The 124,715-nt window shown below is 35.4% G+C and overlaps 7 protein-coding genes across 10 annotated transcripts; 4 read left to right on the top strand and 3 right to left on the bottom strand.

The window, feature by feature from the left end:
* The first annotated feature begins 5,226 nt into the window (after positions 1-5,226).
* LOC121430138 (dnaJ homolog subfamily C member 3-like) lies at positions 5,227-20,975 on the top strand. The gene is made up of 11 exons (XM_041627417.1): positions 5,227-5,417; positions 8,342-8,452; positions 10,459-10,658; positions 12,416-12,559; positions 13,277-13,458; positions 15,988-16,107; positions 17,154-17,259; positions 17,830-17,950; positions 19,036-19,165; positions 19,822-19,970; positions 20,771-20,975. Exons 1-11 carry the CDS (start codon positions 5,327-5,329, stop codon positions 20,923-20,925), a joined length of 1,509 nt encoding a protein of 502 aa, XP_041483351.1. The 5' UTR covers positions 5,227-5,326; the 3' UTR covers positions 20,926-20,975.
* Positions 20,976-30,485: 9,510 nt separating this feature from the next.
* LOC121430008 (presenilins-associated rhomboid-like protein, mitochondrial) lies at positions 30,486-38,038 on the bottom strand. Its single transcript, XM_041627276.1, has 9 exons — positions 37,856-38,038; positions 36,733-36,952; positions 36,094-36,231; positions 34,892-35,036; positions 34,024-34,173; positions 33,143-33,213; positions 32,441-32,542; positions 31,747-31,844; positions 30,486-30,782 (listed from the first exon to the last, which is right to left on the bottom strand). The coding sequence occupies exons 1-9, from the start codon at positions 37,894-37,896 to the stop codon at positions 30,686-30,688; spliced, it is 1,062 nt and encodes a 353-aa protein (XP_041483210.1). The 5' UTR covers positions 37,897-38,038; the 3' UTR covers positions 30,486-30,685.
* Positions 38,039-38,265: 227 nt separating this feature from the next.
* LOC121429592 (glutamate-rich protein 6B-like) lies at positions 38,266-60,575 on the top strand. 4 transcript variants are annotated; one of them, XM_041626699.1, is made up of 16 exons: positions 38,266-38,525; positions 40,304-40,876; positions 41,406-41,523; positions 42,432-42,625; positions 43,036-43,229; positions 43,579-43,801; positions 44,620-44,828; positions 45,500-45,722; positions 47,196-47,201; positions 49,281-49,307; positions 53,894-54,057; positions 54,478-54,572; positions 54,957-55,115; positions 55,863-56,091; positions 56,859-56,938; positions 57,537-60,575. In XM_041626699.1, the coding sequence occupies exons 2-16, from the start codon at positions 40,387-40,389 to the stop codon at positions 57,712-57,714; spliced, it is 2,589 nt and encodes an 862-aa protein (XP_041482633.1). In that variant the 5' UTR covers positions 38,266-38,525; positions 40,304-40,386; the 3' UTR covers positions 57,715-60,575. The 4 variants fall into 4 exon arrangements, with proteins under 4 accessions (XP_041482633.1, XP_041482632.1, XP_041482634.1 ...); XM_041626698.1 differs by having other exon boundaries at positions 40,300-40,876; XM_041626700.1 differs by lacking the exon at positions 47,196-47,201 and having other exon boundaries at positions 40,300-40,876.
* Positions 60,576-65,891: 5,316 nt separating this feature from the next.
* LOC121430021 (conserved oligomeric Golgi complex subunit 3-like) lies at positions 65,892-91,846 on the bottom strand. Its single transcript, XM_041627293.1, has 22 exons — positions 91,666-91,846; positions 89,369-89,509; positions 88,081-88,142; positions 86,477-86,642; positions 85,909-85,983; positions 85,012-85,104; positions 84,258-84,383; positions 83,706-83,824; positions 82,600-82,726; positions 81,633-81,724; positions 80,860-80,999; positions 79,351-79,511; positions 78,232-78,409; positions 77,512-77,639; positions 76,363-76,452; positions 75,269-75,389; positions 74,141-74,223; positions 73,383-73,517; positions 72,780-72,858; positions 71,867-71,994; positions 71,172-71,270; positions 65,892-66,102 (listed from the first exon to the last, which is right to left on the bottom strand). Exons 1-22 carry the CDS (start codon positions 91,813-91,815, stop codon positions 66,073-66,075), a joined length of 2,523 nt encoding a protein of 840 aa, XP_041483227.1. The 5' UTR covers positions 91,816-91,846; the 3' UTR covers positions 65,892-66,072.
* Positions 67,657-68,738, bottom strand: LOC121430022 (alpha-2 adrenergic receptor-like). The gene has a single exon (XM_041627294.1). It carries the CDS (start codon positions 68,697-68,699, stop codon positions 67,674-67,676), a length of 1,026 nt encoding a protein of 341 aa, XP_041483228.1. The 5' UTR covers positions 68,700-68,738; the 3' UTR covers positions 67,657-67,673.
* Positions 91,847-93,535: 1,689 nt separating the features above from the next.
* Positions 93,536-110,513, top strand: LOC121429821. Its single transcript, XM_041627062.1, has 5 exons — positions 93,536-93,792; positions 104,977-105,125; positions 107,884-108,156; positions 108,638-108,928; positions 109,407-110,513. The coding sequence occupies exons 1-5, from the start codon at positions 93,726-93,728 to the stop codon at positions 109,617-109,619; spliced, it is 993 nt and encodes a 330-aa protein (XP_041482996.1). The 5' UTR covers positions 93,536-93,725; the 3' UTR covers positions 109,620-110,513.
* Positions 110,514-115,646: 5,133 nt separating this feature from the next.
* LOC121429822 (ras-related protein Rap-2c-like) lies at positions 115,647-116,835 on the top strand. Its single transcript, XM_041627063.1, has one exon. The coding sequence runs from the start codon at positions 116,078-116,080 to the stop codon at positions 116,633-116,635; it is 558 nt and encodes a 185-aa protein (XP_041482997.1). The 5' UTR covers positions 115,647-116,077; the 3' UTR covers positions 116,636-116,835.
* The last annotated feature ends 7,880 nt before the right edge of the window (positions 116,836-124,715 follow it).

The raw sequence follows: 124,715 nt of genomic DNA, 5'->3' as shown, positions 1-124,715 counted from the left end.
ATCAATGTAAAGCCATTTGAGAAAATGTTCTATGTAAATCATATTATATAGACTAACGAATCTAATTAATTTCAATACTGCCCTCCATGATGTAGCTTGTTAACTTTTGAATGAAAAATATATCCTGCACATTGTTGAAACATTGTAAAATCGCTGTTTATTTTTTACTCGTGCTGTCGTGCACGCGTGTTTGAACCCTATCTAGGTGGGGTATTTTGGGAGTTCATATGACCGGGGGAGGGGCCTCCGAGGCCCCCCCCCCCCGGCCTAGATAGGGTTAAGTCTGTATATATACACTCCAAGAAATTTCATTAAAAGTTTTAAACAAATTGTTTAAAAAGTTATTTTTTTTAAATGAAAGTTAAAACAATATATGTAAGCGTGCTTGAAATTTTGTGTCTGAAGAATGAGTTAGTGACTTTTTTTAAAATCTTTTTCCCATCTCTTTCAAATTACCATAATTCTTTTCCGTTTCTAGTTTTATCACTCCGCGCATACTTTTTTTATTCGTTTAATGGATTCCCCTTTAGAGAATCACACATGAACAACAAAAAGTATAGATTTGAATCAAAAGAGAAAACTAAACAAGCATAACGCTGAAAATTTCATCAAAAGTGGTGTTGGTCAAGAAAGTTAGGACATTTTACACTTTCGCGTAATTTTGCAAAACAATCAGTCACACATGGTTCGTATCATCTATATACAAACGAGGACATTTGTGATATCATCTCTTTTTATGTTAATACATGAAATATGAAACTTTTTTTTCTCCTCATGATAACATAAAGTTAAACAAAGTTTGATCCCCCCTGAACATACAGAACTATAATTATTGTAACATAATAGGCCTTTAAGTTCTGATTAAAAAAAGGATAGTTTCCTTGTTAAAAGGTCAAGTCCACCCTAGAAAAACTATGTTTTTAATCAATATAAAAAAAATCACACAAGCATAATGCTGAAATTTCATCAAAATCGGATAAAAAATAAGATAATTTAAACATTTTATACATTCGCTTATTTTTCACAAAACATGTTATATGCACTCAATATTTCTTTTGTTTTTAATTGTTTGAATTATACAATATTTCAAAAATTTTTACAGATTTGACAATAATGACAAACTTGACTGAACCAAAAATGTGAAAACAATGGTAATTCCACATGTTCGGGGAGGAATATAACTTTGTTTCATATGACAAAGAGGAGAAAATTGAAATAGTTCATATTCTACATTTATTTAATGACATACATAAGAAATTAGTGAGTGAGTGATGCCATCAGTCCGCTCATTTGCAGACCGACCCGGATGTGCATATAACTGTTTTGTGAAGGTGAATTTTTTAAATGTCATCCAGGGGCGGATCCAGCATTTTTTGAGGGGGCACATTTTCACGAGGAAAAATTTGACAAGCCAACCAAAAAGGGAGTAACCAAAATTAAGGGGATTTCGTATACGAAAACATTTGACAAGCAAAAAAAAGGTTTTATCCAAAAATTAAAGGGGTGGTCCTGGCTAAAAGTACAGCAAAATGCCGAAAATTTCATCAAAATCAGATAAAAGATAACAAAGTTATTGAACTTTAAAGTGGCACTTGGTATTATACTTGTTGGATTTTTCTCCTTTATTCAATTAAAAATGTTGTCCTTTATTGTCAATTCTGTATAACATTGACATTTTTTAGTCATAAAATGATGTGTTTAAAAATACATTAAAAAACATTGCTAGTAGATGATGTCATCGGTGACATCACTCAACTTTCCCCAAAAGTTTTACCATCTTGATAATCATATTATTCTCGATGTTATAAATTGCATAGGCTGATCCAGGGGGGGCCCGAGGGGCCCGCCCCCCCCCCCCCCTATTGGCGGAGCAAAAAAAGGAAAAAACAAGGAAAAGGAAAGGAAAAAGAAAAGGAACTAAACAAGGGAAAAGAGAGGAGAAAGGAAGAAAGGCAAACGTAAGAGGAGGAACATGATTGAATAAAAAACCATGAGGGGAAGACTTTGAAAATAATATTTTGAAAAATCTATTTGTTAGGATATAAAATTTTGAACTTTCATTATTTTGTTTGATTTACAAATTGATTTTAAAAAAGTGCTCCGTAAAAATGTCTGTGTTATGGTCTGAATATTATCATTTTCTGCTCGCGCTGCGTGCTCGCAAAATTTGATTTGTCAGGTACCTATTATTTTCCTGTATGGGTATTCCATAAAGTTCTCAAAAAGTTCCCTACACAGGTCAGATTGTCAAAACGTATCAGCTAGCGCTGCCTGACGCTAGCATTTTGATTAGTGAGTTATGTATATCCATTATTAATTCTAAATCAAACTACTTTGATGACAATTTATCAAAAATTTCGGCTCGTGATTTCTGCTCGAATTGATAGATATCATGCATCTTATTCATAATTACAAAAGTGCTTTAAATGACATTGTCCAGTTTTCAGGCCATAATATTAACAGATTTCGCGCTCTCATGCTTAGGAAGAGAAATAGGAAGATAGTCATCATTTTCATATGATGACATAATGCCCTTATAGAATGTCCCGGTCCTATGTAAAAACTCAAGGTAATAATAATAAAATACATCAGCTCTTTTTAACTGTGATCCATCACAATTCACAATTTTCCCACAAAGTGTTTGCAATACAGAGCTTAAATTGACCCTTTGTTAGATCGGAATATCATATATTTTTAGCTCGCGCTTTGCGCTCGCTTTATTGATTTTCATGATAAGAAAGGTACTTAGAATACCCAAATTCTAGGTCGAAATCTAAAACACACGTTAATTCAGATACGCAGATTGTTCTCTATTTAAATCATTATCCAGTTTCAGATCACAAAATCAAAAAGTGTCTGCTCGCGGATAAATAACTTATCCTTTTCATGATAAAACATGAATAGAGTGTCCAGAATTTTTCCGCTCGCGCTTCGCGCTCGCATCAATAAAGTTTAGTTTATATACTTAGAGTCCTTCCAAGATTACCAAAAGTGCTTAGCATTTCCATTATTCAGGTAAAAAAGGTCAACATTTTTCAGCTCGCGCTTCGCGCTCGCAATATTTGAATGTTGAAATATGTAACATCTTCATGGCTAAATGCAAGCAGAACAGGTACAATTTTGAGCAATTCAAAACGTATACAAATTTTTTCTGCTCGCGCTCTGCGCTCGCATTATTAATGGAAGATCCCCACTTATGATTTACAAAAACTAATTGAATAGAGTGTCTTGTTCAGTAGGTCTAAATCTGGAATTTTTTTGCTCACGCATCGTGCTCGCATGTTTAATTATATAACTATTCTGTTAAAGGAGACACTCGAAGAATCCAAAGTATTTTATAATGCCTTTTTGTGGTCATCATTGTAAAGGAGAAGTATTACTAATCAGATATATAACTTCACTTTTCAAAATAGTCATTAGAGTTTGCAGAAATCAGCTCTCAAAAATGATTTATTTTCATGCCATATTTCTGCCTTCCATCGGTCCTCTTGCGAGCTCCAGCTGAGTGACGTCACACAATGAGCGTGAGCAGCTGAGCTGACAGCAGCCCATTGAAGACGATCTTTCCAATCAGCGTTTTTTGCTCTTAGAATTGTTTATTCCTCACAAGATTGGTCTTGTTATATAGATAAAAGTTTGAATTTACTGAACAGTGAAATAAAGTGCACATTTAACGTATTTTGGTAACCGATATTTAGCTTAGAAAAAATGATTTTTTTTTCAAGAAATATATTTGAATAAACAAAGCATATTTTCACTTAGAAATCACACTTGCGACAAATTGATATTATAATCAATATAAAGCATAGACATTCTTCGTCACGACTGAAAAAAAATTATGAAATTTCATTACGTAACAAAGTCAGGAACCACAAAATAACATGGCAATATCCATCGCGAAATGATTGAAATTGCAGTTGAATTGCCGAAACATGATTAGCCCACAGCGACGAGCGGACTTTGTTTCATATATCTTAAAAGCCCGCCACAATGTAGGGAATGGTCTGTGGCCAAACGTGCTAAGAATGATTTCAATTCCTTATGTAAAATTGTCAAAAAATTTCGGCTCGCGCTTCGCGCGCTCATTATTTGATTTTTTAAAATGTGTAACGTCTTCATGACTAATTGCAAGCAAGTATTTAACAGTACCTTTTCCATCACTTCATTTCTGCTCACTCTTTACGTAATTATTAACTTGCATACACAGAATGTTCAAAATTTTAGGAAAAAATACATAAGATTTCCAAAAAATTTAGCTCGCGCTTCGCGCTCGCATTATATAAATAAAGGTTGTGGCATTATACATTTATGTGTCATAAGAATAAAGATAAAAAGTGACCATTAGGACTACCCCTTCAAAGAAACAAAAAATCCCGGCAAAAATCGTATTCGAGCGGCCGATCGGGGAAAATATGGCTGAAAAAATTCCGGGCCCCCCCCCCCCCCTATTGGCGAAGGCTGGATCCGCCCCTGAATTGTAAAGATATACCAGAAAAAACAAGAACATTTCGGGCAATGGACTCATTACCTTATGGCTTATTCCATTGATGGTGAGGTATTCCCAAAATTCACAGAACATTTAGATAGCCCAATACTCTTGCTGCAAATCAACCTTCTTGTCGGAAGCTTTTGAAAATTTTGTAGGCGCCGCCTTGTGCATGATATTTACCAATCTCTATAAAATCTCAATATGATCACGATGTATAGGCCTACCAGACCCCTCCCCTGTATTTCCACCGGCCCCCTCCCTCCCCCACCCCATTCAATTTTTGCCAGTGATGAATTAATCATTAGACTGTTTAGTATTTTTTCTAAATTGTTTTGTTTTGTGAACAGTTTTGAATTGAGGCGCCACTAGTAACACTAAAAAAAAAAAGACTCGGGCATGCGTCAAAATTCAACAACAATTCACAGAGAATCAACAGTGGTTTTGTTGATGGGTGGAGCCGAAAAGTCCATGTGTAAGTTCGACGTTTGAGAAGTCCTTATTTGACCAATCAAATCGCAACACATCTTTCTTGTGTAGTGCAATGTAATGATTCAATCCAAGTTTGAAGCTAGATATTGTATACTGACTAGTTTAATATAAAATAGTTAATTATAAAATATATCTAAGTATATTTTAGTTTCTACAAAATAAAAAATAGCATTGATATTATTTTTTAATGATACTTATATAATTATTTTGAGAGAAATTGGACCAACATCAAATTGACAAAAGTAAAACATACGTGTATTATTATATTGCGAGTCCGCTACTGGACCGATTTCGTCGCAGTGGTGGTAATTTCTTAACGTCAGATTGTTGTCAAGCATTAACTCATCAATGATGGCGAAACGAAGGGATATGTTCAATCTGCACAACTTTTTAAGCTCGATTCCAGTTCTCTTGGTGACTTTGTCTCTTCATTATGATGGTAAGATCTCAAAATTGCTGCTCACGCCTTTGCCGTAGTCCCATCCATTACAATTTTTGTCTTGTTTTTTGTTGTAGTCTCATGTACTATGGTAGTGGATCGTATTACCGAACACTTTTCATGAATTTGATCATATCCAGGGCGCGACAAACCCGCTTGCCCGCTTGCCCGGGGCAAGTGAAAATGACGTGCGGGCAAGCACTTCTCTAAGTCAATTGCCCGATCGGGCAAGTGGTTGTTGCGTCTTTTTTTCTGTACCGTACCTCGCTTTTCCATAAATCATCAAAAATCCACACTCAAAATCATGAATAAGCCTTAAAAAATAGCGAGTAGCGCAGTTTCAAATTCCGAAATTGCGTTATTTTTTCTGTACCACGTATTTCCATACATGGTACCAGGTATGAAAAAAATCAACGCAATGGCCGGGAAACAGTTGAATGTAGTATAGGGGTCCATTATGACTACCACCATGTGCAATTTCTAATGCACATTTTCCCCCTTCCGATATCACAATTCTGTGATAAAATAATTAGAATTACACAGGAAATAAATCACAGTCTAGTAACCGCGCATTGGTGAGTTGTCATTCGGCTTTGCTTTTCAAAACGGCCTATTAACATCCAAAATAACTTGCCGTATTTGTTATTTATAACTTAAAATTCATTTGTTTCCCTTTTTGAGGGGATGAGGTAAATATCAGACAATAAATCATCAAACAAAGCTCCATCTATTTTACAAGGCCGGCGGGAGGCTCACACACGTGCGCATACTATAGCTAGCCAGTCTGAGCTCTGTCTCTCTGCCAGAGCTCTGGGGGACAATTCGCTCAGTAAAGGCCTCAATGATGGTGATTTTCTGTTTCAGACAGAGTTTACATTTCGGGTATATTATTCAAAACTTCCAATAAAGTTTGATGATTTCTTCATTGTCATGTATATTTAAGTTATTAATGAATACATTCTCACCAAATTTAGACTTCCCAATAGAGAAATGCAATTTTCGTAGAAGTCTGCGTTTTCAAAGAACTTCAGGAAAAGTTAGGGTATGTGGGCCTTTATTACATGGCCGAGTACAGGTTATTGTACTGGAATAGGCGAAGTAGAAATTAGATATTGAATTCATTTATATCAAAGTTCAACTCACAGTCACACCCACACAAACACCCACACACACACACACACCCAAGATTCTAAGCATAGTGAAAAAAATTACTTAAAAATCATACAATATTAAACAATGTTAGTAATAATTCATTAATGAAAAAATTATTTAAAAAATTGGGCAAGCAGTTTTTTCTATCGGGCAAGCAAATTTTTTCATCACTTGCCCAACAGGGCAAGTGATGAAAAAAAAATTTGTAGAGGCCTGCATATCAAACACATTATTCCAATAAAATTCACCAAACTTTCACCATAAATACACAAACACCTACAAAATATAAACATGCAGAATTTTTGCCGAAATTGTTTTTCATTTTTACGACATCGGCTTCCAATCGGACCCCTCTCGCAAGTGAAATATTTTGGTCACTTGAAAAGGTATCGTATTACCGAACGTGTGTTTTCTATGGGAAAAGTTGGGAAAACAACAAAGTCACTGATAAGCTATTTTGACCATATTTTATTGTTTTGAGGATATAAAGACTTCGAAATTGTGTTTTTGATAATTTTTCATCATTTTTCTATTTAAGTTTCCTTTAGAAGGAAGTTGCAAATGTTTGAGCGTATTCGATTATTTTCTGACGCATATGATGCGCGCGTTCGGTAATACAAGGCCGGTCGGTAATACAATCACTCACTATACTACTAGGCCTAGTAATACTAATAGGCCAAGCAAGGCCCAATTCACTTGTCTAACGAAAGTAAAAGTAATACTTTGTTTATGAAATCACACTGTCTTTGCCGATTTTAAGGATCATAGTAAGGATCTACAAAAGATTACAAGTTGTTCATAGAGGCAGATGTACAGACATGACAGATTGCGATTGCTTGAAATTGAGTTCGAGTTATCTGGTTGTCGTGAGTCTAATCTGATCGAGATCATTCAATTTCCTGAATTTCATGTTAGGGATTTTTTGTTCCTAATTTTTACTTAATAATTCAAAATAAAAAGTCATTACTTTCTTTCATTGATTTTTTCTACTTCTATCTTACTTGCATCAACATTTTAAAACACTTACTGACCCATCAATTAACTCCAGCTCTGCCTCTGAGTATTTCCAATTTTCTTTTTAATTTGTATTTAGCTTTTTTCCCCTTTATTGATTGAATTTGAAGTTTGAATGAAAATATAGAAGAAAAATTGGCATATATTCTATTCTAGTCTTTCAAATGTTAGTTAAATCCACTCATTCAATGAACAAGGTTATGATATAACCTTGTTCTCAGTTATATCTCCATGTGTGGAAAAATAAGGGTGGTAATGTTCGGCTAATTTTCTCTTTTTCTTTGGGGAAATGCTTGATTTTTTTACACTGACAATTTCCATTACACCTATTATTCTTACAACTTAGCTCTTATTTAAATTTGATTCTTTAAATTATTTTTTTCTTAATTAAAAATAGAGATCAAAAAATGAAAATTTTCTTGCCATATTACTTTTCACCAGTAGAGGGCGTACACAAAAATATGCCCAAAATTCAAGTTTTTGAGCGCTCTGGTGAATACAAAAATTATTCCCAAGTTACTAATGAAAAATAAATTGCAACTGTATGGAAATTAGTAGTTTTGGTCACAAAAGTGATATTTAAATGATTTTTTAAAGTGTGTGCTCTGTACAACATTGGCATGCCATAGTCCTACCTGTAGATTCCCCACAGGCAGGGTGGTAGCAGTGAACAAGTGGTTAAATCTAGAGATGAGCTTGATGCCAATTTTTCATGTATTTCATGAAAAATTTATGGATGTTCTTTGTTTTCTGTGCAGATGGAGAAGCCAAATCAGAAGCAGAGGCCAAGAAATACATGGAGACCGGAAACACTTTGTTAGCAGCTGGTCAGCTTGCTGATGCACTGGCCCAATACAATTCTGCAATAGGTATAAACATTTACCAGTCTTATTCTACCAATTGTGCCAGTAATGAATTAACCATTAGACTGTTTAGTAAACACTTTCGATGTGATAGTGTAAAGTGTCTACTGTATTCTTTTTTATTTCATAGCAACCTAGTAAATTACTTTCTTTTCATTTCATTCTTTGAATTAAAAGAGAAAAATCAAACAAGCATGACACTGAAAATTTAATCGAAAATCGGATGTAAAATAATAAAGTTATGATCTTTTAAAGTTTCGTTTGATTTCATAAAATAGTTTTATTCACATCCTGTTCGGTATGCGAATGAGGAGACTGATGACATTATCAATTCACTATTTCTTTGGTATTTCATTACATGGAATATGAAATATTCTATTTTTCTAGTCATTGTCATATGAAACAAAGTTTTATTCCTCTGTGAACATGTGTAAATTATTATCATTTGAACATTTTGTGATTTAAACAAGAGTGTCCTTATTGTCAAATCTGTAAATATTGAAATATTGTATAATTCAAACAATAAAGAACGATAGAAATAGAGAGAAATTTTTGAAGAATAAGCAAATCTTCAAAATGCCTTAACTTTCTTATTATACACCTGATTTTGATGAAATTTTCAGTATTATGCTTGTTTGATTTTTCTTTTTTTATTCAAATCAACGTTTGTTAGGGTGGACTTGACCTTTAAAGAAAATTTATAATCATAATAAAGACAGTCTAACTTTGATCTGTTTGAAAAAAAAAATCATCATTTCTGGGGGCAGCTTCATAAAGCTGTAAGTTAAGAGTCTGAGTGACTTTAAGAATGACTTGTGATCCTTTCTTGTGGTAAATGATCTTCAACATTAAATGTTCATTTGTGATTATTTAGCCACCAGTCGTTCTTAAAGTCGCTCTTATTAACTTAGAAACAGCTTAATGAGACAGACTCCTGATTATGCAAGGTTACTACCAAACAATATGTATTATCCACTTGTACATTCTGAACCTCTAGAACAACATGATGTCAGGCCCAAATTCACAATATAGGTTAAAAAAATAGAAGGAATTTAAACCAATTAATTACCTTTCATAAACATAATTTCAAGCTCAAGGGTAATGAGCACTCGATTAGACATTCTCTATGTGCACCCCTAAAAGAAATATGCAAATGGGGCTAAAAAAAATTGGATGTCTGCAACCAATCCCTGAATAGCAATGAGTCATTAAATCAATTGTTCTGTGCCCTTAAAAAAATAATGTTCAGGAACCAATCAGAATGGCACTCTTATATTTGCAATCCATTGCCGACCTTTGTGGTACAACAAGGCTGAGATCAAATTCAGTCATTTGTACATTTAGAAATAACTTCAGGACAGCATGGAACAAGGAGAAAGTTTTTAAAATCTCCCTTGTGAATTATGCCTAATGAAAGAATGCAGAACATTATATCATTAATCACAGTATGGTATGAATTTTATGTGTGTGTGGGTCAGAATGTATTCAAATAATGCATCAACATTGGATATCATGAAGCTATACATTAGTGAAGGGATGCCTAAAAATAAATTGCAAGTTTTTTGTATGAAAATAAAATATCTGGTTAGAAAAATAGTATAAATTTTCATTTATTCATTTATTCATTTATTTATTGGTTTCTGCAACACTTTTTCATAAATACATTAACAAAGAAAATACAATAATAATATACGTATAACTGACAAGCAAAACATTGAACAAAATTGCATTTTCTATTAATACATATAGATTTTTAGAAGGATGCCGCTATAAGCTAAGCTTGACTGCATGGCAACCCCAGAAAACAATGATAATTATTATTCATCCTACATATTTTAACGTAAGGGTGCAGGTTTCTTTAACAGACATTGTGTATTATATTTTAATACAATCTTTGAAAATATGAAACCTTCAGTAGGCTATAATGAAAATCTCTTCAAAAAGAGAGCAGTTGAAATCTCTGTAAAGATATGCCTCTATTAATGGAAGGATTATTATTTGATTTTGTCAAGACAATGATCCTAAAAACTACATGGCATACTACAAGAGAGCTGCTGTTTACCTGGCCCAAGGAAGGTCCAAACTGGCTCTACCAGACTTGAAGAAGAGCATGACTCTCAAGCAGGACTTCACTCCCGCTCTCATCAACCATGGCAACGTACTATTTAAGCAGGGACATCTTGCTAAAGCTAGGGAAGATTATGCTGCCGTGGTGAGATATTGGATTCGTTTTCTCTGTCTGTTGTCCTTTTTTTCTACCACTTACCCCTTTCATCATCATCCTCCTTCTCTTTCCCCCCTCTTCTTCCTCTTCTTCCCCCTCCTCCTCCCCTCCTTTTCTTCCTTCATTCCTTCTTCTCTACATCTTTTGAGAGGACTTTCATTCCCTTTTTAATTAGTGCTGGTCGCATGTCATAAGGTGGTCCAATTTCGCGAACAGGGTAAAAATGGTCAAAAATTTTATTTTTTGATATGTTATAGCTATTACCATTCTCTAAATAATGAAAAAGTTTTAAGTCTCGATTACCTTTATTTTTCCTTAAAATAACTAATTAACAGCTAATTATTACATAGACGTCAATGTAAATGTGAATTTTGAAATGTGTTTTCCTCAAATTGGACCTGCTGCACATAAAATGGTGTCAAAAGTTAATGCAACATTGGATCACCCTAGTATTTTGCAGTTATAATCTTGAAACATCAATAATTAAATCTGTACCAAAAATCGAATAATTATCTATTATTGTATGCGTATTAATTATACTAATTAATTAACAGTATTTAATTTCACATTTTTGACCCCAAAATACCTGTTACTGTATTCATATACTTGGCAAAATGACAACATCATGGGTAGAAATGTTTGTTGCAATGATACACAACATTTGTACTAAAAATTAAGATTACAAATTAGATAATTAACCAAATCTCTCCGGTTTACTAATTGATTAGGTTGCAGATCAGAGCTGACATACACATGTATTCCATTGCTGCATATTTTCAAAATTGTCAAATTTTTATGACATTTAGTTGTTCCCTGCTTTAAAACACCCAGAAATATGAGGATAACAGTCATATTACATATTATAGTAAGTTGTTAATTAGGTTTAATTAATATTTTATCATTTACCACATCCACCGGCTCCGCCACCCCTGTTACTTCAAACTTAATGTGCTATAGTTTTTGTTCCTGATATTGTATTGATCTAATTCATAGTAATATATTTAGCCTATAGTTCTAGCTTCAAAATGAGATATTACTCAATAAATTTGGTCAAGATGCTGTGATGTAGCAACAATTTATCCATGGCACCGTGTGGAAAATTGTTCATACGCCACCCTTTTTGCATACCCAACTTATGAAATGCGACCTGCTTTAAATCTCCATTCTTTGCTACTTTATGTGATTCTTACTAGAGTTCCCATGTTAAACTGTTGATAACGTAGTACATTTTGAAATGTGTCCCTTTATCTGAATTCATATGACTAACCCAAGTGGTGCAATTGGCAAACTCGCCTATTCTTGCTGAACCTAACTGGCATGGAAAGGTGAATGAAATTCATCAGCTTGGGCCAGCAGATAGGATACGAACCGTGACTTATAATTCAGTTTACAATTGAATGGACACAAGATTTCAGGTTTGCTGAAAATATAGGTGTATTTATGATATTTGCTTATACGATTTTCTGTACGAATACAGTAAAAAAATCACAATGGTGGTTTAAATTTAATCCTTAGGTTGAAGTTTATCCATTTATGTTTAATTTTCTCCCATTGGTTCCACAGCCCATCCTTTGTGAAATGTTCAGTGGGTTTAATTAAGATACAGCAGTTAGTTAAGCCATGAATTAAGTTTACTCCAGGGAGATTGAACACAACTTCATGAATTCTAGCTTTAATGTATATTTGGAGTTCCAATAATATTTTTAAAAATTATTTTTCCCTGATTTTTTTCTTGCTGCTTGCAGTTGAAATTTGATCCATCTAATAAAGAGGCTGAGAAGCAGCTTGGAATGACCCGCACCGTTGAGGAGAGAATAGCAATAGGAGACAAACAATTCCAATCAAATCAACTAGAACAAGCATTAGATGCATACTCAAAGGTTCTTATGGTAAGCAGTTATTTACATTTGCTGAGATAATTGCAAGAAATGAGGATATTTTGAATAATTGTATTGATTACGCTTTATTGCATTTGAAAATGAAATACATAAATTTTCAACAAATATTCATAACAGTGCATCAAATGAAAACAGAATACTATACTTTTTCCCAGTCCACAACATTGGAACAAAAGCAATATATGAGTACTACATGTATTTCATTACTATTTTATAAACAATGTGCAGTCCTTCATAAGGTTATCTTTTGTTTTCAATTTATCCTGCTTCCCCCCAAAAAATGGAAAAAATTAACTATTAGTATGACCCACATCATTACTTTTTTCCAAACAAAACAATGTCAAAGCCATTTGAGGTCTTGCTAGATAAGATGGTTTAATGTTGTGCTATAAAACTAGCATTTTGATACGTTAGAACAATGTCTCTACAACCCGACGATAGTATTACCCCAGTCATCCGATTTTGGCTTGCAAGGTGTTTCAAGGTATTTCAAGGTGGTATTTCCCAGAGATTTAAACATGACTGAAACTTCACTTCACACGTTAAATATAATGTGTGCATTTGATTAGCACTTCTTCAGCATAGACTTAAGATGGACTCTAATCTCTGTGAAATTCCACTCAAAAGTCTCATCTTCATTATAAACTACCGGTACTAGATATTTAACATTGATGTCTTAAATTTTATCATTATTTCCTTTGCTCTCAGTATTTACCCTGGAATGCAGATATGCACAGGAAACGGGCAAAAGTCTATACAGGGTTAGGAGAGTTATACAAGGCCATTGATGATCTGAGATCTGTAACTAAACTGGTTCCAGACAGCACAGAAATCTATCTAGAAATGAGTAGAACGCATGACAGTATGGGAGATCTAGATATGGCCTTAGAGTAAGTTTGAATTTCTTTATTTTCTTGCCTTTTTTGGTGGGGGGTGGTGTTAGGTTTTCATTAGGGCTTCACAATTTATAGATATTAAATGAGATTTTTAAAGTTCCAAGTTTCATTGCTTTTGTCTTTGAATGTTTGGAGGTTGAAGTATTTGTTTTGTGGGGTTGGGGTGTCAATATTCGGTCGGGAGGGGAAGAGGTAGAGATTAGAGGACTGGGGAGGGTTCTCCAAGACTGAACACAGGTACTCGATGTATGTAGAAGATGTCAAACTTATGATATTTGAAAAAATAATGCCTAAACTATGAATTTCATCAAAAATGATTGATATGTTTCTCTTTTTTCTTTCTTTTTCATATTTTCCAAAGTGATTTGATCAACACTGGTGATTGTGATATTAAGAGATACAGTCAGCGTTCTCGCCAGTGTATAACACGCATGGTGCAAACACCATGCGTGCGGAAATGGAGACCAAGTGGAACCATGCGTAAAATTTCAGCGACATGCGTGGAAAAATTAAATGGAAATATTCAGAAAAAATAATACACTCCATGAACTCATCTTAGTGATATCAACTTCATTTATCGGGTTGCGCCGAAGTCGACCCCACCAACTTAAGACCACTTACAGGCCTACTACGGCTAGGAAAGTGGCAGGCGCCCAGCTAGCTCGCGGCTGCTATTGCGGGCATATGACGGCACGGTACGGTCGTTCCGTTGCCTATTCCCCCGTCTGCCCCGCACATCACACCGGCTATGCTCTATGACCTACCGGTAGCTGCGCTTACTGAACTTGGAATAAATGCATTGTATGTACATACAAGGAACATGTACTTGTACTGTGTTTGTCATTTATCCCGCCCTCTATACACACAATGAACGAATAGCAAAGGAGTTGTACTGTGTTTGTCATTTTATCCCGCCCTCTCTGCACACAATGAACGAATAGCAAAGGAGTTTGAGAACTGTGCGTGACCGCTATGGTGCATGGATGTTAGGCCTGGGACGATTGTCATTTTTACCATTCAATTATTTCCTGAAAAAATAATCGAATGATTCGATTGTTCGTCGGGAATCAGGTCTTTTAAGTCACAATAGTTGACCTACTTTATGGTGAAATCTCCATCAAAGTCACATGTTTAGAATAAATGAAAGTAGGTATTATACATGCATCCCTCCAAGTGCCACACCCCTGCATATGAATGAATCAGCCCAGATTGAACAGCCAGTGCAAAGTCCAACGATGTAAACAACTCATTCATGAACTATTCTTTGAGACTGACCCCAGGTGGAGCATTTCTTGAACAATTTCATCCCTTGCCCACACCATGTCCCCGCCCCCACTTGTGGCACTGTCCACGATTCTACACATGTATTTCAAAAAAATATTTTGAAAAATATTTAATTTGAAATACCTTATAAAATTATGATTTTTTATCATTTGAACCTACATGTATAACTGGGTCTATTTTTGAAGACTAGTCGAGAAAGTACCGGTGAAGACGGGCGCATGTTGGAATGTAGTTTTCATTGTGTGAGGGGGATAGAAAAAAGGTTGCATTATTGTTTTGAAACAAAGGAATTCTACGGCTCCCACCCTTATCTTTCTCTCTCTCCCTCACACACACACACAGATGGGGGAGGGGTCAATTTATTTCTGAAGTCATGACCTCTCCTGATAAGGGAACCACTGCCTTCTTTGTTTCCCCAAAAGTTTCATTGGCTATCCGAAGGTCCAATCAGCTCAAGTGAGCTTGGTTGTGTGTTTTCTTATTGTTTTGTGCACGCAGACAATGAACTCATTTTGTGTATCGAGGGCAAGGTTGGGTGGGATTAAAAAAAATTCGGAGCGCTTTCATGTTGGTGTGTAACTGTGAATGTAATACAATCATTGATTATTTTTGAAAAATTCTCTCGGTACCATAATTTTTAAACCTGTATGAAGTGCCATCATTGTTTTCTTGTCATTTTGTTATTATTACTTGGGTATTCGAGTTCTCCCAATGTCATAATCGGGATCTGCCGAACATTCGATTTGTGTAAATTTTGCTAATCGATTGGTGATTGGCGGCATGCCAATCGAATCATTTAATCAATCGATGATCAATCGATGTTTACTCCCAGGCCTAACATTTATGTGCATTTGTGTGGGCTTAAAAATACGCCACAATGGGGCTTCCTTGGCGTCTCTATTTCATGAAAAGGCCGTCGCTTCCGCGCTCCGCGAGGGAGGGGTGATCCCCCCCTCCCGCACCCACCCCCCGGAGTGGCAGCACAAGTCCCCGACATGGGTGAATTTTTTTCTGGCGAGAACGCTGGATACAGTAACAACATTTTTTATTGATTGCAATTTTTTGTACATGATTTGCTATTAACTGCAGTTAGAGTATCTGAACAATTTGTTATTCTTATCCTTGCCCTAACAATGTGTATTACATATTTGTATGATTATAAATGTAAAATGCTATTAAAGCAAATACATGTATTGACCATTTGACTGATTTTCGTCTGATTTTTGTTTGATCATGTAGAGATATACGAGAATGTTTGAAACTGGATCCCGATCACAAGGAATGCTTCCCTCTTTACAAGCTGCTCAAGAAAATCAGAAGATTTTTGGATGCTGCTGAAAATTATATCCGTGATGGAAGGTAAGTGTCAGTTGTGATTATCTGTGTCTGAAAGATAAAGTCATAAATCCCTCCCCCCCTAACTTCCCCTTTCCCCTTGTTAAATTTGTTTGATTCATCCATTTATTTCATAACTTCATTATCCATTTGCTTATTGTATAGCATTTTAAGGGGGCATAAAACTTCATTTCAATGAATTAAAATTATTGTATTGTGTTCAATGTTTATTTACTTTTTTATGTGTATGTAAAATGGTTAATTAAAAGAAAATCTAGATGTCTGCATATTATTATTGTTGCATTTTTGTTAAATGTATTTTAAGAGTTAAACAGTATGATGTTGCTTGTGGGTAAAGCTGACCATGGAGGGGGAATTTCATGATTACCTGGAAATTTGTACAGAGGGAATTCTATACATTTCTGTAAAGACCACTCAAAGGAGATAAGAAAAGTGGTCTCTATATTCAACAGGTGCTCTTTACACTGGTTCTTTTGATACATGTTTCAATGAGGGAAATACAATTCAAGAGAAACCAAAATTGTGGTCTTTGTAGACAGGTGTGACTGTAATAGTCAATAGTCTTTCAATATGGCTTCTTTACCTGAAACCCCCTTGTAACCACCCAATTGTTGAATTTGAAAGCACAGTAAAGAAAACCTTTACTCCGATCCTTACTCAACTATTGGATGAAAATATTTGAAATCAAGATTACTTTATTTGTCCATGATTGCAAGCATTCTTTCAAATAAGTCAGTTTCTAATGGCTTTTAATTACATACACAAAAGATGGAAATATAATATTGGAAAACTTCATAAACAGAATATGGTTACATGGAATCACTATTGATCTTATTTGAGCACAGCACATTGATCTACAATGTGCTGTGTTCATCCCAGGCGAGGTAAATGGGCACCGGCAGAAAGTAATTCCCCCAATCTGGAATTGATAGCCTAGCTTAGCCAGGGTAATATAGGAGCGCCTTGAGCACCTTCGCAGGTGGATATGTGAGCTATACAAATAACCTACTTGTATTATTATTCTTTTCTCTATGTATTTTTTATCTCAGATATGATGAGGCTATAGAAAAATTAAAAGCATCGATAGAGGCTGCTGGTAAAGGAGGTATTTATGAACTCAGGGCAAATGCAAGGATATGTCACGCATATAGAATGGTAAGGACAGTTGTTGATTACCACCCCTATATGTTTATGCAATACAAGTTTTGATTAGTATTAACTTTACTAGAAAACTATGAAGTTGTTATTATCAATTTTCTTTATTTCTTTGTCTTTTGTTTCAGCGTGTTTCTTTTTCTTGCTCATTTGTTTCTTTTCTTTAAATTATGGTAATAATGATAACAAATATTAATTTGTAGAAAGCAGCTTTTATGATAAATATATTCAGCTGTACTGGACAAGAGCTCATACCTTTTTTTGCAAAACAAAGATAATTCATTGAATGAACAGATTGGTGACATTTCTCTTATTTAATGTGTATTCACATATATTCAAGCATCATTCCTCTATCTATTGATCTCATTTTAAGGTCACTTGTGAGTTGAAAGTCCAATCAGCAGTCCTATGAGTCAGTTTGAAAAAAATGAATGTGTACTTAAATACATTTCTTATTGATTTTTCTTTGGTTCGTGAGAAATGTATATCTTCCTATCCCAGGGGAACTTTTTTTCTTGTAATGTCTTTGTAATATGGAGATTTTTATTTTCTTACACTATATCTCGACAGAGCCAAAATTTACCTGAAGCAAAAAAGATGTGTTCACTGGTTTTAAAAGACGATCCAGAAAATATAGATGTACTTATAGATAGAGCTGAAACTTATATCCAAGACGAAATGTATGAAGAAGGTGAGTCTCTCATTAGACCTTGGCCTGGTATCACAAGTTAATTGAAATTGATCCAATCAGTCTCAATTATAGCAAGCTATTTTTCATCTAGAAGCGCCGTGGTGTAGCGGTTCCGACTCTTGCCCTGTAATCAGAGGGTCGTGTGTTCGAATCCCACCATGGCCTAGTGCCCTTTGGCAAGGCGTCAATCCACACATTGCCACTCTCGCCCAGGTGCTAATTGGGTACCGGTAGGAAACAGCCGTCATTGTGGTTGGTTTAGCAAGTGTGCACCTAACAGGCTGCTTGAAATGCTATGAATCCAGTTACCGGGTAATAATAATTGTGTAGCGCTTTGAACAGTCGTAGATTGATAAAGCGCTATATAAATGCCAATTATTATTATTATTATCTAAAAGATGTATGATCCACTTTGTAAACAAAGAGGAGCACAGTGGTCGGTCAATGCCATTTATTTTATTTATTTATTCATTCATTCATTTCAAATATTTAAAAGTAGGGTAGCCCAATCAGCAACAAGCTGGTTTTGTTTGGGGCCCTTCGTAACAAACACAAACATCCATATGATGCATGCAGGAGTGTTGTAGTTAAAGAAAAAACTTGAAAACAGATTATGGCTTAAAAGGCTTTCCATCGTTGAGATTGATTGGATGAATTGATAGTACTCTTTGTACGATGGGAAGTTGAATTGTTCATATATTCAAGTTGAAAGGAAATTGACTGCATAAATGCTTACGTGTATAGCAATTCTAATCCGTATGTATTCCAAAGTTTTGAGTGATTGGATTTATCTTGAATGATTGAAATACATTTGTTCCTAATGTTTGTGAGTGTTTATCTGAAGAAGATGCTTTTTACAATTACAATAGGGTACATTTTAATTAACAAATAAAGTTCTTTGTGATGGATGATTAAAATTTCTATAGTGATAGCAGTTGTTAAAATCAAGGCTTGTAATGATTTTAAGTACAAATTGAGGTAAAGAAAAAAAAAAGGAGCAAATTAAGAAATATTGTTTGAGGGGAAACAATATGTATTGGGTATTTTTAAAACCATTTTCATTTGTTTATTGATCTCTGTTTCAGCTGTAAGTGATTACCAAAAAGCCAAAGAAATAGACGATGTCCAGAGAACACAAGAAGGATTAGATAGAGCGCAGAAACTTTTAAAACAATCCAAGAAAAGGGATTACTACAAAATTTTAGGTGTCAGAAGGTAAGATTTATTAAATCATTTTTTTGTTTCATGGTGCATGATTTTACAAGTGGTGACACATCATATGCTCTTGCAACATCTGCTCCAGTCTAAATATCTCAGAGGGCATAGGCTTAGAGTTAGGATTTTAGTAGTTTGTTTGGTTCAGAAAGATGAACAGATTAGGATTAGGGTTTATTTGTTTAGTTTTGGAGGTGAGGTGTTATGTTTGTCTTAACATGCAGATTTTCAGTCTAAGCATTTGTTCCCGGAGAAAATATCATGGATCCATTAATGACAATCAGCCTTTTAAACTTTGATATATTATTCCAGCTAGATGGAAAGAAGATGGATACTTGTTGGTAACTAGACAGTGCCTGACAACAGAAATCACTCTTATTGAACATGACCCAATGACATAACAGTTACTACTTTTGCCATCCAATGTTAGTTCCCATATGGCAATGCTCGGTTACCAATTAGAATCGAGGATTCCATTGAAGTTACCATCGCATGGAAAAGTTACTATGTAAATTTTTCTAAAGATGTGAGTGCTGTAGTGGGATTTGAACCCTGTATCTTTTGATTCAAGTCTGGAGAATTGACCACAATTACCACTGCAAAGTGTTGTGGATCTCCCGTGATACACGTCTGTATTTTTTTTTGTCTTCTTGCAGAAATGCTGTCAAAAAGGACATATTGAAAGCATATCGACAATTAGCTATGCAATGGCATCCAGACAAACACGAAGAAGGGGAACAAAAATCCAAAGCAGAGAAAATGTTCATGGACATCGCCGATGCCAAAGAAGTCCTTACAGACCCAGGTACGTATGGGACAACTTAAAGGGTATTCCGGCCTGAAAATGATCATATCTCAATAAATAGAGCAAAATTCAGCAAGCAACATGCTGAAAATTTCATCAAAATCTGATAACAAATAAGGAAGTTATTTGATATAATATTGAATTTTAAATTAAGTATTATTTTGTGAAAACAGTTTCGACATGATTTTTTTTAATGTATGATGATAATGGCTGTGAGGATGAAAATTTGTAGTTTTTATCCATGCAAATAATTTTGGATTATGCTTTATCATTACCCTTTTCATTATTATTATATTATTAGTCATCAGTCATTGTTATGCTTTAATCATAAGAGAATTACACTGGCTGAAAGTAAAAAATCGAATTGAGCATAAGTCTCTGACTATCACATTCAAATGTCTTAATGATCAAGCTCCATCATACCTGTCAAACCTCCTAACAGTTCGCCAATCAATGTACAACACTCGGTCATCATCACATATCCCTCTTCACATCCCCCGGACATTCAAATTAGTAGGCGATAGGTCATTTGCTGTGTATGCCCCCAAATATTGGAATAGATTGCCCCATAAACTTAGACAATGTTCTTCTACTGATGTGTTTAAGAAGATGCTTAAATCTCATTTGTTTTAACATGTTTAATATATTGCAATAGTGTTTCATTTTGTGTAGTTTTGTTTGAAGTTTTTACCAATTGTATTTGTTTTGTCATTTGTACAGCGCTTTGTAACTTTTGAAAAAGCGCTTAATAAGAAGGAATTATTATTATTATTTATAATTTTTTAAAATTATTTCTTCAGAAATGAGGGAAAAGTTTGATGCAGGTGAGGACCCTTTGGACCCCGAGCAACAGCAGCAGAGAAACCAAGGCTTTCATCACGGGCATCCATTCGGTTTCAATCCCTTTGGTAGCGGCGGCGGTGGCGGTTTCAACTTCAAGTTCAAGTTCAACTAGAATAAAACTTAACATTGACACAATCTGCAGGACTCTGTATCACTAACATCTGCGATTCATACATTCATTGCTTTCTTGAAAGGTGAGAGTGGTTCTCTTTTGTTTACAAAGGACATTGCGCAGATTTCCTGTAGAAAAAAATGACACTGATGGATTTCCATACATTTGGGGTTGATCCATCCATACATTTGGGGTTGAATGGATCAATCGTATGATGGGTGCCAGGGTCCCGTTTTACAAAGAGTTACAATTGATCCAATCAATCGTAACTCTGGAAATCCATCAGTGTCATAATTTTTTCAATAGAAAATTGGCACAATGTCCTTTGTAAACAAAGAGAAGCACAGTGAATTTTCAAGAAAACAATGAATGCATCGCTATACATCATTGTTAGAAAATATTTTGAACAAACATGCATAATACATGTTGACGTTGCCGGCCGTCCATTGTTGTAGTTGATCAAATCAATTGTAAGTGACGGGTCCTGGTCACTGTTCCATGCCAAGTGTGTTTAAAGTCCTTACCAGGAATCAATCAGGATCATTCTTTCATACTTGCAATCCATTAATAATCTTTGTGCTACGCTGCCCTGTACTGACCGCACAGAAACATTGTTATCACTAACAATTTGCTAACAGAGGTCCTGTTACAAACAGTAATGTGGCAGCGATGCCTAATTTTATACAACAATGCAACACCGTTCCAGTGTCGTCAGCACTAATCGATAAGGGTGTGATGCCCACGGCAGAACAGAACCTTCAAGTACCATCCAGTGCAACCTTAGAAAATGACAAAAAAAAATTGTAGCCTTGGAGCTATTTCATATACAGAGCTCATTGTAAAGTTGACTTTTCAAACAACTGGAAGATTATTTGTGATACTAGATCGGATTCTTTTTTTTACGTCCAGTTCCCATCAACTTAATTTACAATTCATTTGTTGAATAAATTCTTGCTGTTGATCAAGCTTGATTGCAAAAGCTGATTATTTGTCAAATTTTGGTGAGGATTATCGGAAATTCATTCCCAATTCATTAAAAAAAAACGCTAGAAAAAATATTTGGGTCTCAAATTTAGCAACAGAATACGTTCCAGTTGTTAAGTCACTGCTGACTTCACAGAGAGCCATATAGAACAGCCATTTGGTTTTATTTCTGAAATCCTTTTAATACATATATTTCTACATGAAAACTCTTCCTTCTGATATGGTCTGTATTTTGCACCAGCCATAATGGTTTCTACGAGACTCATGCCACTTTTATTAGCAAGCCAGTAAGTGTCTAAGAACTTCCTATTTTATAGTTGTGGTATTCTCAGTACTACTTTGAAAAAAAATTGCACTACTTGAGTAAAAACCATGTACCATCTGACCCCCCCCCCCTCACCCTAAAAAAAGTTCCCTTATTCCCTCCAACTGGGTCCATTTACATAAACCTTTATGACTGATCATAACGCCTTTCCAGGATTGATCACAGTTGGTATTATGTGTGATCAATCTACAGATTATCTGTATGATCACTCCCTTACCTTTGTGTAACTGGCCCGGAAGAAGTTAATAATAGTCTTACTAAATGTAGATCAATAGAACCTTTAGCGTTCAGGGAAGGATTTCATGAAATATTCATAATATACAGATGTATTAAAAACAAATCTCACTAATCAAAATAAGCTGGTTTGACTATACATGTATCTGAGATGCTCTTTCTTTGTGCACTTTATTCAAAAATTAACTTCACTTTGTTCTTCTATATTGGAATTTACCAGGGTCACTCTTTCTTGTTAAAGTTGTGTCATGAAAATATACACCTCTGGGATTTACTATTGACAATTTTTACCATTTGACTCATTGATTGAGCAAGTCTTGTCCTTTTCACAAAAAGTCAACTTCCCTCTCTTAAATGTGGTGACCTCATTTTTTTTTAGATTTGTGAAATCTTTCTTTGTGAGTTAATGTAAAATGCACAAAAGCTGAAATGATTTCATTTTTTCTTAACATTGCCTGTAGTGCCTTGGAGTCTGTTTAGTGCTGTATCAATAGTTTTGAAGAAAAATTTTAAAAATATCAAATGAAATATCTGAGAGATTGTACTCATGGTAACATGTATGTATATTGGCAGTATTGTCATTGTCTTGAATAATTTTATTTGAAAGGGTAATTTCTCAATTATTGGTGTTTTTACGTGATCTGCAATGAATAAAGCTAAATTCAACATCAGAATAGTTAGCTGAAAGTGTCCATTAGATGCTCACTTTCATTCGTTTAGTTTATATTCAAAGTTATGTTTTAACCAAAGTATTATAGATGTTCAGATTCATTGTCCTCAAGTTTATCTTTTTTTGTATTCTATTTGATGGAAGAGAGTTGTTATTTTTGTACATTTCCTCCTTTCTAAATTATTTTGTCATGGTGTATTTCGGGAGAAAAAAAATAATTGGATTGGTTAAATATTTTGTATTTAATTTGTTTATGTAGGTCAAACGCCCTGTGAATGGACACAAAAAATAATTAGAAAATGCATGCAAGATCAATCACTATTCACCAAACCCTCTACCACACGCACCAATTCCTTGGAAAACATTACTTATATTTTTTTCATATCAAGTTTAATGATGCCCACAGCTGTTTGTCATCATTTTATCAATGTGCTTTTTTTCTAGTTCGTATATATATTAGTTGCCCCCTCTTGATCGCAACTTTGAAAGGGAATAACTCGAATGTATTTTTCTATTTTTGTGTTTCTAAATGAATCGGCATATCTTGTGTTTAATAACTTCTACCTATGTGATGCCTTACAGTAGAGTTGTATATTTCTATTAGAAATAGAAGCAGTCAAGTAAATTCAACTTTTAAAGTGACATTGCACTGGCACCTTCAATAATGCCATCTTATAGGTTGGGAAAGATGGCACAAAATGAGGACCCATGATGCATCATTTCAATTTTAAATGCAGTTTGGTTAATTTTAATATTTTACAGCCATTCCAATGTTTAGTAATGATATATTTTTAACCATTTGTTTAAACATTATCAGTTCTACCAAATAACTAATACACACAAAATTAAACGAAAGGAAAGAGGCAAAAAAGCTTAGATGTTCAAGGAAGCTTATTTTGGGAGGGGTGGGGGGTAATGGTGCGTTGTGGGTCGCACATTGGACATTCCCTACAGCACCATATGATGGCAGTATTCGCTGTCTGTGTCCATGCAATGTCACTTTAGGTCAACTTCATGAGTAAAACAATTTTTATGTCAAAAGACGACTTAAAAGGTCCTATATTCTTCATTGTACACATACATGTATGTCAATATTTCTTTTAATGTGAAAGCCTTCTTAAAGTCAATATCGCCTCAAATGCATTGAAGCTAATTTGACTGTAATTTTGAAAGTGTCGTAAGATTCTCACACTTTAGGTATAGTCAAATATATTTATTTTTTTTTAGTTCTGGTACATTGAATTCTGTGAGGATGACTGTTTTTGACTTGGTGAGTCATGTAGTAGATTTGATTGTTCGTCATTGTTATTTTTTCTCCAAATTACTTATACATTTGTGAACTATTTCATGATAAATGTACGTTTTGATATTTGGGGATATTCAGAGGAAACGTCTGTATTTGTAAATATAAAGATTTCTTTATGAAAGAAACAATGTTGGAATAATTTGATTTTGTTGTCTCACAATTGTATTGAAACTTGTTAGGCAGTTACCATAGGTCAGAGCTACTTCTTCCATGCAAGAATCTTTTTATCATAAATATTCACATTCATAATAACTGAGACAATGGGGAATGTGGAAGTTTTAAAAGATGATTTCATGACTCATTCAAGTTATCTTTCTCTGTGGCTTATCCCCCTCTCCCATTATTTTGTCCATTATTACTGTGAGGTTTAGTGATGAATACTAATTAGTTGATGACTTTGAATTCCAGCATGAAAGATGTAGCTCTAACTTTTGGTAAATTAGGAGTCTACTCCTTTTCCGGGGGATGCACTGCTATGAAATGGTGGACACTATCTTCATCTCCATATAAATTTTAAAAAGGTTTGTTTTCATAGGGTGATGTACAGTGAAAAGATATTTTTAAAAATACAAAAATCTGGAAAAAGGGTGTAATGTTGAATCCAGGTTACGTGTTAAGACTATACATCTTATTTTAATGAAAATAGAATACCGGTATTCAAGGCATTGTTTAGAATGGGGATGACGAAATCCTCCTTTTATCTACTCTCCTAATCTAATCTGCTCTTGTAAGAAGATTACTTATTTAGGCACGTTGCCCCCCCCCCCATCATTTCATCTTTACTTATTCCTTCCTTTCACATCTATCTCGCTTACATGGACCATTCACTCCTCAATCTTGCACTGTTTTATTAGTTTACATTCACTCTTGTTCTTGCACTCTTTCATTATATCGTCGCAAGCACCGCGAACCGTCCTCTCGATGCCCACTGCGGCATAAATAATTCACTTCAAGAAAATGTAAAGATACGGGATGAAACTTTGGAACCTGAACTTTTTAACAAAGACACTGGTAAATAATTTGCTCTACTTGTAGGTGCACTTATTGCTGGTTTTAAAAAACCTTTTTTTTAAATGCGTTCTCTGCAAAACTTAACTTTCGCATCGAAGTGCGCAGAGAGGACGGTTCGTGGTGCGTGCGACAATATTATATTCACTTGGTCTACACATACATGTAAGCCCGTATTTTGAAGTCGGGTTTAAATTAGACCACGGTCTAACTCTGCTAAAATTATGGGGAGCCAAAAATTCAAAATTTCTATCTATATTATATATAATGTTTACTATTGTTTCCTTTTGCTTTCATGCAGACAATTATGAACAACTCGAGTGTTATAACATTTGATAAATTGAATGTGTATTTTTTATAGTGATTTGTGCCCCAATTGGCTATCCATAGTTAAACCATAACTTCAAACCAGGGTTTAATTTAAACTTGAGTTCAGAATACGGGCCTAATCGACTCGTACCACACGGTTTCATAAACCCATTCAGGCTACTATCAATTTGGTCTACACTACACTTATTCCGATAAACATCAAGTAAAATTCTCATTTAGTACATTGCCCAGTTGATCCAGATTCCACTTCTGCTTTTTCTTTACTTTGTCAAATGAAAATTTGATTCATAAAAAATTGATCTAACCATGGGTGTTAAAACAAATGGATATTAGACGAAATGGGTGTAGCCCAACTGGAAATTTGACGGAAAATGGACTAACTGGCAATTCGGCAAAATGGAAAGTAGAAAAATGGGTTGTAGATAAACTAGGATAAGACCATATGGGAAGAGACCAAACAGAAAATATACAAAATTGGTGTAGACCAAATGGTAGACAAACTGTTAGCAGACGAACTAGGATTTGACCATGTAGGATGAGATCCCTCTTGAGCAGGGATGTAATCAAGGCCGGTATTTCCTAGTCGCAAGGCCTCTGGAGAGAACCTTCTACCATAGACTGTACACGCGACTCAGGTCGAGGCCAAGGCCGGCAAATCTAGCCTCAAGGCCGGCCTCGACTGCATCTCTGCTCTTGAGACACCTCTTGACCAACTCCACCACTTAACTCCATTTTCTTTCAACTCCCCAAGTCTTCTAAATGTCTTACAAATGTGACCTCCGCTCAGGGGCAGATAAAGGACTTTCCAGAAAGGGGGCATTTTTGTTCATAAAAAAAAAAAAATGCCAGGAAAAATCACAAGCAAAATAAAAGTCCTCACTTGTGTATCCACAACACTTTCCACTAATAAATAGTTTTATGGCTCTCAAGGGGTGGGGAGGCCAAATGTGGCCATACCTAGATTCACCTCTGCCTCCACTTGACAGTTTTGACATCAAACATTTAAAGTTAAACGATAGTAGTTGCAGTAAAACACTAATTTGTTGAGAAAGTCTGTAAAACCAAGTTTGAATATCATGACTATATCATCATGGATCTAGATTTGGTAGTTACATAAACTGAACTTTGTGAAATCATATAATCTAAGCTGAAATACGATCCCACTGAAGATCGCCAACACAGAAAGGCACACGTGGGACAGTGTATTATTATTGCTGGAATAAAGTCCCAAGAAAGTGACCGAATCCTCGCTTATTTTGCTTATTTCTCAGCAATTAAACGATTTCTTCCAGAATCCTTTGGCACATATTTTTTATTCATACAAACAGACACATAGGTGGTCATTATTTTAGATTCTGTAAAAAGTCATTTTGAGATCGTTACCAGAATTGGAATTTATCTTTAATACAAAATGACTATCCCCCCCAAACAAAAAAAAAATTCATTATGGATTAGCCCTCTGTTTCACACTGTACAGCTTTCTTATGAGGACATCCTTATGATTGGTAATATAAGTTTGTAATGGAGTACATTCTATTGTGCAGCGAGGTCAGGTAAAAAAAAGGAAAATGAGAGAGAGAATACAAAAACCTATTTTTATACACTATTAAAGCATTAATTTATTATTCTATATTTTGTTCATAAATTGGAATAATCTTGTTTACTGCTTTCATATTGATAGCATAACAGTCAATGTAAAGATATAATGTAGATCTGATGAACAATAACTAGACTTTGTTGGGTAAAAATCGAGTTTTTTCAATAAGAAAAAAAAATTGAATTTGGGATGTTTTAAAGCCTGTGTCCCACCCCCCCCCCCCCTCCTGCTTATATACACTTATATGAAATGCAACTATGTTAGCAGCAAGAGATGGCAGGACAATAATAAAAACACGAAAAATCTTCTTGAGAGACAAAGTAAAACAAAACTCGATGTCAAATGTGTTAATACATGTATAAACAACTTACAAAGTGTATACATATAGCAATAAGCAATTAACCATGTTCTAGAGTTGTCTATGCTTGGGTATGAATTTTATTTCATTTCAGAACTTGGTTTAGCCCCAAAAAAGGAGTTAAGGATATGCGTAATAGTAAAAGTGATGGGGGTTTTGGGTGGTCATCTCTCTTTAATAAAAAATAGAGGGATTAAAAGTGATTTTAAGTGCATATAAATAGGGAATGATTATATTAAAAAAAAACTGGTCATATATATACCGGTATTAATGTATATCATTTATCCAGATTGAGTGATATACATGTAGGCCTATTCATGGCTAAAAAAATAAAAATATATTTGTGATTAACGCAATAATAACATACATGTCATACATGTACATTTAATTTACATATAAATAGGCTCATCTCTGGAGCAATGATATATGTATACCTGGCTGTCGTACTGTATGTCCAGACAAAACAGCAATTTCAGGAACTTTCGAATCAATATTTCATTACTAGCAAGTGATTGAAAATAATATCAGACAATATTACAAAACACAAACATACATTTACTTTTGCCATTTAATGCACAAATTTTGAAAATATTTCCGGACAAAATGATGTTTTTTATCTGCCAGACACTGAACCTCCCATCCTTAAAAAACCCAGTCATTATTCAGGTGAGTCTGAATATTAAAATTCAACTTTGGGACATCAGAAAACTTACTTGGGAGAGGATATAACTCTTTTTTTTACAATATTGTAAAAAAACTAATATTACCTCATCTTAGGTGATTATTCAACTTTAATAGAGAAGGAACATGTAACTTTGAAACTCTTCAGACTTAACCCTATCTAGGCCGGGGGGGGGCCTCGGAGGCCCCCCCTCAACGAATCGCGCGATATTTTCGCCGTGCGAAATTTTTTGACCGCGCCGCTCGCTGACTTTTTACTTTCAAGTCTTGCGCAACTTTTGAGACCAATTTTGCGTCACCCGGGTACGTGGTTCCGAAATTATGCAACATTATGTAAGTGCATGTCAGACCGAAAATTGCTCAAAAACGTGATTTCGTGTACAAAGTCAATGCAAATTGTGTTTTCAACCAAAATTCATAAATGTATGATTATTTATTGTTTTTCTAGTCTATGATTTTTATGATCACAGAAGAGTCCCCAACAAATTTAATTGAAAAAACAATGAAAAACAAAAGGTCAAAAAACAAAGAAATACATAAGAAATTGCAAAAAACAATATAATACATAAGAAAATGATTTGATATCACAATTTTTTTCATATACGCTTGCTAAGGACCCCACAAAGAGTTTCTATACCAAAAATTAGTACATTTAGAGCTTTATTTAGGGAGTTAGAGGGAAAAGTATGATTTCGCATACTAATTACGCATAAATTAGCATAATCACTTAATAGCGATTCGCACGAAATAAATTACTATACAATCTTGTAGATTATGCCCCAGGCAACCCGCGTGCCAATTTTCGGCGCGATCGCGTGGTCGACGGCCGAGATCTTAGGGGGGGCCTGGGAGGCCCCCCCCCCCGGCCATAGGAACTCCCAAAATACCCCGGCCTAGATAGATTTAACTGAACATGTAGTTCAATACAATACACTGTTTGGATAACAAATACCATTCATTCAGATGATATCAAAGAATCTATTTCCAACTTCCAAATTCACTTTGGTTACCAGAATTAATAGTTATAAATCTGTATATGGCATGTACATCACTTGTACAATAATTCATCCATCCGTATTTTATTGATTGAAATAGAAATCCTCCAAAAATTCATTTTGCCTAATCGAGTGTGAGTCCAGCAGCAACTTAGCAGCATCTTCCATCTTTTAACATCTTTTGGTCTGATGCGGCTGGGGCTTGAACTCCCGACCACCCAGTTGTGAGGCTGACGCCCTACCAACTAAGCCAACACACCAGATACAGGGCAATACGAATGACACATACTTCTTGCGAATCTCACCGACATAGAATCAATTTTTACATCATTTCACTTGGTGGCTATTCTATTAATCAGATGCATGGCAATGGCTAAAAATTGTCGACTGGCAAGCTAATCTATTAATCCTTTGGATCGGTGTTTGGTGTCAGTGTTGATGTTTGGATTTTGAATCAAGCTCCTAAAATCAGACATAGTCCAGTCACATTATTGATGGTTCTACGGACTTCTACCCAATCACATTAATCATAGTTACATACCATGTTATGTAGTTCCCAACACCATCCTCATTTGAAGTTTGGTGTTGAATGGCTGGTGAAGAAACTGCCTTTAAAAGTCAATTCTCTTGGGTACACAGCAATATGTCTGAGCTAGACAAATTCAACTGAGAAGAGATGAATGACACAAATTCTGCACAGCCTGGTCTGAAAAGTCATCTTATGCAAACTTAATACTAAGACATCGTACACCAACACCAGTATTTAACACTAAACTATAACGGCCTGTATTCTTAACTGAGAATTCAGTTGTATCATGGTACAAAAACACTTACTATGCAGATTTTGTATACCCATGAATTATGCTTATCTTATCGCATACACTAAAATGAGGAAGGTGTTAATTGGGACCAATTATATGCACATTTTGGCAAAGGGTGCTTAATTTATGCTTGGATGAAGTGCGATAATACAAGAAATCTGAATACCATGGAAACCTCTTTTGAGAATACAGGTCAAAAACACCTATTGTATTCTACCACTGAGGACACTGGCACTTGGAAATCCTTACTATCCGCTGGCATCGCAACATTGCGGAGTTGATCATCAGAATGAAAATTGGCTTCCTCATGAAACAAGACTTCAAATTATCCTCTGCCAGTCAGGTTCATCCACAAAGATATGACTAATCTTCGCCCACAGCTCACATCACAGTATTGATGATCGCCGAGATCAGTTTTATCATTTAAGAGTTTGTTGCTTAGTCTTATTATTCAGACCTCACTCGGTTTTCCTCTGTGTTTATGCCACCGCTCAAGGTAGTGCTGTCTCTTGTCCCAGAATACTTTGTGACCGTGCTTTATATAGTAGCTGTTAAACAATAAAAATAAAACAAAGGCAGAAATGAGTTCTTAAACAGTCGGCAAAATAATGAGAATACAGCTGTAGATGATGAACACTGCCCTTCAGATTCATAGCAGATACTTTAATAGTACAGGATGTGGAATGTTGTGGCCCAGTGGATTAGTCTTCTGACTTGGAAACAGAGGGTCATGGGTTCGAGTCCCAGCCATGGCGTAATTTCCTTCAGCAAGAAATTGATCCACATTGTGCTGCACTCAACCCAGGTGACGCGAATGGATACCCGGCAGGATTAATTCCTTGTATGCATGAGCGCTGAAAGGCAGCTCGAGCTAAAGCCAGGGTAATAATAATAACAACAACACGCCTCGGAATAGAATATTTCTAAATAGATGGTGCTATATAAATGCCTATCATTATTATCATCATGTCATAACACAAAGAGAAGCAACCATTCTTGAAAAATATCTTTGCTACAGATTGCATTGACTACAATGTACAATTAATCGTAAAAATCAAGTGTAGCATCAGTGCCTAACCTTTGTGTTATAGGATTCTGATTGGATGTTGATGTATGGCAGCTCTCTCTCCAATAGTGATCAAAGAGGACCTGGCTAAATCCCTAACCCAGTGCCAATCCCCTCATTCCCCCTGCTTTGGGAAAGAGAGCTCCCACACATAATCCGATCTGGACCAATATTTTACACGCAGATTGGTACATAAAATTACAAATATTTCCTATATATCATAATCTTATCATTATCAACTGTGATATCATTTGGTAGCAAACCATAGAGCTGAAACAGGTGTCAAGCATTAGGTTATCCATAAGTCTATAAAATTGGTTCAATAATGTAGTCAATAGAACATGCACATTTTAGGAACATACGTATTATTTTATTATATAACAAACCCACACCTGTGCATTATTTGAATTATATTTATCATATAATTAATATAAGTATCAACTCACCATCCAAATAATAATCCAGCAAGATGAGCAGCATGGTCAAAGAACTGCCAGCCGAGAAGAACTCCTGTAGTCTCCAGACCTAAGAGAGCTACAAGACCCTTGACAGAAATTTGAAAAAAAATATATTGTTTAATCCAATTCCTTTGCTCATTTTTTGTGATAAAACTATTGCCCACATTTTCTGAGAAAATTACCATTCATCGTGATGTGTGACATTGATGAATAGTATATAAAGTTGCATGACAATTGGAGCATTCCATTAAAGGACTTGTTGCATATTTTATCCGACAAAGTCTGTATTATCCAGTAGTTACCATAGTGACAATCAGATAGCTGTGCCTCTCAGCCAACCACAACCAAGGAAAGTTGCCAGGTCTGGCAATTTTATTATGACAAATGTTGATGATAATAAACATTCTTAGCAAATAATACATTCAAATCTGACCCTGCTAGACATGACACCTTTCTGGCATCATTTGTCTCTTGTTTTCACGTTCATTATTTCACGTTATTATTACCATGGTTTTAACAATTCATGAAGGGAAGAATAGAGAAAATGGAGGGCGGATATAAAAAAGGATTGATAACTTCATGGAATTGCCCATTTTCTACAGATATCAACTCATGAATATGTCCATGACCACTTATTCCACAAGAGATTATGAAACTTGAAAAGATGGTGAGCGCTACTTACTGTGCTTGCAGAGAAGGTGATGAAAGGAAGAAAGACAATGGCTAATCTGGCATCAGGATACTGTACACAAACTGCTCCCAAGACGGCCATTATTGCACCTGACTGGGATGAAATTACAATATATCTTTCGAGTGATACGGAAATAGAAACAGAATGGTGCGTCAATGATTTATCTTATAAGGTTATCGGATCAGTTGAAAGTTCATTTCTATTCATATGTATCATACTGACATCAACCGACGTTTTGTTTCGGAAAAAAATAATGTAAATAAATTTTAAAAAATAAAATGAATTTATTAAAAAAATATAGAGGGGAATACCCAGTTGAGAAAGCCCTTTGCACATAATTTTGATGTATACTAGTATGTTGTAGAAATAGACTTTAAAAGAATTGAGAAAAACAAGATGAATTGAAGATGGATTAAAAGGAATTTACAACAAGTTCCCTGAATCCCTAATGTGTGATACAAATCTCCTAAATTGCTTGATTAACATTCAATGCTACTAGTTTTTGTTCCTTGCTTCTAATAATATCTTATTTATCTTACTATGTTATCTCTGCCTATTAAAAATGATAAAAAAATCATCTGAAATGGCTGCTAAAAATAAATTTACTTTAGAGAGTGCACACTAGAAGACCAACTGTGGGAAGAAAAATCTCTCAGGTCAAGGTTCAAGGTCAAAAGGTCAATAAATACTTACGGCCCCTAATGAGGGATTGAATCTTGAAGTGGCAATCTTTAGCGCGTAGCTTGCAAAGGAAGACCACACACCTGAAAACATAACATGAAGAAATTATATTCAGAGTTCAGACGACCATGACATATATAATGAAGGTATAAGAAACTAGGAAGAAATCAGCCATACATGTACTTCCAACTATAAAGAAATCACACAAAGAAGTGAATATTTCAACAATTTTGAAATGTACGAAGTATCTGACATATTAATATATAAATGAAATGGAAGGTAGATCAGATCCATACATAGATATATAGATGGCAAAAAATGACTTTTTTTTTCTCTTTTTTTGTAGGGGGGGGGGGCTACCTTTCACAACCTACTGAGTAAATCCACAACATTGGTTAGGCTTTAACAGTGAGTAGGGATTTTCTGGGGCTCTTTTCTCATTTCCCAGAGCTCTTTCAAACATTTTTTAGGCAAAATCGCCTCAAGCCCCAGTGTCATTTTTTCCTGATATGGATGGACGGATGGACGGACGGACAGACAGACAGACAAATAGATAGATAGTTAGATAGATGGATGGATAGACAGACAGACAGATAGATAGATAGATAGAGAGATAGATATATAGATAGATAGAAAGATAGAAAAGTTTGCTGAATGGATAGATTCAAGGTAGACAAATAAATAATGAAAAATTTGATAGACTGATGAATGGAGTATGTGGAAGGGGAATCGGTGGATAGAAGGGTGTATGGATAGATTAATGAAAGAGGGGAAATGGAAAGTTAGAAAGATATATGGATACAGAAACAGATAAACAAGGTAAACAAAATATAAATTATCAATAATTCAAGAAAGATCTATTTATCTATCTTTCAAAAAAATGTAGTACATACCAGCACTGAGGTACATTGCAAGGAACTGCTCTTTACCGAGCACACTCCCTATACTACCAGAGAAGCTCCATAAGACATACATGTTGACTCCTAAATGCCAGAGGGAGTAATGACTAAAGACAGAAAGGATCATTGGTAGGCAAGTGGCACCTGTAAAGACAACAAACAGAAATGTGAAAATTGGAATTGGTGCAATGTTGATGTCACATATCATCTTTATTCATTTCTTGTACAAATTTGTCCACTCATGTTGAGGTTGAGTGCAATATAACACTTTCAGCATAGCATCCTGCAATATTTCGCAAAGTCTCAACTGTAATCTAAGCCTACGCCCATGCATTACTTGTAATATGCAAAATAATAAACCTATGCCAATGCATCATTTGTAACACCTGTGCATATTCCTTGCACAACCACATGACATAATATAAATTAGGTTGAATGAAATTACTAGAATGGTTATATGACATTTTCTCTGGCGACAATTGCTCCAATTGAAAACCTGCATGTTAAGTCAAACATAAATCCTAACCTAAATAACTAAATAAACAGTAATCTTTACATCATTCTAAACCAATAACTCTATTACAAGCCTAACTCTCTGAGACATTAAGACCACAGCAATTGTTGCAGGAGAAAACATTGTGTCACCACTAGTATATACCCAATCGATGTTACTGTATGTTAATGCAGGATTAGTCTCCTTTAATTGTGCACAATCCCAACATAACAATATCCGTCTAGGGAAAACGCCTTACTATGTTACAATGTTAATTGGCATGAAAACCTCTATGCCTAAAGAAAATTAGGAACTTTGAATACTTGGGGAAAAAAATTAAAATTGGGGTAAAATCATAATTGCCCTCACTGGCAGCAGGGTTTGCACTAAACCACTGTATCATGAAGTGCTGCATTGCCGGTATCCTCCAGAAAGTAAATACTGCAATGTTAGCTGCTACGATGCCAAGGACGACCTTCTGAGTTCCGGTTAATCTGCCATACCATTGATGCATCTAAAAGAAGAAGAATCAAAACCTTTACATTCAATCGTGAAAATGAAGCGTACGATTAACTGCTAATCAGGTTAGTTACTAAGGTCCATATTCTGAACTCAGGTTTTTTAATTTAAACTATAATCCACTCATTCAATGAACAATGTTATGATATAACCTTGTTTTTCTGTTACTACTCCATGTGTGGCAAATAAGGTTGGCAATGTTTAGCTAATTTTCTCTTTTTCTTTGAGACAAATGCTTGATTTTTTGGCACTGTCAGTTTCCAATACAGCTAATCCTCATAATACTTCAGGCTCGAGAGTAAATTTTATTCTTTTAATTACTTTTTACAAATTAAAAATAGATGCCATATTACTTTTCACCAATAGAGGGCGTAAACAAAAATATGGCAAAAATTCAAAAGTTTTTGAATGCCTTGGTGAATACAAAAATTATTCCCAAGTTATTAATGAAAAATATATTGCAACTGTATCAAACTTAGTATTTTTGGCAACAAAAGTGATATTTCAATGATTTTTTAAAGTGTGTGCTGTGTACTGCATTGGCATACCATAGTTCTACCTGTCGAGTCCCCACAGGCAGGATGGTTGCAGTGAGCAAACTCTAATCTAAAGTTGTAGTTTAACTAAGGGTAGCCAATTATAACAGAAATGTCTACAGGTTCAATTCATCAGCTCATTTGACACTCAAAAGCATTCACAACTGTCTAGGAATACTTTAACAGTTTCTTCACTTAAAAAAAAAAAGACAGAAAAGAATAAAATTAGTAAAAGTTTGAAGAAAATACATCAAAGAATAAGAGAGTTATGAAATTTAATTTTTCTTTTCGATTTGAGTTGTCATATATGCAAGCAGCTCCCCTATATTAATGAATGCATTCATTTCGGATTATTGATTTAGAATGGTCATCACAATGACCACTGCCTTTCCAAAAACTGATCAGTATTTTTCTTTACTTTATTTGCTATTCACTTCTATTTTTCTAGCACACTAATCTCATTTTATGTCTCAAGCTTGTTTTCAAGGTGAACCAAGGTGAACCAAGTGCTCTCACCATATCTCTGAATTCACCATGTTTTCTCTCCCTTGCATCAAAGAAACCTGAGTAACGCTGCCTGAGTCTGTTGATGGCCCTGCTACGTGCTTCTTCATATTGCCAGACTGCTGCCCCACTAAATGCACATCCAGTGAACTAAAAAACGTAATGATTGTAATTACTGTGTTGTTTAAAACCACCTTCTCTCTGGTTAAGTAAATTAATTTTCATATATCATCAAATAAATTGAAGTCGAACCAAAACTTCTAAAATCAACTATTAGATTCCAGGGATCAACAAAAGTTACATATTTCAGGGTCTCCTGGCTATCCACAGTTTTTCAGAGCAGAAACAATTCTGTTAAAAATTGTAAACCATCAGTATCATAAGTGCCAGGAGAACTGGTCTACTGACAGTAAGGTGATCCATTTCCCCCAAATTTATGTAAATAAAACTGATCATAGCTTTTCTGAAGAAATTGACAAAGTCCAATTGTTTCCTTATTTTTTTATATTTTTTTTGCATAGACGAAAACAAATACTTTCATGTTTTCTGACTTGGCAGGAATTCTCTGACCCTACAAACTTTGAGTTCCTACTGGTTAATAATATACCATTTAATTTAAAATGTCTTGGTCAGGTATACATATCCACTTACTACTCCTGCAAATACAAAAGGTTTGAACAGTCTGTTGAACGGAAGTTTCTTTGGAACATCATCATAAACAACATTAAACTGCTCTAGGTGTGCCTTGTCGAATTTGACATCAACAATTTTCTTCTTAGGGTTTCTAGATAGTCCTTTTCCATCTTGTGCTGCTCTTCTAAATGATCTCAACTGGGCTATGTGAACATCTGAGAAAATCACTTGCTTTGTCCTGCAAATCAATGACAAAAAAGGGGTTACCAGAGTAAGAGACAGACATTGTAATATTGTATATCATGTTCAGACATTGACATTCAAGTACCAGGTACATATGTGAGTTCATTTTTAAATAAATTTGAAAATAGACAGAATTTCCAAGAAATTTATGTCGGTGAATCTGTCAGGCAGATGTCGTCTGTCCATTGGCTTGCCTTGGCTCAGCACTGAGCAGGCAGACTGGCACACAAACACAATTTCAATTCAGCATTAATTTCCAATTCATTATTTAAAAATACAAGTTGATATCATGATCATGTACAGCAAAAAAAAAAGACAATAGAAATTGAAATATATCATTGAAACATATACAGACGAAAGTGATAATCAAATTATTGTTGCCAGATCATTGAAACAGTACCAGGTACTATAAATTATATTAAAGCTGGAAAACAGGAGTGCACTAAATTAAAGGCTTGTTAAAAGTTAACACACCCCCAAAGTAAATTGATTCTTAAAATAATTGTAATATATGGATGCGACAAGTAGCAAAAGAACAAAAGTAAAGACAAACATCAAATTATAAAAAAAATAAAGAAACATTATTTAAATATAAAAAAATCAACAAGACATGAATGATATTAATTATCAAACAAACTAATGCAAAGTAGCCTAGATCTAATCATATGGAATTAATCATGGAATGACAAAATGTAATAAATATTCTTATCATAAATGTAAACAGTTCATTATAATACGTCGTTACTTTTATTAAAATGGACAATGTCATGGACTCGATTGAATTTCCCAAATTTCTCTGATTTTGCCTCGCCAATTATAGACAACCTACGTAATTTTCAACAGATGGGACTTAATAAAGTGGTCTGAAAATATTTAGCAGATAAAAATAACTCCTTACCGACCAGTAAACTGTCGCATATTTGATAAAAGGACATTCATAATGCCACTTTCTCTCTTTCAATCATGTAAGATACTCTAGGTTGAACAGAAACTACTTCAAACTGCAATAAAAAGGTGAAAATGCAGCAGAGATGAAATATTTCATCAGCTTTCCTACATCAGTCGTTTTCTTTAAAATTCAATAAAAGGAAACGGAAGCATGAGCTCATGAGTAAGATTTTATTCATCAAAACAACACAAATATGATTTTTAAAAAGGTTTAAATATATGTTTTTAGAAAATTATAAATGAAGACCAATGAAATATTAATAAGTGCGATTAAAATAAATCTATTTTATCACTAAACGAAGAGATTTTAAGTCTAGAGTCGTCTGCTGAAAAATTGGCCAATCGTCGCGCGACTTTTTATCATATGACTGTCACCATGACCAGCCGTGCAAACAACAGCTTGTAACCGGTTTCTGCGTGGAGCTCGCTTGCTTGATCGCGAGCGGACGTCTACCCAGGCCGGCCCAGGCCAGAGAAGTCGGCATCATCGGGAATTGATCTCCGTTAGATCTGATATTCTGCAGAAGCAGCCGACCAGCTAACCAGCTACAACGACGGACAAACAATAATTGGTGACATCAACTTATCGTTTTGCTTTTGATGTTTCTTGATCGATTGTTGTAAGTACCGTACGGTATACCGGTACATCTAAATTTGAGCATGGGATGTAAATTGTGAATTTTTAATCTAAATCGATATGGTACCGGTACTTGTCTTCTTGACTTGGGAGGAAAAAACATTCAAAATGTGAATATTGAAATGAATGTCAATTGTCATGATGATGATTGAATTTAGAATGATTTTCTTCGTCTTTGCCTTTATGAACAAAAAATAGAGAAAAACGTTCGCCAAATTAAATGTTCATTGTATGTTTGTTTAACTTTTAGTTGTTTTTAGTCTCAAGTTTAACTCCAAAATTGCCTCCTCAGCCTCTCTAGACGAAGTTCGGAGTCAAGATTTAAAAAAAAAAAAAAATTACAATTTACAAACAAAAAACAAACAAACAATGAACATTGATTTGACAAACGTTTTTCTCTATTTTTTTTTTTTGAGTAGCCAGTTGTTGGAGCAATGTTTCCAAATTCAACTCTTCCTAAAATTTGGGAAGATTTTGACTTTTTCCAGAAAAGGTTCAATTCAGGAAATGAAAAAAATTCCAGGAAATTTGAAAATTACAAATACAATTAATCATAGCAACCTTTAATATTCATGTACCGATACATATATCTTAAGAATTGGGTCTTGTCTTAAAATAAAGTCACCTCTACTCTAGCTCTCTTCTCATAAAGGCAAACTTGAAAATTCCAGGAAATGTTTATGAATTTCGGGAAATTTGTTTTGGATCTGTGGAAACACAGTTTTTGAGAGTAAAAATAATTTGTTAGTGCAGGGTTATTCTCAGGCTCAGTAGGATGGGGTTGGGGTGTCCAGACACTTACAGTTTTTTGAAGCCTTCTTTGACAAATTTTGATGTCTTTTTTTTTTGCCTTTGCTTTTGCCTTTGGATTATTTAGATCTCGTACAAAAATTATTAATCAAATAGTTTGTTCTCTATAATATTGCCTAACACTTTGTAGGATGGGGGGTCGGGTGTCCGGACACTATCTTTTTTGAAGCCTTCTTTTTTGTCTGTGGATTACACTAAAAATATGAATCCATTACTTGTAATCATTTTCTATTTTGTTCTTTATAATATTTCCTAACATTTTGTACTAAAAATTGATGAAACTTCGCTAGTAAATTTTTCCAAATGACATTCTAAAATTGATCGTCCGGACACACAACCGTCCGGATACACAACAACTGGGTAAAAATTATTAATCAAATAGTTGTAATCTTCTTCAATTTTGTTCTATATAATATTGCCTAACACTTTGTACTATTAAACTGATGAAACTTCGCTTGTTAGCTGTTCCAAAACCAGTACTGATGGTCACATGCACAAATTCCATAGATCTGCCCATGGCAGCTCCCCCGTTTGTTTGCATGATTTTAGTTGTTAACTTCAGTCCATATCAAAATACATGTAACATAATGTTGATATGGACAAACAATAGTAATTTCTTCTTTCAAGATAACTAGAATATTTCTTATTGGAAAATGAAAGTAATTTTCCACAAAGTTTTGAATATGGTAAGATGTTGTATGAATTGCAGTGAATAGTAGGCCCATGCTATTATCTGCAGTGATTTACATGTAATTGTAGAAAGCAAATGTTGTATAGATCTACTTCTTGTGAAAAAAAAACCTGATTGCAGACATATTATTGCAGCAAGGAAAAGCACACAGTTCAGCCATTTGATCATAATCTTATGGTTGAATTAGTAACTGGTCTACATGGTAGTGTATGTAGAATCAATGAACTTAATTTTTTTTTTACTCTTTCATAAACAGGAAGACTTGATGAAAGAAAAGCTATAGCTGTGGTGACAAACATGGAGTCAAAATTCTTCTAATCAAGTTGAAGGTAAACCTATAAAGATGACGGACATGAGTGATATCGATCCGATCGTAACAGACGTGATTCTGGAGGAGGAGGAGGTGTCCAACATGCCCACAGAGTCAGAAATCGATGGCGCTTCCATATCAGCCAGTCAGGTCGGTCCCACCGACATCATGCCACGGAGCACGCCCTCGCCCAGCCCGCTTCAGCAACGCCCTGGCTCGGCACTAACCGTCGAAAACTTGCGACTCCACGAACAGAATGTAGGGTTGGAGGAGAAGTCATTGTCAAGACAAGGCAGTGCGAACTCAGGGCAGCGTGATCGGCCATTATCGAGGGGGTCATTAGGCCCTGTAAGGACTCCCGGTAGCGGGACACCAGTAAGGATATGCTCTGGTAAATCGGGTTTAGGAAATATTACAGATGGAACTACGCCAGGACCGGATGAATTAAGAACGGGGAGCGGAAAAAGAGAACCTCTCCCTCCTATAGGTTCTGATCCTGCCTCACTGCAGCAAAATGGAATTGGTAAGCGAAGAATTTGTAGTTAAATGAATTTCACTGAAAGGCTCAAGATACCACATTCAAGACAATATACTTTAAGTTGTTTTTATGGATTGGTGATAAATAACCGAGCATCTCGCAGTCATCATCAAGTAATTATTATTCCTGGAGCAGCAAATGCACTGCTAATGCTAATGTTTTTGTTACTGATAGTTGCTGTATGTGCAAGAACTCACAACTTGCCACATGTTTGAGGAATTATTTCAAAGCTTTCTTTGACTCTACTAGCCATTGTATCCCAACATTCTTTCATAAACAAAATCTTTGATAATGAATCCTAGTCTTTATTTTCAATAAGAACCAATTCTTCTTGTTATCGATTCAGGATATTAGATTATTGTACCATTTTCAAAAACAAATTTTTGAAATGTATATGTTTCCTCTTTTTTTCTACTGTTTTTCTAATTCAGATTATCTCAGATCATTATTAGCTTTGTTGTGCTAAATGTATATGTTCCTTAAAAGTATGTTTTATATTGCGTTTTGTTTTCAGATGTATCAAGATTATCAGTATCGAAAGAGAATCAGGAAGATCAAGAAACAGTAACTAGTATAGCAAGAATGTCAGCACGCTCCGACAGATCTGTCTCATTCAGAGAAGGAGCGGATAGGTAAGCTATTTAAATAATAAGAATTCTCTCTTTGTCCAGTATGGTACGGAATGCTGTCAACATACGACTGTATCAACATGCATTGTAAAGGTCAGTACCAAATGTACATTTTGAACGATGTGTTTTCCATGAGATATGGAACAACATACTGTAGGAATATTGAATTCTTATATAAGGATATTTTTCGTACTTTACATCAGAAATTATACAGAATTTGGTTCTCAGTTTGTGTTGCTGCTAAAGGTATAATTTGAAGCTTGCAGATACTGCCTAAGTCTTGGCCGACTGCCTGTTGAGTTCCAGCAAACTCTATGTGTTAATATGCAATTGCCCAAAAGAAGTCATACTTATATCACCAATCATCATCATCATCTTTTTCTTCCTCGTATTATGTCGGAGATCAAAACAAATCGTCATCTTCTTCCTCCGCTTACGTGGGAGATGAAAACAAATCATCATCTTCTCCTCTTCCTTTTCCGCTAATATCGAAGATCAAAACAAATCATAATTTTCTTCTCCTTTATCTTCTTTTCCTTCCACTACTTTTGTCTGAGATCAAAACAAATCATCAGCACATTTTGACGACAAACCTGTTGCCACATGTTTTTTGTCTTGTTATGTTTTAGTTTTTCTGATCAGATTTTTTTCCCACTCGTCAAAAATCGGAGTTCGGAAAAATGTAGAAAAAAGGGGAAAATCGGATCGGGAATTGCAATAAGAATCGGTTACAACATTACTTACATACATGTACATTGTGTTAACCAGCTATGCCATCTTCCACCAGATTTGGCTCTCTGAGACTTGAAATTTTGTTAATGTTGATATATTTCCAGCTATCTCTCCTTTGCGCATAATGGTGAGCAATTGTTCAATAATTTTACAGGAATACCTTTGTTTTTCCTTTGCAGGTCACATTCACCCTCATCAGCCGGTAAGCGGAAGAAGGACATAAAGTCCCCGGCATTCAGAGAGGTTCATAAGGTCATAGATGCAGATGGAAGTGAAAGGGTGACGATATCATGTGCTACCGAGACAGAGTGGAGCTGGCTTCAAATGATCAAATTTCTCGGGAAAACAGAAGAAGAACTTGCTACCATCGGAGGTAAGACGTCAATGAGTTTTTCAAATCCTAAGTTTTCCCCCGAAGAAAAAAAATCTAGTTATTAAAGGTTATATAATGATTAGATTTATTTTCTATTATATGCAGATTTTTTTTATTTATAAGCAAATATTTATCCAGTGAATTTTGAATATTCTCTGTTTGCTGATGGGAAGATCATATGGGCCCCATCCCATTTTGCAACTTATTCTTAATTCTATATCTATGTTCACTCTGTGTCCCATGATTAATTATAAAGTATCATAACTAATTATAAATATGTAAGCAATCTTTGATTGCGCAATGGAAGTCACAACAGTCTTACAAGTATTTATACCTTTTTCCAGGCAGCCTTGACCTTCAAACACCAAAGACATTCACAGGATGATTCTTTGTGATTTGATATTTTTTAGGTTCGTTGCGCCCCAAGACACCCACAGAACGACCAATCAGGTCTGCACTCTCGGCGAGCAGTCGGGCATCTCATGGTACCAAGCTCCAGTCACGAGAGGGCAGCAAATACGTAGAGGAAAGTGATGGGATTAAAGATACCGAGGGAGAGGAGAAGGATGAAGTGCCCCCTCTACAGTTGGATTCAGATTCAGAAGTAAGTATTTTTATCGTCTTTTTCTTTTTATAGAATCTTTTATAAAATGACCTCATGGCTGAATTTCATCAAACTTGTGATGAATGGAAGCTTCTCCATTAGTGGTCATAACCCATTAAAACTTATTCACCAGATAAAGAGCAATAATACTATTGTAGGTAAATGTAACCAGGAGCAACGTCAGGGTATTTTGATAAGGTGGGGGGAGACAAGATGACCTAAAATGACTTTTTTTTCTGAATAGGGGTAAAGGCAAGTGACCCAAACCACTTATTTTAATGCTCTTCTTTCCTCCTTTTGCTTCCCCTTTTTTTCCTTCTTTCTATCCTTCAATGTGATGTTTTTTTAGTTTTCTGATGAAGAAGAAGCCGGTAAATCCGACCAGGGGGTTCCCAAGATAGGCCCTCCCCAGATCATCAAGTACCAACGCGAATCGGAGCAGGTGCCGATCTCCAAGAAGTACCGGGACGCCGCCAATGTCGTGGGGCAGGACCTGGACATCGACTTCAACGATTTCGACTCGGCAGACCTGAGCGAGCAGGAGGACGAGGAGCTGGAAGCCAGGATACGAGGTGAGGTTACCGATCTCTCTGAGGCCTTTGTCACATCCATGATACTGACAACAGACTTACAAAATCTATCGTGTTATTTCTAATGTCATACCATTGGTTGGTTTGGAGTCAGTTTAGTTGGTGTGACTTGGGTAGTGCATCATTTCAAAACTACAGACATTGTGGTACAGTGTGTCTCAGAAAAAGAAATGAAACATTGTTCACATTACCTGTTGCCTATTCTCCAGATGCATAGTGGCACATATGGTCTCCACTCTGGCCTATTGGATGCCACAGCTCTGGCTTATGGTGCTCAGGGGAGCCGTTTCATAAGGCTGTTCGTAAGTTAAGAGCGACTTTAAGAATGACTGGCGATCCTTTCTTACGCGCTTAACCATCACCAATGAATACACCATTTACCACAAGAAAAGATCACCAGTCATTCTTAAAGTTGTTCTTAACTTACAAACAGCTTTACGAACAGTGTGCTTCATCATGGCAACAGCCGTCAATTTGGTGCACTGACAAAAGCGCACATCAGCATTGTACTCTTTTTCACATACATGGTAGTTTGAGCATAATTCATACAGGAAATCTCCAAGACCTTGGGTTCAACTGACAATTTTTCAAAACTACCTAAAGATTCAGGCAATCATGGGCAAGCTAAAAAAAAAACTAACTACATGTTTTTTGAGGTGTCATGATGAAGCCGCGTAAAATTTAATTCTCTTTACAAGTTTCCCAGAAAAGGACCTAAATTCAATAGTTTTCTAGTTGCCCACTAAGGTGCATTCGGGTAAACTTAACCATTGCTAGATTTATCTCATATTTTTACCCAGGTCGTAAGAAAGATGAAGAAGATGAATACGATTACTACTATGATGACCAAAAAGCTAGTAGAAGTAAACATCTCGGGGATGATCTGGACGACAGAACAACGCCCCCATTGTCGACGGTGAATGAGGTCGCCGAGGTGTGCGAGTTCTGCGGTAAAGATGCCAAGACGTTCCCAACTCATGAGATGTTGAAATCAATGTCTCAATCTGAGGTACGGTGATTAATGAGTAAAATAAGAAAATGATGATGATTGTTTAAGAGTTCTTAGTTTTATGCAGGTGCATTCATCTGTAAGTGATATTTTGAAAAGAGGTTTAACTTGTTAGTCAGGATTAATTAATGAATGATTGTAGAACTTGAATTGATACACTAAAATCAGAAATTTCATACACAAGGGCTGGCACAAATGAAGCAGTACTTTGCATTTCAAAAATTTTTAAGTTTTGTGAAATAGTTGTATGAATTTGTTAATCAATGATGTCCAAACCTCACAGCTTTTCCTACTTCTAGTAAATTATGAAAATGCAATTTTACACCTCATAAAAAATGTAATAGCTGTATTATAAATAATAGTGATACGAGAGGAAGATGTATTATGAAAATCATATATAAATACAGATAGCTGCGAAATTCGAATCATTTGGGACAACAGACTTTGTTTGACTTAGCAAAAATTTTACTCAAAAAAGGTATATGTTTTACATTATCTGGTTTTAAAAGTTGCTCCATTTTACATAAATAATAATTGATTAATTTCCCATACCTTTCATTGCCTCTTAGCAGTCTAGAATGGAATTAAAGTTGTGGTACCAGCAAAAAGAAAGGAAAGTGCTACCATAGTAATATATATTTTCATTATTGTCGTTGAATATTTTGGATTAGCTCTTCTGCTGTAAAGACTACCAGGAGCTCGTCGAGTACACCATGGAGAACACCGCCCTCTCTCAGTACCCGTCGGAGGAGCTGATCGACATCGCTCCGCACGCCCCCTACGGTAGCAAGCAGGCCAGGAGGGCCGCCAAGGAGCGAGCAGCCCAGAGGATGAGGGATAGGGAGATGGCGCGTCAGAGAGCCGCCGGAACCAACCAAGCTAACTTTTATGCCTGTAAGTATTGCTTCATCGTTGGCTGTTCTGGAGAAGGGGGGGGTGTTTTGCAAAGATTTATGTCTGACTGAAAATCAAACTTAAATTCCCAGTTGCTTGTGGTATACAATGCATAGTCGCATTGGTTATATCATATTTAAGTGATGTGCTATATGACATATATATTGATTCCTAGGTGCATGCAGTATATATTGCATTACCCTGATCAATGGGTTCACTCTTCCACGATTTCATCAATGCGATTGCATATTAAATATCATGTGTTGTTATTTCAAAATTCAAAAGATACTACATCCATCCTTTTAATTTTGGAGAAAAGTTACTTTTATTTACCTTACTTACAAGCACCAATGGAAATGTGACTTTCAATAGTATGTTTCTCATTGTTGTTCTCAACATTGAAATTAAAACTTTGTTAAAAGAGCAGTCCCTTTATCAATTGCCGGAAATTCTCAAGATAGCATTTTTTTATTGAAAGTGGTTATGTTATCTCTGGAACCGAGCTCTTCATCTGAACTGGCCAATTTGCAACTGGTTTGAATTTAAATGATAGAAGATTGGTATTATCAGATCACAAGATATCAAATTTTTATGCTTGCATATTATGAGGGCCATGCTATATATCGTCTCTTATACATTTGCACATGCCAGTTGCAATCTAAAAAGTGGTTTGTGCTTTTGAAATACTCAAACAAACAAGAAAATTAAAAAGAGGAAAGGGATTTTAATTTAAAGAAATAATGTATGTCATTCAGAAACTTATTTGAAGCATATGGGATTTCCTTTTTTGTTCATGTTGATTTCTTAATTTTCTCCAAAATTAATTACATTTTAGTCTTTACACAAGAAAAAAAACAAGACTAAATAAAAGTGGCTTTGATTCATTACAAATTAACTTGAAATTAATTCTCATTTCGGGTATTTATTTTCTTGGCTGATCTGCAGCCAAAAATTCTGTTCCAAGCTCCAAATATGTTCATTTTATTTTGATACAAATGCTATCATCTGCTTCCTGCTCCCCTCAAAACCCTTTTGTTCCAGCTACACATAAGAATAATTTATTTATCAAGATTTGATTTTGTTTTTTGCATATTTATTGTTTTGCTCTTTTATCATCTACCCCGTACTTGCATCCTATAACATTCAAAGATATCTTAATGCAGTTGATAGATTTGTGGTGCAATCGTGCATTGTATATAATAACAAATTTCATTTTTGATATTGTATGAAATGCCTCGACAAAATTCATGAAAACCGTCTAGTCATTGTTTTTTCCCCATGCTTGAAAGATCATTTGAATGAACTCTTTGATTTACAAAAAATATATATATATCATTGATGTTTGATTCCCCTTTTGCAATATATGTGCACAATTATATCTCACCACAAATAATGAAAACGTCATCTCCTACAACATGATGTGGCTGCAACATTTGATAACCATCTCAACCATTGATTGTATACCACTTACAGTGCAAGGTAGGTGTGTTGATAATAGGGTTACAGTGTTGTATACCACAATGTTTTTAATCCTCATACAGGTGGAAATGCTAGAAGGTGGCAGTATGACTGAATTTTTTTTTCAAGTATAAATAACTTCTTTTGCTTAAATTCCTTGTTACTTAGCGGTATTACATTTCCTTTGTATATCACGAAAGATCTTACAGGGGCTATTCACATAGATAATAGTTCAACTTAATTTCCTTATCACAAAAGATCTTACAGGTGCTATCCACATAGATAATAGTTATTCAACTTAATTTCTATATCACAAAGATCTTACAGGTGCTATTCACATAGATGATAGTTATTCAACTTAATTTCTATATCACAAAAGAACTTACATGTGCTATTCACATACATGTAGATAATAGTTCAACTTAATTTTCTTATCACAAAAGATCTTACAGGTGCTATTCACATAGATAATTTCCAATGTTTGATTGCTGTACGTAATCAAAATTCAAGTTTGATACTTTTAGAAGGAAATTTATGTTTTTGAAAACATGATCATGTCCTTATATTTCTATGGACAGACTGATTGCTCTTGTTTGCTATTTACGACTACATTAGGGGACTAGCATTGAAAAGCAATATTTTTAGACAAGCGTAACACATAATAAACATGATAGATGTACTACATCGACAACATCATAACAACATCAGCCAATATTATGAGCAATTAAAGCATGTCTGTATGTTAATAGACAAACGAATGGGTCGAATTTTTAAGAAAAAAGAAATGTCAGTCATATTCCTACCTTCTAGCTTTAAGGTAAGTTTAAGTCAGCATTCGTCATCTGAGGGCTCAACTAAAAACCAGAGGAATTTCTTTTTTGTATCAATAAAACTTGAATACAAGTAGCAAACATGGATCTATTTGTTGCACTTTGTGCCAGGTAGAAATTTTTAGAATAATAATAACAATTTAATTTCAGGACTTTGTTAATACTTGTTTCTCTGGTCTCTGGATTTAGTCCCTCAGGAGATGAATACTTGAGCATTGATATGCATGAAACTTGACCTGCTGTGAAAGGTTTATGTCTCATCTTTATTTGGAACATGAGAATGCTTTAATGACAGTGATTAAAGACCCTTTTTTGCACCAAACATTTGATACGTTATGACCTATATCATGAGATTGATTTTCATGTGTTGCATTTGTGGTTATTCATGGAGGCTGTCATTTGATGTGATTTTGAACCGTTCACATATGGTCATGTTTCATGCATACTCCAAGAGAAGGATATTGTTTGGTGCTGGGGTCCTGGCAGTGATTCTCTCATAATCTCAGTTATGTGTTGCACAACTGGTTTACCCACAGTGAGGCTCTGATCTTGTTAAAATGCTGATTTTTTAAAGATTTTTTAAAAATACATCAAAGAATAGATTTTGTCTCTTTTTTTTAAATTATGGCAGAAAAGCATATTTTGTATTTGAAAACTTGTATGAACAAGAAGGAATAACATCTGATCATTGCAAATAATACAATAATAGAGGATCCCATTTGAATTTTAAATTCAAAATCTTTTTTGTCAAGTCAAACTTGGCCTTAGAACACAGCTTTGCAAATTATTCTTTATTTGTATTAGCTGTACTGGCCCGATCAAGCTCTGTCATTTTAAAAGTTTTTAAAATTCTAACGGAACACCTTGGGAAAGGTATTACAGGTGGATGGCACCAACTATAGTTCATGGTCAGAGGAAAGTGTTTTTTTTTTTACCCAAGGAATCTGGAGACCAGTTGCGTTCAAACTCAACTTCGAAAATTATGCGCATTTCGTAAAAATGCATGCTTTTGATTAGTCGAAAACGAAGCTGTATTTGATTGCAACTATTTCTGCGACCAACCCCAGTACTTCCCATTGGCTTAAATGAAGTATATCAGCCTTCGTAGCATTGTCAGTAAACCCTCGTGCAACACTGGTGCTGAATTATGGGTATCTCTGCCTCTATCTCTATGGGTGTATACGTCTTTTATACTTTTGTATCTCGATAACCTGTAGTCATAATCGTATTTTCTTTCTCTTTTTATATGTTTTTAATCTCTTCTACGTAGCTCATCGGATAGAAATCATGGATGGAGGTCGGTTGATTAAAAAATCACCATGTTTTTATTTCAATCTGAAGTGCACAGCACATTTATTTTTATCATTTTTATTGCATTTGCACTCTCATTTGGTGTTGGTGTTCATATACCGATAAATCCTTTCAAAATGGTTTTGATAACATGAAAGAATGAAATGCCAGTCGCTTCAGTATGTATACGATCATAATCATATTTTGCTATGATATTGAAAATATCAAAATGTGATGGAAAAAATGCATAATTTTGAATTCTTGATGCTTAAATTCAAGCTTATTGCGGTTCCAAGGTATACAAATTCTATGTTGTCATATTGATTGATACATAAAAATTATGCTCAATAAATATCAAGAGGAATAAAACTTCCCTGCTTCTTGCAGATGCATGTATGTGAATAATACATATACAGTACATGTATGGATGTATTTGATTATTGGCTATAAAAGGGATTATTTTGAAAAAAAAATGCAATTTAGAAGCAAAAAAGGGGGAATGTATCTTTATCATGGAGCTTTGCACTAATAAACAGCTTTTTTTAAATATTAGCTTACTTTAAAACTTATAATTTATATTTGGATATTTTTCATAAATCAAAGGTGCAAATCATTCATCCACATTGAATAAAAACTCTTGCTTTTTTTTATATTCTAGATGTTCAAATATAAAGGATGTTATGTTCAATGTTTAGATTCCACCCATTTTGATTCACAAGATATTATTCATACCTCACATTAAATAATTTTTGCTATTCCCTTCCATTATCACACCAAATTTGTATTAAATTTTGTTAACATACATGTAAGTTTGGCAAACTAATATTTAATGAAAAAAAAAATGCTCTTAAGTTCATGAATAATCAAGCTTTAGCTGCCTTAATCCCGTTTTTAAAGCTTTGTCAACGTTGCTACCAGAATTTGTGTTAAATTGTTATCAATAATTCAATATTAATTTTGTGATGCTCCCAACCTCCCACCACACATGACAATGCCCTAATTAACATTTTGTTTTGTAAATGTTACTTTTTCCTCTCATCTCCCCCTTCTCTTTATCCTCTGTTTTTTATGTTTGTTTTTTTCTAATTCATACGTGTTGTTGATTCTCTGTCTACAGTGTTTTGTTCCTATAGTTACATGTACTACTCAAAGAAAAACAATATTTTGCTTCATTTCAAAGTTAAAGCCAGAGTTGCCTGTTAAGATTGATTTTCAACATGAATATTTATGTCATTAATCCATCATGGCCATTTATATTTATAACCCTGGAATTATCTAGAGTTATTGGATTCTCAGAGCTTCCTTTTAAATTTTATGTCACTATTACTGTTGTCATATCCAGAATGCTTTGATTTCTCAACAGGAGGCTTTAATTGTTTATTTATTTATTTTTTGTTCTGCTACAGTGTATATTTTTATTTCAATGCATGGTTTTATTGTATTAACATCAATCAGTTTCATTTGCTTTCAACATTTCCAATCATGTTACAATTAGAAGGTGAGTTTTGAATGATGTGCCGATTTCTTCAAATGATTTTGTTCCTGAAGTGAAATGAATCTGTCATGACGGATGTTTTCTTTGAAACCAGGGTTTTGAGTTGTTGAAACAATTTTGAAGAAAGTTTAAGAGTAATCGAAAAAAGTTTGAGTTATTGAGAAAAGACTTGAGTTGCTTGTTGCCTTTCAAGTGTGATGTTTATCATTTTCAATTGTTTGGTTTGAAATGTTTTCTGAGAGCTGGAAAGGCTTCACTTTTATTTACTTGTTGCTTTATTTAGTTGTATTCCTTTTTATCTCTTCATTGCTTAATCAGAGGCAAAAACTGCCTTTTGGAAGAAACTTCATTTGTCTTTATTGTAATTTTAGTTTTAACTTGAGACCAAATTGTTGTGCAATTTGGTAGTGTTCTTGTTGGTTATTCATAGATTCAGCCCAATTTCTGAGATGATTTTTTTTTTTGTTGCTGTTGTATATGTAGTTCTTGCAAGTCCTCTGTTAGTTCACTTTGTTATCTGTTGTGTTTATACAGCTTCTCAGGATTGAGAATGTTGCCTGGATACTGTTTTGTTCCTGATTTTTGCAGAAAGTGGATTTGCATTGGTTTCTGTTGTGTTAGAGTTTGATTTCTGAGAAGACTTCAGTGCTTATTCAGTTTAAGAATGAATACTCAAACATGAAAGTCTTGAAACAGATGTACAGTACATAGCTGCATTTGAAATCAATATATTCTCTATCATTATTTATATACATGAACATCCTCTATTGTGATAAACAAAATTTAGTCGAGGAATGCAAAAAAAATCTCCAAATTACACTCAATGTAAATTTTTATTAGACTGTGTTTATTTGCTAAGCATGGCTTCAGTTTTCAAAGCTAAGATACATGTATGTATGCATTCAAACCTTATCAAAATAAGCATACAAGGCTTTATCAAATTCAAAACGGTATTCTTTTGGCCTAATTTTGATTTGCATGTGAGCAACATTGGTCATCTCCATGTATGGGCATCCTTCTTTTAGGACCTTTCCATAAACAAGAATGTAAGACATACATAAAAATGTATTTTGAAAAAAAAAGAGAGAAAGGAATGAAATGAGAAGTTCATGATTTTTGTATCCGTTCCTTTAGCTGAATGAGCACTCATCACACAGAGCAGAGCCTTGTATTTTGTAAGGCTCTGTCATTGATGTGAAACTCTGGTCTTTCCCCCCACTCTGTTGCTGTGAAGAATTGCCCCCTATTGGTCAGGGCTCAGTTGGGCGTGACTCTGTTAGACGTGACTCTGTTGGGCGTGGCTCGTCACTGAGTGATCACGACCTTTCCCCGGGTGAGCGTGATGTTCTTCCGCCGATCGAGCCAAAGTTGAAAGGAATGGAAGCATATCGTAAGTCTGGCGACCATCAAAGATGCTTGACCCGCTTCCGATTAAAAGTCGAGAAAAGAATTTGCTTCTTAAGTTTGGTCTATTTACTTGTACAGTAGTTCATCTGTTTTTAATAGACAAAAATATCTGTCTTTTCTGGGGATTTATTAATAATTTCTGACATTTTACTATCATCCCCAGTGTAGCCAACGCATTTCAGCAGGACAACCAATGTACAGAGACTGAAGCTTCTGATCTATTAATATGTTTTTTTTTTGTCCTCTGAGAATTACCAAAAAATAAGGACTGATAACTTCATTGAAATGATACCCTTGTACACCTATCTACAAAACACAATCTCCATTAATGCTGATAATTTGATGTACAACTCTTATGCTTTTCACACTGCATTTCCTTAACCCCATACTATCCTTAACTCTGGACTATCCTTAACCCCATACTATCTTTTTTTCCATTCACACTGTCTTTCTTAACCCCATACTATCATTTTTTCGATTCACACTGTCTTTCTTAACCCCATACTATCTTTTTTTCGATTCACACTGTCTTTCTTAACCCCATACTATCTGCTCAACCGTGGTTAATGCCTTAACCCCTCAGCTAATGAATACTGATGTTTTTACCATACAGAGCGTGATTAACGTGCAATTCACTTCTGTGAATGGTTAATGCTTAGCCCCACTTTCCTTAGCCCTGTTCGTTTTCACACTGCATCTCTTAGCACCGCAATTGTGGTGCTAGCACCACAATAAGCCGGCTAACCCTGCTTTTTTGCAGGGCCAGATAGTACCGTACTATTTACCGTGCTAGCCCACTTTGCTTAAACGTAGTGTGAAAACGAAGTGGGCTAAGCTTAACCCCGGGAAATTGGTGGGGCTAAGACCCCCCCCCCATTAGCCCCACCAATTTAGGACAAAAAGTGCAGTGTGAAAAGCATATCTGTGAACAAAATTGAGTAGATCCTTTATAATTTCCTGGACACCCTCACCCCTCTCTTAACTCTTCTTTCTCCTCCTCTCTCTCTCTGTCCATCTCTCCTCTCCCCTTCCCCTACCCTCTCCATGTTCCTCTTCATACGTCTTCTATCTCAAAGTGAAATTTGTATCATCATTTTCATAGTCATCTGTGTGTCATCTTATATGTGAATTACATGTATGTTTGATTTTTTTTCTCCACTGCCAAGCTTCAAGTCCACCACCATTCATTAATTTTAATCAATGCTAGTAACATTTTTTTTCTCATTCTGTGTACTTGTGCTTAATTATATTCATTTGTTGCTTTGATATTCTTTACCCATTTTCACAAGTGTGCACTAAAATAAAATCATGAGAATTTTGCAATTTTGCAATATTGGGTATATATTTGTTAAAGCAATAGAAGAAGAAATGAAATTTATATGCATTTTAAGGCATGTAATGCTGTGGGGAAAAATCATTTTAAAATATATAACAAACTTTAATAATTTATAAAAAATATAGGGACAATGTAATTTTTTCTTTGGCAAATCAGGATTGGTTATTTTCAGCTTTTCAGCAAATTTGAATCATATATTGATTTTTCAGGCATTACAATTAATTCAATAATTGAAGCAAAAAGAAAACAATTATTGCCAATTTTAAGAACATTTGATCAAAAAGCTTATTTGCTGTGAAATACTATTGAACTCATTTGATATTCATCTGCTTTCCTCCCATAATTAACACCAAAGTTGCACGTCAGATGAAGACCATCAACTACTCCCTGTCCTCTCAGAAGTGTCTGGATGAGGGGTGGACGATGCGCCCCCCTACACCGGAGGAGAAAGATGACAGGAAACCGGTCTACGTCCCTGAGCCGGCCACGCCACAGCTACCAGCAGTACTCAAAGCAAAAGTAAGATGCGGAACACCATTGAATATATTTTCATTTTTGTGCATTTTTTTTATTCCTGTAAAGAGATGAGACTAAAATAAAGATGTTAAAAAATCATACATGCATGACATTAGTATGCGATCTGACAGAATTCTTTTGTCAATGTAATAACCTGAAGAGCTAGTTTTATCTCCAGATATGGCTAAAATTTAGCTATCATCTTGATGGTGGAGTTCTGTAGACTAGATAAGTGATAAAAATGATTATAAGGTCTGTTTAACAAAACTGGGTGAATACAAAATTAAGTGAACTGGGATAATAAAACTAGACAAATTTCTCTGACGACTTAGAAATGGGATTTCGATTGAAGCCACGTAACAAAAGTAACCAACAATGCAATCTTTTCTTCTCTTTTTCTTTTAACTTTTTCTCATCTTGTAGAAGAAGGGCCGTAAGGAGACACCGATCGTCAGAAAACATTACCGAAGTGGAGAGCTTTTCATGGTGATGTTTGAAGATGGCACTGGAGCAGTCTTGTATCCTTTTCAATTTACTTTGTGTTCCTGGGGGTGATTCACTTAAAGCTAAAATCAATATCAAGTGAGATATAATCAATTTCATTGAATTTGATTGGTCTACAACTTAGGATTTCGATGTGCTGACAGAATCTACATACTATGATGCTGTTGGAGGTCAAGGTCAAAGGTCATGTTAGGTCATCTGGTGCTGTATTCACAGAGCTTCTCTGCAGAGAGATTGCTAGATTCAGAAGTGATACATGTACTTCATCCCATCACCTTCAAAACTATTAGTTATTTTAGTTTTGATACTTGCAGTCTATGAATCCATATAGGTTTTTACCCTTTTCATTCCATGAATTCAACAGTATGAACTTTGACCCTTGACCTTGCCAATACCAGCTATCCATCTGGTGCTCTTGCTATCCTCATCTCACTAGTGGAGAAGAATCAGTTTAGTTACTATGTACAAGCCGATGGCAAACCTGACGAGGCCAAGTTCCTTGCTGTCTTTGAACCGAACGGAAGTGGGTCATGCTACCATGGCAACGGAAACATCAGGTGAATATGATACTTTCTTATTTGTTTGAATGCCATACCATATTTTTGATAATACAAAATTTCCATGTGCTCTATTCATTTGAAAAGAATGTGGATTATGTTCAGTGAAGGAATGAATGTACATGTAATAATGCGGAACCAAGCGGATTTTGAAGCATTCTCCCTCACAGAAGGATCAGAATTGTTCTATCTATCTAATAACCCTGTGACAGAAAACATAGATTTTATTCATGAATATATTTACAATTGATTCTTCCATGCTTTAATATAGACTTAGGTTCTACAATTGATTATATCTCCTCTGATCCTTGCCCAAGGCATTGTAAAATATCACACTAAGAAGGGGTATAGGAGGGGGATAAAGTTATTGGAGGAATTCCTTAGAATTACAATGGATATACTTGAATAAGTGTTTGGTACTGCAAAATCTGAAATTTGAAGGAAAAAAAAAACAGACATACTGAAGCTTTTCGACACACACTCAGAGAAGTAAAAACGCATGAATGAACAGAGCGCTAGAACGAAACAATAGCTCGTCGTTTGTCCTTTTCGGTTCTATATATATTGTTTCGTTCTCGTGTTCTGTTCATTTATGAGATTTTACTCCGAGGAGTGCCTGTCAAAAAGCTTCAGTATATCTGTTTTTAATACTCTATGTATTTTCCAATTCCCTTTTTGTTGTACCTTTCCATTTTTCTGAAGACATTTATAGCAATACTGTCTGTCTGCCTTCTTTTGCCATTACAGATTAAACATCAATCAGTTTGGCGGTGTCTTCACTGATCAGCAAGGTTCCATCAAGAAACGTTGGTCTTGGAAGGACGAGGACACCCTCTCCAAGACTCCCCCATTCCAACCCCTCTGCTTTTCACTGAACCCACAGATCAGTATACGATGTATGACGCAGGACCAGATCTTCATCAGCTTCAACTGCGATCTTCAGACGTGCCGATTCAACGCCGGAGCCAAACTCAAGGTATTTCATTTTATTTTCCAGACCTCGAATATGATCGATTCTTACTGTACGTTTGATAAATTTGGAATTGTCCTAGGCCACTCCAATGCGCTTTGGGGATTAAGACAATTACTAAATTTTTTTTTTCCATTTCAGTGTGCTTATTGATAAATCTTTTGTTAAATATCGTATTCCTCATATACCATTTGTTGAATAATGTCTCTTTGCAAGCCATGTTTGAGAGAAGAAATACTATAATTGTTTTTTATCCCATTTTAAAATGCTATTTGATCTTTTATTACACATCGTTGAATGTGTTTTGTGAATCATATTTGAGGACTGAAACACTACAATTTCATTTCAATATGCTTGATAAATCTTTAGTCATATCTTGTATTCCTCAAATCTCATTTGTTAAACAATGTTTCTTTACAAGTTATAGTAGATGGAAAAACTACAATCCTTCCTTTTTTTCCATTTCAAAATGCTTATTGATGGGTCTGTTGTTATATCTTGTATTCTTCATATATCATTTTTTGAAGGATGTTATCTCTGCTAGTCAGCATTGATTGAGAAAGCACTAAGATACTTCTTCCTATTTTTTCAATTTCAATATTCTTAATGATTTATCTTTCATTAATTGTTGTATTGCTCATACTGTATGTCAGTTGTTGAACAATATTTCTTTGCAAGTCAGTTTAGAATGGAAAATCTACAATTCCTTTTTTCTCTTTTTTTCTGCTTCAATATACATATTGATAAATCAACACTGATATTTCTCAATTTAGCTTGTTGGTCCTGATCAAGTGCCGCCAAAACCTATAGACAGAGACATGCTCTACATCTCAGAGGTCAAGACATATGTCCAGTGAGTACCGGTTTAATGCACTCTTAACCAGTATGATCCACACTGTCAATTTGATCCACTTTGAACCAGTTTTAATGATTTCAATTTAGTCTGATACACATTATCTCTATTTGATCCACTTTGAACCAGTTCAAACAATTTTGATTCAGTTTGGTCCACTTTAATTGGGTTTCAACCACTTTATTTGACCCATTGCACCCAATGAAATACTGGCTTGAACTACTTTGTTCCAGGTTGGTCTTGTATGAGCCAGTTGGAACCTCCTATGTGATGTATATACTGTTCATAATTAGATTGTAGACAGCAGATGTATAGTTGGATCAAATCTAGTGGGTGAACATTCTTGAGAAATCTAATCAGGTTTTTATATAAATGTAAGAAAAAGGTTTAGATCTCCTTTAAGATTTGTGGTCTTTGATTTTATTTTGAACTACTTTGAAACAGTTTGGCACCCTTTTAGTTACTTTAAACTACCCTATTGATTTATTCAACTTTTTTTGGGGGGGTTGCTCTGTTTCTCTTTTATTTACTTGCATTTCAGTCATATTTCTTTTATACAAATGAGGATCATTGCTCATTATTGATTATTCTTTTATAGGTTGGTCCTTGATCACATCTTCAACCACAAGACCTTCTCACGATCGCCGAAGCTGGAGAACCTTCGACCCCCTCTCAAGATCCAGAACTCTGTCCGTCGCAACGAAAGACTCAAACAGAAGGTCGTCGAGAGGAAAGTGAACAACAAAAAAACTGGTGGCGTTGTCACCGTCAAGTAACATACAGTGTATGCCCAGATCCACAGTTAAGTCATTGAATCCTTGGTCTGCCAACAACCCGAGATCTCGGTTACAGCTTTGTGAAATCTATCTGTTCAGTCATCAGTCTCTTAGTTTCGAGGTGTTGACGTTGATTTTTATAATTTACTTCAGAAGATCAATTTTCTATAACAGAAGACATTCTCAGTGCCCATAAACCTGATTCAAACACTGATAAAGAATCTGCGTGAGAACGTGAAAGTCACATAACTATCTTCCAAACTAACTATAGCCTATATACCCTGTGGAAAATAACATTGTATATAGATATTAGCTGCATCTGATGCAAGGGTTACACAATGTAGTGAAACATAATTCATTATGGGAATTTGTACATAAAAGCATGCCATTGATAATATTTGAAATGTTATAGTGTTGGTGATGTTTGTCTTTTACATCTAGATTTTGTCAAAATCAATGTGATAGTCTAGATAGTGAAGAAAGACTCGCAAGATATTCAATAAATGTAGACAACCATTTAAGGATATTGGACACGATGGGGGGATTTCAAGTTCAGTGTTGATCCTTGGTGTTGTTGTTGAGTGTGTGAATCAAGCTGCTTAACATAGCACCAAGAATGTGTGGTTTACAAAAATGATGCTGATAAACACTGTTGATAGCGCTTAACACCTTGTGAGGCCAGCCCTAGCTCCGGCCTCAATTTAAGTGCTAGTGCTATGGCTGTTGTAAAAATTGTTTCAAAAGGAGTTATCGACACCAAACGTCGTAGTGCTGAACGTGGGTTTACAAAAATGATACTGATGATATCATTGAAAGCTCAACACCTAATGTGTCAGCCCCAACACTAGCCTCATTTTAAGTGTTAGTGCTGTTGATCAAGTTAAATTTGGCCTTACAGCAACATCAGATTTTAATTCGGTTTGAAATTAAACGATGGTCTGTGTGGTATGTTTCAGTACTGTTCAAAGTTTGAACATTCCAAAATTAAATTCAGGAATGTTCTGACATTTTTTTTCAATCAAACAAATATTTTAAAGATTTGAAACACTATTTAATACATTATCTAGAAGAAAATGACATCGCATACTTACCGGTATTTGGTAGGTGTGATATTCTTGGAGACACTTTCCGTTGAGATAGAATGTGAATTAGGCTTTACTGTAAAAGCAAATAGAGTATGCTCATGAAAATACTTGGCTTTGAATTCAAAGCATTTTGCATGATGCATGGGTTTTTAAAAGTTCAGTGTTAATAACAGGTGTTGGAATACATGCAATGTAATTTTGTTTACAATGCATGTTGGTTGTGTGTTCAGCATGGATTAGATAACAGAGTTGAATCCATGCATCCAATGTATGGTTTGGAGATTGTTGTGAAATCATAACTGTGTGCAATATGTACATATTTATACTGTATCTTTATAAACTTCCATTTTTTTAGAGAGAGAGATATTGTCATGTAAGTGCTAGGTAAATTTACTGTTTCGCAAGATATTGTTTCCCAAGAAAATTATAAAGATGAATTGAATCTCGCCTTGAGGTGAATTATAGATTAAAATACCATTATTTTATCATATAATATGCAACTTATTATTTATAAAGGTAAACAAATGTTCCTTTAATCCAAGGTATACATCCTATATAGAATATCCTATATAGAATACAATAGAAATTTCCACAATGAAATTTATGTAAATGCTGAATATTGAGGAAAATATGCAATGGTATGCAATGACATATTTATTTACACTTAAGAAATTCCAATATTTATCCATAATATGCATATGCAGCAGAATGGCAGAAAGCTGTTAAAATCTTACATCAGAAAATGTGAAGATTTTGAGGACAGCTAAAAAAAAGAAGAAGCAGAATTTAAATTTATGGTAATGGTGATTTCTGTCGTCAGGAGGTAGTCTACTAATTCCTGTTACCACTTTTGTCCTTTCTCAAAAATAGAGCTTTTTCAGATCTGTTGTCAAAATTTGAAAGAATTGAGAGATAAGATTTTCACAGCACAACAACGATAAGCAGTCTTAATTGATTGTATTGCAGATTTGTTAACAGTTGAAGAAATACTGATTCATGCATACATGTGTATGTGGTGTTTTACTTTTTAAAATATCTATCGAGAATTAGATAGTATTTCATAGCTGCCATGCATGTAATGCAATAGATTCTTCCTCTGTCTACTCAATTTAGACTCTAGAAAATACAGATGCACTTGTGTAAATCGACATTCCATATTCAAACTCAAGTGTTTCCAAAGTCAAAGTAATCTTTTTGGACGAGATTTATACAAACATGTTTTATATTTCTTTATCAAGTCGAACAGATTTCTGTGGTTTCAAAAGATTTGATTTAAGCAAAGTTACCCCGAGCTTCAAGTTAGTATAAATTTTACTTTCATAATTTATAAAACATAGAATTCATTGAAGAGCAATTGATATTGAGTTCCTCAATGTAAGCTGTTGTTTGAGGTATGAAGAGTTGGCTCAGGACGAGTTGACTATGATCAGTTGCAAAGTATCTCATATAATGAAAATGTACTGAATACATTTACCTAAATTTTGCTAAGTGAAATTCCTTCAATTATATGCAGAATGTTGTCTTGATTTTAGTGTATACCATTCATATGCAAACTTGTAGTCTCAGAAAATATGATTCCATCCAATGAGGTGTGTGTGCTTAGTAGAAAAAAAAATCCATTAAGTGTGAACTTGCTCTTTCTGTGCATGTTAGCTTCCATTTCTTCCAATAGTCTTTCATACCATAGAAATTTACATTGTATACAAGTCAATATTAGAATGATGTTTAAAGTAGTATTTTGTATAGGTTATCAGAGAAATATTATGCAGCAAAGGTATTCAAATAGTAAGGTGTCACAAGAGTATGTCCCAGCAAAGAAGAAGGGGGGTATGAGTTGAAAATGGTAACTGATCTCTTACAAAATGCAAAAGATCAGTTATCTGCCTCCCCCCCTCCTGGATTTGAGATATTGTACAACGCCTACTTAGCTTGTTGTACGTGATCAAATGGGAGGCTGAATGTCACACATTCGTACCGTTGCACACAAGACGTACCATCCAAAATGTACCATTGCACGGCTTTAAGAGGTGACGTCACAATGCGATTTCATTAAATAAGGTGACAATGCGCGTACAGCCCGCTGGCTAAATGTGCAATGTTGTCCAAGATCATGTGCGCTTGTGGGCCCGGCTTGTGGGATTTTGCTTTTCGCTTTCAATATTTTCGCTAGATTCCGAGGCGTTGTACAACACAAATAGCGAATATTCTTATTCGTGCAATGGTGCGAGATTTCGCATTCGGTGAAAGAAACGCTCTATTCAACTCGGCTATCGCCTCGTTGATAAGAGCATCTTTCTTTCACCTCATGCGAAATCTCGCACCATCGCACTCATGCCTATTCGCTATTTGTATATTATCCATCTTATAATCAATTGCTACTCTTCAATACATTAGGTGATTTCAAATCTGGTGTTGGCCTTGGTGTTTGTGTTAGAATTTGGATTGCGTCCCCTAGCTCCAAAACTTATCCAGAGTTTGTAAAACTGATCCAGATCACATTATTGACATCTCAACAACTAGTGAGTGACTTTTCAGGAGCATCTTCATTTTATGTTTGGTGTTATACTCATGTTAAAATTGACCTTACACCAACACCAATAGGTTAACACTGAACTTGAAATCACCCATAGTTTGGAATATACTTAGAATTTATATCAGTCATAAGGCTTCCTATTTCTATGAGTTATACAATGTAGGCATGTGTTTGATATGCTTTGGATGTTTTTAAATATATATTCAATGGACTTGATCACTGTGATATCGATTTATTTTTAAGGACTGCATATACATGTACTGCTATGTTTATAACCAATTGGAAGTGCCTATATGTTCATTGTGTGTTTATCATTTGCCATATTTTAATTCTGTCTTTATGTTTTTCTTATATGAGTGTTTGCATGAGATTCACATTTCCAAGATTCTTTCCACTGTGCATGTAGTGTGGGTAAATTTATTTCTCTCTGGTGTAATTGTCAGAATCTTTAATGAGGAAATTGTACAAAGGATGTAAATAGCAATTTTGTAAAGAAATACAATGGGCTTTATAGACAAATATATTGAAAATAAATTCAACTTGAAAGTGATTCAGTTTTATATTTCATCTTTATTCATTTCTTAAGCTGTTTCTTGAGAATACAATGAAATAATTCTGTATCACAATAGCATGTAATCTATCCTCGTATTCAACTAATATCAATATATTCCAGATTTATTTACATCGTAACAATAATGGAATAGTCAATTATTACAAAACAGTTTTATTGCCAGCTATTTGTATAAAATAAAATTTTGTATCAACTTAATATAAGATAACATATTGGAATCGGGGGAGCATTTCATGAAGAAGTAATCATTGATTTTCATCGACTATTGTTATAAGCTACTGAAATCCTTGCATCTGATAGGCTCAGAACAAATATTAAAGTCGGTGAAAATTATTATTTGCTTTGTGAAACACTCCCCTGATAACATTAAATATAAATAGGTACAGAACAGAATACAGACATATAAAAGCTTTGCGATGTACACTCTTCGGAATATGACATACAAGAGAATACTGTAGATTCGATAATTCGAGAGGCAAGTAGAATTTACAACACAATAATATGTAGCACTCTGAGCCTTGTTGACTGAGCTGGTCATTTAGGCATACTTGAAGCAACATTTACAAAGATTATCAGTAGGGGGGGGGTCACAAAAAATTAAGTCTGACTAAAATATGTGATAAAGTGTCAATGTGCACATGATATCTAATGTGTGATCTCATTGAATAATGCAAAGTAAAGCACATTGACCAATGTACTGATGTTCTACATGTACATATACCGAAATTCAAAAATGGGAATTTAAATGCGATCTTTAGTCAGACTTGAATCTTTTGTGAAAACACCCCCTAATTTGGGTATACAGGATTTTTTTGGAAATACTTGCTATTTTATTATTTTGCTTGATCAGACTGGAGATCAAGTCTAATTCATTGATAAATTTTACCAGCCAATCAGCATTCTAAATTTTCCCTGCCTTGAGATATTTTCATTTACATCTTGCTTGATTCATGATTGAGTGCATCGTGCTTTCAAGCCTGAGTGCATACTGCAAACCCTAAGTATGTCTCTATTCGTTCCATTTTTCAAAATATTTCACCATCAAATGTCTCTATGAAATAGAATATCTTACATATACATTCATGTGGATGAAATGTATTAGCCTCATTCATCAAATGATCAAAATATACAAACCAGTTTCTTTTTACAAGACATCCAGAAATATCAACCAAAATGTAATGTTCAAGGTCTCATTTTACATATGTTAAGAAATTTCACAAACTTTTACATTAATTCATAGCATTATTTTTTTAAAGTAGATGTACATGTAATGTTCATTGTTTTACATAAACAAATGTCTCCTTTCCAAATGTATAAACATGTACATTGTCACATGTTTAACATTCATTTATCTTTTGGGGGTCTAAACAAATAACATTAAAAAGTAACATCATTGGTCATATTCTGATAAAAACCTAGATTTAACCCTGGTGTAAACTAGAATTTCAAACCACACTTCTACAGAATGCTTGTTTCATAATACTTCTTCCATATTAATGACAATTATAATTTACCAATTAATGAATTATATTTTCATTATAATTTGGTATTTTTTTATTCTTCCCATTTCACGACTCATTTTTTTTTTACAATTTGTTTCAGCAGGATAAGACTAATGTTTTATGATCAAGTTGAGAAATTGGCACTCCATAATAGTGTGGCCTACGTTAACCCAGGTTTAACTACATGTAATACCATGACCCCATTCTCATTGCACTTTCTAAAACTAGTTTACTGGAAACCGGTTCAGGAGACCAGTTTGGAAGATCGCTTTGCTAGCGTTCCCATTTGATTACCCGAAAGTGGTTTTCAAAATCATTTCACGTAAAGCGATCTCGAAGCTATGGGACTGCTCTCAGTGGGGTGACACATATCGCGCGAAAAATGAGCGAAGATTCCTTCCCAAAGAACGGTTGTGTTCTCACTTCCACTAAAACCGGTTTAACGAGGCAAAGCATCTTGAAAACTACATCACAAGGTGGTTTTACAAACCGGTTTGGAAGATCGCTTCAACCGTTCTCATTACACGTTAAACGAGTTTCCACTAAACTAGTTTCCAGTAAGCTCGTTTTAGGAAGGTAGTGAGTATGGTGTCCATGGCTATCATACCATTCCATGAGTTTGGGTGGGTTGCATCTGAGATAACAGCAGTATACACTATAGATGATTTCAAGTACAGCATTGGAGTTGGTATTTATGAATGTGTAATAAGGATCAGCACATTAACTTAAAATTCCAGTTTCCGGTCTCGATGAAATATGGTCAATAGCTAATACAACCTTAAAGAATTACCTCAAAACTTTACAAAAACAGTTTTGACAATGGATCAGCAAGAAATTGTACTTAGATACTAATCATGATAAAGACTGCAAAATACAAAATTACATATACCAATCAAAACCAGAAAACATATATAACTCCTTTGAAATAAAACTTCCATGATTATTAATAATCTGGACTGTACAACAGCTGTCTGATCATGATCTGTAGATTGCGAAACCAACACCAATGTACAACTTTGCATACCAGTAGGTAGAAAAGAATGACTGGATCCCTAATTTCATTTACAAATATTATATAGTTATCCCTATTTTTCCTGTTAAAGTTTGGCACATTTACTGTATGTATGTTGAATCCTGGTGGATTTTCATAAAGCTCTTTGTTTGTAAGCGATTGGTGATCCTTTGTTGTGGTAAATGATACACACCTAATTTTCATTTTCACCTGTCCTTTGTAAAGTCGATGGTAACTAATACAAACAGCTATATGAAGCTCCCACCTGGACATATTTTTTATAATGCAGTTGGTGAATTATGAATGACCTTACCAACAACTCTTGATCCTGTCTTAGATGCTACACAGATTCTAAATCATTTCATAACTTTAAAGGTCAAGTCCACCTCAGAAAACTGTTGATTTGAATCAATAGAGAAAAATCAGACAAGCACAATGCTGAAAATTTCATCAAAATCGGATGTAAAATAAGAAAGTTATGACATCTCAAAGTTTCGCTTATTTTCAACAAAATAGTCATATGAACAAGCCAGTTACATCCAAATGAGAGAGCCAATGATGTCACTCACTATTTCTTTTGTTGTTTGAATTATACAATATTTCAAATTTCGCGAAATTGACGATCAGGACCTCCTTGCCTGAAGCACAAAATAATGGAATTTCACGTGTTCAGGAAGGAATGAAACTTCATTTCACATGATAATGACGAGAAAATCAAAGTATTTCATATAATAAAATACAAAAGCAATAGTGAGTGATGTCATCAGTTCCTCATTTGCATTCCGACCGAGATGTGCATATAACTGTCTTGTGAATAGAAGTGAAACTTAAAATGCCATAACTTTCTTATTTTACATCCGATTTTGATGAAATTTTCAGTGTCATGCTTGTTTAATTTTTTGTCTCTTTATTCAAATCAAGTTTTTGTTGGGGTGGACTTGTCCTTTAATTACTTATTTCTAACAAGCATCTGATTGGCAAAATTCACTTTTTTAAGGGTTTGATAAGGGTCGTCGAAAATGCGCTCCCATATTTAGGGTATCCCATTTAGCACAAGAGAGGATCTCCTGTCGTGCATTGAGTTCGTAATTCTCAAACAGCATTATGGAATGACTCTCATGATAAAAGAAAAAAAATTGTGAATAAAACAAGGAATATAAATGCAGACAATTTTTTTTCATAAATACACATAGATGTTTTGATTGTCTTGGGTAATGCGGACAACAGGAGAGAATTTCGTCGATGTGTCATAGTCCTGGTTTATCCGACTGATACCATGGTAACAGACCCTCTTGGCTAATCAAAATCAAGGAATGTTCTCAGATCAGACAAAAATATTGATGAAACCATGCCCTGATAAAGAAAGCAACTAGGAAGCCCTTCTTGAAATGCTTCCCTGGGAAAGATCTATCTTTGTAAGGACTGGGGTGAGGCAAGGATCAATAGAGGTGAAATTCATTGTAATAGCCCCAATATTTTTCACAGTCTGTGGTGCAAACCCTTTTCTCTAGTCACAGGGTCTGAAAGCACAACCTACTGTAACAATGACTTGTGTCCTAGAAGGCCCTGTTTGCTAGTCTTTGTGTGAAGACCCACTTGTTGATCAAAGTTTCAATAAACTAGGGTCTGTGTCTGCAGACTATCCCTTTCATGCTTCAAGGAGATGCAGCAAGAAGTAGATTAACCTGCATGAAGATATAAATAAGAATTGAGACTTGTTAAATTGAATTTAACTGCTTGAAATGAGTAGGAATAATAACAATAATAATAATAACAATATATTTACCCAGGGTAGCCACTTCAGTTCCAAAAACTGTTCTCCCAGCGGGCCCTGCTATATCATTAACCGGCTAAGATAGGCTACCTACTCAGGTGCACACAGCTTTTCGAGGAATTACTTCCTGCCGGTACCCATAAATACCTCACTTGGGTCGAGTGGAGTACACTGTGGATGAATTCCTTGCTGAAGGAAATTTACGCCATGGCTGGGATTTGAACCCATGACCCTCTGTTTCAAAGTCTGGAGACTAATCCATTGGGCCATGATGCTCCACAAAATGCCAACCCTACAAACAGCATGGTAGTATTTTGAGAGCTAATACATGTAAGTGTTAGGTGACCAAAAATTATTTTTTTCTCTCACGTTCTGTTTTTTATTCAATTTACAAAGTCATACGACGCTTATTGAAACATGTGTAATGTGTATAGTGTGATGGAAATACATGCATGGTGCACACAATTGGATCCAACAATTTCAAAAGCAGTGGAGAAATGAAAATATTACAAGTAGAGATATAAAAATTGAAGATCATACTCTATTCGCCTACCATACCCACTCGTTTGATTGATGTTCCCAAGCTCCATACTTTCAACAAATCAAAGAATATCAAAACTAATATACATGTACTACGCTTTTGATGGCACATAGTAAACATATTTCACATTTTTTCAGAAAACATTGATTCGATTGTAAACTGTAGTATGGCCATGGACACCCCCACCCTCCCACACACACACATTTTCACAATCAGGAAAAAGAAGAGACAAAGAAGAGAAAAAGAAAAAAAGGCAAAGGGGTGAAAAATAATTATCTTTTTCATTACCATGACCTATTTCATCACAAGTTTAGAATTTTTTATTGTAAAGGTGACAAAAAAAATGTTGCTCGCTTGCTGCTGCAGCTTTTAAGATATTTTTCCATAATGCCATACAGGGGGCCTTAAATTTTTTTTTTTGCTCATTACACTACTGCACAAGAGAATTGTGAATGACCAGTATAATTGATAGAGTATTTTCGTTTGAAATTAGGATATGCTAAATACTTTCAAACAACTAATGATGAGGGAGAGCGTGATCACAGCTCGTTTTCGGGGCTCCCAGCAAGATGGAGAGGATATAAATGCTATCCTGTATTGAAGGACAAAAACTTCGCAAAATGGTCTCTTCCGTTTCTGAAATCCTATAATTCCATTTCAAACTTGATCTACATCTAACATGGACATTCAATTGTTTCTCATAAAAAATGCAAATAAAAAAACATGAATTCTGTTTAGCAAAGGTACATTAAATGAATTTTCAAATTGAAAAAAATGAACCAAAACAGGTTTTGCATTGTTTTACTGGTGCATGAAAAATCACCATCCCTACTGATACATAAAGCATAAGGTTTATTTTGAAGCGACATCTAACCATTTAATCTTAGAATTGAAGGAACTCAGAAGGAACACATTCTGCATTTCACACAGCCTTCCAAATTTCACTGAGTAGATGTAGTTTTTGATGGACTGCCATAATCCCCTGATATAAAGGTTATTGTTCTTCTCCTGCTCGTCAAGGAGTGTCTAATCTTTCTTCCTTCCTGGATGAACCACTGGCTGAATATCCTCCTAAACTCTCTATTCCAGTAGGCGTAAACAAGTGGGTTAAGACATGAGTTGCTTATTGCAAGAATAAAGAAGTAAGAATGTAAAACAACCCTAAAGTTGGGGTTCTCGGTGATCATGTGAGTGAAAAGAGTCACGAAGAACGGTCCCCAGGTCACGAAGAAACACCCCATGATGAGCGAGAGCGTGATCACGGCTCGTTTCCTTGGCTCCCAGCGAGACGGAGCACTGAAACTGCCTGCGAGGTCAGCGATCTGGTTGGCCTGTCGCATCGAGACATGGAGCATGCTGCCGTAGAAGAAGACGAGGATGCAGAGGGGGATGATGAATTGCGTTGCGAAGAGTGTGATGACAAAACTTCGCGGGAGGATGGTCGCAAACCAGCAATGTTTGCATGGTACAAAACTGAACGTCCGCCAGCCAAAAAGCGGCAAGGAGCCGTATGCTATCGAGAGTATCCAGACAATGGCAACAGCGGTCTTTGCATAACCTGTATGTTCCCGAATACGGGTGTTATAGAGGATAGGCTTCATGATTGCCAGGTACCGATCAAACGCAATGCAGAGGATACTCGATACACTGGCACTACAAGAAGATACGAACAGTACAACTTCCCATAAGCACCATGTTGTCGATATGACATCCGCAAAGTATAATCCAATGTGGACAAGGCACATGAATCCTACAAATATGTCAGCCATGGCTAAACTCAACGTGAAGATGTACCCCGAGTGCTGTTTGGCTTGAGTCCGCAAGATGACAACGATGACCGTGATGTTACCGATGAAGATGATAGCGGTAAGAACCGAGACGATGCATGCGATGATGGTAGCTTCCCGATCTGCGATACATGGTTTTACTATAATAGGTGGAACTGTTGCATTAGTAATGACAGACATAGTTCAAACTATCAAAAAGTCACTCCTTGAGTACAAGTGGGTGTGTAATGGACATTTTATCTCAGCTCAAGACAGTGTCCATCCTTACATTGGCAACCCAAGCAAATTGGCAACCAAAGGCAACTCTGACAAGACAATTTTCACAGGTGAAAATTGGTTACAGATCATGGTTACAGATCATGTTCAGGGGTGACTTTTAATCCAAAATGATTAAATCTGCTTGTCAAAAGAGCACTGTGATGATACCATCACAGAAAAGATGCTTGTTTAGCTCCAAGAAAGTTGTTTCATCAACACATCCCATCCTTGATTGCAAGAATTAGAAGCAATCTCATTTCTGTTGCTTGAAACTGTCAATTTAGTCCTTCCATTTCCCAGAATTACAATGAACACTTAATCTTAAACCAGTGGATGCTTGTGCTCCAACTTTGTCATCCTTCCCTTTATTTGCTCTTACACTCATAAATCTGTAGCCGGTTTCCACCTGACTGATTACTCAACAATTATTTCATCCCCATCAGGGTGTTTTCTCTGAAAGAATTTCCAAAGCAATGTTGGCAACATTCATATTCTTTCTTTGAAAGATGGTACAATGAATTTAGTACATTTACACAGTCCACAAATATCTATCCATTACGGTCCCCATATACAGTCTAGACACATTCCAGCGTTGATACATAAAATGTAAGTCATTGCATGATTTAAATCAAACCACTAACATTCAAGGACGACATTCATCATGAAAGGTCAGCCAAAGGTCATAAATCAAACCAGATACAAATCAAGTCTTAAATCTAGCCCCTCAGATAGGATGTAGAAAAAAAGCTGTTTCCAGCAGATGGTTACAAGTTCAATTGGACAGGAACTACTAGTGCATACGTCATTCACAGATGCAGGCATATAAATTGTTTTTTTAATTTCGGGCACCAATTCAAATGTGGCTTACATGTATATCATCTACAATCACAGGGCCTATTCACATGCAAAATAAAAAAAACATTCAAATTAGCACCAGTGCAAGCAACGAAGCAAAAATATAAAATCTGTTAAAAATTAGAATTAGAGGATTTTTACAAATACATGTATGACTTAAACTACCAACTGAAGGCCATATTACTTTCTGTTTAAGCCAAATGTAGATCATTACTGCTGCCGATGTGAATGAATTTTAATCAAATTATTATTGTCAGATAAGAATTAACATATTCTTACACAAACACAACCATATTGTAATTCAACATTCACACAACAATGACCCAGAAATGACCAGGCTAACAAACAGAAGAATGAAGATTGAAAATTAACACCTTATGATTAAATTTACATTGTGAACGGGGCAGGATTAGTCAACTGGCTCGTAAAACAGAAGCAGAGCCTTTTTACGACTGGTCAAGAATGCGCTCCAAAAACCGTGACCACCTTGATAATCTTCTGTTAATCAACGCAATGATCATGGCGATCTATTGACAAAGCTGGGCGATAAAAGAAGGAAGACCTATATTGGTCGTTTTATGAGAGTGCTTTCGAGGAGTGTGATCGCTGAATCAAATTAATCATTAACTTTTGTCTTTACCACAGGTAATAAGAGATAATTGTTCTCCTTTTTATGTTTTCTAGCTACATGTTTTAATCAATGGCATTGGTGAGGATAGGGACCTTCCCAAAGAATTCGATGACAATGTAAATATCTGGGTTAGCTTTGATCATTCTCCTCCCTAGTGCTCAACATATTAATATTTCAAATTCTTTAACCAGTACTTTTCTTTGGTATTCTGTCCCATATCAGGTTTTTAATAATAAACACCCCTCTGCTAATTTCCTTCATTTTCCGTCTAAGCATCAATGAAATAAAGTGTTAACTTTCAAACTTCTTTACTAATTGCTCTTTTCCATTGATGTCTCTCACTCTGTCAATCATTCTTGTCATAATCTCATCTTCATTCCTGAGCTCTTTTACCTATTTCACCTCATATCTCCTCATAATCTTTATTTCTTTAAAACCATAAAATATGGTCAGAGTCTTGTATACACACATGTATATATATTTTTTTCTTTCTTTAAAAGAAGTCTTTATTGATAAATCAGTAAAAGAAATCACATACAGATACAAAATAGTATATATATTTCAGATTAATTCAAAAATGTATGCTTGCATTAGGATTCATAAACATAGTAACAAAATACATAAAGAGCTACTTTCTTGTATTGAATAAATTAAAATAAAATCAATTCAATTTTAGAATGAAAGACTTAATATGTTAATAAAATACCCTCCTCCTCTTCTAAATGTTGCCCATGAAGACAGCCCTTACCCCATCCCCTTCCCTTCCCCAGGCCAAGAAGCATGGCATCCTTCTCTCCCCCCAATAACCACCCTCCCTCTTGCAATCTGCATACTCTGTCGCACTTTGATCTGCCTTGCTTGATAAAGTATCACTATGATTAAGAAGAATGGTTTCATTTCTCACTCACCTGTTCTTTAGATGGGCATGCTATGATCTGTTGGTCTTCTTCTGAGTAGTTACTTTGCACCAGCTCCTCAACCTGTTGGTAGGCAAGCTGGACACCAGCCTAGCAAGAGAAAGAAAATTAGAAAACATGACTTGGCTATGTACCATGGGACGACAGCCAACTATTCAGGAAAAAACCTTGTCTGGTTATTTCATATACATGTATTCAAAGGATAAGAATAGCAAAGAGAAAATTATTTCTCAAATCATTAACTCAGAAGAAAAAGATTCAAGAACTGAAGAGCTACATGGTGATCAATGTGACTTTATTCGCTAAGGTAGTACATGTATCAGGTGTGAGTGTATACATGGTGATGATGATGAAACGACAACGACGACGACGATGATGATGATGGTGATGCTGATGATGATGATGATGATGATGATAATGATGATGATGATGATGATGATGATAATGATGATGGTGATGCTGATGATGGTGATGATGGTTATGATGATGGCAATGATAATATAAGAGATAAAGACAATGACAATGGTGTCATGATGAAAGTGATGATGGCAATGATGATAATGATGAGGATGATGATGATAATGAAAATCAGGAAAATTAAAATGATGATGAAGATAATGATAAAGGTAATGATGATGGTGGTGGATGAGGATGATAATGATGATGATGATAGCAAACATACTTACTTTGATAGGTCTGAATAGAATATACTCTGTATCTTTATTAGCTAAATACAGAGACATACTATGAAAGACCTTTGGTAGCTGTGTTTTAATCTGCTTGTATGACGCCCCTACAACCTCATGTACACGCTCTGAAATATAAGCACATAATAAAAATTGATTGATATTTAAGAATTATTTCAAGACAAAATATACACGCATATTTTTATACCTTATTCTCACCTAAATTACTTGTTGGAGCACAAGTCACTTTTGATTCATGAAATGGATTCTCAATCAACTTTATCTCATGAAAATAAGTGACCTATATCTTTGGAAATTATCAATCTGCATCTCCATGTATGCCATAGGGCTTCATTGTTTTTTTAATTCCAAAATGATAGACTGGGGGTTTTCCTTCAAAAATCTAAATTTTTTTTGCTCTTAATTGGATGAAAATTCTCGGCACACTTACTCATTAGAGTACAAGGAACAACACCAAAATGAAGCTTTTGCAAAATTTTAAAAATCATGTTAAATCTTGAGTCAAATTTTGGGTGTGTAGACATGGGGTCCCCTTCATTTCAAAGTGATCAATAAGGTCGAGAGAGATAATGGCCCGTATTCTGAAGTCAGGTTTAACTTAGACCATGGTCTAACTCTGTGCTAAAATTATGGGAAGCCAAAAGTGTCCAAATTTTGATTAAGTCGTATGTTTGTTATGTTTACGGTGCTCTTTCCTGATTCATTGATGGAGAAGACAATCATCTATTGATATTTCCTAGACAGTTATGAATGATTTGAGAGCCAGATGAGCTGAAATATGATATCTCTACTGTTAGTGATTTATGTAACAATTGGCTATCCATACTTAAACCACAACTTTAAACCTGAGTTTAAGTTAAAACCAACTTCAGAATGTATTGAGTATTCTCACCTGGACTAGCAAATGGTTGACTACGTAATGACACCTTAGTCCCACTCTCCTCTTCATTCAGATCAACGATTACTTGAGCCTAAAAAGAACAAAATGAAATAGATTGAAAATAGTAATAATTATAATAATAACAACAAATTGGACCTGTATTGCATCAAATCCACTCTGAAGAGAGCTCAAGGCACTTTTCAAGAAATGTTAGAAGAATTGAGCAGATATACTTTTGGGTGTTTTTAAAGTTACAGAAAGTTAAACATGTTCTAATGTCATCAGGATTGATGTTCCATATAACTTAAATGATAAGTAGACAAATGAGAATGAGGATATGAATATGAATGTGAATTTATTAATGTTGAAAATTATTGCAAAAATAGCTACTAAACATCGGCTGTTTACTTTTTTTTTCTTACAGACAGACAACTATATACATAATCATTCAGATGAGATAATAATCTAAGCCCATTTAGACATTCTAAACTAAGAATGCAAGGTTTAAGAGGATGAAATTACCTCCTTTTCCCCCGACTACTGACTCTACATCCCTACTGAAACGGGATGAATGGCAACATGCAGACATGAACGAAAAAAATGCAATTTACCCACCTTTTTCTTGAACGCCACAAGCTCAGAGGCTAGAAGGTCTACTACATGTTTGATGTAAACCTCGCACGTACATTTCAGTTGGTTGTCTACGTCTTTCTTGGAATCTACATAGTGTTCCGTAACTTGAGGTGCACCCTACAATGGAAAGGATGAAACAGATGATTCAACAATCATATCAACAAATAAAAAGGAATAATAAATTATAATTACACATACAACCATAAGAATATGAAAAAATTATCATTGATAACAGCAAAAACAACATTGCCTATTTATATAGCCCAAATATAATTTAAAAAAATAATATTGCAATTAGAGAGCGTTTAATATCAAGATCTCTAAGCACTTTACATTAATCAGAAGAATTATTGAATAATGATTATTTTACATTCTACATTATTATGCTAACATTAAATATAAATTACATCATTACAATGTATAATACTATTGAATTAAACTACACTACATGGTTAAACGACTTCAAATACAACAATGAAAACTAAAAGAGTGAGAATAGATAGGTTTTGATAGATTTAAAAAATATCCTTTTTGTTTTAAGTGTATGTTTGTAATTTACTTGATTTTTTTTTTGCATACTGGTATTCTTTTCATACATACTGTAGATACAAGAAATACTATGTAAAAGAAATTAAGCTCATAGTAATATAAGATTGTTAAAATTGTGTTTATTTTTATTAGATGGTTGCTTTTTTTATCTAAATTGGCAATTTGTACTTGAGGTTATTTTTAAAACTTACCTCAAAAAGGAATTCCAGGAATGAATTGTTGCTACTAAGTACAAACAGACCTCTTGGCTTCTTAAACAGGCCGAACGCAGCAACTAAAATCAAGATATTTTCAAAATGAATAATGAATCAATGAAGAAACAGAAACTAAATAAGATCAAACAAAATACATGTACATGTATATCTTTGATCATGAAGATATCAAAAGCAAAACATTGTATATTAAAAGCAAAAGTAAGTACACGCAGCTATTTATTTATCACATCATTTTTAGCATATTTAGATCACTGGAATGATTGGATGAATTGACAGTTTATTTGTCACAAATACAATGTGTGCATTCTATCAGCTCTCAACAATCAAACAGTCCTCAGGGTATACACATACATGTAGCATTAACACTCTCTTGTATGCTCATTCTTGTTTATTCACAAATAAAATGTTGTCACTCTTTCCAAAAACCATTCCAAGACAGGGTTACATATAAGTGCACAGAAACATATTTAAAGATTGACATGTTTAAAGTTAAGATTATGTTTTTTGGGCATGAAGAGCAACAGTAATTAAAATCAAATGCAGTAAAAGCATCAAAAGCAAATAATTTGTTCGATTTTTTTTTCATTGACTAGCCATCTTAGAACACTTCGTAAAAACAATGGAGATATACGTGTCAACTATTCCTTCATACAGCTTCAAGCCCTACCACATATTAAGCGCCGCGTAAGCGTGGAAGCGCCATGGTGTAGCGGTTCTGACTCTCGTCTTGAAATTAGATGGTCATGTGTTCAAATCCCACCCTGGCCTAGCATCCTTTGGCAAGGCGTCAATCCACTATTTGCCACTCTCCACCCAGGTGTTAAATGGGTACCCTGTAGAATGCGAAAGCCTTTGTAGTATTCCTAGCAACGGAATCTTGAACTCTAGTTGGAATGCTCCCCAGGGAGTGGAGAAGGTGCATACATTGTATGCGGGCATGCAAGGATCTGATGACCGAGATAATAATATATCTGTAAAGCACTTAGAGACGTCACTCCGATGTCTTAAGCGCTATATTAATGCGAACTATTATTATTATTATCATATTATCCTATAGAAAGAAAAATCTCCTATTTGCAATGTTTAATGATACCACCATCTCACCTTTCATTGTACTGAAATCCAGACCGGTCTCTTTGATGGAGAATTCCACCTGGAATGGTGCGATCTGTTCTCTGAGAATCAGGAGATGCTTGATTAGGAAGAGCTGCCCATCTAGCTGGGTCTGAGATAGAGAGAAGAAAGGATCACCAGTCAGACAAAGGATTTTGAATAATGATATGCATAGCAGGAATCATCTTATAAATGATGTAAATTTGTTGTATATTCGATGTTCTGTGATTGAATTTAAATTTTGATTATCAAGTAGTTTGAAATTGTCAATAATACAATGTTACTAATTACATTCAATTAATAATTTACTTGAAATTGGAATTAACCCTATTTCAACTGGGCTATTTCATTCAACGGATTTACTGTGTGGGGGGGTCAATTTGACCCCCCCCCCCTTAAGATCTCAGGCGCTGATCGCACGATCCCCGCAAAAATATGCACACACATAGATCCAGATGTACATGTAGACTACAAGATTCAATAATGTTGCCCAGAGGCATGTAGGGCCTCATACAAAACCATTGAGAAAATATTGCACATTTACTGGTATATACAATTAATTGAATTTTTTGGTTTCAGCAAATATCAATATGAAAGAAATGGCTAAAATTATATATTTATGATTGAACTTATCATCCTCTTACATGTCACTCAGCAAAAAAGAAATAAGAACCCAGAAGGTGAATAAATTACACAGAGTCAGATGCATTGATCTCAGTTCAGTTCATTTTGATCATGTGACCTTAATCTACCTATATTTGCATAGCAGGGCCCCGTCTTACAAAGAGTTATGATTGATCCAATCAATCGTAACTCTATGGAAATCCATCAGTGTCATAATTTTTTACTACAGGAAATTTGCAAAATGCCCTTGTAAACAAAGGAGAACGCACCAAATTGTCTAGAAATCAATGAATTTATGGATATACATGTACATTTATATCTAGAAAATTTTTTCAACAAACATGCATTTTATATGTTGATGTTGCTGGCCGTCCATAGTTACAATTGATCGGATCAATCTCAACACTTTGTAAGACAGGGCCCAAACTGGTTCATTGATTTAAAAGAAACTGAGTTGATACCTTTCTCTTAGTGATGCCTTGACATGCCACGTTGAGGGAATGAATACAGGACTGGAGAATCTCTTGCGATAAACCTTGGAAGATGGATTTCTGGAAAGCAACAAAAATGAAGGTAGTGAAATATATGTGCATGTTCTCTTGGAACGATATACAGGAAGTCTTCTATTGAATGAATATTTGGTATAGCGAGATGTCTTTATTCTCATAAATTAATGACAACCATGCAGTTGTAATGATAATGAGTGAATAAAATAATTCCAATAAAATATTTGGTGATTTATGCCAATCAAGAACAATGAATAAGTACTTTGAGTCTGCATGAATAGTGTGCAGACTAAAATTCTTCTTACAAATTCTGGACTCAAACACAATAACTTCATACAATACAACCTAGGTGAATCTATATCTCACAGACATTGCAATTAATAGCAAAATCGAATGACGAGAGCTGTACAGGGGAGGTTGGAATCCCTCTCGCTTTCCCTGGCGGAAATCATCAGATATCGATGGGATAGCACCATCACCGCTAAACTCAACCAACAATTAAGTGGTTATAAAACCTGAATACCTAATAACTAAATCATATAATGTGGAATAACTGTTAAAAAATGTTTAATAAGTAACAGAGAAGAAGTTTGACTTAAACACAGGTTAACTTCAGAGAAAACAATGCGAAGTGATTAATAATAATACAGTAATAATAATAATATAGGATTTGTATAGTGCACGTATCCATCCCGGCTAAGTTAGTCTACCGATTCTGGTGCGCACAGCTTTTTGAGTAATTACTTCCTGCCGGTACCCATTTACCTCACCTGGGTCGAGTGCAGCACAGTGTGGATAAATTTCTTGCTGAAGGAAAACACGCCATGGCTGGGAATCAAGTCCATGTCCCACAGATCGAAAGATGAGAGTTATAACCACGAGACCATGACACCCACACGCAATTGAGCTTAACCACATCATGTGTAATTATTTTCACACAAAATATTAAAGAGTTGAGAAGAAGACATTACGACTTACACACAGGTCAACTTCGGAGAATACAACCCCAAACGGTTCAAGCTATTTTATAGCTAAATGCACAAACAAGGAAATCGTACCACAAGAAATATTAAAAAGAAGAGAGAGGAATACGTGATGACTTACATCTATACACCTGTAGAGTTTGGAGAGACAGACTAACGAACGTCTGACGGTAGGATACCACATCCCATGTAGATCAGCGGGAGACAGGGAAGCATTGACGTGGATGGTAGCTGTACCGGCACCTGAACCTATGGTGGGGGGGGAAATGATGTTTTAATGAGGTTAAAAGTTTTTTTTTGTTCTGTTCTGTTCTTTTATGGTAACTCTGTGGGAACTTGGCAAGGGAGCTGTTTGCTGGTATAACGCCAAGCTGTTATATATAACCAATTACATAGGAAACAGAGACTGGGTGGTCCTTTTCAGGACTAACCCTTGCCCAAGAAAGATACATGGTGTACCATGAAACCTACTACACTATTCTTCTTTGCCATGGAAACCTTCAGAAATTATACATAGGAAACACTTATGTAAAAGTAACTCAGACAGACGACATAAACTACTCGCAGGTCTTTTTATCAAAGTGGAGACGATGGCAGAACAGGGATTTGAACTCACAACCTTATGATTACAAGTTCAATGCTCTAACTGCGAAACTGTCAAATGCAGTCATAGAAGACAATGATATCATGAGAAAGTGTTTAGAATCAAATGTTTTTCTCACCGTATCATTGTAGATCTAGATCTGACACATTTACATAGCCTTACTCTGTACGATCAATAACACTAAAGATTGCTAAAAAAATTATGAAATGCAGCCCAGTAAAATACAAGTCTGCTTACCAATGGGTGCCATGACGGCAGGTCCCATACCCTCAGGGGGTGTGGTCTGACCGCTCATAAAGGCCGATCCTGATTGGTTGAGTGTCGCGACCTCATTACTTGTCGCCGATCCGATCGAATCCCCAGAGTTCCGCCGTGAATGGTTGAGCCTTTGCTCTCGCAGACTCTCTGCAATGCTCTGTATTTAAAATGAAATAAAATAATGGGAAAAAATAGAAATTTTGTTCCAATCTCATCTATGGGCAGTTGAATATTACCAATGATAACATAAGATGATAAAGTAATACACGCTTAAAACTTGGAATATCATTATTAGATGACCAACATATGTCTTTTGTGTTGTGTACAATTATAATCAAATTTATCTTTATTAAATCATTTCTAGTTTTGTCAGGCTACGCAAAGTCTCTGGATGCCAGGAGACTTGATGTCTGACTTGATGGAAACACTATGGAGTTTTCGCTTCCATAATGAACAACAGAATCAAGAATACAGTAAATGTTTTGGAAATGCCCTTCAATTGACAATGTACAGCTGAGAGGTCTTTGTCGAAAATTGGTGAATCGGAACAGCAGTTTCGTACTAAGTTTCAGAGCTGACAAAATATTGCAAATATGTTGTTTGTCCAGAGTCCAAGACGGAACTGCTATTTTGATTCACCAACTTTTGACAAAGATTACTTTATTGGCTTTTGTCATGAAAGGCATCTGACGATACATTGTTTATGATCTTGAATCCGTCGTGCATCGTTGAAGTGAAAAATCCCTAATATAGGCTTGCTCACAGACAGAAAAACAAACTTCCAAACAAACAGACAACCTGAACCATACATGTACCTCTGCCATCAAACTCTAGGGGAGAAGAGATGATAACTAGGTTCCATGACATTTGCTCCGGCAACAAGTGCTCCGCTATAAATTCTACACACTAATCGAATGAAAACTTCAATCTTGGATTTAACACTAACACCTTACCTTAAACCTAACGGTTACCCTAAACCTAACATAAAACCCTATTGCAACCCTAACCCTACATCTAAGACGAAATAAAGCCTGGAACAATTGTTGCAGGGGCAAATGTTGTGTTACCCCATAATGATCACAATCACATTCATCCTACCTCCATCATTTCCAGTTTCTCAGGGTACGCCAAGTCTCCGGAAGCCGGGTTGTAGTTGAGAATATCCGACTTGATGTAGACGCTTGATCTGTAGACCAACCGTTCCTGGACGTCCTCCAGCATCTGGTTGGCAACCACTGCAAAGGCACCGAGCTCACTCGCTGGATCGAAAACAATATCAGAGTCAATTGGTAAGGAGGACTGTACAGGTAGTAAACACTCTGTAGTTTAACCATAAAATCAACCATCAGTTAAGACGATGAAAGCAACTTGCATTAGAAAAATCCATTAAGAGATTAATCTGATTGGTAATGCTCTAATTAAATAATTTTCATGTTTACACGATCAATTTTTTTTAACCTTATAAGCTTTACCTGGTTTATACAGGCTTCTTCGGATTAGCACTGACTCGCCAGAGATGAGAACGAGTATTGGCAGTGCAACAGTCATCTACGGCAAGTCAGCACAAGTCTGAAGAAGCCTGCAGAAACCAGTAGGCCTCTAGTTAGCACAGGTAAAATCAAAATTGATTTTATAGTAATGAAACTTTTTTATTAGTGCAGTAGAATTTCTCTTCCGCAGATGGGTCGTGTGGTCCAGTGGTTAGAGCATTGGACTCATAATCGCAAGGTTGTGAGTTCGAATCCCAACTCTGCCATTGTCTCCACTTTGATACAAAGGCCCGAGAGAGTGATATCTGTCGTCTATAACGTCAGCCACTACGACTGATTAACCTAGACGTAAAATGTTTCGTAGGTAATTGGTTATATACCAGCTTGGCGTTTACCAGCAAAATGCTGTCCTGCCGAGTTCCTATACGGGAGTAATAGTTAGCTGCGATAAGATTTAGATAAAACTTGGCTACACTCAAGCCAAGTTAGGGGAAAAGTTTACTGTACCGACACCAAGTAGGATTAATTAATTGCATGCTTCAGTAAATCTCAGCTTTGCCGGAATCCATTCTGGTTCTGACACAAGGCTTTGATTTTGAAAGGATTTGAGAACTCATCAAACGCTGGAAACAGTAGAAGGAACTAACGTGGGGTAATACATCATGATGTGCCTCTGAATGGGCTACTGGATAAGCAATACTTATTAATATTACATGTATATACATAATGTATCATTATTAAGCATATTACTTTTCATAGCAGTAAGAAATAATTTTTCTCTTAACAGTCAACTCTGTTTCCTAAGCAGTCGGGTATGTCACCAAATATGATAATTAACCACTAATTCAGTCAACAAGAACATTCATTAAGACCCCATCACATCGTTCCGTGCAAGTCTTGCACGCAACTTGCCGGTGACTATTTCCGCTACCCGCAAGTCACCTGCAAAGACAAAATCTCGCACGCAGTTGCCTGCGGAAGAACATGCAAGTCTGATATGAACACAGAAAATTTATAACATGCTAAAAACTTCTCGCGGGTGATTACCCACAACTCGGAAGGATGTGACAGGACCTTTACAAATTATCTTTATAAGGATGAGTTCTGCTCAACTTACGATTGGCTTGGACATGATCCAGTAGCATTTCTGTTTTGAGGATACTGCAGAGCTCAGCCAGGGTTTCAAGGTGATTGATGTGGATGATCAGAGGACGAAGAACGTCATACAGACTGATACAGAGCTGTTCCAACATTGCACTATGGGAAACAAAATACAAAAATGAACTATAAATAGGTAAACATGCTACAAGTGGAATCATTTAGGAACACAGAAATCTATTTAACTAAGAAAAATTTGACTTAGAAGATGTATAATATTTAGCAAAATCTGGTCTTAACCATTGCTCTGACTTGGGGAATATTTGACTTATGGAAAGTCAAACTATGCAAGTTTACTGGTAATAACATTTCACATTATCTCAATATGGAGCAAATATGAAGTGTTAACAATATGTTTTGTAAACCATGACAGTTTCAATCTATGTTTTCATACTTTTGTCTTCATCTTAGAGAATAGAAATCATTTCAAATCTCATTTGGACCTACCGGACCCTTCAAATTGTGGGCATTACACATTAAGTGTATGAAATAAAGCACATACCCAGCCCAATCTCTAAATAATACAATCAGATAATCACCTCAATATTTCTCTGCGCTAGCTTCAAAGTATCAAAATGAACCATAACACAGCAATTGTGAGTGATTATATTGCATAAAGCTTGAAAATATGGTGAAGAAACCAATAGATCGAATCCATTCAAATATCAAGTGGAACACAAAATCATCATTTATATGATTCAAAATGTAGCGATAAGGAAAGGGAAAACTTACTCAAGTTTTTCTGTTGACTTTGAGAAGAAATGAAAGAATAGTTGATACTCATCCTCGCAGACATGTACCATGAAGGCACATCCACTCCGCACCTGAAAAAGTATAATGGATGACAGCAGACTATTAATAGATTTTCATTGTCATCACTCTTGTCATCATCATCATCATTACAATCATAACTATCACAGAGCTGCCAACCCAACAATAACATTTCAGTGTTTAAGAGCTAAAAAATCATTATTTTGGTGAGGAATCAGTATTTTCAGAGAAATACCATAGGACAACACACAAAATTAAAACATTTAAATTCAGTATTTCGCAGTTAATCATCAGTATTCTTATTATTTCTCAACACTAATTACTGAAAAACAGTACTACTTGGCAGCTTCGCAATCATCATCTTTACCATCAATGTTATCACCATCATTATCATCATCATCTTCACCACAATCAAAACCATCATCATCATCATAATCACGATTATCATCATAATAATCAAAACCAAAATCACCATCATCATCATTGCCAGTATTATCATCATCGTCATCATCGTCATCATCATCATCATCACCATCATCCATTATCATCATCATCACTTTATCATAACAATCATCATTATCGCCATCATCATCGTCATCACCTCATAATCACCATTATCATCATAACAATCCTCATCAAAATCATCATCATTGCCAGTATGATCATCATCACCATCATCATCATCTCCAACATCATCACATCATCATCATCCATCATTATAATCATATCAGCATCATCATCGTCATCATCATCAACATCATCATCATCATCATCATCTTCATCATCATCACCACCACCACCATCATAATCATCATCATCATCATCATCAACATACTCATCATCATCATCAACATAATCATCACCACCATCATCTTCATCACCATCATCACCGTAACTACAATTTCATCCAATTGGTAGAATAACTCACCAGAGAGCAGTGGTCCCTTGCATGTTTGGTAGCAAGCTCCGACACAGCCATCTGTATGCTGGGCATGAGAAGCTGCTGTCTCTTACTGAAGTAACACTGTAAGCAGTCATCAAGAAGGGTCGTGTACCTGCAGGAAATATCAATGAGAAAAACAAGTATTACTATGAGAGTCCCATTTTACTGAGAGACAGAGGCCCGTATTCTGAAGTCAGGTTTAACTTAGACCATGGTCTCACTCTGTGCTAAAATTATGGGAAGCCAAAAGTGTCAAAATTTGTATTAAGTTGTATATTTCTTATATTTACTGTGCTCTTTCTTGATTCCTCGATGGCGAAGACAATAATCTATTTATACTTTCTAGACAATTATGAATGTTTTCAGAGCCAAATGAGCTGAAAAATGATATTATCTACTGTTATTGATTTTATGTAACAATTGGCTATCCATACTTAAACCACATCTTTGAACCTGAGTTTAAGTTAAACCCGACTTCAGAATACGGGCCAGAGTATTAGATGGATGAAGAAGAACACATTGGATATTGCAGTAAATAAATGCTCGCATACAGACAAAAAAATATATGGAACCTAAACAAGTCCTCGTTCAGTCACTGAATCAATGATAGATCAAGGTATTATTAATCAATTCACTACAATACAAAATTATAAATACAGTAAATTAAAAAGTAATCAACCAGGAAAAAAATATCAACCAGGAAAATAAATCAATCAGGAAATTATGATTTCAGCAAGCTTCACAATTAAGCAATTGCTCTATCAAACAACCAACCAATGAAACTAACTAACAATATTCAATTCAATCAATCCATCATCAATGTAATTAATCACAAACCAAATTCAATTACTCAACGAATAACTACCGGTACATTGTAGGTCATCAATTATGGTATCAATTGATCACACGATCAGAAGTACATTCTTTCTGTACATGAATAGGAAAGGAAGACCTTTGAGTTATAGTTATTTAGTTAATCTTTTTCCTTTTCTGGCATCCATGTGACTCTCCTTATCCTATTGGTTGCGTATGTTTATATGTCTAATTATGCCAAATAGGAAATAATAATTCACACTCATCAATGTACTTACTCTGGCGTCTTGTCTAGTCTCTGTTCAACCTGCTCCATCAACGCTTTGATCTTTGGAGCATTACTTCTGAACTTTCCATAGAAAAGTGTGAACGCATTCTCAGATGTACTTGTCACATCCTGAAAACAAGAATAAAAAATTAACTTAGTGTCATGAACAATTTATTAAATAAATTCATACACAATTTATTACATGAATTCATACACAATTTATTACATGATTTCATAGACAATTTATTACATGAATTCACACAAAATATATTTCATAAATTTATTACATGAACTTGCATTCAAACAAAAAGAAATTCATAGACACAAAAGTTGCTTCTAAATATTGGGCAACATGGAGTATTGCTGGTTGAAATTCGACTTCAATGTTAGTTGATTATTGCCAGCAAAGTATCACTGATTACATGAAATATCGCCAAGTCTGAAAATTCATTATACATTCATTATGAGCTGCAATTCCATGAGAGTACGGATGGAAAAAAGAAAGTAAGGCTTTCAACTGTGCTTGTGTAAGTTGGAAGACTTTTTATTTCAATAAACGTACCTTGGGAACAACTTGTTGTGTAGCTCCATTGAGAATGGTGAAGACTGCAGCTTTGATGAGTGTCAATGCTTTACTCAAACACTGCTTAAACCTGGCCTGGAACAGCTCGGACTCTTTGTACTGGGGCTGAAAGGGAATAATATAAAAATTGGTATTATAAATCAACAATCCATTCCAGTTCATACATTGATCCATTCAGGTGACAATGACTTCATTTATTTGATACTTTTTCTCCATTCCAATTCATTGGCTGCATATCAATAGTTTGAAACAAAATCATTTTTAAAAAAATTGTTGAATAGAATTAGCTCTTGGTTGTGGTCATATCCATGCAATTTGTGAAGGATCAAGCATGCATACAGAGTGCAAGAAACGGTTGTGATGTCAAATGGACGAGAAAATGATCTTAATGTTTATTTACAAAATTAGAGTGGAACGTATGATAAAGATCATTCATGTGCACAATAACAGCAAAAATCGTTCCATTGAAAGTGGTAAGAAACCCGAAACATTTTCACTGAAAATGCACGGCAAATCTGGGTGACAATGGCTGGGAGGATATGGTCACCAGGGATGTGGTCGAGGCCGGACTCGGGCCACATGTGCTTTGCTTCGGCCTCTGCCTTGGCCCAAGTCACATGTACAGTCAATGGCAGAAGGTTTTGTGCAGCAGCCTCATGACTCGGGAGTAATGGTCTCGACTACATCCCTGATGGTCACAAGTGGGTGAGCTGTACAATGTATATTTACTCACATTTCCAATGATGTAAGCAATACATTCATCCAACTTGGATAGGAGTGGCACAAATGATTCGTTGGTGACGGCAAACGTTGGCGAGCTCAGTTTCTATCAAAACAAATAAAATCAAACATCTCTAATGATGACATATTTAACAACCAACAGTGTGAATGACTCATATCATGATCCATAAGAGAAATTTTCAAATGCGTTTTGATAATGTAATCATTGCATTAAAAACAATGCAAACACCAAGCATTCATATTTCACCTGAATAAACATTACAATGCTCTGGACATGGAAATGGTACTGGTTTTATCATTTTAGAAAATCACTTGCAATTCAGTCAAACACTAAATTGCAGACTGTTATACGTGTATATATATACATGTATATATAAATAAACATATTAATAAATACAACAATGTGAGATGTTAGTCATGAAAGTCTATTGATATTTTTACCCAAGGTTACATTTTGTCATACCTTATTCTACTCACCCCTTCAAAAGACATAAATGTGGTATGTATTGGATTTTCTTCCCTAAAATCATAAGTTAATTGGCCTCTTGACATTTCACTAAAAAATAACCTCCATGCATATTCAATTCAATAGTATTGGTGGACTGCTAATCCCTTGAATCTCAAAATGAATAAAACTTGAATACAGCTAGTTTTAGAATGTTGACACAAGTGGCAACCTTCTCTTGCCAAGAAAGCATTTCCTACATAGAATAGGAGACTGTAATCAGACAATTCGAGGTTGCCTTTATTCTAAAATGCAGCAATTTTTCTGAGCTGTACTCAAAATTTCTTATCTTTGAGATCCAAAGTTTGAAGAGCCAAAAGACGATATATTTTTTTGGCTCAAATTAAATGCTTGTCGGATATTGTTTCCAAGAATGTTTGTTACCTGATTGATCCTTTCCAGTTCATTGAAGTACGCAAGCTTACAGCTGATGGCTTCAGCCTTATTCACTAACATTGTCTGTGGGAAGGGGTTTGAAGAGAAAAATTGTGAAGTGATTCAGGAAGCAAATGATTTTCTCATCAACAAATCAAATGTAGTATTGTAGTTATGAAAATTGAAAAGTGAAAATTTTCTTCCATTCACATCAGTAAGCTACACTTTTTCTTAAAGAGCCGTTGCAAACCATCCAGAGGGTGAAAATTTGTCCACAATTTTACAAGAAACAAAATAATCTGAAAAACATCAGCAATGCAAATCATTTAGTTCTGACAATTTCATAGACAATGAAAAAGATACTGGCAACAGTTTATACTATAACTCAGAGGAATTACTTTAATGTCATAAATATGTCACTTTTTTAGACTTAAATCGTTAAATGCATGTTTAGAAAATTGAGGAGATTCAACTCACCACAATTTGAACGCTATAATAATTGTTGCTGAACGTCAATTCATCATATCTAAAAGCGGTTAATTGATTTTTTAAATATCTACAGGCAATATCAACATACCTGGTCTGCCATTGATTGTTCACACGCTTCATGAAGAGCGTTGGTTTTCGTAGCGACCAGAACGTATTGCTGCTTGAGATCTCTGAGCTGGTCTAAGGCCGTAGAAACCTCTTCCATCACAAGATCACACTGTTCTTTGTACTGACTCAGCTGATCACAGTACGACCTATAACAAAAAAATAATAGTAAGTTGCATTTCTCTAAGCACTTGCAATTATTATTATCCTCGTCATCGGATCCTTTCATGCCCGCACACATTGTATTCTCTATTTCTATTCCCTGTGGAGTGTTCCAACAAGAGTTCGAAAAAAATAATAGATAATGATACTAAGTAGCCAGTTACTAGCATCTTATTACTTAAGGTATTTGGGGTAGTCTAATGGGGCGTTTGAACACAAATCGAGAGTAACTCAAAAAATTGAGCGTAAGTCCTCTGATTAAATACAAATCTGCAATCCACTGCAACCCAACTTTCTTTCTTGCAACACCTCATAAAGGTGTAGAAACTTCTTCTATTACAAGTTCATCTTTGTATTGACTCGGCTGATCAGAGTATGACCTTGGAATATCAAAGAATATGATAGGTAAATCTACAAAGTGACTGGTCCTACTGGAACCACTGGAACCACATGCTCTCTGTAAAAGCTTATGGAAGCTACAGAATTCAGTAGTTAGCAGGTTAAAGAGCTTGTGGGGACATATCATTCACCCACACATGCCAAACTTAGTGGTATAGCCTTCCTGAAGACATCAAAACTTACATCTCTGTTGACTCCTTCAAAAATCTATTTATGTATTAATTCTTTTTGCAACCTAAGCAATTTAAAGAGTAAAGTTTGTGCTTTATTAATAACATATTGTTATTATATCATTATGAATTAGAACACTTATGAAGCAATTTGTGGGCAACAATATTCAGACAAATACCCTGCTCGTTAGATGCAGGCTTGTACACATACAATCAATCAAAATTCTCCACTCCTTGGGGAGCAAAAAGCTTGGTGAAATGGTGCCTACTATATTGACCTCCAGCACCATAATCTGTATCAAAGATCGAGAGCAATTAACTGCCGTTATATTGTTGTACACACTTTTGACCACACTTTTCCAAAACAACTACCGGGTAAACATTTATTGTTCCCTTTTTCCTATAAAACATACCTGTAATTAAGAATTTGACAAAAAAAAACAAGACCAACGTGAATGAAAACATCCTGAATAGATATTTCTAAAATTCAGAAAGATCTTAAACTCTCAGAAACCTTCCATTTATCTTTTACTTTCAAGCTTTTTGCTCCAAAAATGACAACACTGTGACAACAATTAATATGGTTTGGAGACTCCAGTGCATGTCCCCAATAAATCATGGTTAGATACTGAAAAACTTTCCACCGACCATCAGAGCCCCATTGCCAGAGTTGATTTCCCTGAAATCCTTAATTCTGATTGGTTCAATACATTGTTACCATAGTAGTCACCACTGGATGACAAAGTTACTATGATAGTAACTTTCGTGCAACAGGGCCCTGGATCCATGAACAAATGTATCAAAATTAAAATATGACTTTGACAAAAATGAGAAATAAAAGAGAAGTAATACAAACCTGTAACACAGTTCTTCCTCCTGCTCCATCTGACTCTCAACTTTATTGAACCAATCAAAGAACTAAAGAAAAAGAAGAAAATGATATCGGACTCAGCATTCTTCATCCCTAAATAATGCTTGGTGAATTTAGGTTAATCCACAGTTTATGTGAGAAAAACTTATAGCGAAGCATAAGTCTTTGATAAGATCTTTGCCATCAAACTTTGCATGTTTGTCATTATATCAGGGTATAGAGCCAAATATAACCTTTTCAGTATGCACGTAACTTAGATCACTAATTTTGGGGCATGATATTTCAAATAAGTTTTGGTTATGATATTATTTATTTTTCATTCAAAGGATAAAAGAATCTAAGTTTGAAAATTTGAAAATAAGACAAAAGGAATAGGGAAAAAATGGCCCCCAAAGAGGGAGACACATTTCTACATAATCAAGTTCTTGTTTTCTTTATGACAGTGTATTTATTCTAACCCCCTTCATTAGCTTCATTAGTGTTATACAACTTGATGCCCTATTTTAACTTTGCATAAACTTGTCTTTATTCAAAGTTATTTACCTTTGTTTCATAGTGGATTTACGTACAACCTGTTTTCTTGTACAAACTTAGTTCCTGAAGATGATCTCAATTAAAGGTTGAACATTTGAACAGACTCCAACATGACATTATATCTTTTCTATATCATATGTGGTAATAATCACTCATTCAATGAACAAGGTAATGATATAACCTTGTTCTCTGTTACATCTCCAGGTGTGGCAAAATAAGGTTGGCAATGTTTGGCTTATTTTTTTTTTTTTTCTTTGGGACAAATGCTTGATTTCTTTACACTGTCAGTTTCCATTACATCTATGCATCATATAACCTGTCTCTTAAGTAAATTTTATTCTTTGAATTATTTTTTTCTTAATCAAACATAGAGATCTAAAAATGAAAATTTTCTTGCCATACTAATGAAAAATAATTTGCAACTGTATGGAAATTAGTCATTTTGGTCACAAAAGTGATATTTTCATGATTTTTTAAAGGGTGTGCTCTGGGGCCCAATCAACAGCGCGCATTTGGGACTTGCGATTGATTTTTTTTGGCTTGCGTTAAACGCAACTATTTGTGCAACGGGCCCCTGCTGTTGATTGGTTGAAAGTCAGGTTGCGCGTGATTTTTAGAGTTGCAATTGATTGCAACTCTTTCTACAACGGGCCCCTCTACAGCATTGGCATACCATAGTCCTGCCTGTATATTCCTCACAGGCAGGATGGTAATAGCGGATATAACCACTTCTCCTTACCTGTTGGGCATTTTCAATTTTTTCATCCTTCATCCCGAGTGAAGCGAAGCCCTCAGCTAAAGAGTCTCCACTGTGGGAGAGGTTTGGAGTAGAGACTAGCGACAGCTGCTGAGAAAAACTGCCTGCTTCCTCCAAAGGTAGCTAAATGTGAGAGAAATGAAGAGAAAAATGAGGGGTTGCAAATAAAATTTGTTTTGTGTTTTCAAACATGACAGCTTTGAGCAAAAATGTCAAGTACAGGAAATGACCATTGATTGACTAAAATGTATTACAGTGTATGCAGTTTTGTATACAATCCAGAAGGCTATTTTTGCCACCTGCATTTCAAATCTAGCAACAGAATTCAGCCACATCTAATATTGAAAAAGTCTTCTTTTGGCTTTCCAGTCAGCATGGTCAGCACCATTGCTCAAGCAGACTCACAGTATTATTTTTTTTTCAACATTATTTGGTCCAGGCTGGAGATATGTTTTATCCCAATAAATAGAGTTAAATTCACAGAGGAAAATGCTGAAAATTTGATCAAAATTGGAAAACAAATAACAAAGTTATTGAATTTTAAGGATTTGCATTATTCTGGTGAAACAGTTCCAAGAATGTCTTTCCGAATATTCATTAGGTGGGCTGATGATGTCATATCCCACACTTGTTCTTTTTTATTTTATTACATGAAATTAGGTTTACTCCAAAAAATTTTACCAAGATAGGCAAAAACTAAAACAATTGGACTGAAAATGATTAAGTGCATTAGGGCCTAGTTATTTATTGCCACGACTTATTTCATCATAAATATTCATAATGGAGACACATCATTTACACAACTCAAGTATGAAAAAATGATACATAAATAACATAAGGAAAGTGGAGATGTTACATCTTCAGCCTACCCAATGAATATTCATGATGATGTGCACTCATTCAATGAACAAGGTTATGATGTGTACTGTTCTCACAAAATACTGATAAAGTTTATCACTCAAGGGTTCAAATCGTCTCGTGTGTGAAGGATTCATATGCACCTGGTGCACGCGAATCTTTCACACCCTTTTTACTAAAATAACTATGACTTTACATCGTAGCTAAGCATTATATTTGCGCTATGACACTTACCGAACCATATGGATCGTTTGTTGAATTCTCTTTGCTGTTTTTTTTAATAAAATAAGAGCATTTTTCGTGATCTTCACGTAGATGCCTCTTGATCAGCGTTGATATCAACTTTTGCCTAAAGAGGGCGCGCGATATTATTTCAAAACCGGTAGGCACTTAAGAACCAAGTTTGAAAGGATACTCGTAAAATTATGTCACTCTCGCCGATGAATATTCATTAGATCGTGGTCGTGCGTGTTCAATACACACTGAGTGCATGCATGCAGAGAGTTTTTATTGAACACGCACGACCACGATCTAATGATTATTCATCGCGAGAGTGACGTAATTTTACGAGTGTCCTTTCAAACTTGGTTCTTAAGTGCCTACCGTACCTTTGTTTACGGTGTTGCAAGCTAGCTGCATTCTAGGCGATCAGCATTATTTTCTTGCTCGTTCAATCCACTTTCATCATCATCTTGTCAAAAGATGGCGTACTTTACCAATAAGTATATACATGAGATGCAACCTGTTGATTTTTGGTACAATTTCCTATTATGCGCTGACGACTTGAATTGAGAATGTTCGATACGAAAAATTGCTTTTCGATTGTTGTTTGCGTACTTTCCACCGCAGTATTAAGGACGGATCGAACGGAGTATCCTGGTTGAGACTTGGAGGTAAGCGATAAAAACACTTTTATAAATAATTTCCAATTCATTTAAAAAAAAAATTAAATCATTAAAACAAATTTCCATTAGTGGAGAAATACTGAAATGTTTGGCGTTTTTCGTTCCCTCACATTCGTGTGATGAATGAAAACGTCAAAGTCCACTATGAAACCACATGCGTTGTGCGAGGTTAGTATTACTAACCTCGCATGTTGTGTGAGTGAAAGTTTATAGGCCCTAAAGTAACTTTAAATTTTAATAAATTTGTTAATTATTTGTTATCCGATTTTGATGAAATTTTCAGCATTTTGCTCTGTGAATTTCACTCTATTTATTCAGATATGAATATTTTCAGCCCATAATTTGAAATCGAACAAAATACCAAATCGGACTGGATACAATAGTCAATTTGCAGCTAACTGCAACTCTGAATCACCAATAAATTAGAACTAACACAAACATATATGTATGGGGCAACGTGGTGTATTTGGACGACCAAGCCCACTCACGTCAGGCCTCCAGAAATGATCAACATACCTCAATAGGCAATGGTTTATTTGATGCATGTGTCGTCAAATCCATATAACTGTCTTTTTGTCTTTCCGTCAGTGGTGCCATTGGAGATGTCCTTTGGTCCCAAGTGCTTATTTTATCACGCAAAACTTTAATTCTTTGCTGGTCAGCCATTTTGCCGGTGTACGTTGGCAGTTTTTGTATGGAACGCGAGTTGGGTGCTTAAAAATATTTGAGCGTGCCATAAGCACATGGATTCATACCACTGTTAGAGGTCAGTGATTCATACATTGTTAACTATTTATATACTCTCACTTTTCAAGCCATCGTGAACACATACAACGTACTTGTAAGAATGAATGAAATAAATGGATGGCTCTACAGCCGCTTATATTCAATGCCATATAAAGCATTTTAAAAAATATATCAAAAGTGTGCAAGAAATCCAGCGCTTTCACTTTAGAATATGCAAAAGTGCCCCATGGCAAGCTCAGTCGCCTTAGTCGCTTTGCTGAGTTTGCTCCCCCCCCCCCTTCTAATTTTATGCGTTTAGCCCCCCCCCCCCCCCCGAGGGGGAATAATTCGTGCATACAGCCATGCACTGCTTTGTGAGGATCGGGATGAACCATAATCAGGAGCTGTTTCAGCAATACTTTTTGTGGCCACACTGATCAAAATCTAGTGGGGATCTATGACCCCCCCCCCCTTCCAGATGGGCGTCCAGATGGTTCATTTGGTTCATTTTTTTTCCGCGAGTAGGCCTACTATGCACCCGACGCGAGAGGGCTGTGGGAATGCCGATATAATCCAGGAACACTACGATATACATGTTTCAGCTCACACTGTTCTTGCACTATAGAGTTTTGTTTAATGAGATGCGTACATCCTCTTCATTAATTCAAACATTGCTTATAATTCCCCTTTTCAGTTCACTATAAAGGGTCAGTTCGCGCTTCGCGCTTGCATTATATATCAGGCCAATTAATTACAAGCCCCGAAAGAGCAGCTAGGGCATCTAGAAATCGTATGAGAACATTTTATTCATCTCCTATTGTAAATAAACATTGTTGCTGACATTGGACGTATTTTGGACTTAAGCTATTTTATGGTTCGTCAGTGCAAGGGGTTCATAACCATATTACACTGTCATAGAATAACAATAACAGTGAATCAGCCCCGAATCAGCCACACCAAAAATATTTACACTGTAGCCATAACATTTTTATCGATACAAAGATTATTTATATTGTGATTAAACAAAAAGAATAACAAGATATAACAAGTCTCTTCTTTCTGAAACGTTTGCAATGTTACTGGGTGTTGCCGATTGACGATATTATTATAGTGTATAAATAGTTTTTGACAAAATAGCTTCTGCGTATCGACATAACACAATCATCCGAGAAATTAGCACTTCACAATAATAATTTGAAGAGAAGTCTTTTTGGCTCGAAAACTGCCCTGAAATCTATTCACCAAGATAGCATTTTCCTTTTGTTTATTTTGAAAACTGTAATAACATTGTGTTACTAGAGTGATGATAATACAGCTAGTGCGGGGGAATGTGCCAAGAAGATATTAGGTCGGAGCTCAGAAAGAAAACGACTGTATTGGTGAGTCTAATACGTTGACAGGGGTGAACTTCCAAAAGCGGCAAACCCCTTTCTTCCTCTCTCAGGAAAAGTGCTATTCATTTCTTCCAACACATGCAAGCGCGTGGTAACAGACCTTATGGGGTTATTTATAGCCACACCTACATGTGCCTTCACTCTCCTTGACTTTAATACGGATTTACTCTCGTCATGAAGAACTTCGGTGACTCTATTCCTATTTATTATCGTCCAAACAGAGGTGGACTTTCATTTTTAGAATCATAATGTAGAGTTTTAAGGGAATTTCGTGTTGGAAAGAAAGTTGTCTTTTAAGGAGCTTCGTATCGTTTAAAGTGCATGTTTGTGGGCACTGGAGCCCGCAGTGTGACGTCACCGATATGATTCCCGCCCAGAGTATGAGATCAGCTAAAAGTTAAACGAGAGAGCTAGTGTTCGCTGCTGCTGATTCATAATTTGGTCATAATATATAAAATGGACTCAAAATCAGCGGGAAACTGCGCGGGAGCAGTCGTAATCTTCACCGGCATCATGTTCTTCGGTAAGCATACCCCGTGAACATTTAATCATTCGATATGAACCCATGAACTAACTAACCCACACAATAAAATGTTAACATGTGTGGTGTGTGCGTGTGCCTTGCCCCAATTATGTAGCTATAGTGACGAGGACTGGAGTTTTATAAAGTACTTCCTCGCTTTTCCGTGAAAGGGGAAATGGCATGCTAATTACTTAGTTGGATTTTAGAGGGAGGTTGTGATACGGGGATGGAGCAAGTGCACTGCACAGTATTAAAAAAAATACTGGGTTTAAAGCAGGTCATAATTACCCCTATATGCCCGAAGCTTACAATAATTCCGTGTTTCCTTTTGCGGTACTTTCGTGAGCTCACTTGAAAGTATATATTCCGACCGTTCCGTTTTCTCGAGGCAAAGTTTATAGTGCCGTCGGTCAGGGGCGACTGCCACTTGTGATTTTTCAATTGAAGAAAAAAAAACAATAAAAAGAATCAAGAAAGACGACAGAAGAATTTTTTAAAAAGTGGTATGGAACGTCGACCGTGGTTACGCAAAAAAAATCTGTCATCCCTGTGTTATTCAATTGAGAATAAAAGATGACGTCACCTTTTTAGGTAACTCTTGTCCCTCTCAAAATAATTTGTTTCTCCCCTGCAAGAGGTTCTAAAATTATAAAAATTGGGCAGAGGGGGTAACTGTAATAGGTATTAAAGATTCTTTTTTTCTGGTTCATACATTACATTCAAAGATATGAAATTAAATCAAAGTTGAATATCTTTAGTAGTATCACTCTTCACTGATGAAGGGTTTGGAAGTTATATATATCTGTAATATTGTGCTACGGGATTTTCACCAAAATAGCTTTTATTCTTGAATTGAATTGTATTTTTAAGAACCATTGAATTCATTAATTTTTCACGAATGTCTGAAAAATATAAACAAACTTATTAAAATTGTGCCTAACCTCAACAAAGTTAACTCACCAACATATCTTTTCCTCTCCCTAATTTTGTGAAGCGCATAGAGACATTTTTGTTATGTGTTATGCGCTATACAAAAACTGACCATTGATTATTATTATTATTGTTACTATTATCATTATTATTATCATTATTTTTATCATTATTATTATTATTATTATCATCATCATTATTATTATATTTCACTTTTCAAATGCAAAATCTACTTCAGAATGTTAATTTTTCTGAACAAAAACAAATACTAATATTCATCACACTCAAATTGTTTGCCTCATATACTCCCCTGGGAGGTATATAGCAATTCTTTTCGGAATAGCATATTCATTTAATCCATTTTATAAGTTTTCTTGCTACGTAAGTAGGTCTTACATCGATTACCTATATTTTCTTACATCGTTACAATGCACAACTAACACTGTGCAGGCTATAGTATTTGGCATGTTTGAAATTAACCACACTTCGAATTGAAAGCTGTTGAATATATCCGACATCTAATAATAATAATAATAATAATATATTTACCCAGGGTAGCCACTTCAGTTTCGAAAACTGTTCTACCATCTCAATTTTATTTGGATTCAAAATATAAAAAAGAAACCTTCACCGACGAGATAAGAACCTAAATATCCTTATCTCTCTCTTGTTTGCCATGCATTGTAATTTTTTTTAAATTTTGAAATGAAAAAGACTAAATGCAATCAATCAGTCCAATTTACAGAAAAAAGGGATAGGGGTCTTGCATGGATTTGAAAAATGTCTGAGAATCCCTCCTCCCCCCCACCCCCGACCAGGCCTCTGTCTGCTGTTCCTCTGCCTCCCCCTCTCTTTCCCCCTCACTCTCCCCCCTCCCCCACTTTCTCCCTCTTTTGGTAAAATCCCGGATGTTAAACACAACCAGCAACACAAAATAAGATGTCCCCGGTAATGAGTAATATGTCAAAGTTACCGATATAAATCTCCAAGACAGTTCTCCACCGTCCAGAGGATATACACACCCAGGAAAATATCATAACTTTGAAAAGATGTACCTTTGACATATAGAAAAAAAAGGTTGGGAGTAAAGCAGGGTTCCTTAAATATAATTCATTTTAGACAGGAGGAAGTACATTGTCTGCTTCACAGCAAAAACTGTGGTGTTAACCGGTGTACATAGAGGACCACACCAGTTATTTTACACCGGTGTTAAATTGGTGGTGTTTGTTTTACACCTATAGGTGTTATTACAGCACCTATAGTTGTTACATTTACACTCTTTGGTGTTATGTTCAATCTCTAGGGTGTTATTTTAACACCTCAGGGTGTGGTCCTCTATCAACACCAATTTATGTCAGTTTTAACACCACAGTTTTTTTTTTACAGTGTTGAAGTATATATAGGCCCTACACTCTTAAAACAAATCAGTCAAATTGAGTAGACCAGAAGTCAGCTGATATGTCTTGTCACATTTCTGACGTATATTCTTGTCAGAAATAACTATGTTCTAGTAAATCAAAATATTATCACATGGATTCGGGGCTGTAAAATTATTTTGTCTTTTGGGTTTTTTTTAATTGCAACCACCCCATGGTTTTCTTGTAGTTTTGTACAAGGAGATCTACGGGGCAGTTGTCCCCCCCCCTCCCCCGAAAATATATGTATATGCTTTTTTGTTTGTTTGTTTTTTTTGTTTTTTTACTGAATGCTTTCACAAGCTTCACCAAAGGTGTGAATGAAATCCTTCAATTTCACTTTATAATGCAATCAACTCCCCAATGACAAGTTTGGTCGCTTCGCTCACTCGCTTTTAAGTTGTTTTTCGGGTTTTTAATTTTTTGCTTCCCCCCGGATTTTTTTGCATAATACGCCCATGGAATTTCAGCCCTTCTCGATATAATGTTATGAATTTTATTTGAATTTCCTTCATCAGACATAATTTATCACATGCACAATCTGAGAAAGATGAAGATGGGCTCGCTCGCGTATACATTAAAAAAAAATTATGTACCATATTTGAAACCCAAAATATTTTGGAACGTTTGTATTATTGCTCCCGAACTTAGTGATATATCAACATTTAAAAGACTGAATGAGAATTTTCCCCAAAAATAATGAGAAATTATAACTATTATCATGCTTATATTGTATACATTATTTTTCCCCAAAAGTCTTGAGAAAAAATGATAACTAGTATTATTAGTATCCAGGAAAAGAATTAATCCATCAGTTTCCAAACCAATTACGGCATCTAACATGTCTAAACTAACAAAGGAAGTCTAAAATCGAACACTTCTGTCTGGCCTTTTAGATATTATTAGCAAATTCACCGTGACATTGACGCTATTTTCTGTATCAGTCTACACCGTTAGATTAAAGTGGAAGTCATATTCATTGGAACAATTACCTTCATAATAATGATAATAGCCTAACTGAATCCATATGCTTTAAACATTGAATCAAACGAATGGGATGGTTAAATGCATTTCTTTGAATAATTTGTATTGAACATACTCTTGAAAATGTAATATTATTTCACCGTGTGCATTTATTGGCCTTGAATCGGAAACCACACTCTAAAAACGAATCAGTCAAAATATGACTAGTTAATAGTGTCAGCAGGGTCCATCTGTCATTCTATTCATATTTGACTTCTTTCTAGTCGTATTTTACGAGAACAGTTATTTCTGACTAGAACACTAGCGTACCTCAGGGGGAGGGCAGAGGGGAAGCCTGCCCCCCCCCCTGACGAATCACAACCCATGCAAAAGACATATCACTGCCCCCCTGACGAGCTTCAAAACCTATTTTGCCCCCCCCCCCTGACGAGCTTGAATACCTATTTTGCCCCCCCCCCCCCCCTGTAAAGCTCGAGCTTGAAGACCTTTTTTTTTATTTTTTTTTTTGCTTGTCAACTTTTTTTTTCTGGTACGATTAAAGACCTTTTAGATTGAAAACCTTTTTTTTTTTTTTTTTGCTTGTCACATTTTTCGACCGGTTTGCCCCCCTGTGGACTCCACTGGTCAGAAATGTGACAAGACATATCAGTTATCATGTAACTATTCCTGTGATTTAATCATCACCAAATACTCTCCCATGACCATCATCATTATCTCCAACATGGCCTTCATTTAACCATTATCACCATCACCCTCATTCATCTCCATCTTCATCATTATAAAATTTTAAACAAAATACATTTCCATTCTGCTTTATAAATGTATTTATTAATTCTGTTTGTTTCTGTTTCTATTTGTTGTAACTCCCGTAGGAACTCGGCAGGACAGCATTTTGCTGGTAAACGCTAAGCTGGTATATAACCAATTACCTTGGAAACATTTTACGTCTATAGGTTAATCAGTTAATCGTAATAGACGACAGATATCACTATTGGGCCTTTTTATCAAAGTGGAGACAATAGCAGAGTGGGGATTCGAACTCACAACCTTGCGATTATGAGTACAATGCTCTAACCACTGGACCACACGACCCTAATTCAATGAGTTGTATTCCGGGGTTGTCTTTTTTCAAGCAATCTGAAAACCATCCTTCTCCTGCAAACTGTAAATGTTGGATTTTTTTGTTGGTAGTAGATCATTATTTGTTTAAAATATCTTTTTTTTTATTTAGTATTTTATTTCTTTATGATTCATACAAAAATCAATTACCAATTATGATTGTTAGGTAATGAAAGTTGTGTTGTATCAGTTGCGCCCAGTTGACTACTGGTCTAGTCAATTTGACTGATTTTATTTTTGTAGTGCGCTTAAAACACGTTCTTAACATTCAATGGAAATGAAGAGTTTTCAAATATATATGAAATAAAATTATTTAAGATTTTCAGATAAACAAACAAAATGAGCGGACAGCGTCTAAATCATGACTAAAATATAAGGTAATCCTAAAGTGTCTGATGTGGTTCATATTCTGTTCTCGGGTTTATATCTAAACTGGTCTTAAGTCACGGTTTAACCATGGAAAGCAAATTGTGACACAAATCTCGATTAAACAGCCCATCAGTCACTTTCAGATAAGTTAGTTACTGTCTGGAAATAGGAACTGAGCTAGTTTTCTTTGCCGATATAGCACGACGAAAGAGCACAATAAACATACAAAACAAAAAGTTTTAGCATTCCAGCTTATCATAAGTTTAGCATCAAATTAGACATTAAGCCTGACTTTATATAGAATTCGGGCCTATATCTCCACGAGGATATTTAACAACTCAATGCTCTACTACTCAAGTTTTACAATGTGCATTATGACACGTGCGTGATAACGATCTTTGTTTTGTATATGCACCAGTCATACATATTAATGTATCATATCAATATCTGAATATCGTCTCTTTACTTATTGCTGCACTGATGGTACCAACAATGTGGAAGAATTCAAACAACAGTCATATCATCATAGAAGACACATGTCAACCCTAAGTATTTGGGGCACTATTTTTCTCAAAATGAAAGCGCGGAGCGAAACGAAAAAAGATAATTTTGAAAGTTCTCAAAAAGGAATATATTTGTCGTCGATTAGTGTTATATATATCAAATCTTCATGTGTAATGCAAGGAAAATCAATTTAAACAGCTTTAGAACAAATTTTGTAGCCTAGTATAAACATACGATATACAACATACATATACCACAAAATGGGCCTATATGAGATTTTGGGCGCCCCACATAGATCTCCCCTACTACGCCATTGTTTGACTTTAGACGACGGGATCATATTTTGCGATTAGACAATTTTGCAACGACCACCACTTCGATACAAAAGTTTGTTGGGTTGTGAAAAAACATCATTTTAATCATCCACATTTACAATATGGATCAATTGCCTGGCTAATTAGGATTACTGCTATATCGAAATCCCAGGTATACTAGGATTATACATGCTGTATGCCTGTATATGTTAATGTACGCCCTATCAATTTATTAAGCAACCTGTCAGTTGGTCAATTGACCGCTCATTGAAATTTTCCAGGGGTATTATATAACAAGCAATTTTGTTTTAACCAGCTATCGGCTTTGTGCCGTGTGCCTGTGATCCAAGATAGCTACATACATGGGAAAGTTACTGATTGATGTCGAGGTTCGAGCCCAGGGGACCGTTTCATCAACATTTTTGTCCGACAAGTTGTCAGATCTGGCAACTTTCCCTGATTCTGATTGGCTGATAGGTACTGTTACTATGGTAATTGTCGGGTAAAATCTTTCATGAAAAGCTATCATCTGAATGATACTGGTCTGTAAACACTCAAACACACATATATTTAAAGGTCAAGTCCACCTCAGAAAAATGTTGATTTGAATCAATAGAGAAAAATCAGACAAGCACAATGTTGAAGATTTCATCAAAATCGGATGTAAAATAAGAAAGTTATGACATTTCAAAGTTTCGTTTATTTTTAACAAAATAGTTATATGAACGAGCCGGTTACATCCAAATGAGAGGGTTGATGATGTCACTCACTCACTATATTTTTTGTTTTTTATTGTTTGAATTATACAGTATTTCAATTTTTACGAATTGGACGATTAGGACCTCCTTGCCTGAAGCACAAAATGTTAAAATAATGGAATTCCACGTGTTCAGGGAGGAATGATACTTCATTTCACATGACAATAACGAGAAAATAACAATATTTCATAAAATTATTTCAAACAATAAAAAACAAAAGAAATAGTGAGTGAATGACATCATCGACTCTCTAATTTGGATGTAGCTGGCTCGTTCATATAACTGTTTTTGGGAAATGAAGCGAAATTTTGAAATGTCATAACTTTCTTATTTTACATCCGATTTTGATTAAATTTTCAGTGTTATGCTTGTTGAATTTTTCTCTTTTTATTCCAATCAAGTTTTTGTTGGGGTGGACTTGTCCTTTAACCAATAGTTCGTGATTAAGTTCTGTTAAAAATATGATAATTAAAATAGATATATTATAATGATATTCCGTTGTTATATACTGCATTTGGAATGAGATAACTTCTTGCTCGATGATCAGTTATTCCTGATGACACTTTGGAATCGCAGATAAGCTCAGACACACACGAAAATCACCGAGGAAGCAACCGGTAATCTAAAAATAGATTTTTATTCATAATAATGTGTCATGACAGTTTGGTCGTAGGGATGACACTTGCATTCAGTTGGCATCGAATTTTATCATGACGACTGTGTTTACACTAAATAGTTTTATCTTTATTTTGACTACATAATAGTTGGCATAGTTTCAGCGAAAATGAATGAATATGAAATAAAAATGTAAAAACACATGCGATTTAAGCGTAAAGGTACTCACCATCATAAATTTATCATTATTTAATTTATTAATTATTGATGTTCCTTTCAATTACAAAACAGGATATTTCGAAATGGTGAGAAGGAAACTTACCCCCTAAGTGAAATAAATTAATGAATAATGATAAAAATAAAATGAAATGAATTCAAAGGAATATATATGTTTTAATATGATATTCAAGACATGCTCCATGTACCTTTTAAACCAAAAAAATATATAAAATGTGCAATAAATCCTTCATTCAGAATTTCAAATTGAAAAAAAACAACAAAGGCTTTGGCAATCAGCTTGTTTATTTTGATCCCCTACTAATACATGTATACACTATATTATGTACATTTCATTATATTATGTTAATTATCATGTATATCATCGAACGTAGTTAATAATATATAAAAACAATTTGCATTATACTTTACGTTCTTTTGTAAAAAAAAATCAAATTTGAATTTTGAACAGGTTACGAAGATTTTGTAATAATACCATATACGGGAAAGTTAGTTTGCTTTCGGAGTGTATGGCGGTACATGGACGTCAGCCAATAACGACCATGACAATTTGGAACGACCATTCACTAAACAAAAACAATCATAATTTGATGATTGTTTGAGTCTCGGTTTCAATGAATAGACTTCACTAGCCCAATAGCACATAAACAAATTCTTAAATTGGGCTTTAGCCAGAAAATTACATGTGACAGTAGATTAGATAGAATATGAGAGCGTCGATGTCATGTTTAGTGACCATTGGTTTCAAAACATATTGTTCATTTCTGCGCTTCTGAAGATGGACAATATTGATATGAAAATAACAACGTGCATGCTATTGGCGTACAGATGGCTTGAGGCTTGGGGTCATGGATCCCCCCCCAAAAAAAAAAAGTAGTAATAATATAAAATAAATAAATAAACGAATGAATAAATAGATAAATAAATGAATAAATAGATGAATAAATATATTCTTGAAAAAAAAACCCGTGAAACAATAAATCATTTTTTGAATCTCTAGCCCTACCAAATGTTATGGCTCATATACTGGCTGACTAGTGCATGCAGCATGCAAATCATTGTTTTATGTATATTTCTCCAAAATATAAATTTAAAGTATATGATTTAATTTAAGATGTTATTGACAAAATATAGACGAAAAGTAAAATGGTTATGTAGAAGTTCAAATATGAAGATGTATATTTGAGTGTTCATATAGTTCTTTTTCATTCATAATAGTCTCAATAACGCGCATAAAAATATTTTAATTCGTTATCTAAATAGAGACGTTTATTGACAGAATGTTAATCCGCACAATTTAAAAAAGAGGGATTTGAAGAAGTACTGAAGTAAATAAGAAGAAACTTTCTCTCATAATAGATTTATTTTGTATTTTTTTAAAGTGTATTTGTCTTTTTTTAATTTTCTTAGAGGATAGGTGTCAAGAGTGACATTCTCCTTTTAGGCATTTTTTTTTTTGGGGGGGTGGTGTCTCCGAATTCCATTAACCCAGTTAAATGAAAGGGAAATGCTTCCGGGTTAATGACCCGGTATAGCAAAGCACCCGGTCTCGTCACCTTGCTCGCAGCTATTGGCGACTTGAGCCTAGACGTTTGCAATAGCCAATTGACTTCACGACTGTTTGGTCAAATCAATCGGTAGCACGTGTCTTAAAATGTCAGTTTTTTGCCTTAATAGTTTCCTAAAATACAATACTGCAATGTATAGAGGAAGATTTTCACGGGGCTTTTCATGGGGAGGGGGGGGGTTCTCGTTGGAGTCGTTGCTCTACAAATGTGGCTGGGGTCACCGGTACCTATTGGACTAACATAAAATATAAGGAGACTTAATTGATAGCTATATTTTTAGAGATCCAACTCAATGGGGGCAGCCCCCCCCCCATTGGTGGCGGAAGACAAAAAATTTAGGGGGTGTCCACCTGAAATTTTGTGATGGACACAGTTAAAAAATTGGACAAGCGCCCCCCCCCCCAAAAAAAAAAAATTGTTTATGAATTGTTAACCAAAAATGTTTGACAAGCAAAAAAAAAAAAAAAAAGGTCATCAACCTAAATTTTAGGGGGGGTCAACACACGTTGCAAGGGGGTCCACGTGAATTTAGGGGAGGACGTAGGAAAAAATTTGACAAGCAAAAAAAAAAAAGTACCAAACAAAATTTTAGGGGGACCGTTTTTTCCGCTTTCCATTTGATCTAGAGCACGCTTTTTTATTGATTTTTTTTACAAATAATTATGATTGGTGATTTAAATTAAAAATGAGAATTGTTGATGTTAACTAATTTCAAATCGATGATTTTTTTTAAATGAAAGTCACTGGGATGGGCGTCATCTTATTTGACATAAAAAGTCTTGTTGGTGATACATAGTCGTGATTTAGAAGTGGTTTCAGTGATGATAATGTGCTGTAGTGAAAATAAGTATGACGATGAGGAGGATGATGGCGTAATCGACGACGACGATGATGATATATAATCATGATAATGATTGAATTAATATTGCCTTTTTTGGATAAGGAATTCGGCAATGTTTTTTATTATTTTTTCTGCTATTTTTACAATAAACTTTTTGTCAGGGTGAACTTCCCCTTTAATGAAATCGTACTAAAACTTTCTCAGGTTTTCTTTTTCCCCGATGAACTTTTGGGCATTGTATATGTTGCAAAAAGTGCGCTCTATGATTCATAATGAAGCTTACAAATTGTGCCTTGTCGATTCATGACAGGTATATAACGAGTTTTAACAAGGGCAGTCCGCATCACTATTAGAGGTAACGAGAAGGGGGCCAGGCCTGGGGCGCCTGTATACAAATCTTTTCACGATATAGGCTTACGTGTATACAAAGGACATTGACATACATAAGTGAATTTCATGATTATTTGTTTATTAGTGGTCAGAAAGCATTGTTTAGTGGAGAGGAATTGTGACGGATTGGCACCCTGATATCAAAGTTCAATGCTAAGCATTTACTCTGATTTTATTTTTGGTTGAGCTTATATTGCATTACTAAGGTTGCGAAAGTAATGTCCACGTTTTTTGACCGGTTTAACCAGGGGAGGACCCATTTTCTTTTTTACCAAAGGGGTTCCCGATCTTTTCAACATGAAAAATGACAAGCAAAAAACCTGATTCGGTTTTTAATGAGATTTTCCTTGTACCGAAAATGCTACAATCTTACATCAAATCATGTCACCTTTTCACTTTCTCTGTCTTAATAAATTATTTCAATGATCAATTTATATTGTGAAAAGTTGGGACTAGATGCAAGGCAATGGCCACTCTTATTTTACCTCATGAAATGTTTCCCCGTGAATGTGTATATAATTGAATAATTCTTAACGGAGTCATGGCTCAGTTAAAATTAAATATTTCCCATAGAGTATATTACACTTGATGATAATGATAATTTTCTTGTTTTCACAACAAAGATATCAATGATAAAACTAATTTGATAAATCGAATAAATTGAATGAACTTATGAGTGAACGAATGAATGGATTGTGATGTCTTTTGCCTGGAAATAAAATAAATAAAATAAATAAAAATAGATGGGTGAATAATGATTGATTGATTGAATGAATGAATGAATGAATAAATATGAATGCATGCATGAATGAATATATAAATGAATGAATGAATAAATGAATGAAATTAAATGAAATGAACGTATAACGAACAAACGATTGATTGATTGATTGATTGAATGAATGAATGGATGGATGAATGAATGAATAAATGAATGAATGAAAATAAAAATTTTATATGGATAAATAAACAAACCAACAAATTAGCAATTTTTAACTATATAATTTTCTTTGAAAATTAATGAACAGCGTTATCAAACTTTAACTGAACGTGAATATCAATTATTATAAGGAAGAGAGTAAAAATGATGTAGACTAAGATCTTTTAAATTAGTCATCAATTTCCCTTCTTTTGCAACAGGAATAGCAAGATTGACCGTCGCTACAAAGTGCTACAAGTGTGATTTCTGGCCAATCAATGGAACGGACGAGGGGTGTTTATACCCGAATGATTTTTCATCAGTATGGATGGACGGTATCGAGATTGTCGAGTGTGAACATGCTTGTTTCGTAAGTATGAATATTTCAGGAGATAGAGTCATGTATACATGTATAGGTGTGCAGTGAGACACAAATTTGGTCAAATGTGTGGTCCAAAAGCAACCAAATGGGATACAAAGTCAAGACCCCACCCCCATGCACACACATACCTAAACAAATATCCTTTTTTAATATTCTTTCGGGGGCATAGAAACTTGTCTAAAGACTCGGGCTAGTATTCATTCATTCATTTATTCAATTTTTCCAACAAAATTAAGAAGCAATAATTACAATAAATAAAATATAACATCAGAAAATACAAATGATAAATATTCAAGTAAACCAAATATATAGAATATGCACCTGATACAGAGGATAATATATAAAAAAAATGTTGGAAAAACGGAGTGGTCCACTGAAAAGCAAGGCTTGTAAAGGGTGGACCACTCAAGACGAAAAAAGTATAACACAAATAACTATATATCTATACAAAATAGATAATGAAATAAAGATATAAATAATAATTATAATAAAGGAAATTAGAATTAAAAGATGAGCAGAGACAAAAGACAAAAAAAGACATGAAGACACACACAAAAAACAAAACAACAACAAAAAACACAAAAAACAAGAGTAAAAATAAACAAACATTGCTGCACAATCTGCGAAAAACGAAGAAGGGATAAATGGAGAAAGAGAAAGTCAAAGATAGGAGAGGGGGGTAGAAGTGTAGTCAATCTGACACCAACACCGAGGGCAACCTGTAGACAGGTAAACAATAAATAAACAAATAAATTATAGAGGAAAAGAAATCAATGTGAAGTTTTGTAAGATTGTAACAAAATAAATTTTAATTTTCTTTTAAATGAATTAAGAGAAGGGGAAAACTGGATATCAGGGTGAAGAGAGTTCCAAAATTTTGGGCCCCTATATATAAATGTATTTTGGGCGAACAGTGTTCTGAGCATGGGCAAATGAAGGTCGTCGCGACCTCTAGTAGGGTAATTGTGAGAGGAGCTGTTTTTTAAGAACATGTCATGAAAAATTAAAGGAAGCATATTATTATTGTATTGGTACATGAATTGGCCAAGCTGGAGTAGGTAAAGATCACTGATCTTCAAAATTTTGTTTTCGAAAAAAATAGGATCAGTGTGGGAACGTACGTGAGAAGAAAAAACAATACGAAGTGCTTTCTTTTGCAGCAATAAAATCCTGTTAAGTAAAGTTTGATGTGTGTTTCCCCATGTAAGCAGACCGTAGTGAAGATATGGTAATACTAAAGAAGAGTAGAGTGTGAGTAAGGAAGTTGATGGGAGGAACATTCTTAATTTATTCATAACACCAATATTACGAGACATTGTTTTGCAAATACTGTCAATATGACACTTCCAAGAAAGCTTATTATCTACAATGACACCTAAAATTTTAATATTCGATACACATTCCAATTGAAAATTATCAAACTTAATACTATTAGGTAATGAAGTTAAGGTGTTACTATACAACATGTATTTTGTTTTTTCAATATTAAGAGAAAGTTTGTTACTTCTAATCCATTCGAGTATTTTAGACAGTTCTTGATTGAGTGTTTGAACAAGAGTGTGTGGGTCTTTATCAGAAAAAAATAAATTGGTGTCATCAGCAAAGATTATGAAAGACAAAATTTCAGATGATCTGCAAAAATCGTTGATATATATTATGAAAAGAAGAGGTCCCAAAAGGCTTCCTTGTGGCACACCGCAATTAATTTTACATAAGTTGGAAGAATGGTCGTTCAGCGAAACAAATTGTTTTCGATTGGAAAGGTAATTCCTAAACCACTCCAAGGCCTTGCCACGTACGCCATAATGAAAAAGTTTGCTGAGTAATATTTCGTGGTTGATTGTATCAAAGGCCTTGGAGAAGTCTAGGAATATACCAACCATATGAGAAGATTTAACTAAGGCATGAGCTACCTTTTCAATAAATGACAAGAGAGCATGAACGGTACTGTGTTTTTCTCTAAAGCCGAATTGAAAATTTGAGAATATATCATGATCTTTTAAGAAAGTGAAAGTTCGAACATATATAATTTTTTCTAAAATTTTTGAAAAACACGGTAGTAAAGAGATTGGACGATAATTATTAACACTCAACCTGTCCCCCTTTTTATACAATGGGATAACTTAAGCTATTTTCATAGAATCAGGAACTTGCCCATTACTTAAAGATAAATTAAGAATATGAACTAGGGGAACAGCAATGAATGGAATAATTGGTTTTACTATAATATTATTAATATCGTCATATCCAGAGCTTTTCTTGTTTCCTAAGTGAGAAACAATGTCCATGACTTCATGAATATGCGTTGGATTTAAAAAGATCGATTTTGGGTTAGAGGGACCAAGAAAATCAGAGTATTATTCTGTTGCCGGCAATAATTTTACCTCAAGGCCAGTCAATATTATATAATTATTTTTTTGCTCTTTTTAATTTGCTGATATTGTGAGTTTTGCTTTAAATTTCGATTTTTTTTTATGGAGGGGGCATCATTGGATAGCCAACAATATATTCTTTCAATATTTGAAATAAAAATATGATCGTGAAAATTACCTTCAAGTCCCTTTTTGCGGGAAGCCGACGCATTAATTGTACGTTTGCTTGAACTTAGGAAACAAATTCGATCATGATAATAAAGTTGTTTCGTTAACCTCATGTTTGAAAAAATGTTTTGCCCAATAAAAAAATAATAATAATAATATGAAGAGTATTATATTTCAGTTCAAATCATTTTTATTTGTACTATCAGGTATCAAACAATTCACTCGGCGGACCTGAGTCGATACACATCTCGCGTGGCTGCTACGAAGACGAATACTGTCCCGATATCTGCCTGGTCGATCCCCTCGATGGGTGGGAGTCGTGTACGCACTGCTGCGACGACGACCTCTGCAACGATCTCCTGCCCGAGGAGAACTTCGAGGACAGCACGTGGTGCTACGACTGCGGTAGCCACGACATCGATTGTGTGAACCCGTCGATGGAGACGACTGTGAGGACGACGTGCGACACGGCCTGCGAGGTCAATGAAACTCATGTTTAAAGTTTCCTTTTAAACATTTTCAAAGAAACAACAAAATACATTATTCCATTATAAAATTATTTTGACAACTTAAAAAGTGTGTAAAATGCATTGTAAACATATTTTTAAACGCGTTGGAAAACATTATAAAGCCATTAAACTTGACATTAAAATGACTATTGAACGTTTAAGAATAGTAAATAATTATTTTTATGCGCTTCGCGCTCAAAAATTATGTATTATGTATTTTTCGCGCACAGCGCGCCGAAAATTTGGGAAGATTTTTTCACCCAGATCAAGGCAGACCTTTTTTCTCCTCTCTGTTTTCTTGCTCCTTCTTTCTGCATGTTTCTTCACCCTTTTTTCGCTTCTTGAAAAATCTTTAAGGGTAGTCGCTCCATATCCCTCGACACGCGGCCCTTCGTTGAACTCATGTTATCTATTAAACCACTCTTCTCTCATCTTATTTTTTTTGTCACAGATGAATGTATACATCTCCGAACAAACGTCTGTAATGCGAGGTTGCGCCCTGAGTGAAGACGATTGCAACGATTGTGATGATAAAGAGGATTGCACGTTCTGCTGCGAGGGTTCGTTCTGTAATGACGCACCTCCTGACGTCATCGCACGGAAATCCAACTTGACGCAAGACTGCTTCTCGTGTTATTACAGCCCTGACGCATTCGAAGTGCAGGACAGCAGAGCGTGTGGCACGGAGTTCGATCCCAATGGTGTGGGCGTCGAACTGGTGCAATGTTCGGGGGTTTGCAAGGTAGGTATATGCCAAAGGTACATGCATGTATCAGGCACTTGGGGCGTAGCTGATGGGGTGGATGATAAGGACCTAAAGACCGTAACAAGGCATGACCTAAGTAACATCTATAAAAGTGAAATTTTCTCGAATTTTCGTACATCGAAGTGAGGACTTTGCATCTTAATCGTGTTCGTTTAATTATTTTTTTTATTCCATCTCGAAACCCGCCTTTAATTTGGTTTGGTAAAGGATCATCGTAGATGGAGCTATTTAAGATTAATGTCATCACAAACATTGGCTGACAAAATTGATACCTGTTTGTTCACAACAAGAAAAAGATGAGAGGGGAAGGACAGGGGAACATGATTTTATGTTCTATGATCCTTCTTTTTTAGATTACAAAGAACAAATAATAAACAACGCCACTACTGAGTTTGATCCTCTTTAAAACATAAGAATCTTATTACTTGTGTCTTAATTTTTTTTTTCGTTTCAGAAAGTGGTATCTGGCCAGTCGATAGAACGATCCTGTGTTCATAACTTGGAGGACTGTCACGCAGGGTGTCGAATATTCGGCTCATGCACGTACTGCTGCGAAGGAAACAATTGTAATACTGGACATCACAGTATACATATCAACATTTTATTACCATTTTTGACAGCACTTTTTGTTTGCTTCATGATACAACGCCATCGACAGTTATTATAACACAGAGTGAATGGCCACTTAGCGCATTTTGTATTCCTTATGTACTTTGATAATCGGCGTGTCGACGGACCTTAATGATAAAGATATTGTCACGCTTACCGACTGGAGATGCGCAACTATTATTAGACGGGGATGTTTGAAATCAGGGCTTATATTTTCTTTTGAGATGCGATGTACGTTTCTGTATTTTTGTGCCGTAAAGGGGATGTTTTAGAAGTGTAGACAGTTATTACTCAGCATTTCAACGGAACAAAATGCAACGGAACCATAATTATGGAACAATAGCTTATTGACTCCCCGGTTGGCTCCACAGCGGTTAATTCTGGTCACGTGAGACGACGTTCCGGAAGTGGCGACGGACAAGGTGGAAACCGGTTGGGCGCACTGGCAACGTTGAACGAACGTAGACTGTACAGAGTTGTCTTCTTATCTTCTTTTCTATCAGTAGGAGTAGGACTATATGCTTCAGTCGTCGCCACATACTTGCCATCAGTTTCTTTGATTTATAACAGCAGGAGTTAAACATATAAATAATATTCTCCGGTGTCAAGTGTTACGTTGGTCATTAGGGTTCAGCAGTTTCAAAGAAAATGCCCCGACTACTGATTTATATTTATGATGGGTTGCAGGAAAAAAAAGATACATATTGGGATGAAAATACAATATCTCTAAGACTGTGTATATATATGAAAGTATTTTTGCAATTAATTTGTGATCAACGAAATGGTCTTATGTTTTGTTAGTCATAGTAGCTAGCTGCTTGCACTGAATGATTTGTATTGCATCCGGTTGATAATACAATAATAGTGCTTTCTAGCTGAGATGTAAATGTACATGACAAACATTTTATCTTCCCATGCAGGTGGTGTGTAATTAGGAAAACATCAGACAAGATTATACACTGCAAAAACTCTGGTGTTGATCTAACACCAGCCGGGATCTATACAGTGCGTATCAAAAAAAACGGGACAGTTTTGAAGGTCTATAAAAAAATTGTTTCAAATTATTATATCTATATTTTGATGTTAATAGATGCTCTAAGATCTTATCTTTGAAATGCCATTTAAAAAAATAATTTTTGTTCATGCTTGAGCGAACACGGGACGTTTTTGTCGGGGGTTCAAAAAGAGGCTTGCGCCAAAATGGCAGAAATGAGAAATTTGATGATTAGACTTTTGGCTAATCAGCAGACTTTCTCTTACTCTTTTCATTATCTTTGCCATAATTTTCGAATTATGCTGTCAAATTTCATTTACAAATTTATTTATTTACCTGAATTATATTGTTTTTCATTTAAACTTCTTTTACCCTTGAATTTTCCTTCATAAGTAAGAAAAGAAGAGACTTTTCGTCAACCCAAGTAAGAAGATTTGGGAAAATTTATGATTATTCAAATCCTTTTATCATGTGAAACAAAATATATTATGGTTCCTTTAATAATTATTTGGTGAAACAAATTATGCTATGGTACCTATAAAAGACATGAATCCTATTTTCAAGGGTTATTGAACCCTTCACCAAGTTTAATTATGTGCTTGACAGGACAAACAGGAAAGGATTCATGTCTTTCAATGGCAACGGTGCATTGAGTCAATTTTGAAGGAGCAAGATATGGCAGATTGGGTAAAATGTATTAAAAAGTTGCGAAGCGAGCAAGCAAAAATTTCCACTTTTTTATTAAAATATCCAATCTTGTGATTTTGACATAATATTCAGAAAATGATATCATACTTCACTTTCTATGTTTTCTGTTATTTCCCTTTCCCCTTTTTTCCTTGGTAATATTTTTTTTTATTTGGGGGGAGCACCCCGAGCCCCCACCCTCAGTATGCCACTGTTCAAACGCACCATAACCTTTGTAACACATAATGAAAGGATTTGAAAAAAAAAACACTCTCCCATACTTTGGTTTAAAAAAAATGGTCTTGCCTAAAGAAGGAATATTCAAAGCTAAAAGAGAACAGATTAAAAAGGAACAACAACAGAACTATTCAAGCAAATAAGTAGATTTGGAAATGAATTTTGACCGCATAATTCGAAAATTATGGCAAAGATAATGAAAAGGTTAAGAGGAAGTCTGCTGATTAGCAAGAAGTCCGACCACCATATTTATCATTTTATGCAGTTTTGGCGCAAGCCTCCTTTTTAACCCCAGACAAAAACATTCCCTGTTCACTCAAGCATGAACGAAATTAAATTATTTTAATGGCAATTGAAGGATAAGACTCCAGAGCACGTATTGACACCAAAATATAGAGATCATAATTTGAAACAAAAATTTTATAGACTTTTCAAATCTGTCCCGTTTTTTTTTTATACGCATGCACTGTATATGTCACACCAGAGAAGTATTAAAACAACACCAGTTTGGAATCAAGCCGATGCTGTTATGATAATTAGTGTTGTATAAACACCTATCTGGTGTTAGACCAAAACCAAATTGGTGTTGCTTAACACTTCTCTGGTGTGGACATATGTAGATTCCGGGCTGGTGTTAATTCAACACCAGAGTTTTTGCAGTATAGGGGATTTTCGCTCGGCAACACACGACGGATTCAAGAACACAGTAAATGTATTGAAAATGCCCTTCAAATGACAATGATCAGTAAGGAGGTCTTTGTCGAAAATTGGTGAACCTGAACAGCAGTTTCGTCCTCAGTTTCGAAGCTGACGAAAAATTGCAAATATATCGTTTGTCAAGTGCCCAGGACGAAATCGCTATTTTGATTCACAAATTTCCGAAAAAAGGGAATTTCTTGTTGTTCATTGTCATGAAAAGCATTTGACAATATTTTCTTGAATCCATCATCCGTCCGAGAGCGAAACTCCTAATTTTTAACTGGCACGAACGAACTACTATACCTAACATAGGTACTTGCAACGTTCACCAGTGGCAGTGGCGTACCCCCCCCAAAAAAAAAAAATATATATATATATATATCACGACGAAGGAGGAAAAAATAAAAGGGAAGAAAGAAGGGTGAAATATGATATCCCGCATTTTCTGAATATTATGTCTAAATTTATCACAAAATTTGATTTTTTGTAATAAAACTGTCAACATTTTTGCTCGCTTGCAACTTTAACGCGATAAGCAAAATAAATTTTTAATGTTTTTTTTTTGGGGGGGGCTCATTACGCCACTGATGTTTACCTTATTACTTGATGACAAGAACTTTCATGTTTTAGAGGATTTTTATTCATTTATTTATTTATTTAGGTGAAATCTTGCACCCTATTCATTTGTTTCTGATTTCAACCAGAAATTATACTTGTTGCACCCCCAAAATGTGCGCCTTTGCACCTAAGTGTGGAAATAGTGTTTGCCTTCAAAATGTGCAAATTTGCACCTTCCCAGAAGGGTACAACTCTGCACCTACATATCTGGAAGCTGTAGCTAACTGTACCCAAAAGGCGTTTTCTGGTGCAAAGTTCACCCGTGCAAAATATCTTCTTCTTTTTTTTCTAAAAGTGTGGATTCAGAACTAACCCGCTGTCCATCTTGTCTTATTTCACGACGGTACGTTATTGCTCTGTTGTCATGGTAATTATAAATTGTGATTTTCGTGATTATGGAGTAATGTTTTTAGCCCATATCTATTTTTCTTTTGTTCATTCAGGAATCAAAAAATGTTCGTCAAGAAATAAAGACATTCACAGTTTGAGATATTCAACGGCTAGAAATACATATTGTTTATAGATTGTGTATAAATAGATTTATTTGAATACTATATTCCTGTGTGAAGGGCTGATATTTTTATGCATTGGAACATTTAGATGAGTAGACTATGACATCAACATTTCCCTATATATTTCAAGGATTTGAAAAACAAATCCAGATCGGCTGTGAATAGTGACCAGCCGAATATTAGATTAACTATGAATCTTGAGAATTAAATTTTCAATCTCAGAAGATATGAATCCATGTATTTTAGCTTTGTATTAAGATCCACAAAGTTTAAATATAAATCTAGTACTATTCGGCTAGTGCACTATTCCAGTCGATCAGGATTAATCTAATCCTTGGAATTTAGATGGAACACCCGACTCTACGTTGTACAGTCATTCCAATAATGTTTTCAAAAGCTGCGAAAAAATATGTGTTTTTAAAACACCATCACCTCCCCCCCCTCCAAGAGCCTATTTCCAGGCATGCCAGATCGGAAAGTACACCCCACATCCACATATTGATTTACAAGCCTGTTGGTCAAAGTACTGTCCCATGGCCATAAACTTGCATGCCTGTTTTTCCATCAGTGGAGCATTTTGTACAGGAATTAAAAAAAAAAATATAAAAGAGAGAGCGAAGTGAGTGAATTGAAAAGAAGTGCGTTTTTCCTGTTTTTCTTTCTTTCTTTTTTTTCTTTCTTTCTTGCTTTCTTTTGGCTTGCTTTCTTTTGGCTTTCTTTCTTTCTTTTGAAAGTAGGAGGGGGGCTGACGATGCAAAAGATCAAAATCAGATGGGTTTTGAAAAAAAGTTCGGGGCTGAAGCCCCGCGGCAGCCCCTTCCCCCGTTTCCGCGGTCCCTGTATTCAGGGGCGGAAATCTCTCCCAAAAGGTAGGGGGGACAAGGGGCTGGAAAATTTGACAAGCAAAAAAAAGGGTTATCACCCCAAATTTAAGATTATTTCGGCGAAAATAACCCCAATTAGACAAGCCAAAAGAAAAAAAGTTATCTTTGGTCATCTCGTCCTAAAATACATGTTTTATTTCGATTTTGAATAATGTATTCATATATCATCATAAAAGATCACAAATAGTCAGGCGCGGATCCAGGAGGGGGCCGAGCCGGCCCCGCCCCCCCCCCCCTATTTTTTGACAACCTGCAGAAAAAAGTGTACTCTTTATCTTGATAGAAACTACGAAAAGCAGGAAGAAAAGTAAGAAAGAGCTATTATACCCATGATGTGTAATTTGCGCCTCGTAACCGCCGGCCCGTCCCCGAAAGGAAACAAGAAAAGGATGAGGGGAAGAATTGGAAAATAGACTTTATATAAAAAATTTCGCTCGCGCATTGCGCTCGCATTGCCTGTGTAATGAATCCTATTCAAGAGGATTAAATGGCACTTTATATATCCAGTTCTGAAATCAATTTGCACACAATATTTTAGCTCACACATCAAGCTTTCATTATTTTGTTTGATTTACACAATTGATATATCAAAATTTTCAGCTCGCGCTGCGCGCTCGCAATGTTTTATTTGTGAGATACCTATCCTCTTTGGAAATTCTTTCCAAAATTTGTCAAAATGCTCCTGTATCATGTCAGTATATCAAAAAATTAAGCTCGCGCTTGCATTTAATTGTTTGAGACACACAAGCTTGTTCTTTAATTTTAAATAAAAACGCGCTTAGACCGTCCATTTTTCATGTCGGAATATCACTCTCATTATTTAATTTGTGATACTTGTATCCTCTTCATTAATCACTAAAAACAGTCCTAATTGAGTCCCTTAATTTTCACTGTATTAAAATTTCGGCTCGCGCTTCGCGCTCGCATTGTTTAGTTGGATACTTATCTTTGTTCATGATTATAAAAACTGCTCAGAATCTTCAGTTCTATAAGGACAAAAAAATAAAGAATTTTTGCTCGCGCTTCGCGCTCGCATTTTATATGAAGATCACATAAGATACCTTATCTTGTTTATAACAATAAAAACTAACATATACTTAAAACTTCAGTCTTTAGTTAGGACTACCCCCTGAAAAACCAACAAAATATAGAATTATGGCGGCCAATCGAGAAAAATGTTGCTGAAAATATTTTTCGGCCCCCCCCCCCCATTGGCGAAAGCTGGATCCGCCCCTGAATAGTAGGGGGATATTTGACATTGTGTCCCCCCCCCCCCTCTACTATTTTGATTTTGAGTAGGGGGACACGCCTGTATTGTGTGAGCAAAATGAATTTCCATATATAGACATTAAAATGAAATTGAATTCATATTTTTTTGCTTCAATGTCAGCCGTCTAAGAACTTGACTGCTGCCCTCAATCGACTTATTTGCAAAAACTTTTACATGACTTTTTCTGACAACTTTTGAGCTGTGATTTTGTGTTTCACTGCTCTTGAAAACTTAACATTCGGTTAGTTTACTGACAATGATCAATGGAGTTAACATAAATTAACGATTTTAATACAATAAAAAGAGCGCTGTCGACTTGGAGAGGGACGTTCTTGTTACTTACTCTTGATTTGCTGTAGCAGACTGAAAAATAATCTCTGTCTTGCTCTGTTCATTCGATAAAGTTCAGCGTGAGTGATTGTGCCTCGCCCTCAGCTCATTGCAGCACGGTCGCCTCAACCTCGCCGCCTGGCTGAGCCGCCTATAGTGTGTAGAGTTCCCACGGTCGCGATCATCAGCTGTTCTTCAAGTCATAACCCGTGTGCTGCGCCCCTGTGCAAGTACACTGTCTTGAATTGTGAGATTTCGGCGAAGAAATCACTAAAATAAACCAACATGAGGGAGTATAAAGTCGTCGTTTTAGGAAGTGGAGGAGTGGGCAAAAGTGCCCTGACAGTGCAGTTCGTTTCGGGAAACTTTGTCGAAAAATACGACCCAACAATCGAGGATTTTTATCGCAAAGCCATCGAAGTTGAGAACACCATGGCTATCCTGGAAATTTTGGATACGGCTGGAACAGAACAGTTTGCGTCAATGAGGGATTTATACATCAGAAACGGGCAAGGTTTTCTTGTAGTTTACAGTGTTACGAGCAAACAGTCCTTCGGAGATGTTCTTAATATTCGTGAGCAGATTGTCAGAGTTAAAGGAACTGATCGAGTCCCCATGGTTCTTGTTGGAAATAAAGCAGATTTGGAGCAAGAGCGGCAGGTTCCCACCAGTGAAGGGATGATCCTCGCCAACCGATGGGGCGTGCCCTTCTATGAGAGCTCCGCTAAGAGCACACAGAATGTGAACGATGTATTCGCCGATTGTGTGGTGGAAATCATGCATATATTGGCGCCCCACAAGCAAGCCAGCGGGGGCTGTTGTTCCAAGTGTGTTTTATTGTGATTTATTTCTTATCTACATAAGGTGAGTTGAGTCGGACTCGAACCCTCTTTTTTATCATGAAATTCACTTTGTACAACTACAAGCACTGCTGACTGTTCGATTCACATTTAAATTGTGTAGCCTAACGCATACAAAATGGACGAGTGGTTCCCAAAACCACGATTTGGTTGACCCTCCATGGTATTTTTAGATGAGAAAATTAACTTAACTTTTCACCGAATTAATCTATGTGTGCACCTTTATTGTCACTTTCACTTTATCACATGGCCCTTAAATATCAGTATTTACTCTACTATAAATGTTTTCGTTTTAAAAAAATAATAATGTTGATATGGTTCCGATCGATTTGACATAAATTTGCACCTGCGGAATTTAAATAAGGTTCCACGAGGTATTGGATAGAGCGCCCCCTGCTCACGTTTGAGAGACATAGGGAATACAATTTTTTGTACTCCTGAGACGCCCTCGAAATGCACCTCGAGCGGGCTTGTCAGGATAACGTACTAATACAGGGCAGGAGAGGTGGTCTTGCACAATTTCCTGGGAACTTTTTTTTTCCTTTCTTTCTTTTACTTTTCAAACTGACATAATTTGAACAAAGAAATTATCATATTTTGGAAAAAAAGAAAAGCATATTTATAAGGCAACAATAGTCAAAACTGACTAGTTTGCCTATTCAAAATAACAACAACAACAACTTGGAAAAAAATGATTATCCTGGACTTGGGAGCCATGTATTGCCATTTGGTCATGATGCTGGTTCTGGGTTCTTGACCTGGGTTTAATTCCAAGTTCTATCATTGACATTTAGAAATGATTGAGGCCTAGCCTTTTGAGGAACGGGCAATGCTACAGCAAGGGGGCAGGGGCAAGTGCCCTAGATCTAGACATCTAGTATCAGATTTTTTTTCCATCACATAGTATGCCTAGTTGTAAATAAAAGAGAAGAAAAATACAACTATAAAAAAGGTCTGTTGAGTTGAGGTGTGAATGTACATGTATGCGAATGAGACAGTAAATATTGCGTTGCAGATTTTGGCTTAAACATGCAATTTTTTGTGTATGTTCATCAACTTTTTGACTCTTGTAATGGACTTGACAATTGAAAATGAAGTATACTGCAATGTTGGTCAAGAGATAGAATTGTGGAAGAAACTGCATCAAAGTGATTGTCAAATGCTTACCATAATTTACAAGTTGACCTACAATCCTAGCCTAAAGCAAGCCAAGGTTTGGGAATCTCCAAATTTACAACTAGCAGCCTGCATGGATGGGACGTCACACTTAAAAAAACACTGAATTTTTTAGCTGTTTCAGGTCATAAGAATTTCAGGGAATCTTAGTACTAAGCAATTCTTTGTGACATGATTATGAATTACATGTATGTCAAAATTATTGTTTCCATCTTCTAAAGATTACCAGCCTAATTTCATATTTGTAGGACAAGGTCTCATCTAACTATTTATGAGCACATTTCTGTATTACTGCAGAAATTCAAATAGACAAATAATAACTAAAAAAACAATAGCAAAATGTCCAAGGCCTATGAAAAGGGCACCAATGCCAAATCCCTTGAACTAATGGTACATTGTACATGTACATACATACATGTATGGGATTTTCAATATAAGTTTGTCTTGCGAAATGGGAATTACATGGTATGAAGAATAAATTAGGATAATGAAAATAAAAGTCCATGTTGCACAGTAAGTACACATGTACTTTCTTTGTTAAACCAGGCCTGGTTAAACATTTTATAGCGGAAACTGTTTTTATTGAAACTTTGGGGGTCCAAACTACATGTAACCCTGTACACAAGCAGCAGTCTTAATCAACAATCTGCTATATTTGAAGAACTGGAAGGTGGAAATGCTTTAAGGTGACACATTCAACACATAATCTCTACCTCATTGAAGGAATGGTATTGATGATTGATTGCTCTGGGCAGGAACTTATTTTGAAGGTCACAGATCACACACTCATATCCACACGCCCTGCATCATGTACATTTGTGCATTGTACAGTCATGTACATACATAGTGCATTGAAAGATTGTACACTCTATTCTGTATCCATGCCATGGATTCACAGACAACTTGCCAAATGCTTGCCAAGTCCAGTCTTCAGTAGAAAAAGCATTTGAAAATATTAAATGCATCACACTACAGATAATGACAAGGCCTTTATTCATTATCAATAATGTTTTATGGTGCTGTCATTCAAATCTATACTGTATGACTTATAATCACGTGTTTACAACTTAATACAAGGTTACACAAGGAGATATCACTTCGGTTACACTACAGGCCTACAATGTACATGGAGGTCCTACATGTACATGCACTTTTTGAAATCCTTGTACTAGTACATGTATAAAGTTCATAGGCCTACATTTACATTAGTCTGCTGTGCAAACCCTTCACTCAAGTAAAGGGTCTGAATTGCAGCCTACTAATGCCTTGTATACTAAAGGCCCTCTCGCTCAGAATTGAAACAGCATATTTTGTAGAGTGCTACATGTAGTCTTTGCGTGGTGACACGCTTGTTGAAAAGTTTCATTCAGGGCCTGTGCCTGCAGACTAGGCCTACAATACATGTAGCCTACATCACTCACTATCCTCATATTTGTCCACAATCAATCCATTGAAATGACAACATGAAAATTTGTAGGCCTACATATATGTGTCCAGCTTACAGGTTCACTGTACAAAAGTCTTTTGCAATGAAATCATTTAAGTTTGCTTTGCATGCATGCCTACAGACAGTGCTGTAACAGTAGTTGGTAATCCGACATGCAAATATTACACACAGCATGTGACAGCACTATGCCATGCAAAAAGTGTTGTGCCAATCCTGACATGTCCATGTACAGTGTATACAGTATTAAATTTATACACTATACATGTACATTTGTACAGTAGGCCTACTTGCTATTAGAAAGAAAGACAGTTTGAGACCCTCACCCGAGTAACCCCACCCCCCCCCCCCCCCACTTGCTTCCGTTGAAACCTCTGACTCTTCAAAGTTCGACCCCATCTTCATAACTTTCTTGTTTCTGAGATCATATTCATATTGCAAATGCAAGTGCTGTTCTGAATCATAATACTTCATTTTCACAGAAAAGCAGAAGGGTGGACTAGTATAGAGACATTCATGGATTGCTTTTGTTATGCCCTTTAAATCCCACTTTTTATGTACATGTAATATCACACTGTAGGCTTTAATGCTAGTATTGTGCCTACATGTACTACAGTGTACATACGTGTATGTACAACTGCAGGGTGAAAGGCCCCTACCTAAAAACTATTAAGTGATTGTTATTCGACAAAAACAGTACCTTATTAGTATGATGCAAGTACAGATACAGGCCTACATGTATGATAAGTACATTGTACATGTACATGTAGGTCTTCATCCGTACTCCGTTGTATACAAGAAACATTGTCACTCGGCCATACAATGCATGTACAAAAATATCAATAATCTTCTCCATTTTACTTGGCAATTCTCATTTCCTGTAAATTTCCTGCTAATTGGTTGATATTATCATCTTTAATACTTCCTTGTGATAAGGAAGTGCACAGATTATATTATATCAAACAAATAACAGGAAATCACTCTTTGTCAGTAATTTGTTGCAATTCCCTGTGTTTGTCCATTCAACAAAGCGAAAATGGGAAGATTTCTATAAAAAAGAGATAAGGCACTGTAAGAAATTTTCAGGCCCAAACGGAAGGGGCGTGAAATCAGTCAAAAGTGGGTGTGTCCGATTTTTAAATTGCTTGCAATCTGACTTTAATCATGTTTGTAGAATCATCCTGTTGGTACTACACATGGTCGTAAAATGAGTCAATAAAGAAGTATTCAGGATACTGTGCTATTATTGATGTTGCGAGTAAAGTAACCAGACACGCTCGTTCATGTGTTATCACAGCAGGACGCCAATGCTGGATGACATCTGCATGTCAGGCCTACATGTACATGTTATTCTGAGACATGAGTATGACTATGAGTGCATCATCGTTCAAACCAATTTACTGCAGTGCGCACATGTACTGTACATGTACCAGTACATGACATTTACTTGTAGGCCTGCATATTGATAACTTTGCAGGCCTACTTTCTTTCAGTAAATAATTAATTTAATATTTATTTTCAAAGGTAATAAAGCATTTAAAGGGATTGTTTAACTTTGTGAGCAGCCGATTTAAAAAATTCTCAAACCAAGATGAAACATGTGTACAAGTGCATGTATTAGAACTAATAAACCCTGAAAACAACCATTATTGAGAATGAAAAGCTAAAACTACAAGGCAAACACTGATTTTGTAAAAAGGTGTCTTATAGATGCCTAAATACTACACATAAGTGTATGGGATGAAATTAAGATGGTGTTTCCAGTCACTTTATATTTCAATTTTTGAAGCACTGAATAATTATTTTCGAACACAATTTTTTCCGGGCTTCATTTTTGTAACATATCACAGACACAGGTGACAAGTGTGACCTTCTAGCTCAGATTTTTTAAAAGTCAAACCAATGTTAACCAATCACTTTAATACATGACATGTACATTTATAATATAAAAGTGAACAAGGTTGCAACTCCGTACGCAAAACTTGGAATGAGTTCACCATAGAACTGTAAAGACAACACTAAAAAGAGGACGTGAAAGTACAATATGTAACAAAGGAAAAACAAAAAACAAATAAATGCCGGCTATTTATACATGGTTAGTCAAATGAAACACTTCTGTAATTAATCACCAACCAATCATCACACACTGAACCTACATGTAGGGAAATCCTTTATTCTAGTGACCGGACAAATAAAGTTTTAAGTTGTGTTTTAAACTAAAAGCAAATTGCATTTCTGATGTCATTATTAATTAGATATTAGGCCTAATTGTTCTACTTTCGGACCTACATATGTAAATTATGGTTATATCAGAACTATTAAAGACCTCTTGCGTCTTGGTAAATGTCTTGGTGATAGGTCATGTATAAAGCTTTAGAAGTTAATATAAACCAAGCTTAAATTGGCTTAATGTATGCAAAATAAATAAATATGTAAATAGATAACAAAGAAAAATAGATAAATGAATGAATGAAAAAAGAATAAATGAATAGATAAATGAATGAATAAACAAATAAACAAGTACATAGATAATAATAGATTAATAAATTAAATGAATATAACAACTCAAAATGAATTATCCACTTCTATAAAGTTACTGTATATTCAGTACAAGTAAAGTATATTAATGTACATTTATTTATTAAAAAAACATCCTGTTGATTGTTCTTTTTTAAGGACATATTTTACAATTTACATGATGTACATAAAGTCATCACAATTTGGTATTAAAGAATTATTAAACAATAGATAATTGACATTTTTTCAACCGAAATATGAGTATACATGTAGATCTACATGTAGAATGTACTGGTATGATATTAACTGTTCTATTTCCTGTTCATAGGGGTTAAAACATTTTGACATTCTTGAATCTTGATAGTGATGTGTCATGCTGTTTCACAGAAATTCAGTGGCATTGAACCCGTTTGACAGGAGAAACTCCATGTAACCCACCTACGCACTCTACAGTGTACTCTGTACTGGGAAGTGGGAGTTCTCTATTACACACCTCCTTCCCTGCTCTGTTCATTGGCTTGTGTACACGTATTGTAGGGCCTGTTCCGGTGCCAGCACTGGGTTCTTCTAGAGCTCCAAGTACGTGTTTGCATGCCAGTATCAAGCCTTGAATACAATTCAGTGTCTTAGAAAAGATCTACTGGGGGCCGTTTCAAAAAGCTGTTCGTAAATCAAAAGAATGACTGATGATCTTTTCTTTCGCGCTTAACCATCGCCAATGAATCTACCGTTTACCACAAGAAAGGATTAACTGTCGTTCTTAAAGTCGCTCTTAACTTTCGAACAGCACTATGAAACACCCACCTGGTACAATATTAAAACATGTATTTTATGTTTTGATATTTTACCTGTTTGAAACTTTATACGGTATCACTGTATGTTATTTTTCCTGTGCTCTGGCTTTGCCACACAACTACACAAATACATGTAGTAGGCCAATTACATGTAGTTTTATACATGTACATGTAGTTATCTTGTATCAATTTGGCTCAAGACAATGAAATTATTTGTTGTCTTTTATAGTCACAGTCTGTCTTCAGTGTGTATAGGTATGCAGATGCCAATCTACATGTACATGTTGGTTGGATGGAGGCGTGGGTTCGGATCCCACTTCTGACACCATGGTTGGAACTTATGTTATATAAATCAAAAGTCCAGTAGGCAGTTCTTTAAACGTATTTACAACAGACATTTATTAGTTGAGATGCAACAACAATGATCACTACTGCGTCATCTTGGTAGCAGCCATAACTTTCTCTATGCAAGTGGTCACGGGTAATAACAAAGTATAGTCTACGCTTGCAGACCTTTATCAGTTATCACCACACATGTATTTGCATACAACAGTAGTGTACATTTTTATACACACTCCCGCATATTTCCCATTTCTATAAATTACAGTTTCAACAACTCAAGTGAAACTTCAGATCTCTGTGTATTGCTTCGTAGATTGTTGTGTGAGCGATGGGTTTGGGTTCGTCTGCATGGCTTGTGTCAACTGAAGTTCAGGAGAGGTTGGGAACCCGGATTCCTAAAGGAGAGGCTAAAATCTGGGTCAAATGCCGGAAACTTGAATCTGTCTTCTTGAAAATATGATACTTTGCAGGTCCTCCATACTGTAGTAGTGGTTTTGTTGGCGGTGGGTGGGTCTTAAAATGATACTGTATTGTCGGCTATGTCCTGACGTAAGGAGGCAAAGTGATGACTTGGTCTGACTAGAGAATTCCCTGGCAGTGCATTGCATGAGGATGTAGGGCCTACATGTAGCATCCAACCAAGAAAAACTAGACTTTATTGACGTCATTTCTTTAAAAGAGCTTTTGTGCATGATTTTGAAAAACCCAAGACCAACACATTATTATAAACTGTGTATAAAAATGGAATATACAAAACTGTACATGTAAAGTCAGGGTAATTCATTTGTTTTTTTAATTGTACATGTAGGTCCAACATACAAATTAAAGTTACAGTACAAAGATACAAGAAATGCTTTTCAATGCATACATAGAGCCTGCAGTATACTTTCAGATGCTGGAAAAAAGAGGACTTTTGTAGACTTGCCCAAGCATAAATGTAGCACAAGTTACTCGTATCTTGAAATTATAGTAGGGGAGACCGGGGTTAGTTGGAACATGGGGTAAGTTGAAACATTGTAATTTTCTTTAAAGCCTGTAAATTCATGCAATACTGCCCTCAATTTATTGCTATTGATAATACAACAGTGTTAAATTATTATTGCAATAAATTGAGGGCAGTATTGCATAAATTTATTTTACAGGCGTAAAAGAAAATTACAATGTTTCAATAATACCCCATGTTCCAACTAACCACGGTCTCCCCTACTGATAGAATGTATGACATGGGAGTGTGCACACAATAATACATAAAGACCATTTTTACAGCGAACAGCATTTCCTTTTTTTTTCAAACTTCATTATCCCTATACATCCATTTAATTTGCATTTGGCTCAGAAATTTCCATAAAAATGGCATTGAATTTCACCCCCTTGTCACTCATACATGTTTACTGTTGTGTGCTAATTTATGGAAATTGAACGGAATATACATGTACATGTGCTTGTATTGAAGTTCAGCAAATGATGGAACTACGCTCGTAGGCTTGTCTGACAGGCTGGATTACAAAGTGAGTTCCTACTCGTCTCCTTTTCAACATTCTGCTCCAGGGCAGTAATTTGGAGATGACGGCCGTCTAAGTTCATTAGCTGGGAGTAATAAATGACCAGGAGCAATTCCATGCATAAGAGTTACGCAGAACCGTTGTATTCCCCCTTGGGAAGGAACGTAGCAGTGCGTAATGAGGCGAGACAATGCCAGGCTGTTGTTTGGGTGGTGAACTTGAAGCTATATCCCAATTACCGTATACATGGAGAGATACAATGTATATGAAGAATTGAATTGGATAATC

Source organism: Lytechinus variegatus, chromosome 16 (assembly GCF_018143015.1).
Source record: "Lytechinus variegatus isolate NC3 chromosome 16, Lvar_3.0, whole genome shotgun sequence".
Lineage (NCBI taxonomy): Eukaryota > Metazoa > Echinodermata > Echinoidea > Temnopleuroida > Toxopneustidae > Lytechinus > Lytechinus variegatus.
Note: the sequence above shows the minus strand (reverse complement) of the source record. Positions and strands in the feature narration are given on the sequence as shown.

What these genes read in the sequence shown, in the direction of transcription:
- LOC121430138 (XM_041627417.1), top strand. Translation starts at nt 5,327, where the DNA reads ATGATGGCGAAACGAAGGGATATGTTCAATCTGCACAACTTTTTAAGC. An exon ending in CATACTCAAAGGTTCTTATG is followed by an intron (nt 12,560 to 13,276) that starts GTAAGCAGTTAT and finishes CTTTGCTCTCAG; the next exon opens with TATTTACCCTGGAATGCAGA. An exon ending in GATCTAGATATGGCCTTAGA is followed by an intron (nt 13,459 to 15,987) that starts GTAAGTTTGAAT and finishes TTGATCATGTAG; the next exon opens with AGATATACGAGAATGTTTGA.
- LOC121430008 (XM_041627276.1), bottom strand. Translation starts at nt 37,896, where the DNA reads ATGAATGTCCTTTTATCAAATATGCGACAGTTTACTGGTCG. An exon ending in ATGGTGAATTCAGAGATATG is followed by an intron (nt 35,037 to 36,093) that starts GTGAGAGCACTT and finishes TTCTTCTTTTAG; the next exon opens with ATGCATCAATGGTATGGCAG. An exon ending in TCAATCCCTCATTAGGGGCC is followed by an intron (nt 32,543 to 33,142) that starts GTAAGTATTTAT and finishes ATTTCATCCCAG; the next exon opens with TCAGGTGCAATAATGGCCGT.
- LOC121429592 (XM_041626699.1), top strand. Translation starts at nt 40,387, where the DNA reads ATGACGGACATGAGTGATATCGATCCGATCGTAACAGACGTGATTCTG. An exon ending in AATCAATGTCTCAATCTGAG is followed by an intron (nt 44,829 to 45,499) that starts GTACGGTGATTA and finishes ATTTTGGATTAG; the next exon opens with CTCTTCTGCTGTAAAGACTA. An exon ending in GATGGCACTGGAGCAGTCTT is followed by an intron (nt 54,573 to 54,956) that starts GTATCCTTTTCA and finishes TGCCAATACCAG; the next exon opens with CTATCCATCTGGTGCTCTTG.
- LOC121430022 (XM_041627294.1), bottom strand. Translation starts at nt 68,699, where the DNA reads ATGTCTGTCATTACTAATGCAACAGTTCCACCTATTATAGTAAAACCA.
- LOC121430021 (XM_041627293.1), bottom strand. Translation starts at nt 91,815, where the DNA reads ATGGCTGACCAGCAAAGAATTAAAGTTTTGCGTGATAAAATAAGCACT. An exon ending in GGATCATGTCCAAGCCAATC is followed by an intron (nt 79,512 to 80,859) that starts GTAAGTTGAGCA and finishes TTTTCGATCCAG; the next exon opens with CGAGTGAGCTCGGTGCCTTT. An exon ending in TGCCGTCATGGCACCCATTG is followed by an intron (nt 77,640 to 78,231) that starts GTAAGCAGACTT and finishes CCCCCACCATAG; the next exon opens with GTTCAGGTGCCGGTACAGCT.
- LOC121429821 (XM_041627062.1), top strand. Translation starts at nt 93,726, where the DNA reads ATGGACTCAAAATCAGCGGGAAACTGCGCGGGAGCAGTCGTAATCTTC. An exon ending in CACCGGCATCATGTTCTTCG is followed by an intron (nt 93,793 to 104,976) that starts GTAAGCATACCC and finishes CTTTTGCAACAG; the next exon opens with GAATAGCAAGATTGACCGTC. An exon ending in AATGTTCGGGGGTTTGCAAG is followed by an intron (nt 108,929 to 109,406) that starts GTAGGTATATGC and finishes TTTTCGTTTCAG; the next exon opens with AAAGTGGTATCTGGCCAGTC.
- LOC121429822 (XM_041627063.1), top strand. Translation starts at nt 116,078, where the DNA reads ATGAGGGAGTATAAAGTCGTCGTTTTAGGAAGTGGAGGAGTGGGCAAA.